Raw genomic sequence first — 111053 nt, 5'->3', positions numbered from 1 at the left:
ACGGCCGAGGGGAGCCCCGCCCTCAGCGGCACGTGGTTGGCAACGGCGCCAGACTCCGAACCGTGCCGGGGCCTTCAGACAACGGACACCGTATATGGGATGGATCAGGAACTGACCCAGTACCGACTGCCAGCTGCCTGCTGCGGGACGGAAGAGAGGGGCGGGTCGGTATGTCCTACAAAAAGCTACCCACAGGTGGGGTACCAAAGAGTTTGCGGTGAAATGCTCAGTGTGGATACTAGTTGACTGGCGGGGTAAGGGGCGATGGAGTTCAATAACAGAAGCCAGATTCGGCTGGCTCTGTTCGTTGATTTATCGTTTACTTCAGGACAGCAATCCACAATCACATCGATCAGCTAATTCTACCACCAAATGGGCAATGGCTCCTGTAACTCCTACGTGCATTTCAGGTCACGTCAAAGTGGTGCTAAATAAGTGGTTATACCTACAACTAAACATTATATATAATGATATAATTGTGATACCGGTATCGAAATAATTCCATCGGAACGGTATTCGTTGGGTCACGGGCTGTCCGCGGTCGCCGGTCGGTCGGATCTCGGTCACGGGGGCCGGGTCGCTCTGGTCGGCCAGCATTGGCCCCGGTTCAGCGGCCACACTGTCGGAACGGCGGCCAGCGCCCCCCCCCCCCCCCTCCCTGTTTGTGTTGGAGCCGCTCCCGTCCACTAGTCAAGCCGAGCTGGTTCTGCCGATTGCACATCATCGGCGCCCGAATTTCACCGGTTCTCGTCTATCAGATGGGGCAACGTTCAAACTATAACGGCTTCCACTCGTCAGCTTTTGTGGAAATTGGAGTTTGTGGGAAACGGACGTAACGTTGGAAAACGTCACTATAAATTGCAATGTTATTACTTTCCCTTTGCCTTTGGGCGTTCATCGGATATTTGGATCGGATGTTGGACACCATAAAACCCAGTTTGGGAAGTTATGAACTTCTTATAGAGGATTCTTCATGGCTCCGAGTGGAAGATATGAACTTCTATTACGGCTGGATCATAAAGTGCACCTTTTGAGCAGTCGTCTTCATTTGGTCTGGTCCGTTAGGAGAAGTGACGGAACTTGTGGAATGTCGGTGACCACTGACCGACATTTCACTGAACAGATCCCGCATATGCTTTACCTGACCTACTTCATCGATACAAGGCGATATTATATTTCGTCTTCAGCGTGAAACGGCTGGGCTAGGTATCTTCTGGGGCCTTAACAAGATCGCCGACTCCCTGACGGAAGACGACACTGTCGCAGTGTAGGTCATCCCCGGCGCCTTTCGATCGTCGATCTGTCAGATGGGTCACCCTCGCCGGGCCGACCTGCTAATTTTAGCTGACGTCACCGGTCGGTCGTGTGCCAAATTTGAAAATAAACCGGGCCGCCGCCGCCGCCGCCGGGGCCGGCCCCGGTCGGCGTGGTGTCGCCGGTGGTCTCTCTGCGCCTTGTGGTCCGCACGTGCTGCGCCGCCGCTTCGTGGTCCGTGGTCCGTGGCCCGTGGTCCGTGGTCCGTGGCGGGGAACTCGGTGCGGCCCACGTGGACTGTGCGGTGGTGTCCGGTGGTGTGGTGGGCGGGACTGGACGGACCAAACGCGGTGGTTCGGAGACGTCAGACCCAGCGGCAGCGTCAGAGACAGTAGCAGCAGCAGAATGGCCCCCATGGCGCCCAAAAAGGTGAGTGTTCTGGCTGGGCTTCTTGAGCTTGCTGTAACCCCATCGAGGCTTACGGTGAGGTCTTGCTGTAGTCACATGAGACATGTCATGCGGGTTGTCACGAAGTCAATAATTGCGATAGATATTTTGAATAAAATGATGCGTAAGGCACCTTAACCCTCGCCCGTATAGGGGGGGGGGGGGGTCGAACGGACCCCCCATGGTTTTTCGCGAATAACTCGCGTAAAAAGCGGCCGATCGCGACGAAACTTTCAGTACCCTCGCGTTCATCAATTTCACACCTACCCTGAAAATTTCATGACCCTGACCCAAATGACCTTTGACCTGTGACCTACTTTTCGAGACCATGTTTGGCTGGAATCGCGATACGGCGTATGTCGGCTCGCATTAGCCGCGCGTTTGCAGTCTTTTCGTGGTTTCAAGCGTTCAAACATGTGATATGATGTTGCCCCCATGCATTAGGGTGGGTGTCAAGGTCACCTGAAGGTCAGGTCAGGTCACTGACCTTTGATGACCTTGGTTCACTTTTTCGAGTTTTACATGTTTCTAGGCCAGTTTTTGGAGCTGAATTCGAATTTAGCAACCATATGAACATTTACGAAGTAGTTTTGGTGCTTTCGTAACATGTTACGAAGCTGTCAGAGGCGGTTGCCACCTACTACGAATACCCTTACTGGTTGACCTGACCTGACCTGACCCGACCTGGCCTAAATGCATGAAGACATCATCTGTGATCAAAACTAACATGATATTCGTGATCAGCACCCCGAAAAACCTCATAGCAGCCACACTTTACGACGTTCTAACAGGTCCCGATTTTCCCGCCTTTGGGGTCATTGACCTGACCTGCAAGGTAAACCAATGACCTAGGACCTTAAAATTGGGTATCATCGGCTTCCTCTCGTCACGGGCAACACGCTCGTTTTTTCCGCGAAGCTCTAGCTCGATCAGGGGCGAAACGGCAAGGGGGGGGGGGGTCCAACGGACCCCCCCCCCCTTTTCGTTCGCGGCTGGAAAAACACCAATACGGGCGAGGGTTAAACCTATTGCCTCACATTTTAACCCTCGCCGGACCTATTGGTTTTCTACATACGCGCCGGCCGAGGGGGGGAGGCGGGTACGACCCCCCCCTCGCCGTTTCGCCCCTGGTGGAGCTAGCGCGTCGCGGAAAAAAACGAGCGTGTGCGCCGTTACGAGACGCAGAGATTGGTACCCGATTTTAAGGTCCTAGGTCAACCGGTGACCTCTGAGGTCAGGTCAAGTGCCCCAAGGTACGGTTCAGTTTTTGGTGAATAACTTCGCAAACAACGGCCGCAGAGCGCCGATTTTGGCAGCATCGTGTTCGTCTCGCTCAGGCGCGTCGAATGATATACTTTTTGTCCGGGTCAGGTCAACTTGGGGTGTTGACCTCAGGTCAAGGTCAGGTCAGCACCCCTAGGTCACGAAGTTGGTCGAAAGAGGTCATGTCGCATATCATTCGATCCGGCAGGTCTTCCTGAGTCCATTGGTGGCTTTCCCGACTCGCTAGCTCAATTTGATCACACTGAGCTGAATTGACACCCACCACAAACCACCACACGTATGCAAAGCTGGGCGCGTTCCTCGATTTTCGGTAGTGCGTTAGCGTTCCTGCGTTCCTCCGGCCGCGGTTAGTGCGTTCCTGGAATAGCGTTCCACAATTTTTTTTCGCTCGGTGCGTTAGCGTTCCTGCGTTCCTGCGTCCCAAACTAACTTGGCACTTGCGGCGGTTGCTGTATTCTGGCTCTACCAAGCAGCAAATCATACCAAAATCAGTGCAACGCAACACTGTAGCCGTGTAGCGGACAAAGTAGGCAAATCGCGCCAGTCCAACACTACAGGCGTGTTCTTCACAACCGAAGTCGTGGACAAAGAAATACCGCCGACGGCCGAACCACGCGGCGCGGGCCCAGCCAAACACTGGGCGAATCGATCACAGAATACCCAGAATGGCGACGCGGGGCCGAAAAGCAACTCGACATCTCTTTTCCGAATCGAATATCTGAAATACGTTTTACCAATATCATCCGTAGGGTTTTCAACAAAAATACGACCTGCTTAAAAACAATAGTTAAGTTGAAAGATGTATCTAAGTAAGTGTTATCATATTTCTTTACACATTTAATGCCTGAAACCGAATCGAATAGTAAACATCACCACTAAATCTAAACAAGCCTTCCTCGATTCGACCGACAAGTGGCGCCTCTACCGGTAAACACACGTAGGGGAAGCGGGGGTAACACCGCCCCCCTAAGCTTTTCGCCAAAATGAGAGAATATGTGTGAAGTCTCTTGGTAGTTATTGTTTTGGTTACAATATTTAAACATTTTCTCACGTGTTTTAGGTACTTATTTTGCATGCTCCTAAAAGGTTTTCATGTATCACGACTTTTAAAAATACCTTGCATATTTGCTGCCTACAAATTGTGTGGGTAACCCCGCCACCGGTGTTGATGTTAACCCAACCCATTCCTACGAAAGCTTTTAATTGTTCAGAGATCGTGTGCGATGAGTTTCCTGTCGGTAAGTGATAATTTTCGCAAATAATCGGTAATGGACACCTAAATAGGTACCTATAGGTTCATCAGCTGTTTGCCAGTTTTATACAGCTGGCAAGTGCTTGGTCGGGATGCATGAAAAATATAAAGTAAAAAATCAAATAAGCTGCTTATTCCCGACTTAGGAACATCTACGAACATAAATAAAGCGTGTCTTTGGAGTTTCATCACTTATCACGCTACAAACAGGAAACACCGCAACCTCAATTGGGGTAACACCGCCACGGGGTGGCGGTGTTCCCCAATAAGTGATCACAAGCAAAAATCGCCAGCGGTAAGAATGTACTACACGGTTCAAGCAAACTTATCTTACTGGACAAAGCCGATCAGTTATTTTTCGATGTAATCAAGTAAATCAAGATGAGTCTCTACTTAAAGACATTCAAAAGTGCTCCCAACTCATCGAATTTTTATAAGAGAATGTGCATTTTTCTTTAAATGCCCACATTGAGCTTCGATTACACTGAAACACCGGAACACAAATCAGAAGACGCTTACCTTCGTGCGGTCAATAGGAAATAACGGATTTTTACACTTCACATTTCATACTTTCGCCGCCAGATGGGGTGGCGGTGTTTCCCACAGTGGCGGTGTTACCCCCGCTTCCCCTACTCGAGATTCAAACATTTGACACAGAGGTCATTGGCAGCAATATCCAACAACTCATCTACCTATCTGGGGGTTCTGAGTTCTTGTTACATCGGACAAATTCTAGTTCGGCCACATTTTTTTCATGATATAGCAGGGTTCGCACTTCACAAAATGAGGAACGCTTCAAAATTTCGGGTGGTGCGTTCCTCTTACTTGCGTTCCTTTGAAAAACTTTGCGTTCCTGCGTTCTTGCGTTCCTAAAAAGGCAACGTACGCAAGAACGCAGGAACGCACTAAAGGGACGCACTTGCCCAGCTCTGCACGTATGGTTTATTTACGCAGGGTAGTCCCTTTCCGGCAGCCGATACACCCGACTTGTGTGTTTGTCGACGCCCAGTCACGGACGCATAGGCGGTGGAACGGGGAGAGCACCGGGGCACCGTACCCCTTTGATTTACGCATTTTAACATTAGCCCTATGGGCGTTGCATGGAAAGAATTGGACCAATAGTCGACAGTGCCCCCCCCCCCCTTAATTGAAGGTGTTCCGCCGCCACTGTGCGGACGATTCCATCTAGCCTGCGCCGATTTCTTGATACCTACGTACTGGACTTGGCTTCAGATTCAGAAACAGCTGAGCGCTCTATCGCTCACCTCAGATCACCGATAAGCCTTAAATCCTCAGATGCCACTCAAGCTAAGTGAGGCGGATGCCGGAGCCAGCTTCTTTTCACACAACGTCATTGAAGTGTGACAGGTATGCGATCTGTTAAATGTTGTTATTGGCCTCCTTCACGGCTAACTGATTCGAGAGGCTCAAAATGCTGAGAAATGGAAAGACTATTGCGTTTTGTGTATTCGTCCAACACTCAACTATTGATGTCAGATGCCATCCCTTTGTATAGGACTTAACGACGGGCGTTTGTGTACTATTGTGTCAGCCCAGATTGCACTGGCTCTCCCATGAGCCAAGTGTCACGATCACGCGTCAGTGGGCTCTCCACAGATGACGGATGGGCTGTCTTCTGACGACCTAGCGGCGTCCATTTCGAGCTCCACTCGGCGCCGTGAACAGACGTTATTGTCCTCTCGCTCGGGTGGGCGCGGTTGATAATTTACGGCGCTGCCGTGACAAGTGACCCGCCAGAAATGTCGCCACTCGCCTCTTTGGTTTATTGGTCGCCAGGAGGCCGGCTGTCAGAGCCACCGAAACGAGGCGTGCTCAAAGGCCGGCTATTAGTATCTCATGTATAAAAACAATAACATTCGAAACAGTTTCTAGTTACAACAGGGCTTCCACCAATAGAGATTTTGACAGGAACGGGACATTCCAACCCCCAACAGAGTACCTAACTATTAGAAAACCTGGTTCCAACAATGGGCGGACACGGCTCATTGGTTCGTCTAACTACCTGCGATGCGCGCATGCGGCGAAAATTGTCAGCCAAAGACTTGCATTTCCCTGATATTTTTAAATAAAGGTCACCTGAGTAGGACTGCGGAGTCGGAGTCGGAGTCGGTAGGAGTCGACAGTTGTAACCGGAGTCAGAGTCGGAGTAGATTTCGGAAACCGGAGTCGGAGTCACCGGAAATCCATCGACTCCGCAGGCCTGGCAGGGTTGCGGAGTCGGTCGGAGTCGATAGTTCTGCCCGGAGTGGAGTCGGAGTCACCGAAAATTCATCGACTCCGCAGCCGTGCACCTGAGGTCAGGTCCGTCACACAATCTCACCAGTATAAGTCAAGGGGGGAGGGAGGGTGAAGAAATATGCTAACTGTCCAGAATGGATTTATGACTATTTCATTAGCACATTTATTCATGCCCCTTGCCTTGCAGGGTTAAGCGCTCAGGTATAGTTCGTATTTTGTACCCCGCGTGAGGTCATAGGTATGTTACACCACTACGTTCAATCAAGGTCGTTCGAGTTTTTCGTCAATAACTTTTAACTCCCGATCGAATCGGGCTAGCGCTTTGGAAAATCCACTTATGATACTCAGAAAGACCTACCGAATTCAGGTATTTGAACGTTGTGTTGAGCACTGTTAATGAGATTATTAGAAGGATGAAGAATAATCTGTTGCCCATTTCCATCAGAAATAGAAAAATAAACCATTTTGGTTTATTTTTCTATTTCTGATAGAAATGAGCAACATGTTATTCTTCATCCTTCTAATTATAAGAGCTACCGAATCGAAATGTATTCATTTTAGCCTACTGAGACCAAGGTCGTAGCCTCAGCAGATTTGAACTGACCTGTACTTTAACTGAGGTGAGAGGTCATCAATCATCACCCGAAGCTGACTTCTCCAATAAATACCTTATTCGACGCACCTGACCCTGAAGATTGCGATAGTGCCAAAATCGTGACATTGCAACAGCTGTTGGCGAAGTTATTCATCGAAAACCAGACCCCCTACCTCGGGCATTTAACCTGACCTTTTAGGGGATGGGTCTTAACCCGCGCGGGGCTGGGGGTAAATTTTACCCCCCTCGCGAATTTTTGCAATATCTCAAAAACGGCGGCGCGCAGCGCCGCAAAACTTTCAGTACCTTTTCTTACATCAATTTGACACGTTCCCTGAAAATTTGAGCGAAATCCGTCGATTTTTTTGAGAAATTGACGTTTTAGTGACGTCATGTTCGCCATTTTCGCCTCAAAAACGGCAAAATTTCAAACGCCGCTAACATTTTCATTTTTAAAGGAATCAAGACGTTACAAAAAAGGTTATACGTAATTCTACTTTGTCTATCAAATTGCTCTCTCGGTTTTTTGAAAAGTTTGGACTTTGGCCAAAATTTTTCCAAAAAACTGACTTTTTTTGGAAAATAATTATAAAATCCAAAATTTTGAGTGCATCGAAAAACCAGAATATATGTCAGAGGAGTGGTCTATGTGCACGTACATACCAATTTTTAGAAGAATCGGTTAAAAAATGTGGGAGTTATTAAACATTTTATGACGTCACGACACACAAAAATTTGAACAATTATTTTGTTGGAAGTTCTAGACCTCGTACGGAAACAAAAATAGCACCATTCGATTCGCCATGAAAAACTGCATCAGATAGACACCTTTTTAGGCCTTAACAACCAACTTCAAAGTTTGACCTCACTTGACCTGACCTTGACCTGACCTCGACCTGAAATTTATCCAGAGGTGGTCCATATCACTTATTGAGTGTGCCTATTGAATTCTATGAGTAAAATGACCCATAAAACATGTGTCGCACATGCCCTTTTCTATATTTTGTTTTTGGTGACCTGACCTGACCTGACCTGACCTTGACCTTGACCTCTGAATGATATTGTATGCAACGAATATTGTTTTGGTAGCCTAAGAACACGTTTTGGGCAATCAGTCTCAGTCCATGACTCCATTCTTCGGCAACTACGGTGCAAGGCCGATACTGTAGGAACTTGCAATTTGTACCCTTGACCTGACCTTGACCTTGACCTCAAACTTTAAATTAAGTACATGTTTTTAGTTATTCGTGATGAGATCTTTCGATTGGCGTTTGAATTTTCCAAATCGGACCATTAGCTGGGGAGATAACAGGGGGGGGGGGGTAAAATTTCCCCCCCCCCCAGCCCCGCGCGTTCGGCTGGAGACCCCAGCCCCGCGCGGGTTAAAAGGGGATAGGACGCCATGGACCACCGCATCCCTCAGTGACAGCTGAACGTTACTAGAGCGTGCTGCGGCAGCAGTAGCAATGACGGCGCGGCCGGACGGCCACTGCCAGACCAGACGTGCCTGGCTAGGTAGGCTGTGCCGCAGCACATCCCTGTAGTGCGGCACAGCCTATCTTCAGTCTCGCCACGGCGCCACCCGCTGTTCAGTTACGGTCGAATACAAATCGCGGCGACAGCATGCGGCATTGCGGCATGCCACCCACTTAAAGGGACTATCCCACCTTTACATTAGGTTTGAGTTGAGATAGCCAAGTTTGCGGCGAGGTTCAGAAACCACTATCTATCTTGGTCGCCACCCCCGCAGCCTCGTGGTGTTGAAGAAATTCGTACAAGTCCCAATCTCTTAACCATTAACGGCAATCTGATGACGTCATTTGCCTTTTGAACGCCTGTCACGCATTCAAGTGAAGTATCACTTGATTTACGAATAAGCCAATCAGAGACACTTTTGTTACTGTATAAGCCGCGTCATATTTGAGAGCAAATATATTTGCTGCCAAATTTTTCCCCACATTGACATGAAGTTAATCCTTCATTACGTCACAGATTCGATCTAAATGACGTCACGATGAAATATAAAAGTCGCAATCTCTCAAAAAGTATACGATGAATACGCGTAAAAACTTGCAGAATTCGTCACAATATCATGAGTAGGTAACGTTTCCGAATCATAAACGGTACTTTTTTGAAGGTGGGATAGTCCCTTTAACCCGCGCCCCGTAGGGCTACCGGCGGACCCTACCACCCGTAGGGGGGGGGGGGGGCGTTTCGGCCCCCCCTAAGATCTCGGAAAGTTACCGGCCGATTTTCAAAGATCAAACGGCGTTCGATAGCCCCACCCGGGAACTACCTTGTGACCAAATTTCATTGACCTAGGTCAAACCGATGACGTCACAGGTCAGGTCAAAGGTCAGATTTTCACCGTTCACAGGCAATTCAAGAAATGTGCTGTGAAAGCGAGTAAATTGGTAATTTATTGAAAACCATCGATGGTACATTGTTCGTCAAACACATACTTTGCTATCTGAGGTCACTGATACCAGGTCAGGTCACAGCGAGATCAGGTCACCGGGGGTCACAATATGAATGTGTCGTGTGATACATGTTTTATGGTCCATTTTACATGACAAATGCGATTATGTGGGTTAGGCAGCCTTTGGGGCCAGCCTAGGTCACGTTTTTGTGAAGGTCAGGTCAAGGTCAGGTCAAATTAGGTCAAATTTCAAAGTTGATATTTTTGCATAAAATGGGTATCGATTCGATGCAGCTCGTCACGGGGAGTCTAATGGTGGTCTTCGTTTTGCTCTACGAGTTCTAGAATTGCCAAAAATTGAGTTTGAAAATTTGACGTCATCATTTTTGAACAGTTTTTTTTCGCTATAACTTGGCCAAAAAACGAGGTATCGATCTGAAATTTGGTATGTAGATAGAAGACGGTAGGCACTATCACATATATTCCGTTTTTTTCGAAACTCAAAAACTTTTTGGATTTTTTTGGCGAATATATCCAAAAAAATGCTTTTTTAATTTTTGGGGGTCAAAACTCAAAAATTTCAAAAATTCGAGATAGCAGTTTTGTAGCCCTGTCAATTCTACACCTTTTATGTCTTGATCATTTTTCTGTATCTTCAAAGCTGTAGTCCTGACAGGTCTTCTCGCGAAGGTCTTTTTTCGGTCGAAAATGACAGAACATGACGTCACTCTGACGTCATTTGTGGCCAACCTATCATAGCCTCTGGAAAAATTTTTGGTCACAATGTGTAAAATTGATGCCCGGAGGGGTCCTGAAAGGTTGGTGGCGATATCTCCAGCCGTTTAGGAGATATCGACCGAAAAGGACAGGGGGGGCCGTTTCGGCCCCCCCCCCTACGGGGCGCGGGTTAAGGTTTTTTATTGCGCCCTCCTATATTGTGGCTATCTGATATTTTTTTTTCTCATTGCGCGAGGCATTCGTGAAAAGCCGAGGGAATTAATCCGACCTTGCTGTAAGTATGGGAGTCAAGCCCACTCGACTCGGCAGATCAGATCAGCGCCAACGCTAAAACGGCTTTCGTTCAAGGACTACGTTTTATCCCACGCATACCTGTTCATGTAAGCAAACACAATTTATTTCTAGTCGGGTAAATTTGCTATAGATAAAATATGTAATATATGTAAAAATATGTAAAATATGTATGACAAAAAATATCTCTCCCCCACTCCACCTAAATTTCCAGCAGCGTGTGCGATAGGGTAGCCTAGGGCAAGACGCCCCAGATAATTTATTTTGCTACATAAACTTTGTCCCACATCACCTGGAAGGCCAAATTTGTGCTCAATGAGTTCTTGGACATTTTACTTTAAATTGCACCCCTCAAATTCATTCACTTATGATCGGACTCCAAGCTAGGAAGTGATTTGTGAAGCAACTGCAAATGGGTCATTTTGCCCCAACCCCAGGGCAAAACGCCCCACGGCCTGGAGCAAGTAGCCCCATACTTTAGATTGCAGATTTAACATGGTAGTTGGCTTAATCTTATGTGAGACCTGTCCGTTAGACCTCTGAAGGCACGGCTCTGAAGTTAGCACATTCCATCCTGTCAGGTGTTCAGCTATGACACTATTGTATGAGCAGGTTTTTCACCTGCCTCATAAGACCAAATAATGAATTATTGCAATGCAAATGTTTACAGAATACTTCCTTTGCCATCCAGTTGCTGAGAAAAATACACATAAAGGCATAGAAACTTACTGTTCGCCAGCTACCGAACATTAGAAAGTGGGTAGCCCGAACAACATGTAAAACGCCCCATGGGGCGTTTACCCCGCGACCTACTGGGGCGTTTTACCCCATCACGTAGTTCGGTCAGAGAGCAACGCTTTGCACTCCAGCAAGACATAATTTAACACGAACCAACCCGGCATGATAAGCGTTAGACAATAGTTGTTCAAAATACATAAAAGTCGTTAACCTGATGTGGACCATAAAAGAACGCCATGATACATAATATGACAACAAAACATAAAAATCACTCAAAAACACATTTTTGGCTATATATCCCGAAAGAGTCATCACAATTTCTTTCCAGTCTGCTCATATAATGATCATATAGTGCACGTTTTATAGAAGAGAGGATGTTTCACCAGAACTCTGCCAGTTCCGAGAAACATCGGTGAGGCGTTTTACCTCGACGTGGACTGGACCTACCAACCATCGCCAAAATAACCGAACGTGTCGTTTATGAACAGCTTTTTACGTACTTTACAACCCATCACCTTTTCTCCTCTAGTCAACACGGTTTTAGATTGAACCACTCGACCGACACAGCGTTACTCGCTGTAACTGACAGAGTGTTTGAGGCCATGGACCGGAAAGAGATCACCCTTCTGTGCCTTTTAGATCTATCAAAGTGCTTTGATGTTGTACCTCATGATGGACTTCTGAGAAAATTGGAGCTGTACAATGTAGACACTCGCTGGTTTAAGAGCTACCTGGCGGACCACTACCAGCAAGTAGTAGCTAGGAGCCAGCGAGGCTCATGTGATCTGTCGTCGCCTCTGCCGAACCCGATCGGAACTTACCAGGGGTCAGCGCTCGGTCCGCTGTTGTACAGCATCTACGCCAACGACTTGCCGCTGTATGCTGATGACGCGTGCATAGTGCAGTACGCGGACGACACTCAGGTTCTCGTGAGTGGCAGGCCCGGAGACATTGGTGCCCTTGTTAGCTCCATGGAACGTAATCTTTCGCAACTTGCTCACTGGTTTGGCAAAAAATGGCATGAAAATCAACGCTAAAAAAACACAGCTCATAGCTCTCGGCACTCGACAAAATCTTCGACAGGTACCAAACCATTTCTATCAAGTTCATGGGCACGACTGTCTCCGGTTCTCTCATGGTGCGAAACCTGGGTGTCGTATTCGACCAATTTATGACTTTTACCGCGCACACTGACGATGTGGTTCGACGCTGCACAGACATTTTAATCGGTTTGAGTCACTGCCGTCATAGTTTTACCTTCTGCGACGCTCACAACTCTAGTCCAATCTCTAGTCGTATCACTTATTCGCTACTGTCTTAGTGTCTACGGAACCTGTAACACCACACAAACTGGTCGGCTACAGAAAGTGTTGAATTTCGCAGCACGCGTCATCTCTGGGCGTCGAAAATTTGATCATGTGAGTGACGTCCTTCATGAACTGCAGTGGCTTACGGCGCGCAATTTACATGTTTTTTCACAAGCTAACATTGTTAAAGCGCATTCTGTCTACCTCTCAGCCCGAGACGTTATCCGCCAGCCTCACGCTTCGACGACATGTTCATCAGCGCGACACGCGACATAACGAGCTGCTGAATGTGCCTACCATTAGATCAGAATCCGGTAGGAGACGCTTTTTATACTCAGCCGTGACCGCTTTTAATGACTTACCGCAAACGATTCGCGACCTAGGCCTGAGCCCATTTAAAAAAGAGCTGCGGAGGTATTTGCTCCAGCAACAGACCGATGCCGGCTAGTGACGACCCGCTCGCGGGAAGTGTGATTGGGTGTGCGTTTGTGAGAATGAATTCGTGTACGATGTGTGTGACCAACTATCCTTATTTTTTAATTGTGACCCTGATCCTAGAATAGCCACGCTTGTGTGGAATGGGTCTATGATGTGAAATAAATAAATAAATAAATAATAATAAATACCTCGGCGGGGCGACTTGCCCCGGTCTACCCTAGATAGCTTGGGAAAACAATGCCTTACCTATATGGTAACCTTGATCCTTGGCAAGGCAAGCATTGTACGACCTACAAGATCTTAGTGCATTGCTTTTGAACAATTCAGCTAAACGTTGTATGCATCATGTGCACCCTCCCCGCCAACAAAGGTCACATGTTCCCGGCCGCCTCTGCCGCCGGGGCGCCGGCGCTGCCTTCCGCTGCAGTGCGGCTCCCGTGCGGTGCGGCCGGCGGGCGCGCCCTTGGACCAGTTTCTGGCACCGCGCTGCCGGCCCCGGGCGCCGGCAGAGGCAGCGTTATTCCGGGCGCGGCCGGTCGCCGGCGCGGCGCCCCATGCCCAAGTTAGCCGACGGCGGCGCTCGGCGCGGCGCGGGCAGGGACGGGTGGGGGTGGGGGGGGGGGAGGTGCTGATGGCAGGTGACGGGCCGACTGTCATGGCCATCTGTCACGGTCAGCTGACGGCCGGCCGGGCAGGGATGACACCTGGAGAATGGTGTCTCGCTGAGTCACCGTCTGCAAACACAAACGATCTGATGGTCAGACTTGGGTATACAGAATCGTTGCGGTTGTGCGAATATAGACTTTTTCTCCCTAAAACAGATGTCTCCTTATTACAAAGGCAATAATACTCCGCATCATTAGTTTTGTGATCCGTATTGACTACTTCAGAGGTAGATAGGTAGATTACGACCCGCATAGGACACGGTTGTAAACTTCCGCTTATGTTCCTGCAAGGAAAATACCTAATACCATATATACATGTAGTCTACGGTGCACCTGGTGCGCTCAGTCGTGTGATCATCGTCCTTTCAAACTAACTCCATTCCATTACTATAGAGTGCCCTTTATAGCCAGCAGTGTAGTGGAGCCCATTCATTTCCAAGAGTTTGCACGGATCCTAAATAAGAACATATCTTTTGTAAATACAGGGTGATCCAAAAAATTTGGAACCCCTAACTTAAAATGTCTATAAGTCCAAAAGTATTCATTTTATTGACAAATTGCAAACACCATTAGAAAGAGCATTAAATCCTCTATAAAATCATGTCAAGTTGGTGCATGTATGCTGTAAAGTATTGACACACTGTTAGGTTTCGGAATGAGCGTCAGAAAACTGAGTGAAACGAAATCGCCAATTGTTAACAATGCACTGAAATCCCTTAGCACTCCATCTGTTGTTTTTTACTAATACCGCATCCACATTCAATTTTAATGCATAAAAGTTTACGCAGAAGCACACAATAAAACAGATACACGCATCCTAGCTTCCGCTGTTCATCTCAGCATGTGCTCAAACCGAGTTCCGTGGGCTGTCACGCAGGCCTGTAGTCGCTTGCGGACGGCTCCAACTGCGCGGGCCAGCAGTCTCTGGGACAACTGGTCCCAGCAGGCCGTCAGCCTTTCCTTCAGCTCCTCGATGGTGCTGATCCACTTGACCTCTGTACACCATTCGCTCCAGTTCGCTCCACACGAATAAGTTAAAAGGGTTGAGGACAGGAATCTTCGGTGGCCAGGCCTTCATCTGGCTCGATGAAGGCCGAGCAGGCCTGTTCCTGAAACTCGACCACTGAGTGGGCCGTGTGGCACGGAGCACCGAATGACATTTTGTTTTTTGCTCCTGTTGAAATTAAATTCATTACAATAGCACGTGAATGAGCTATTTTTATTCATGAACCTCCGAGACATGCGACATGGTCAGAACAGCAAACCGCAAATCACTCATTTGCGGATAATGTTGAAAACCGTTTCACTGAGTTTCGTGACACAAATTTTATAGGCATATAACTACAACTAGGGTAATATTTATAGCAATAGTTAAGTTCAATTAACTTGGTTTTATAGAGAATTGAACGCTCTTTCTAATGATGTTTGCAATTTGTCAATAAAGTGAAAGCTTTCGGACTTACAGACATTTTAAGTTAGGGGTTCCAATTTTTTGGATCACCCTGTATATGCGGATTCCGGACGTTCTCAAATATTTAAGTCGCTACTCGTCGGGCGATGTAGCTTGAAAATACCAGAAACGTTGAATGGCACCAGAGGCCAGTTTTACCAACAGCAAAATGGCCCCTGCCGGAAGTTTTTGCCTAAAGACCGCTTCACATATAATACGGAGCGTAAAAGCACTGGGTACGTACGCAGATAGATAAGCCGTTTACGCTCCATAGGTGAAGCGGTTTTACCCATAAAAAAAAATCCGGCATGCGGCTATTTTTCTGTTGGTAAAACTGGTCTCAGGACGTCTTTTTTCGGTGCCAATTTGTTACCGTGTACCTAAATGACAGAGGAAGACAGCTTCTTTTTTTTTGCTGCTTAGGATCTTAGAGATATATATCGGTCGTCTATAGCATCTATCTGTCTCAGATTATACTGCTGTCCATATAGCAACGAGCGTGACCTGTATTTATTCACTCGGATGGTCTGGAATTTTTCGCAACAATTGGGCATGGCCGATGCTGAAGTGTCGCAGTTGGCATGCTCAATGACTCAATGATCGCCTTTCTGTTTCGTCAGGCACCGCTGGTGATCTGCGGTGTAAACATCAACGCCATCTATGAGCCAGCCCAGCTCCATCATTTGGTAAGTAACGGCTCTGTGACTTCTCCCTCCCTCCCTCCATTCTCTCTCTAGCTCTCTCTCTCTTTCTCCCTCTAACTCTGTCTTTCTTTCTTTCTTTCTTTCTTTCTTTCTTTCTTTCTTTCTTTCTTTCTTTCTTTCTTTCTTTCTTTCTTTCTTTCTTTCTTTCTTTCTTTCTTTCTTTCTTTCTTTCTTTCTTTCTTTCTTTCTTTCTTTCTTTGTTTCTTTGTTTCTTTCTTTCTTTCTTTCTTTGTTTCTTTCTTTTTTTCTTGCTATGTCTGTGTGTCTCTGTTTCGCTGTATGTCTGTCTGAAATGGGCTGATCAACTAGTCGCTGTAGGTATGCCTAATATTCGTATGTCCGTTTTTCTGTCTCGCCGTCTGCGTCAGCATCTACAGGTATGTCTGAAAAGGATGGTTAGCTAGTTGCTCACTGTATGAGCCCATACTCGTCTGTCCGGTGTACCTACTCGTATATCTTTCGTGCTCTGTGTCGAGAGTCGGAGCTTTCACTTGGACGAGCAACACCATGGCCGCACGGCCCTGGCCCCCCGCCCTCCGAGGTTGCTCAAATATTCAGTCCCTCCACGTTTGCATTGCGTGTCTCAAGCACATACCCTTAATGGGTACAACTTTATCTACATATATATCACGCCTATTTGAAACTCAAGCTGCCCCAGCTCTCACAGTCCGCGGAGAGAGGCCACGTACCAACGCGCAGGCCATCGACCGCCAGTCGGCAGGCCCCGAGTTAGGAAGGCGTAGGCCGGGATTGATGATCAGCGGCTGGGGAGATGAAAGGAGTCTGGATTTTATTGTCAGAATAACCGGGATTATCGCCAGTGTCCGTGCCTTCGATAGAGCTAGCAGACTTGCTTCACTACTGTAACCGTTGTGGTTCACAGATCGCGACCAGGCCATGCGGTACAGCATACTTTCAGGCGCCTACCACTAGTGCCATCTAGTGACCGTGGGCAGCACTACGATCTATTCGCGATTTTGTATGCTAAGATGATGTCCTGTTCCTTTCAGCTGCTATTCTCTCACATGCAGTCATTGCCAAATGATAGTTTGAATACCTACTATCAACGTTATCAAAATATTATTCGATGGCCATTTACAATGCCAAATAGATCAATGTCTTTAAACGTATTTCGCTTGCATTCAGACTCTTTGCCAAGTAAGGATTGCCACCAATTGCCAAATTAATGGCCCACTTTTCTGTTGTTGGTATAAAATGCGCCTTTATCTCAGCTTGTGGAAGGCTCAGTCGTAATACCCATTGGGGATTGAACCGGCTGAAACCAGTAGCGGCGGAACACCTTCAATTAAGGGGGGGGGGGGACACTGCCGACTTTTGGTCCCATTCTTTCCATGCAACGCCCATAGGGCTTATGTTAAAATGCCAAAATCAAAGGGGGGCACGGTGCCCCGGTGCCCTCCCCGTTCCGCCGCCTATGGCTGAAGCCCGTGTTAGAAGCCAGTGAAACGTCCCAAACCGCTGCATTGATTACATGCTTCATGTTTTGGAATCCAAAGAGCTATGAAAGTTAAAAGTAAGTGTGTTCGCAATATGTTTGCGGAATAATATAGGTATTTGCTTGTATTTGCATGATTGGGGCTTTAGATCGCATAAGGGTGCGTCGGTGTATTTGACGTAACTCGTCCAATAAAATGTACGTTTGGGTATAGTTACAACATTAAATCACTAAAGGATTAGTCCAATAATATGCAACTTGTTAAGGGGTCGGTGCAACTTGTCATAAGGAGAAAGAGACAGATGATCTGCCTAGAGTTTCCCTTGGTGGGTAACTAAACGCCTTGCGATATATTTTTCTGATGATCCCAAAAGAAGCCTAAATGAGCTTAAAGTTTTAAAATATCTCAATCGGAAATTTTCAAAAATCCCTCACGCATGCTTCGAAAAGATCCATGAGTGAAGCGCGACACCTTTGCACAATGCCCGCATCCTCCCCACCTTTGGGTCATGCTGCCTCCCACCGGCTTGAGCCCACAGCCCACAGACCCCATTTTTTTTCCACCGAACTGGGCCAAGGCTGCGAGTTGCCAAGGTCAGCCTGGTCCGGCAGCGGCTGCGATGGATCATTTGCCAGACTCTGGCCACCCGTCCGTGTCACCTGGAACTGCGGCGGCGACACGGCGTCCTTTTGGCACCGTCACTGACCCGTGACGTCACACAGGGGGCTGCCGACTGGCTCCGCCCCGCCGCTCTATTTTTACCGAGCGGCCTTTTTGTGGGCGGCCTGACATTCGCTCTGTGACCAGCTGCAGAGTCAGTCGGCCTCTCCTGGACCTTGCCGGGCCGCCTGCGGGCACCAGAGGTCAGTCGGCGACCTTGACACGTGCTGCGTGTGACCTTGACCAACGTCTGCTCTCCTGACTTGGGTCAACTGTACTGTGAACTCTGCTGTAGTGAGGAGAGGTGGCTACTCCATAATCAGAACGAGTGAGACGAAAGGTGTGCTTCATTGTACAAGTCCCTCTCAGGGACAAACAAAGGGAGGGTGTCGCGGACTGCTCCATGTTTGTGTTATTCTCTAAAGGAATGGCTTCTTTTTTTCGCAAGCTGTGTTGTTTCCGTAAATATTTTTGCTGTATCCCCAACTCATCGATGTTATATCAATGTTGACACTTGAAATCACTTTCTTAAAGTTTTTGCATGGATGTTTTTGTTTTGGTCGTCTGAAACTACTATGAAAAGGCAACCGTTAAATGGATTGCCTGTCGTTCTGCCTTTTCTCGTGGCTGAGCTCAGGAATCACTGAAAACTGCCAAGCCGACCAGACCTCTCCGTAATTGTTTTCGCTCTTCACTGTCGACAAAAACGACTTTCCGATCTCCTATGCCTCCCATTGTCGCCCCTTTTTTTCCTTGAAAGTGCAGCTCCCAGTTTGCGACTGGCAACTGCATAATTTTGCCTATACCGCTTACACTCATAAACGCAAAATTAAGTTTTAATCATCCATCATTTGTAGGTGTTCGGAAAATTCCAATCTTTAAAGGTAAAGCTGATAAACTAATAGTAGGTAATGCAGGTGAAATGAAGATACTCAAGTCAACTGTCTTTACAGTTTTCGTTATTCCTTATGTTATCCTTCATGTTAAAATGTCATCTTGAATTTGCGTTTATGCGTACCAAAGATACAGCTCGTTTACCTTTGACAAGGTTAACACTTCGTGAGAATACTCAGCGATGGTCGTCTTGGTTCTAAAAACTTAGAAGCGTAAAAGCTGTGACTGATTTCCTCTTTCCCATACATGCAACATTGCACGTTTAAATCGAGAAAGCCAGGCATTAAAATGGCACGTGCATTATACTGCACTTTTGAAACATACGAGAAGTCAATGCTGATTGGTTTCCGAGACATGCAGGAAAATATGTTTTCCTGCACCTTTCGACGTTTTCCTGCACCCCTCGACGTTTTCCTGCACCTCTCAAATGTATGACGTCATTATGAATGACATCACATCATAAAGTTGAAGGGCATCATTTTGCTCCTTATAACTTCATTTTATCTATCGTCCATTTTATTTGATTGGCTTATGATATACCTACCTACATTGTGTTTGATGCAAGGATTTTATTATTTGTCATGAATAAAGTGAAACATCACCATATAAAACTTAAACTTTGACGCTATTTTGCAACAAACCAAAGCCACGAAAGACTCAACAAGGTTGAAATTGGGGCGTTTAGGTTCCTCCAAAAAATTTGCAACGCTCCCATGCTACGCATGTATGGGAAATAGCTTCCTGCCCTGAGCTGGGAGAATTTAATGTTGTCACCTCGTATTTTAATCGAAAGTACCTCGGGCCTACCGGCCCTCGGTACTTTCAATTAAAAACTCGGTGACACCATTAAATTTTCCCAGCCCCGGGCAGGAATGTATTAACACACAAAGCCCGCACGGCCTTCTTTTCAAAAGTTCCTTTTGTCGAGAAACAACGGTTATTTGTAAAATTATCGCGTTTACTGCTGTGTCGCTTATGCTGGCATTTATTGCTATTTCAGAACATACTCGTACCCTAAAAGTCGATAAGCCCCGCACGATCATGCACATTGCATATTCTCTTTTGCTCGGCTATCTACTGTCCCCCCTCGACCAGACCTGAGCGGCTTCGACCGACCGGTGGCCTAGTTGGCTACAGACGAGGGCTTGGGGCAACGGTCGACGGCCCGACCGGGAGGCTTTCACCTGGTTTTGACGCTAAATATAGTGAGTGAAGACCGGGACTCGGCGAGGTGCGGGCCAATGTTTAGCAGCTCTGTTAGCCGAGTGTGGCTGCGGACGGTTTGCCGGAGAGAACGGTTTGTTTGTGACCACGTCGCGGCGCGCCACTGCAGGCCGGGACGGAACAGTAACCGGTCGGCGGCCAGCACAAATAATCGCCGTCCAGTCGACCTGACGGCGGCCAGCGAGCGGCGAAATTCCAGGCCTGGAGGGCCGCCAGTGGACGCTGGAGGCCGCGGCAGACTGGCACGGGGAGAGGGGAGCGCAGGCCAGGGCGTCGACAGCTGTGACAGACGGACAGACTGACAGACGGACTTGACAGACGAACAGTCGATATTGACTCTCGCATTGATTCAGACATCTTCATATGCTCTGAAAATGACCCCAATGATTTCACCGATAACTGTGTGGTACCTACTGACGCCGATCCCGACGTTGGATTTAGATGATGACTTTTCACGAAGGAAAAAGTAAAAGTGGGATGAAAAACAATATTTTTAAACATGGTTGCCTGCTTCGCTACTCATATGAAAGTTAAACCATGCGTATGATCACTTTGATGAAATAAAGGGCACGTATATATTTAATCCGCTTATCAAACTTGTCTGTTCAAAGAGATATTTCGCTATCCATTATTAAGCATTGATAGATAACAGGACACGCTGTTGTTCTGATTCGTAATTCGTATCCCAATGGTGCTGACGTGACTCGGTTCTGGTCTTAATCTGTCTGAAATATGTCACTGTCATGTGTCGCCCTGAATGTTGACACTGCAAACTGTCAGAGACGGTTGCAACAGCCGATGCTATTTTGGTGCCGCAATACGGCTAAAGGCGAAGGCGATTGCATAGGAAAACCAAGCGACTGTATCTTTTCTGTAAAAGGCTATTCCTATCTAACTACGATCTGTTTATGCAGCTTTATCGCCCGGCTGCGTATTTAAAGATATTCATTATGTAATCATGCAATGCTACAAAACCGCGCTAGACCATTGTTTTAAAGGTCTTGCATTGGCGCTTAACTCCTGACAATGCGACTTTTAAACGTTAACCTCTGATCTAATGCTGTGCTTTGTATGGCCGCAGCTGCAAACATGCGAAGACTTCAACGACAAGAATAAGATCTTTGCTCGGCTGATGGACATCATGCCCGGAGGACCAGGTAAACGGTGCTGTTGGATCTTCTCTGATGTAGCTCGGCTTGCATGCATTCCACCACTTGCGTTCCGCGTTAATCTTTAAGACCCATAGAGCGATTCGAATGGGCCACTTTGAGAGTCGTATTTTGTTCCCTCTCGCCTTTGTTCACCCGACGGCGCACAAAAGCATGTTTGAATCTCACCGAGCCCAGCTGTACGCTGATGTTTTAGCTGGTTTGTTGCCGTGAAGTTTTTAGATTCATCCTTGATATCACCTATTTACTCGGCCCAGGACAAAGCTTTCCCGATTTTAGGAGCGATCAAATTAAATAGCTGGAGCAAAAAAGTAAGAAAAAGACGGGCGTGAACTAGGTGGCCATTGTCCATCCCATTCTGTGCTACTCACCTGTTCACATCGAGGCTGTTTATTGTTTGGTGCTTTTGGGCCAATTGATTCTAAAAATCTCACTCGTTTTCTGCATTGAACGGTTCGGACCAGATCGCTCCTAAAACCGTTCGGGCTGCGTCCTGCGGCGTTCCGCCGGCGTCTGCCGGTAGAGGGCGGTGGGCGGATGCCACCGTCAGGTGGCGGGCCGAGCGAGCTGCTGACGCCGGCCGCCTCTGTTTCAGCCGACGATGCACTGTCGCCGGGCGCGCTGGAGCGGCTCGGCGGCTCGCTGCGTCGCCACCGGCGGCCGGCGCGGCGCGCCAGCGAGGGCGCCGTCTCCGACTCGGGCACCGAGAGCGGCGAGGACGGCGGCGAGCTCGGCGCGCTGCTGCAGGAGCTGCGCGGCTCCGACCGGCGCCGGCCGAGCCCGCAGCTGGTCTCCGAGGCCGTGGCCGTGCTGGACCGGCTGCGGCAGTCCCTCGGAGGGACTGGAGGCGAGGAGGAGGCTGCTGCCAGCGGATCGGAGGTGCTCCAGCTCGTGGACCGGCTGCAGAGCTCGCTGAAGCAGAAGGTGCCGCCAGTGCCGCCGCCCCGGCGCGGAGCGTCTCGGCGTGTGCGGCGCGCTCAAACGGTGGGCATCACCCGAGAGGAGCTGGCGGGGATTCGGCGCCGGCTGGCTGCCGCTCGCAAACCGACAGGGGTAGAGTCGGACACAGATAAACGGGTGACAGCCTCAGGACAGGCGGGGGCACCTGGTGGTGAGGGTAAGGGAGGGGAAGCGCCGGCGGCCTCACCGGCCGCGCCTAAACCGGCGTCCACTCTGTACACGGCCAGCGCCAAGCCGTTCTCGCGGCGGCTGTCCCAGGAGTACCAGCGGCGGCGGGTGGCGTCCCCGCAGCGGCTGCGGCACGGCCCGCCGCCACCGCCGTGGCTGGGCGCCCGCCGGGACCCGGCCTCCAGCTCCGTGCAGCGGGTGGTGGCCGCCGTGAACGCGTCCAACGCACGGCCGCCGAGCCCGCCGCCGCGGCGCAACGGCAGGCAGCCGAGGCCGCACACTATCGGAGCGAGCGAGGACGACTTCGCCGCCATCCGCGCTGCCATCGACTCCGAGCTGAAGCGAGAGGCGGGAGACTCGGAACAGGAGCGGACGGATGGAGAGGGTGCCACCGGCTCTGATCAGGAGGCAGACGCGCTCCCGGGCTCGACTCAGGGCCGGCCACCTGAGCAAAGGGAGCCAGAGCCCACAGCAGGACAACAGGAAGTGACCGCGACCCAGCACAGTGATGCAGATGACGCCCTCGTGCCACAACGTGCAATCATTCACGAGTCGCGCGGACAGTACGCTCAGTCGTCGTCCTCGCGGGTTCAGCGACAGGGAGACACTGGCGGACTGGTTCCCGAAGGGGCAGCTGAACATCGGGAGACCCAGCGATCACCGCGACTCGCCGGCTCCCCAGACCCCCGCGCCTCTCTGACATCTGCTTTGTCCAAGCAGATGACCAGAGAGTACCTGTCGGACGCGTCCCGCGTTTCCAGAGAGCAGGCTCTTGGTCAGTTGGGCCGGCCACCGGCCGGTGCCGAGCCGTCCGCCCCCGCTCCTCCCCAACAGACACCGTCAGCTCAGACTAGCGACCCTGTTTCAGAGTCGAGCGGCGCCACGGAGCCGGCACAGTACACCTGCAGCATCGTCACCCAGGAGACGCAGACGGCCGAGCTGCCGCCGCCGTCCCCGTCCGCCGACCAGCAGCCGGTGGCAGCCACGGCCGAGACGACCTCCCCGGCCGGTGACGGAGCGCCGTCCGAGGGTCGGAGGGACGCCGTGTCAGCGCCGCCGCCGCCGCTGGTGTCGCCCTCCTCACCCGTCGTCAGCCACCCTCCGTGGGCCCGCCAGGCCCGAGTGGTGGAGTCTGTGTCCCCCGAGGGCACCTCTCCGACGCCGTGCAGCCAGCCCATCTGGGCCCGCTCGGCTCGGCCGGCGTCCGCTGAACTGCCGTCTCCGTCTGCCGGCGGCGGCCACCTGCCCTGGACGCGCCACGTGCGGCCCTCGGCCCGCTCCTCCAGCGTCACACGACTGGCGAGCGCCTTCAACGCGGCCGACGCGCCGGGCCCGCTGCCCACGTCACCGTCGGCCGACCGGCGCACGCGGCTGGAGAAGACCCGCAGCATGTACGCTCCCAGTGGCAGCGTCGACGGGCCTCCACAACCATCCCGCCATGAGCCACCTCAACAGACGCGGAAGCTGTCTGTACCGGACGCGCTAGAGAAGCGACACGCCCTATCGCGATCCAAGAGTGCCGAACACATCTTCGGCAGGGAAAGGATGCCACTAAAGCAGACGCCGTTCCATAAATTTGAAAACATGGAGCGCCAGCGAGAGTCACAAATGGCAGCGCTTCAGGCGGAGCAACGTGCTCAGCAGGAGCACCAGCAGCAACTGCAACAACAGCAGAAGCAGCAGCAGTTACAGAAACAACAGCTTCAACAGCAACAGCAGCAACTGCAGCTACAGAAACAGCAAGAGCAGCAGCGACAGCTGCAAAAACAACAGCAATATCAACAGCAGCAAGAAATGCACAGACAGCAGCAGTTACATCAGCAACAGCAAGAATTTCAGCGGCAGCAGCAGCTACAGCAGATGAATCAACAGCAGCCACATCAGCAACTTCCGGGAACTGCAGTCATTCCTCACCAGCAACGAATTCCAGATAGAATTTACGTACAGAGTTCGCCAAACGATTCCCAGCAAAATCAGCCGATTCAATCGCATTACGCTCAGCCCACATACAGTCAGGGAGTGAGCGATCCTCATCACGGACACATCCAGCAGGGACCTCACCCACACATGGTTCCACCCGACCATCACGTTACAAAGCGTCCTCCCGTCAGTCCTCACCACCATCCCCATCCGGTGCATACCCAGCCCGTGGACGCGCCGCCTGTCCCAAACCTGCAGGCGGACGTCACCTACCACTACCGCCACCACAACATGAATCAGTCCCAGCCGCCACCGAACGGGCACACAAGCCACAGTCCTACAGATCACCAGGCCCAGTACTCTCAACCACTTCAGCAGCAGCAAGACCTGCAGCACCAGCCCAGTCCTCCGCACATTCACGGTCCTCAGTATGCACACGGTCCCGGTACTGCACAAGGCGCACCTCATCAACAAGGACCGTTCAACGCTCAACAACCACATTATCAGGATACTACTCACCAGGGTATACATCATTATGGGCCTCAGCAATGCCATCCTGCTCCTAGCCACGTTCAGTCCCCTCCGCATTACCATGCTCAGCAGTACCCGCAGCTGCAGCAGCAGCAGCAGCAGCAGGCAAATCTTCAGCATTCAGGGCCACACCACCCTCAGCCAAGCCAGTTTTATCCGGCCCCTCAGCAGCATCGGGCCCATATTCAAAGTCAAGGATTCCAGCAAAGTCAAGGTCCGTCTCAGCCTGTCACTCATTCTCAATTTGAGGGACAACCTCAGAATTTTCAGCAATACAAGGAGCATCCAAACGTTCAGGCCCACCGACTCCAGGAGGCTAATCATCCGAGCTTTACCGACCACCAGGCTTCCCAGCAGTCTTACAGCTCGCAGTATCCTCACAGTCCACAGCATCAACCCAGTCAACAGTACTTCCAAAACCCACAATACCCACACAATCCACAGTATCCACATAGTCCACAGAACGCTCTCAGTCCAAATCAGCAGCATCCCGCCCACCAGCAGCTCAACACGTACCAGCAGCACCAGCAACAGCCCTTTCAGCCAGTTCAGCATCAGCCGCCGGTCTCCCAGCACATGCAGCAGCCCCCCGTGCAGCGAGTCCAGCCTCCGGCGGTGCCTCACCACCCACAGCAGATGGTCGGCCCCGTCTACCAGTCAACGCCACCCCTGTCTCCGTCGGGGGTGCTCAGCCCAGCTCGTACCGCCCACCAGGGCTCCACCTCTCCCCGCTCGGGATCTGGGGGCTCCCCGCAGACGCCGGAGCGCGGAGGACGGGTGTTCGTGCCGCTGCAGTCCGCCGCCGACGCCGAGCCCGACTCCCGGCCGCCCTGGGCCGGCGCTCGCGGCTCCGGCCGGGTCAAACAGCGCGCTGCCTCGCTGTCGGGCGCCGAGCCGCCGCGACCCGAGCCGGGTTCTGCCGCCGGCCGGCCGCCGTCGGGCGACTTCGGTCGGCACATGTCGGCCTTCGCATCGACGGGTCGCGGCCGGGCGCCGCCGTGGCCACTCCCCAAACAGCTGTCATGTGACGCCGCTCCGGACCTGCGGACCGCCTCACTGGCCCGCGCCTCGGGGGCTCCGCTACCGACGGCGCCGTCTGCCAGGGTACCGCAACAGCAGCCTCCGCGAGATCACGGTCCCGACTTGCGGACGGCGCCGATGGCCCGCGCTGCTTCCCAGCAGCAGCAGCAGCAGCAGCAGCAGCAGCAGCAGCAGCAGCAGCAGCAGCAGCTGTGGCAGCAACAACAACAGCAACAGGCTCAGCAGGAGTATCAGCGGCGGCAGCAGCACCAGGCGCAGCGGCAACATCAGCAGCGGCAGCAGCAGCAGCAGCCGTCACCGCTCCGCCCGCCGCCGGCCGCGGCTCGGACGGCCGGACCCCGGTCTCCGGCGGCCGGCAGCGGAGGCAGCCTTCTGCAGCGCAGCAGCAGCTCGGACATGCTGCGCTGCGGTGGCGGCTCGCGGCCGTTCGAGGCTCGCTTCGACGCCGCCAGCGCCAAGCAGAAAAAGCAGCAGCTCGACTCTTTCTTCCGAGAGCGCGAGGACGAGCGGCTGGCGCGCTCGTTCGACGACCTGCTCGACGACGATGACCTGGCGCTGGCGGCGCCGGCGGGTAAGTCAGCCGGCCGCGCGCCGCACGCGCTCGCCAAGTCGCACACGGTCGGCGACATGCGCTCTGCTCAGCGGCGGCCGGCAGCGGCCGGCGGCTCGTTCGCCCGTCGTCAGCACGCCTGGGAGAGCAGCACGGGAGCGAGCATGGCCGTCGGACTGGGCTCCTGTAAGTGGCGGCGTCGGGGGGAGACGGACGCCGCGCCGCGGCCAGTGACGTCACGGATGACGTCACTGTCCACGGCCGGCTCATGGCGTTTCTGCGAATGCCACTGGCGCTGACCCTGATCCAAATGACTGCACGGCTTAGCGCGGCCCCACGGCGCCGCTGGCTTCCTAACTCGTGTCCGGGGTGGTGTGTGCATGTGTTTGACGTGATTTGACAGCATGCCGATGACGCCGTGGCCCAGAGCTGACAAGACGCTTACCATGGGACGACTACGGGCTGCGCCGTGATGTGAATTATCACAGTCGTTGGAAGCATTGAAGCTGATAATTTCAAAGCAATTTAGTCGCAGCCTCTTTAAAGGTGAACCTACTTCATCAGCAGAATACTCAAATTATAGCTGCAATTCCATATATCATCTTCAATGTTTTTAATGTGCAATGATTATTTTATTTAGTTTTGTACCTATGCCTTTATGGCGTTTTTGAGCTCATGTTGTGGTTTAAATAAAGTAACAGCCTTTCAATTAGATCACATTTGGTACAACACAACACTTTTGAATGTTCATAAATATTTGCAGTGATAACATGGTAACCTGATTTGATCTAACCGAGATGAATTTCGATTTTTTTTTTGGCTTCATTCAGTAACGTGACAGCGTTGCCGGCATGCGCCATTAGCGTCATTTTTCTTGTTTCTAGATGCTCCGCCACCGCCGCCGCCGCCTCCCGCCGCCGAAAAAGGTCAGCCAATTCATCACGCTGTGCCTGCACCAGGCTTTGACTATACAGTATACCTACCTAGACTTAGACATAACCCTAACCCTATAACCCTATAACCCTATAACCCTATAACCCTGCCCTAACAAGTAACAGATGTGAGTCTACATGTAGGTATCTCAACCTGTTACCTACTGGATTTTCATTTATTCTTTGATATATTAACTTGTATAACTATTTCTTAAACATATATCTTCAATCTACATCTCCGTTCCTGCCTTCGTCTCTGACTTGTTTTCCATGTTCGCCTCTATCTCTGCATCTATAGGCTCCGTTTTCTCTACCCCTTTTTATCCATTATCCATATCCTTTTCTTTTTCTATGCTTCCATTTTTCTCAACACTTTTCTCAGTTCTCTATCGGTGTGATATCTTGTTACGAGCGAGCGAGCGCAGCGAGCGAAGCGAAGTCTTTTCAATATAACGGAAAAATCTCAGTATGAGCGGCCCGGCCCGGCCCGGCCCGGCCTGTAACGCTTTTGAGAGGCTTATATCTCAGCAACCGCTGGACCGATTGGCCTGCGGTCTTTTTTGCTGGGTAGCCCCATCCCTTCTACCCCGTAATTGACTACTTGTGATACATCTCAGTGACCGCCGTGGCACGTGCCACGTGAAAAGTCAAGGGTGTTTAAGCAGTTTTGCAAAAGTAGTGATTTTGAGAGGCCCATATCTCAGTAGCGGCTTGAGCGATTGTCTTGCGGTCATTTTTATATTGTAGCTGCATCCCTTCTACCAAAATTCGGATACTCTTCATCTATGTGAGTGACCCCCACTGCACGTGCAAAATACAACAATAAGAGGTGTCAAATTTGTTCCCATTTCAGTAACTCGGTAATTACTGGGGCGATTTCGCTGAAACTTGGCATACAGGTATGCACCCACCAGGCACTGCATTCCCATGTGTTGCGGTTAGGGTGCTACTGCACGTGCGCACGTGCAGGGGGCGTTTCCAGATCTCGAGAACGGCTGGGCCGATTGCGCTCAAATTTGGTACACGGTTGGGGACCGGTTAGTAGGGTGCCGTGCAAAAGTCATTTTTGACCCCGTTTGCACGTGCGCACGTGCAGAATGCCGCTTCCAGATCTCAGGAACGGCTGGGCCGATTGCGTTCAAATTTGGCACACCGCTAGCGACCGGTTAGAAGGGTGCTTTGCACAAGCCCGTTGGAAGTACCCTCTCGCCCTTCCGCAAGTGCAGGGCTCACTATCTCGCTCGCTCGTTCTTCGCCCAAAAGGCGTTTTACTGGTATTTATATTTATGTCTGTCGACTGTCTCTTTGCGCTTGTTACGAGCGAGCGAGCGCAGCAAGCGAAGTGAGTCTTTTCAATATAACGGAAAAATCTCAGTATGAGCGGCCCGGCCCGGCCCGGCCCGGCCTGTAACGCTTTTGAGAGGCTTATATTTCAGCAACCGCTCGACCGATTGGCCTGCGGTCTTTTTTGTTGGGTAGCCCCATCCCTTCTTCCTCGTAATTGACTACTTTTGATACATCTCAGTGACCGTCGTGGCACGTGCCACGTGAAAAGTCAAGGGTGTTCAAGCTGTTTTGCAAAAGTAGTGATTTTGAGAGGCTCATATCTCAGCAGCCGCTTGGGCGATTGGCTTGCGGTAATTTTTGTAGGGTAGCAGCATCCCTTCTACCAAAAATAGGATACTCTCGATGCATGTGGGTCACCCCCAGTGCACGTGCAAAATACAACAATAAGAGGTGTCAAATTTGTTCCCATTTTAATAACTCGGTAATTGCTGGGGCGATTTCGCTGAAACTTGGCATACAGGTAGGCACCCACCAGACAATGCATTCCCATGTGTTGCGGTTAGGGTGCTACTGCACGTGCGCACGTGCAGGGGGCGCTTCCAGATCTTGAGAACGGCTGGGCCAATTGCGCTCAAATTTGGTACACGGTTGGGGACCAGTTAGTAGGGTGCCGTGCAAAATTCAGTTTGGACCCCGTTTGCACGTGCGCACGTGCAGAATGCCGCTTCCAGATCTCAGGAACGGCTGGGCCGATTGCGTTCAAATTTGGTACAATGCTAGTGACCGGTTAGAAGGGTGCTTTGCGCAACCCCGTTGGAAGTACCCTCTCGCCCTTCCGCACGTGCAGAGCTCACTATCTCGCTCGCTCGTTCTTCGCCCAAAAGGCGTTTTACTGGTACCCTAAGTATTACGAGAATGAATTTCATAGTTTTATAGCCACAATAACCGTTCAACTTATTAGATACCTCAGCTGACCGTCCCTCCCCTTCTCTGCCGGGAAGTGAATGTTCTGTTCAGCTGCTGCTGAGCAAAATATGACCATTATCTCGCGTGTTTGTCAATTTCGATTTTGTCAGTTATCTTTAGATCTTACATCATATTATATTGGCAATAATATGTATCGTTGAGAAACCCGCTTTAGCAATATCGTTGAACATATTGACCTGAACCTGCAGTGACCCCCTCAGTTTCCACCCTGTATACTCCCGTAGTTTGGTGTGTGTCATGTGGTGTATTTGTGCCACTTCTTGCAGCATCCACCTCCTCTTCGAAGAGCAGCAGCAAATCTCGAAGCAAAAAGATTGACGACGGTGCGTAAAAATCGAATCCATGATTCAAGATTAAGCTTTAATTGATCCTTGCTAAATATGATAACCACCATTTTGTAGGTTAGGAAATTCGGTACAATTATTTATTCGTTCTGAATTAATGAAACTTAATGGATGAACTGTGCCGCATTGCTGAGTTGTTCTATAGCTAAATGCGGTTTAGTTACTCGTACGAGTAGGCTGTTCCGCCCGACACCACAGTACTGCGGCACAGTCTAAGCGCCAGTGCGGCAGAGAAACGACAGCATTGCCCCATAAGCACAAATGGCTGAACTTATGCGCTTTGGCAGTTGTTTTTTTTTCTCGGAAAATGAAGAAATGAAATGTTTTTTTAGTGAATGCTTTTTTGTTTATTTATATTTTTATTGTGTATTACTTTACAGAAAATTAGCACAACTGATCGTAAGCTAGTTCTACATAGTATCTTTATTTGACCTTGAGAGCGTTACGGTCGATGTAGATACGACGATTGTTTTGTATCTGAATCTATATTTGCGCTCCATGCATCAGAATTTCGCTTTAATTCCATTTCCAGAACTCCCATTGATTTCCCACCTTACTCACCTATATGCTTTTTCTGCGAATAATTCCGTTCACCTGATCAAATTTGTACGATGCCTTCTCACCGTCGTTCACGCTGAAGTGTGATGCTATGCAAGGTCTTAGGTGACCAATCAATGGCCTGTCATTACACAGTCTATCTCTCATCAAAATGACCTTTTCCCCCGCCCAATATGCATAAGGATTAACTCTCCACTGTCGAGACATTACGTAGGTAGTTCGGTAAAATCAATTGGGATAGCTGAAAATGGAATTGAAGCAGAAAGCTAATTATCAATGAAGAAATAAATGTTACTCATTACTGCAAAGCAGATAAATCATGCACTAAGCGCCATCAATGTATGATATCAGAGCTTGGACTCATCACCAACGTAAGCCCTTCTTTCAGATACTCTGGACCTAGTCAGAAAATACTTCGCAAAGGAGAGAATGTAGTGCATTTAGAGAACTGCGTAGCGCTCGGCTGTGATCACAAACCAGGTGTAAGCAGACTGGCCATCCTCTTCCTCCGTATATTTGTTATAACAATTGGTGTGTCTGGCTTTGGTGCATTAATATACACAGATCTGCTCAATGCTGAAATGGTCCATTCTTCTTATATTCTTTGGTCTTGGTGCTGTCGCTTTTTTACACGCACGGACGGATCCAGGTGTCACCTCTTGTGAGATACTTACTTCCCAGATGATACAAAAACCACAGAACAATGAGACGCTAAAACTCAGTAGAGTTGTTTTAAGAACATCTAGGGATTCGTTCTGTAAGTTGCTACTATTTTTGTTTACTCAGTTGCCACACGAGGTGAAGCGACTTCAGCTGTCAAAGGTACTAAAAGGTACTTACCTTTTATCTTACCTTTTAAAAGGCAAAGGAACTCTTCCTTCCACTAAGGCCTCGTCCGTGCGTGGATTGAAGCTAATGGACATGGCTTTCCTCGGTAGTCGCTTAGACACAAAAAACATGCCTGCTGCTTCCTAATTTAGTGTAACTCCTTCATTGGGTCTTATTTATCGACGTTGCTTCCTATTTGATTGCCATGTTTTTTTTTGGTAGCGCTAACCTCAGCTTCAATAGGACCTAATCACATAAAGGTAGGTACTAACTTGGGGGGGGGGGGGGGGGGGGGTTGCTAAGTTGGCCGTTTCTTAGAAAACGATTTATCTAAATGTTGGCATGCTACTTCGAATTTTAGTACCCTCTCATGCCTCAATGAGGCGTGATCCCTGAAAAGTTGAGCGATTTCTGTACGATTGTATTTTTTTTTTTTTAATGACGTCTTGTGACGCTACTTTTACTAAAAAAAACAACAACAAAAAACAGGCGTGTGTAGCATTTTCAGATTTAGGTAGGGAAAAATATGCATTAAAAACAATAACAAACAAACGTTTATACGATTGTAATTTGTTTTTCAAATGCTGTCTTGTTTTGTATTTTGACCAAAAGCTTAAAAAATAGGTAGATTGAGCAATAAATCCAGAATATTGAGCTGATAAAAACGGAACGCTTGTAAGAGAAGTAAGTACGTACGTTGTACCTACTAAGAGCCCGAGCCTACATTCCATTTTTATGACGAATTGGTCAAAAATATAAGAGTTATTGATATTTTAGTGAGTTCATGACACACCATTTTTTGATGTTCTAAGCCTTGCACGTAAATAAAACCAACATCATTAAATTTGTCGTGAAAACTGCAACAGATGGACTCTTTTTGTCTTTTAAATAAGCTTTAAAGCCCATCTGACTTTATTTGATCTGACCTTAACCTGACCTCGACCTGCACTTCATTCAGATATGGTTCATATCACTAATTTAGTATTTACATTGCCGTTCGTTGAGTAAAGGGGCCCAAAGCAAAAACTGTTCTTTTGGGAGATTTCAATAGTGTGTTCGATGTCCATTCACTAGCACAGCAATTGAACCTAAAGCAAATCGTTACGGAACCTACCAGAGGTGCGTCAATTCTTGACATGATTTTAACTGATTGTGAAGCAGAGAGAACGCCTACCATTATTCCAGCCATTGGTACATCGGACCATGAAACGGTTGTCTGGATCGGTAGCGCACAAAACAAGAAATTTCACCAATATCGCACCGCAAGACCGATGAGAGCCTCGAACATCAGACAGTTTGGCCAATGGATATGTGAACAAGACTGGAATGACATTACCAGCTTTACTGATGTAGATCAAGCAGCCGAGGTGCTTGAAAATAAACTGAAAATTGCCTACGAAACATTCTTCCCGCAGATTACGTATAAATGCAGAAGAAATGATCCTCCGTGGATGACGAAGAGGATTAAAGAACTATTGATCCTACGTAACAGGGCACACAGCCGCCAGCAAACCAATCGCCTCAAACAGCTACGTGAGAAAGTACGATCTGAGATTTGTTCTGCGAAGACCCAATGGTACAGAAAGCGGATGGGTCAAGTCTCATCGGGCAAAAAGGCATCATGGTACAGAGAAGTGTCCAAATTAACTAATCGGCAGCCGAAGTCATGGGACTTCAAAACCACAGATGAAGCAACTTGTGATTCCGCAGCTGAGCTAATAAATAGACACTTTGCCCAAGTCTGTACGACCTATGAGGGACTACAAGTGGACAAACTCCCGTGTTACTTACCGGCGAATGACATTCCTTTCGATATCCAGCCATGGCAAGTGGCACTGCATCTTTCACGGATCAGAGAAAATATGGCTGTCTCCACTGGTCAATTACCTGCAAGGTTGATTAAGGAATTCTCAATAGAATTAGCAACTCCATTAGCGTATATATTCAACTGCTCGTTAAAAAGCTCCCAGGTGCCCTCGGTTTGGAAACGGGCTACAATCACACCGGTACCCAAGAAAGACAAGCCGCGCTCGCCAGGAGATTTGCGTCCCATCAGCCTCACACCCACATTTATGAAGGTTTTTGAAAGATTTATGGTACCGCTCATTCTCCACGACATAAGTCCAAAGATCGACATCCGTCAGTACGGCAACGTAAAGGGAGCATCGACTGCCCACTACCTGGTCAGACTACTGCACAACCTATTCACGCAGCTGGACAAGTCGGACAAAATATTTTCCATGATTATGTATGATTTCAGAAAAGGTTTTGATCTAATAGATCACACTACAGTCATACAGAAGCTCCTGAACATGGGACTCCGATCTGCCTACGCACATTGGCTCTGCTCCTTCCTTCAGGACCGACACCAACGAGTGAAGATGCCGGATGGCAGCATTAGCACGTGGAGCCCCATAACCTGTGGGGCGCCACAAGGGACCCTAGTGGGACCAGTAGCCTTCCTGGCTATGATAAACGATGCCGCCGTCCAAGACGAAAGGAGGCTTAAATATGTAGATGATTTAACAGTCTTCCAAGCATGCTCTGTGAATCAATTTAATGAAGAATGCACCCTACAGCAAGTAACGGATAAATTGTCGGAATGGGCCAACACGAACAAGATGGTGCTGAATACAGAAAAATGTCAGATTCTTCACTTCTACACAGCCAAAAAGCCTATTATCTTACCGGATATAGACCTTAATGGCAGCAGTATACCAACAACTGACCACGCAAGATTACTTGGGATCACGATATCCGGTGACATGTCCTGGCAGAAACATGTTGATGACATTGTGTCCAAGGGATCCCGAGCCCTCTACATGCTGCATGTAATGAAGAGGTTTCGGCCGCCACAAGAGCAGTTGGTTAAGGTATATACCACATACATAAGGCCACTGCTCGAGTACTGCGCCCCTGTATTCCACGCCGGACTAACTGTTCAACAGGCTCAGAAAATAGAAAAGGTACAAAAACGGGCCGTCAAAATAATCGCCGGATACGATGAAAGCTACCAGGACATCTTACAACGCCTTAACCTGGAAACACTCGCTAATAGAAGACAGACTTTATGTTTAAGACTCGGTAAACAGATGCTCAAGTCGATAGCACATCAAGACTTATTCCCGAAATCGAGAGGCTCGATATCCGGCAGAGAAACGAGAAGTTCTAACACTCTTGAAACGTTTTGCTGTGGTACTCGCCTGAGGAGGTCATGCATTCCACATATGACCTCGCTCATTAACCTGGATATCATGTCGTCCAGATAGAATATGGCCTGTACGCTACTGTTATCGTAATTGCGCCAATGTAGTTGCATTTGTTTATTTGCAGTGCCTCAAAACTGCTGTACTGTTATCACGTGCGCTATATGGGCAAATGCTCGCAGCCATGAACTAAATACACCGTATCTCTCTCTCTCTCTCTCTCTCTCTCTCTCTCTCTCTCTCTCTCTCTCTCTCTCTCTCTCTCGTAAAATGACTTATGAAGCATAGCTCGCTCATATTCTATTTAATATCTTTACCTTTGGTGGCCTGGCCTGACCTTAATCCTGAGTTTTGTATGACGTTTTGTGGAATGCATATTACCTTGGTAGTTTAAAAACGCGCACTGGGTAATTAATCTGAATCGATTCCTTGCCAACAAGGTTCTAAAGCCATTGGTATAGAAACATGTAGTATTTGAAATTGACGTTTACCTTGACCTGACCTAATAATCTAGTTAGGCAAAATATTTTGTGTTCCAAAGATTCGTCTTGTAGACAGCTTTCTATTGCCGTCTTCCTCGTATTTCTTCAACCATCTGTTCGCCGGTGTAGACAGGGAGCAAAATCTGCCCCCCCCCCGCCCCCTCACCCGGCAGGGCGGACTCGGCTGAATAGCGCAATGGGTCGCCGGTTAATTTACCTACACAGCAAGATCTGTTTGCATGCTAATTAACTGCTCGAAGATCGTTATATTTGTATGCTATATATCTTGAATCTAGATAAGCGCGCAATGGGTCGCGGGTTAATTTACCTGAAGAGCAAACTGATATGTTTGCATGCTAATTAACTGCTCGAAGATCGTTATATTTGTATGCTCTAGTACAGGGTGTCCAGAAAAAGGATACTATTATTTTTTGCTGTAATTCCGAAAATAAACACCGCACATTTTAAAATGGCACATGCTTGTATTCGCAAAAATATGGCAAAACAGACAGCAGGTGCCACATGGCATATAAACCCTTTGGTTAGTCGCGGCAGCTCCCTAAAGCAGATACTCAATGTGAGCGGCCTTCCGGCGGATCTGCTCCAGCACTAGCACGGTCTGCAGGTGACTGATGGTCATGTTGACCATCTCGGAGGGCGGGCGGACAACTTTCCAACGACTCATTACAGTGCTCACGAGTTTTGCCAAATCTTGCACTATAAGCACATGAAGTTGGAAAAAAATCTGCACGTGCGTTAATGAATGCGACTTAATTTCCCTAGTATCTTTTTTCTGGACACCCTGGATAAGCGCTTAAAGGTAGTGTGCCACCTTTGAAAGATTTCCCATTTTATTTTTCCTAGGATAAGAAGCTTCTGTTTTTACCTAATATCGCATAAAAAAAATCAAAAATGGGCCTGGAATAGTGCCTTTTTCACCTAAAAGTTTATCGGTTTTTCGATATGTATAACAACTGTAGTGGGCTGACCTGCAAACAGGCGTCGGCAACAATCGCGAATGGGGCGCACAGCAAAGGTCATTATAGAGTTACGACGTACGGGAATGAGTTATCAGCTGTCTAATCGTAGACAACACAATGTCGAGCCTTAAACTGTGAGCCTGTATTGGTATTGTTTCTTTTATTTGGCTGTCAAACATTATTTATGGTTTGAAATATGATTTTATGTAAAATAATTGATATGAAAAAGCCGTCTCTTAAGTTATGACCCCATTTCACCACACGCAAGTGGCAGAAATGACAATGATCAGCTGACGCATTAATCTTGGCCGAAGTCAGAGCGCGCGGCCCGACGCACCGTGTACATACAATAGAAAAACACAATTCTAACGAATAGTGTTTGTCTATTTCAAACAACCTGCGTTTACAGGAATTTACAAACTACGATTAACGCATTGTTACGGTCAGTCACATTCAGGTGCTTGTGACCGCTACACCATGCTTCCAGCTGGTATTTAACCTGGAATCTAGAAAGAGATACGGTCGGGGAGGCTCTCATAAGCAAAAAATATTGTCATACTGCAGCGGGGCATACTTCGCCCTTTTGAAAGACATCGATACAAGGTCGCGCCGGCTTCAGCCAGGTCTCATGTCTCAGTGATCTACCGTAACAACATGCATGTGTTTCTAGTAAGACATCCATTGTTCCGAAATAAGCTCGGCCACCAACGACAATCAGATAGGACAGTTTGCGAAATCTTTCCCAGTCATGTGCGGTTCCATATATAGCTAGAAGTTAGGTAGCTACTTATCCATTGTGCAATTTATAAAGAATGTCTCATTACGAAATATTGCGTTCTGTGCCAGCTTATACTGATCTCAGGCAGCTTTTGCCAAATTGTCAGGGAACTCAGATTTGTTTTTCAATAGAAAAACACAATTCTAAAGAATAGTGTTTTAACTATTGACAACAAACCTTCGGTTAAAAATATCAATGGTAGATATGATCCTGAAATATAAATGACAAGGCACTTTGGATTGCATTACTATTTGATGAGCTCCGCGGCTGGCATCGTTTGCGGCCGGCCGCAGTTGTTACTTTTTTATGAGCTGCTTGTTGCAGCGTCAGAGGGCGGCACAGCTCACCGATATGTATCGGATGGGTGGCCGAAATTGGTCTCTGCGGGACCGGTCATATCGCAGCTCTGAGACGCACCAGGAGCTGCCATAATACACACGGCCGTAGCCGAGAAGTGCAAGCCGAATGTTAGCCTGGTAGACCAACTGGTTGCTAACTTTTCTGTTCCTGTGATTTTTTATTTCTTGGCACTCAGCTAATATGCTCCTCCTTCTTTTCAGATCCGGCTGCTGGGAAAAAGAAAAAGTAAGTACTTTTTGTGTTCATGATCTGCGTAGTTAATGGAAAGCCGAACGCAATATACGTAGGCCTTAATGTTTCAATGTTACGTTCCATTACATACGCCGTCACCGCCATGACATGGGCGAAATTATGTAGCTGGGTGGTGGGTCCGCACTCCGTCTGTCCAGAGATCCACACCTAATCGGTTCGGAGAGACCACCACAAGACTTACAAAACGGTCCCCGTAGTGACAGAATGCTCCTCAAACATACCATCTAAAGAAACGAGCGCATGCACTGTAACTAGCACTGGACCAAACCGGTTTGGCCCATCGAATCTTTGTTTAGCCCATAGCTAATGCCTGTGCCGTACTAGCCACACGGACTGCCTTGAGATTGGCATCACTAGGGAAGAGTCGCACATACTTTCTGGAAGTTTGCTGCTCATACCCCCATCGCTCGTCAGTCGTCATCACCACGACACGACGCTGGTTTCTCTCTGGATGGCTGACCTCAATACAAAGCGAGACATTTGGTTCATCTGCGGCTGGTCACGTACTAGCTGGAAACGCATCTGGCGTACTCGTAAATGAGTCGACCGAGGGAGAGACCGTGCTAGCCAGCTTCCCTCTCCGGTCATTAATTAATGTCTTTCTGGTGTGGTGGAGGAGAGGGCATTGGGGTCGTGGATGTGCAGTGTCCGGTGCGTCTCTGCACGACAGCCATTCAGGCCCATTATCAGATATTGGTGTTGATCGGAAAGTTTCCACAACTTCAGGACGTTAAGCTGTCACGCCTGAGTTCTGGCACAGATGTGATGAATCACCACCCGCTGCTGCTGTTAGGCACATGCTGACGATTTACATATGCATGACAAAGCTGACTAACATGATGGTATACTCGTAAGACCACTGTTTTCAATACATACATACACGATGAAGCTAATGCTTGCAATAGATGAACGATGCAAAATACACTAAAATACCCTAACTCTTGAATTTCGTAAGCCGTTTGCAAAGAAGCTAAGAAAGTGTTCTTTGACATATCTTATGTCGTCATACAAGCTGGACACAGGACGACATTACTTCGTAAGGGGAGCGTGGGAAAACAAGCATATGATTGGTGATAGAGCTAAATTCTTTCTTCCAATCGCAGCATGATATACCGGGTGGCCCAGAAAAAACGTTCCGAACTTTGGAGGCCTATATATCAAATACGAGTACAAATAACGAGCCAAAATTTTCATCAAGTTTGCGTCACTTCTTTGCGCATTGGTATGCCAAATTATAACACTATACCATCATTTCCAAGCTGGCAATCTTGAGTTGAATTAACCCTCGCCCCGTTGGGGGGGGGCCATTTTGGCCCCCCCCCCTGTGGTTTTTCCTGAATAGCAAGAAAACGGCGGCGCGCAGCGCCGCCAAATTTTCAGTACCTTCCCGGGCATCAATTTGACACCTTCACACCAAATTTCAAGTCTTAGGTCACCTTAGGTCAGGAGTTATTGAGGTCAAACTGAGGTCATGTTCGAGCAAAAATGAGCAAAAAACATGCAATCTTGAAACGCTCACCAAATCTACAGTTATCAAGCAATTTCAAAGTTCTTTATATGGTCTAGTAGACAAAAGGCGGCGCTACAAAACTGCTATCTCGGATTTTCAAAATTTTTGGTTTTTGACCCAAAAAAAATCAAAAAATTGATTTTTTTAGAAAAACTTTGAAAAAATCCAAAATTTTTCCGAATTTCGAAAAAACCGGAATATATGTGATAGTCCCAGCGCTCTGCTATATACATACCAAATTTCAGATCGATATCTCGTTTTTTGGCCAAGTTATAGCGAAAAAACTGTTCAAAAATGATGACGTCAAATTTTTGAACTCAATTTTTAGCAATTCTAGACCTCGTACGGCAAAACAAAGACCACCATTGAACTCCCCGTGACGAGCTGCATCGATTCGATACCCATTTTATGCAAAAATATTAACTTTGAAATTTGACCTAATTTGACCTGACCTTGACCTGACCTTGACCTGACCTTGACCAAAACGTGATCTAAGCTGGCCCCAAAGGCTGCCTGACCCATATAATCGCATTTGTCATGTAAAATGGACCATAAAACATGTATCACACGACACTTTCATATTGTGACCCCCCCGTGACCTGACCTCTGTGACCTGACCTGGTATCAGTGACCTCAAATAGCAAAATATGTGTTTGAAGAACATTTCCCCATCGATGATTTTCAATGAAATGCATTTTACTCGATTTTACAACGCATTACTTGAAGTGCCTGTAAACGGTGAAAATTGGACCTTTGACCTGACCTGTGACGTCATCGGTTTGACCTAGGTCAATAAAATTGGGTCACAAGGTAGTTTCCCGTTGGGGCTATCCAACGCCGTTTACCGCTTGTCGCTATGTTGCGTGGTTCTCGAGATCTTAGGGGGGGGCCAAAATGGCCCCCCCCCAACCGGGCGCGTTGCTCGGCAGAGCCCAACGGGGCGCGGGTTAAAGGAAGGGTGCCACCTTCCGAAATTTTTGTTCTATGAATCTATTTTACTTATTTGAATTTTTAGACGTGGTTAGCGCGTCCACAATATACAAAAAACCGAAACATTGCATTTAATACATTGGCCAAAAAAAAAAGATCGTTGTTTATATCACCACTACAACTCAAGGTCGTTTGATGTGGCAGCTAGGACGGCTGGCATATCCTGTCGTCATGGCAACATATCATTCTGCCATTTGCATTGATGGCGCAACTGAGACAAAAAGATGAACAAATAAAAAGGAAGAAGATAACATGATTTGAACTAAGTTGTAGGTAACCAAGTAGGTAACTGTTGGCCATATTTGCCAACTGTTAAAGAACATCAAATAAGTCGAGTAAAGGTTTTTCCTTTACAATGCTTAAGAGATCTATGGAACCCTTCACCCTTCATGCAACTTACTAGAAAAACTTCCCAATTAAAATTTTAAAACTTAAGTGTATACCATAAAGAAAAAATATACCCTTTCAAAATGATAAAACATGCTTCAAAAGTATAACTTTTATACATACCTTTGCTGATTTCATGTTTTATAAAATACCCTTAACACGACGAGGAAATAGTGCTGAAGATTTTTGCCTGCCCGAATGCTGGCAGCAAAACTCGCAAATGATAACTTCACGTGCGGATTCAATGCTGACCGTCTCGAGCATAGGTAAGTGAAGCCGGTTTTTAGGTTCATGTGAGGCTAATCTTGTAAAAACTGCGTTGTGTCCAAAAGGTGGCACCCTTCCTTTAAGCAAGACGTTTTTGCTTTTTTTTGCCGATGTCAAACGATAGTGATGATTGGGTTAGACGTCCCATGTTATACAAAAGAATAAAAAATAGAGCACATGAATGAAACCAACACGCATGTTCTTATTTTAAATATTTTTGTCTCACTTAGGTGCCAAATATTCAAATACTGAGCCGAAATGGTGCTCATGGATGTCATTCGTTTCAACACCAAATCATGTTTCGAGCAGGAGTGGCACGGTGCATGGATTACTGCTGATTACCCTCCTTTCAGTAGATCAAACAGTAAATCGACCGGATAAGGAAAACAAACTAAAGCAGACTGGTTCCTGTGCCAGAAGACCACAGAATAGCTGATGAAAAACAACATTGCCAGCAGATGACAAAAACAAAACTGGTTGAAAAGCTACCTTTTCCCAGGAATGTCAGCCAAGAAAGCATTTGAGCCACAAGATGGTTAGAAAACTGGAAACTTCTTCCGATGCCCCTGGCACAGAGCCATCGTGGTTGCCTGAGGGAAAGTGTCATCCTGAGACCCGAACCATTAATGAGACTAGCTGCCAGTAGAAGTCATGGCTCTAGGCCGCGGTGCCGCGTGGTGAAAGTGACCCGTTCACTCACATTTTTTTTAGTAAACATCGGAGCAAAAAAGTAATTTTTACATGGCATGCTTGAAACACGAACCGTTTAAAAAGGTATTTACCGAACACCATGAAAATCACACCATTTACTGAAAATGTGTGCCGCATTGACTATTCGAAGTTTCAATGTTGTATCTTTATCACTTTCTGAGAAATATTGATTTAAAGTTGGGAACGTTTTTTCTGGGCCACCCGGTATAGGCCAGGCGCAGAAACGCGTGGTGAATAACGTCAGTTCTCGGTCCTCGCCTTGCTCAAAATAGAATATTGTTGCTTTTTCAGTATATATTGCCAGATGCCTCTCTGTGCAGCGGATATGAGCGTGTGGGTGGGTCCATGAGGGAGGTTTTTTTGTGACGCTCCTGACGTCAGACTGTGCCCCTCTGTTGCAGTGATGGCTTCGAACTGGACTGCGTGCCCCAGGGAAAGGGAACTAAGGAGGTCATGCTGTTCTGGGTCCAGTGCCGGCTGAGGGACTACAAGGTATGTTATGTATATAGGCACAATGTCCTTCCATGCGTTTCGTATTTTGTATCTTGTTTTACGCACAATGTCAGTTGAAGTGTATGCCTAAGCAGTCACTAAGCAGCATAAGCGTCATGCAAAGTAACAAGCTATACGTTTGAAAATCAGGAATATTTTGACCGGTCTGATTTAGCTAAAATGAGCAGAGCGTTTTTTCCACGTCACAAAACGGCTCAGGCATCGATGCTCGTCTCAGGGACTCACACTAATGATCTGCAGGACTCAGACGGCTGACTGTGCCACCAGTAGCGGCGGAACACCCTCAATTAAGGGGGGGGGGGCACTGCCGACTTTTGATCCCATTCTTTCCATGCAACGCCCATAGGGCTAATGTTAAAATGCCAAAATCAAAGGGGGCACAGTGCCCCGGTGCCCTCCCCGTTCCGCCGCCACTGTGTGTGCCACTGTGATAAAGATGTCGCTAATAAAAAATATTAAAACACTTTGTGCCTACAAAATAAGTGCATGTCGGCTTTTCCTGGATATGAATGAAATGCGGCTAGAATAAAACCATTATTTGCAGACAAATTTGCACCGCGAAAAATACGAATGCATGCTTAAGAATGGGCAGGTTTTAGCCATTCATCATTATAACTGCTGACCCGCACTGACATGGCGATAAGAACAGAAGAAAGTATGTAGAGTTACTATCGAGAGTCGGGACCCCAAAAGAACATGCATGTATGACACATGTGATGCAGTTTTGATAATAAAGATATGATATTTTCTTAAGTCGTAGTTTGCACCATCTGGTTAGTTCCTAAGCGGCAGTGAATGGCCTTGAATGTCCAGTGGTACATCAAATTGCTGATCTTTAGGTCTAAAGCACCCTAGGCTAGCCCCTGACACCAACATTTTGGCATTTTTCCGGCATGCATTTTCTCCTCAGACGATCAAGGTGGAGAACTTCTCCACCAGCTGGGCTGACGGCATGGCCTTCTGCGCGCTCATCCATCACTTCTTCCCGGACGCCTTCGACTTCAACAAGCTCGACCCGAGGAACCGGCGCTACAACTTCGACCTGGCCTTCAGGACGGCCGAGTGAGTACCAAACGAGTTCCCGAGAACTCGCGTTCTCTCGGAAACTGCTCCTTTTGTGGCAGCACTTACAAATATCTGCCCAATATTGGTGGTCTGCGGGGCTGTTTGCCAATGTTCCAATACAGAGAAACGCCAACCTCTATTGCTTACCGATTGATCACGCCACCCTGACACTGGTCTTGTGCGATATGATTGGTCGGCGCGCTGAATATTGCGCTACAAAAGCAGGGCTGAAAAAAGTGTTTCGGTGGTTGTCGTCCGAAGGAAAACGGGCTTATTTGGTTGTCGGCTAAAGATGTCTAACCCGCGCCCCGCTGAGGGTCCTTGATTTCCATGCACTGCTGGGGGGGGGGGGGTACAACACTGGGTCAAGCAGTGTTAAGCAGTAAACGGCATTCGAAAGAACGTCCAAAATAAGGATGAAAATATGTCATTCATTTGTTAGGTCAAGTCAAAGGTCAGGTCACCAGATGCCATTAAATGAAAAATATTGCCTTTTTCAACTTTTTCTTCGAAACACCGGCCCACAACTCGGGAACCAATTATAGAGCTACCTTCCACTCACCTTTCAACAAAACGTGCTCAAGTTAGTACAAGCACTTAAGTCGTGCAGACGCCACGGACCCTGCGTGCGAATACATTCTAATACCTCTCCTTCTTGATAGCGCAGGGCGCTCAGCTGTCAAGCTCAAATGTCCGACGATCCCTATTCCTCGACCTCGGAAGTCCCGAGACACCATATCCTCGTGGGCATGACATGGCGTGCCCTCCCCGCATCAACATATTACCGGCACTGGCGCGGTCCCGCCGCGGACCTACCCCCAGGCGCCGCCGGGGGTGGGTATGACGTCACAAAAGGAGCCCCGGCGGATTGGAGGGGACGCTAACTGACCGCCGGCCGGGGGCGGCGCTGAAGGGTGCGGGCAGGGGCCGGCCGAGTCCTGCAAGGTACTAGATTTGCCAGACACGTGTTGCCAGTGGACAACCACGGCGACCACTTGGTATGTCATTGGTCGCCTTTATGAGGGTCGCCGGTCGGCCGTCCGAACGATGGTCGAACGACGCAGTATATACTAGATAGCTACGGGGAGTTGGAATATGTCTGTAGCTACCAGGAAATTTTCCACTGGCGGATGCCGCCGCGTAGGGTGGTAACGGACTCGAGAACTGCGAGTCGATTTGATGGGGGAGGGACAGAGAATGGTTTGCGTGGGAGAGGCGATTGGGTTGGGTGGGCAGATACGAATGGATTGCGCGCTTCTAACCGCACTAAGCGGGAGGTCTAAATCAGTTCAGGCGCTGCGCGTGGTCGCCATAAGATCGTCTTCTCGGTTGTCGTCGACAACGACAAAACGATACAATTTTTCACCCCTGTACAAAAGTAATATGGGCTCCCATAATAGCGAATCCGAGAACTATAAGGGGAACAATTGGAAGAAAACACTGTCGCGCAACAGGAGATAAATAGGAAGTGGGGCACCGAATTAGGAATCTTATTGGCAATTGAGAAGTGGATGATGTCGAATACTGAGCCTCTTTCTTTTCATGCTTTCATGTTTTTATGTGTTTCTACTAGTGATGTCAATTACGGAAAATCGGAATACCGATACCAAACCAAATACCAACCAAAACCGTGGGGAAATACCGAAACCAAACCAATTTGGAATCATGATGAAAATACCAACTTTTTACCAATTTTTTAGCCTCTTATACATTAGTGAGGGCTCATGATACCAACAAAATACCGATTACACTAGGATTGAAATACCAAATACCAAGTTGGTATCGGTTTGGTATCGGTATACCAAAAAGTTGGTATCCGATTGACATCTCTAGTTTCTACGCAACCGTAAACTAATGATGTTCATAGTTGAATGTTATTTTCTGTTTAGTCAGTGGCAGAGTTTCTGGTTAGGTATTTCCCCGCTGACGCTGTTTTTCCCCGCTCGGCAGTCAGCGGGCGGGCATTTTTCCGCTGCTGGACGCCGACGACATGGTCTCCATGGAGAAGCCCGACTGGAAGAGCGTGTTCGCCTACATCCAGTCCATCTACGCCGTGCTGAAGTAGGCGCCGCCGCAGTCCGGTCTCCGCGCGGCGCCGCTCCCAGCCCGGCCCCCCTCAGCGCCTGACCTCCGCCCCTCCCTCTCCCCCTCCCGGCGCCCTGCCGCGCCTGCAGGGCTGCCGTGTCCCCTAGATGAGGACCTGTCCATGTGGTCTGTGAGCGCGATCGTGATCGCCGGTCGGCCGCGTGCCGCCGCCAGGTCGAGTGTAGCGGCTAGCTGGAGACTGAGAGCTCCACGCACGGTGATGTGGCCTTCTGTGGGCTTCTGTCAGCGTCTGTGATCAGAGCTGAGAGTACGCCCCGGTGAAGTGCCGCTCTTTTTCACCGTGTACAAAGTGGCATCGAGCGTCAACTGAATGCGAGTGGTTGTGATCACAGGAGGATTCCGAGACTACTTGGCTTTTGGTTCGGCTGGAGCAGGACTGAAAGCTTCGCACAGTTAACGGCCTTCTGTACATCGGCGCTACGCGATGTCCGTTGTAAGCAATACTGTTTGTACTGATAGGTAGCCGGATGGATGGTATTCATCGCTTTTTTAACCAGTCAATAAAGTGACGGCCTAGGTGGTACCCATGTTTGTGTGATGTAACAAGTTTCTCTGTTTTCCCTAAATCAAATTATTCGGGAATTTTTATCCTATAGCGTAGAGCACACGGTATGAATGAGCAAAGGGTTGAATGAATCCTACTGGATACCATTTATTGACAACAGAGGTTCCTATAAACGTTAGAAAATAGCATCAGGTTTGAGCATTTTCATGACAATTTACAATAAGATGAAGGTATCGTTAAGAATTTAATGTAAGGACATGATGCAGTGTAAACGTTTATATACATACAACACAAAATAATCAGGATCCGATGCACACGAGTAAGTCGCACACGAAAGCTGATTGACTGTCACAGTAAAAAAACGCTGAGACATAAAAACAGATGCATGACTCTGCGGTCTGCACACGTCATTTTGTTCGCCTTTCTGTTAAACGTGTTGAATTGTTTTTTTCTCAGCTTTTAACCCTCGCCCGCACATGGGGGGGGGGGGTTGCCACCCCTCAGGTAGTTTTCTGCTCTGCACTCAACTCAGCATTTTTAGAGCTAGAAGCCTGATTTCTCGAATAGCTGCTCCTCTATCCTTTCTTGATGTCCACTGAAAATTTCAGGTTTCTGTGGTTTTTGGTTTCGAAGATATGACCTTGTTTTTCAGGTCATGTCATGACCCAAATGACCAATTCTCAAGATCTTGCGTTGGTTATGGGCCTTGTGAGCTTTTGACACCTTGATTTCGGCCTTTTTTGCCAGTCTTACCTCCCACCTATCATGGAACATGTTGTTCAACGATGTACAGAGGTCAAGGTCAGGGTCAAGGTCAACCTGGGTCATCTAAAATAATTGCGTTTTAGGCAAGCTGAATTTACTATTTGTGAAGTTTTTTGACTGCATTTTTGGTAAAAGCTTCTCAGATCATGATCTCATGTAATATGGACACATAAACACTCTGTGCACACATCAGTATACACACAGACACACACAGACATACAAACACATATCATTGACCTTGACCTAACATGACCTGAAATGACCTCAGCAGCAAAAATCTGGTCGGGTAGTGTGAAAAAGAGGTTCTAGCTGGCTTGGCACCAGAAAACGGCATCGTCATCGGTATATGCTAGGAGCAGCGCACTTCATATCCAACGGTGACCCAAAACACCAACATTTTTTAGTTTGACCTGACCTGGAAGGTCAATGACTGACCTGAGAAGGTAAAACTGGGTATCATTGGATTCGTCTCTTCCCAAAGAATCTTTTTGGTCTCTACCGCGAGGCTCTATCTCCAACAGGAACGAAATGGCGCGGGGGGGGGGGGTGGCAACCCCCCCATGTGCGTTCTAGGATGGGAAAATGGCATGTGCGGGCGAGGGTTAAAAGAAGCACATTCTGATAAAATTATAAACAGCAATGAGTAAAAACGCAAAATTCCAATCAGCGGACACTTCAAAAAGTGAGGTCAATCGATGATATAAGATAGCAATGTTAATGAAGCTAAGACCATGCATACAAATGACAGCACTCACATTCAACTTCTATTGTCTAAAGAATTGACTAATGTGTTTACAAAATTTCCTATTGTTGGTATTAAAGCCTAGCCCAGCTTCTCGATATGATTTACACCCGGCGAAGGCTGTTATCGACGTGATCCATATCCTCAGCTCATTTGGTGTGAGAAATCGGAAGTCATGACAGTGACAGAGATGCCTTCATATCTGGTCGACACAGAAGACCGATTCTCGCCAATTCCACCGCCAGGCCGAGTCACGAGGCTCTCAGTCGACACACGGACTACAGAGTGGGGCGCTCACCCCACAGCCTCGAGGTTTGATAACACAGTACAACATTCCCAGGTCCGGCAGACATCATGAGCTCGACTCGGCGCTAAAAGATGTGCCAATACTAACTGTAGGTTACAGCGATACGTAAAACCACCCCACTGTATAGAAGAGTATACATATATGTAGCCATTGTGTAGCTCACCCATGTCGTTAGCAATGCCCAAAAGCAAAGGCGAAGACATTTCCCAGAATGTTATGAGCTCTTAGCGCCATTAGTGAACACCAGTTAACCCGCGCCCGGCTGGGGGTCGGGCCGTATTCACGTCGACTTCGTAAGTCGATTTTCTTTCGTAAGTATAATTTGGTATTCGCGTCGGCACTTCTTAAGTTTTTATCGACGAAGTTCACGTGAATAAAAAAATTTACTTAACAAGTAGGTCAAACTTAAGAAAATTCTTACGAAAATGATCGACGTGAATACGGCCCCTGGATTTCCACGCCCTGCTGGGGGGGTGTTTGAACACCCCCCCCCTTGTAACTCGGCTCCTGGGCCACGTAGCGATACGCGGAAGGCGGCGTTCGAAAGAGCGTCAAAAATAATGACGAAATCACTTCGGTCAATTTTTTGGTCAGGTCAAAGGTCAGGTCACCAGAGGTCATTGAAGGCAAAATTTCGCCGATTTCCAGGTCGAATGTCGAAAATTTCCAAGAAGCCAACGCATAACTCGAGAACCAATAGAGCTACAGCGCCGCGGAAAAGTGCATTCGATAGCCCTATTAAAGCCCTTTCTGAGTAATTCTCTCAGATTTGACCTAACGTCAACGGTTTTGCCTGCAGGGGGCAAAAATTGCAAAAATAGCCGATTTTTTCGGAAACAGTTTTTCTGCAATAACTTTTGACCCAAGCCTTGTACGAGCTTACTTTTACCGGCATTGTGTTCCTCTCGTCAAGACGCATCGAATGAACTATAAGTTGACCTTGAAAGGTCAACTTGAAAATTTGACCTCAGGTCAAGGTCATGACCTGACCGGAAAGGGTCATGTTGCATATCAGTCGATCCGTATCGTCGAGCTGAACACATCCAAGGCGTTTTCATCGCTCTAGCATGCCTCTATCAAAAGTTATTTGCGAAAAACTGTTAGATACCATTCGTGACCTAAGATGACCTCAGGGCATAAACAAGGGTCACGGACGCCATTTTCATGTTCAGTGTGTCTAAGCCACTTGTAATTCGGTATTTGGGAGTGTTAATAATGTCTTTTGTCCAAAAGAGGCGCATTTCAATTTTCTCCCATTGACTTATAATGGGGAGGTCGCAAAATTGACCTGACCTTAGGTCATCGATATCAAAATTCTGAGATATACATTTTGTACATGCTATTGCTCTTAGCAACCGCTGAAAGTTTCAAAGCGATCGGTCACTCGGTGTAGCTATGACAGACATTGAAACTTTTTATGAGGTGAGGTCACTTTAAGTGACCTGGTGACCTGACCTTGAATGACCTTGGTCTGAAATTTTCACAACATGTGTAGAATTGATGTACGATAAGGTGTACCAAAAACGGCGGCGCTCCGCGCCGCCGTTTTTGAGATATTCGCGAAAAACCACAAGGGGGGGTGTTCAAACACCCCCCCAGCAGGGCGCGGGTTAACGTGACTGCCGTAGCGCGGTAAAACACCATCCCATAAACCATCGTTCCGCAACCCATCTCTTATGTGTGTCTCGGGTGTATACAAAAATCGGCCGCATTCCTTGTCGTTGTGTGCCAGGCCGCATCCGTTCCCTAGCCAAGCCCATAGTGACACCAGTAGGCAAAGTTGAACGTGATGAAGGCGAATGGCATGAAGACGCGGCAGATGCGGTCGACGATCTTCGCCTCTGCCAGGTGAGTCTCCTTTTTGCCACCCTGGTCCAGCACCTCGGGCTCCTCGCTGCCGAAGAACATGGCCTTGAAGGACTTGCGCTGGCTGCCCCTGCGCTTGCGCTTCTTGGCGAGGTGGTGGACGAGCACGAACTCGAGCAGCGCCCCGAACACGAAGAACATGCAGGAGCCGATCCAGACGTCAATGGCCTGGCGCAGAGGGAGGGGACGGGGCGGAACTGATAGTGGTGTGATGTGCCAACATATAGCTTTCGGTAGGGCAACCTACTTATTGTATGCTTCGAAACAAAAACCATGTGCAGCACTGTGCTGTCAAAAAAAAAAACTTTTGTAGTGCAGCTGTGTGTACCTAAGCTTTGAGAAATACATAGAAATACAAAGTTCAATGTCGAATATTCGTAACTTTAAGTGAAAAAGTAGCTTGTCACAAGTCACATAGAGTAGTGATGTAACGCTGACGATATATGTGCTCGTTATAAAATATTAGGTACCACGATGATCCAGTTGTTGATAAACATAGGTACAATATGAAAAACATATCCGACCTGCACAAAGAGTGATCAAAAGAGTTACGTTCGTTCCTCAAGCACTGAGAACTTTTCATACAGGAAGAGATAAATGCAACAACAAATAACTCGTCATAAAGATGCCATGCATATCTGAAAGTCTGAAACATCTCTACAGTGTTTTTAAATTGTGCACACGATCTGTACCATTCATACTTGATATTTTCACAATGTCGAAATGCGTTGGATGTAGACAGCACTGAACACCACTGAACGGCAGGAGAAAAAGCAGACAAACTGTAAATATATTTTCATATTAGCGCACTATTCGCTACTTTTCTCATGTTATAACTTGTATTTCATGCAAAAAGTCAATCGCCCTTACATACTCATCTTATTTTCGGGGGGAGGAGAGTACCTACATAACTATGATCAGCCGTCAGGGAACGTGCTGTGGTTTCTATGTTAAAGTGAAATGTAAACAACACATGCGATTTAGCGTATTTACCCACCGGACGTAGTAAGGATCGGAAACAACGCACGGCACATTTGAGCCGCGTAACTGCTGGATCTCCTCGTGTGATCGTGATTGTGGAACAGTAATATAGGTATACTTTAGTGAGTTTCATTTTATCTTACCCACAGCAAAGTGAAAACTTAATTCAATAGTAGGGTGTATCAGCTAGAACCTAGGTACTCTTATTATTGTAGCTTTCACATAAGTTGGTAGCATTTACGCACCATACCGCAAACCTTAACCCTCGCACGACCAGGCCATTTCTCATAACACGAACGACCAGGGGGGGGGGGGTTGTTACGACCCCCCCTGGCGTTTCGAAACGGAAGGTCGTAGAGCTTAGCGGAAAAAACCAACGGATTGCTCTCAACGAGATCTCGCAATTGGTGGTATATTTTTGGTCCTAGGTCAACATTTGACCTACTTATGACCGGTCAAAGGTCAAATTTTCCGAAAAAATCAAACTTTTTCAACTTTCCGCGGCGATTGCGGCAAAACGGTGGGAGATATCGACTTGAAACCTTCACTATCGTGTTCCTTGATCAATTCTCTATCGTTTGGTATGTATTTCGTTTTCCTAGCTCTAAAAATGGCGCGTTGAGAGCGCCGGAAGTCGGCAAGGTCACAGTCGGCGGCAGAAATTCGAAAAATCAAAATTTAAATTTTTGAAATCTGATTGTATTTTTGGATTTGGGAGGTCCATTTGCTCCCTATAGAAGCTAATATTGCTGCATATTCCCATTGATGTGACAAGAATTAGCAAAATAGTGGTTCGGGCGCTTTTCAAAAATAGTACCGGACGCTGTTCCTCTTGTGACGTCATAGCTCCGTGACCTGACCTGACCCGGTCAATTTTCTTGCACCACACGATAGCCAATGCTTGCCCCAACATGCATGGGAAGTTTCATCATGATCCATCAAACAATGTGGGTATCACCGGCAGAAAACCTAGGGATTCGGCGCACACGTTTGGTAACTGTCGGCCGGAGGCTGTACCTCTTATGACGTCATAACTCCGTGACCTGACATGACCCGATCAATTTTTTTCGGCAAAAGATGCGCAAAGGTTGCCCCAGAGGGTATTGAAAATTTCAGCCCGCTACGACAAGCCGTTTAGCGTGCACTTCGAAAAAACCTCAGGGGGGGGGGTTTGATCCCCCCTAGACGTTCTAGGGTTAAATTTAAATCCGAACAAGATCAACATACAAACAACAACAACAACAACAACAACAACCAGCTTGCAACGCGCGGGAGCGCTTAAATGACATTGCCTAACTTACGTAGAGTCCAGGTATCCGGCTTATGTCGGCTATATGCTGTCAAAGGCGGGTGATTATTTGTAACTTTATTAGGTATGAATCTACTTAAAAAAGTGAGCAAAGAACGTTGTACAAATGTGTGTGTAAGGGCTGTCCAAATTGTAGCTATGGTAGCTCTATTGTTGGAAGCTCTCCCCCAAAGCTAAGGTAAATGCAACAGTGATGCGCCATACCTGTTACTCTACAGTTATATATGCTTTTAATAACTTCACCGTAAATTCTGGATGCACCACGGGCAAGACTTTGCATGAGGCTGAAGCCCCACATAAGGGGGCCATCGAGAGTCGCGGGGCCTCACATAAATGGCTCTGCAAATCCTCGCACCTGCCGCGAACCGAGCAAAAGTCCCGTCTGTGGCCAGCTTCGTACTGTGTTTAGCCAGGCAGCTGTGGTCCGGTATTGGCACTGAAAGTGTCTGGCCACTTTGCATCGAGTGGAGAGGGAATGAAGGAGGAGAAATAACTTGGCTCAGTTATGAATAGTGTTATATATTTGCTACTGTCTGAAATTGAATCTGATCTTCTCTATGGCAGTGAAAGCCGATACTTAATCTTTTCAGTTTATTTTCATTTAAAACAAATAACAGCGCAATTATCGATTCACATTTTGGACCGTCAATGTTGATGACAGACCAATCATTTTGGAATTTGAGGCTGTTCTCAATTTATAAGACTTATATATTTTTTGTTTTTGTTTTTGTTTTGTTGGGTTAGGCCCTTTCGGTCCAATGGGACCATTTCAGAGCCGGGAGGATGATAGGATATAGGGGGAGACATTGGTCTGGGCAGGCACCCTAGTGAGTCGCCGGGGCTGAGCCCGTCCAGAGGACAGGCCACCCAGCCCCAAGGCACTCACTGCACCCGGCTACGGGGTGCGCTCCCTCGGGGGCAGCGGTGCCGCTCCAAGGGAGCAGCCCGCATGAGATAAAGTTGCCTGTCCAGCCCGGAGGGGGTTGCGGCGTGGAGGAGAAGGATTTCAGTATCCTGAGGATAGAAGCATGGAACGGTGCTACTTAGATAGGTAACCTAGGCATTTCAACAAAAATAAAATGGACTTTGATTTAGAATAGACCGTCTACCTACTACGCTCAATCGCTACACTCATTGATTTAACCCGGCGGCCGCTGGGCCTCCGCGCCACCCGCCGGCCGCTGGGGGGGGGGGGCATATAGTTGCCCCCCCCTTTACTTCTGCGACGATATCGTCGCAACGCGAAGAGATAGAGAAGCGAAACTTTGCACACATCTTCCTGAATACCTAGCCGAGGTTGTGTCCAAATTTGGTGTTGATCCCATTTAAAATGACGTCACAGTGACGTCATAAGTGAAATTATAGATTTGCGACTCTCGTATTTCTCACGATACATCAGATATACGGGACCGAATATAAAGGACCGATTATTGGTCAGAAACTAGATGGAAGTGTAGTTAGATGTTTTAGGATGACAGCACGTGCTGTCTAGTTCATTTACAGTTGAGTTTCATGCTCAGCGTCATCAGACACGGTCTATATCGGAAAACGGCAAAACTTTATGACGTCACTGTGACGTCATCTTAGGTGCTACAACCACCAAACTTTCCTCAAACATTGCCTAGGTATTCATTTGAAGCTATGCCAAGTTTCACGTTCGTAGCTCATCAGGTTTCGGAGATATGTCACAAAACGTAAAGGGGGGGCATTTTTATGCCCCCCCCCAGCGGCTCGTGGGTTAATGATTCAAGCAGGAACAGCATCACCTGATACTTTAACCCTCGCCCGCACATGGGGGGGGGGGGTGGTTGCCACCCCCCCAGGTAGTCTTTCTGCTCTGCACTCAACATTTTTAGAGCTAGAAGGCTGATTTTTCGTATAGCTGCTCCTCTATCCTTTCTTGATGTTCACTGTAAATTTCAAGTTTCTGTGGTTTTTGGTTTCGGAGATATGACCTTGTTTTTCAGGTCATGTCATGACCCAAATGGCCAATTTTCAACATCTTGCGTTGGCTATGGGCCTTGTGAGCTTCTGACACCTTGATTTCGGGCTTTTTTGCCAGTCTTACCTCCCATCTATCATGGAACATGTTGTTCGACGATGTACAGATGTCAAGGTCAAGGTCAAGGTCAACCTAGGCCATCTAAGATAATTGCGTTTTAGGCAAGCGGAATTTACTTTTTGTGATTTTTTTTTTGACTGCATTTTTGGTAAAAGCTTCTCAGATCATGATTTCATGTAATATGGACACATAAACAATCGGTGCACACATCAGTATACACACAGACACACACACACATACAAACACATATAATTGACCTTGACCTAACTTGACCTGAAATGACCTCAGCAGCAAAAACCTGGTCGGGTAGTGTGACAAAGAGGTTCTAGCTGGCTTGGCACCAGAAAACGGCATCGTCATCGGTATATGATAAGCAGCGCACTTGATATCCAGCGGTGACCCAAAACAGCAACATTTTTTTAGTTTGACCTGACCTGGAAGGTCAATGACTGACCTGAGAAGGTAAAACTGGGTATCATTGGATTCGTCTCTTCCCAAAGAATCTTTTTGGTCCTCACCGCTAAGCTCTATCTCCAACAGGAACGAAATGGCGCGGGGGGGGGGGTGGCAACCCCCCCATGTGCGTTCTAGGATGGGAAAATGGCATGTGCGGGCGAGTGTTAAAGCTCGTTTGGCACTGCAGCTAATTTTGGTTAGCATAATGCTTTTATAAAACGATGCTATTCCTAGTCAAATAATGCCGATACCTTCCTTCATTTCAAACGATAGCAAACATAAATGGTTTCAGAATCGTTCATTTTATGCTTAAAACGTGTGTTCTGAACTGACCTTGAGGTAGGACACCGGAGGCAGCTCGCTCCTGACGCCGGCGGCCAGTGACGTCAGAGTCAGGAGGGTGGTCACACCCAGCGTCACGCTGCAAAGTGGACGAAATGAATAAAAAACGTCAACGCAGAACGCACCGTCATAAAACGTGGACGTATTTTTAAAAAGACAGTATGACAGTCGCTGAAATAAGTCAGGCGCTGTAAACGTTTACTAAATCCTGCGCGTATAGGGATATGGAAGATTTGGCAATCGACATAATTGTGAAGCGTAAATAAATCTCTCTCAAATCGAATGTTGCGTCAGCTAAAAGTAGTTATTTGTGGTGACTGAAGCTTTTAATGCAAAATCAACAAATAACACCTTATGCAGATATCCTATTTAGCCTTCTCGACTGAGTTTAATTCCGAAATGAGTAACACAAACAAGCGTACCTATATATTTCCAGATCAGACATGACGCTGACAAACAGGTATCTATTCTGGCTCGTCGCCAGTGAAAATAATAGAAAGTAAATAAAGCTCCCAGTGTGTTGTTCCGCGACACATCTGGCTGGCTGGCAGGACAACAGCGGAGCTACCGAGGCCTCCCACGGGGAGCTTCACTTTATCAGCAGGGCGGGTGGCATCTGGGCTCGGGCCCAACCTAAACTGATCCACCAGTTTCACAGCACCGCCTCCTAATCAGTCGGGGGAGGTTTGGTCAATCGTTGTCATTTTTAGCACATGCCATTTTTGGCAACCATGTGCTAAAAATGACAACGCTATCAGCTATTTTTAGCAACGATGAAGCCGATTTCACTCCTCAGCGAGGAAATCACGATTTTGGAAATACAAGCACTGATTTTGGAAAAGAAGTGCTGCCACCTGGTGCAAGAAGAAGAAACCAGCTTTAATATGGCCGTTGTTTGTATGGTAGTCCAACGTTGAAGTATACCCTTTTTTGTGGCCCGAAGTTGGAACTTTAAATTGAAGCATCCGAAAATGATCGATATTGATCGAAATCATGATGTTGATGAAAAAAATAATATGTTAAGTTGAGAGAGGAGGCCATTTTATCCAGATGCGGTGGTTTACTGCTTGAAATTATTTTTGCTTATGACGACTGCCATGTAATGAGGGATAATTAGCAGCCGTCATTAGCAAAAATAATTTCAAGAAGTAAACTACTGCATCTGGATAAAATAGCCTCCTCTCTCAACTTAAAATATTATTTTTTTCATCAACATCATGTTTTCGATCAATATCGATCATTTTCGGATGCTTCAATTTTAAGTTCCAACTTCAGGCCACAAAACAAACTACCATACAAATAACGGGCATATTAAAGCTGGCTTCTTCGTCTTGCACCAGGTGGCAGCAGTTCTTTTCCAAAATCAGTGTTTATCTTTCCAAAATCTTGATTTCCTCGCTGAGGAGTGAAATCGGCCTCATCGTTGTCAAAAATAGCAGAATCGTTGTCATTTTTAGCACGTGTGACAAAAATAGCACGTGCTAAAAATGACAACCATTGACCAAACCTCCCCCGACTGTAATAATAACACCCTTTGGTAATGACACTCATACGCTAAACAAGACGTACCAAGTCATCGACCAAGTCAAAATATTTTGTTAAATGCCGAACCCAGCTAGATCATAAGATAGTCCGTCTATTGAGCGCGACTGAACACCCTGTCAGTGCAGCTCGTACGTACTTGCCAGGGAGTGGGGACACTCGTCAGCCAGGCCCTATGCACTGCCCCTCAGTTCGTCAGCTGCCGGTGACTAACCAGTGTGGTTCCCTGCCACTCAGGCACGTGCAGCCTCCCCCCTCCCCCATGCAGTGACGGCAGTGAGCCTTATTTGTGACAGTGAGTAATGACAATTTGTCAGATGACTAACACCACATTAACTGTCAGCCGACTGTCAGCTGAGACATACAGACGGGCTCAAAGAGACGTTTAATTGCTTTGATGCCATTGTAACATAATTAAAAATAAATCAGTTGAGTTTGTCTGGCCGTGCTGTGACGTTACAGCTTGGGATTTAATTCGCTTTGAACATCATTCCAATATTTTTTTTTCGTTTTATGCATTGAATTTACATCATGTGCCACGCATTTTTTTTGCCTACCAGCTAATGCTTTCAAGCGTAAATTCAAATACTATGCTAACCATGTTTTTCCCACTCCTTTCCAGTACCATGGCAGTGTCGTCCAACTCTCACCATCTCTATCTCCTCGCTCCCCTCTCTCCCTTTTCAACCCATCCAAAGCCCACTTCCCGTCTAACGGCACCTGATACCGTAATCCTCCCTCCCTCTCCCCTCTGGCCCTCCCTCTCTCCGTCCTCACCGTGCCGGCGTGGCGGTCTGCTCCAGCCAGAAGGACACCCACGAGATCGCCACGATCATGATGGTGGGGATGTAGGTCTGCAGCAGGTGGTAGCCGTTCTCCCGGTTCAGTCGGAACCGAGCCGACAGCGCGCTGAACTGACCTGGGGGAGGGGAAGGGGTGCTGAGCTGACCACGGTGTGGGAAGGGGTACTGAACTGACCTTCAGAGGAAGGGGAAGCCACTGAGCTGTCCTGCAGGAGAGGGGTGAATGAGGGAGCTGTACTTACGTACAGTTCACCGCTGAAGTAATGTGGGGTTATACTGTAATCGAACAAAACCTAGCACCAATCATTAAAGGGACAGTATCACCATTTTGATGAAATTTGACATTGCATAGGCCCCACCTTTCTGGTCCGGGAACTGAAGACCGATCCTCGAAGCTCCACACCGTTATCCCGCTATCGCCGCTCAAAGTACGAAAGGTGTACCACACTTTGAATCGTGCTTCACTATCTTCACTGTTTAAATGTTTGCGCCGTTTTGAATTGACCGCCAGTAATAAAACTTTTACCCTGGTCATTTCATCAAATTTTATTAAGCCAAAACGTTTTTCGCACTTATTCATCACCGTTAAATTCATTAAATAGTCGTAGGCAATTTCCGCTGTTTCCTTCGGATTCTAGCGGCTCAACAAAGGAATTCCTCCAGCTTGAATCACAATCTCCCTCCAATGTATGACGTTTATCACGTGATTGTCACGTGATATTTTCTCCCATTGTCAATTGTCACGTCCAATTGTCACTCCCTCCAATTGTCACGTTATATTTTTATAGGCAATACCTAAGGCTACCTCTCCCTAAGGACAACTCAATCAGAAGAACGACCGCGTAAGCGTAGCGTCAATAATGTATTATCTGCGCCAGTTCTGTAGTAATTTTGCATGCTTCCAAACTGGCGGCCATGGGGTGAGACTAAATGCTTACTTCGAAATCTAAGCTGCGTTGCGGCATTGGCGGTTATGTGCGGCGTTTATGCCGCATGATTAGTAAGCGGCGACCACTAAATTAAAGACTCAATCGCTCCGACCGGTTTTCAATGAATAACACTGCATACCAAAAATGCCAACCGCTCTCGTCATAAGATATTTAGCTTTAGATAACTAGGTTATCTACATCATCATTTTGAACCAAATCAATACTTTCAACTTAACTCACTCAGGCGCGTAACCACCACTGGGGACACTGGGGACCGGTCCCCAGTAACTTGCGGGTTACTGGGGACCGTCCCCAGTAAAACCAACGACCTCCTCAATTTGCTTAAATAGCCAAATATTGTCTCTAAATCGACGTGAAGAGTAATATGTAGTCAACGGAAGACAAAACTATGGATGTTTGGTTTAGCCCGCGCCCAGAAGGGCCTCTCAGCCAGCTTCGCCATGGTGGGGGGCCTTTTTGGCCACACCAGATTATCTCGGAAAGTAAGCAAGCTAGAAAGACGCAGTAAAAAGCAACATATAGCTCCCTACAGGATCTTTTAGAATTATCTAGGACATTTTTTGATCAGGTCATCGCTGAGTTCACTGAAGGTCACCAAAGGTAAATTTTGTACGAACTTTTGTTCCCGATTTTGGCAACTTTTCACACATCGGCACATAAGTCGGGAACCAATAGAGCTGCAGTGCTACGGGAAATCGCATTCGATAGCTCTTTCAAAGGTATTTCTGAATAATGTGCTCAGATTTAACCTAATGTCAACGGTTTAGCCTCCAGAGGCAAAAACTATCAAAAGTTGGCGTTTTGCGGAAACGGTTTTTGTATCATAACTTTTGACTCCAAGCTTGTATGACGCTGATTTTACTGGCATCGCGTTTGTATCGTCGAGACGCGTCTAATGAACTACAAGTTGACCTGAAAAGGGCAAACTTGAAAATTTGACCTCAGGTCAAGGTCACGAAAAAGGTCATGTTGCATGGCATTCGATTCGTATTGCTGAGCTGAACACATTCATGGTGTTTTCAGCGCTCTTGCATGCTTCTACCTAAAGCTATGGTAAAAAAAAAAAAACTGTTGAAGGTACCGGGCTTCTCAAAAAAGTTAGACGGTTTTCTTTTGCGAATAGAGGACCCCTAACAACATTTAAGCAAAATCAATGCAAGTGGAAAAACGGAGAATTTTTCGTAGATTTATATCACACCATGGTTTGAGCTTAAAAAATGAAGCCGTGTTCTTAGGAAGTAAAAGCAAAAATCGTGAAATTATGCTTTCCCAGACTAAGTCGGTCGGTTCGACACCACGGAAGATCCGCAAACACTTAAGGGCAAAGAGAGCAACGTCTTGAAACAAAAATTTCCACATTATTGACAAGTTTCTGGCTCGAGGAAGTGTTAACAATAGGTTCACGCAATTCAAGGAACACAGCGGTGGCCATAAACCCAATCAAAGGCTCACGGCGAACACCACTCGTGTGAGAGATGCGCTACTCAGACTGTCAATGGTCAGCGATATCGGGGTGGCTCTGGCGACGTTTTGGAGGGTTCTGCAATATCAGGGTGAGCAGAGATCCGGAAACGCTTAAGATCCAATGGTTCCAGCAAGACGGTGCCACGCCAATACCGCTAAAGAAAACCGGGAGGGGCTGTGGGAGCGCTTCGGGCAGCGCGTGATCTCGAGGTTCGAGACACGCCCGTGGTCGGCGAATTCTACGAACGTAACCCCACCGGACTTCTTCCTATAGGACCAACTCAAGTCTTAGGTGTACCGAGACCACCCAAAAAGTTCCGAAGATCATAAGGATGCAGTGAAGTCAGCGGTGTGCCGTCTGCAGCTTTCTGTGGGTCGTGCTGCAGCAGAGGTCGCGCTGCGCCAGGCTAAACTGTGCATCGAGCAAAAAGGGAATCATCTCGAACATGACCTCGGCGCGGCTCAGAAAGGCGACTGCCGAGGATCGAAATCCTCTCAAACGAAATGTCTTTGATGAGGCTTTCAGGTGATACCCAATTATGTTTTGTTACACTGATACGCCCTTCAATACGTTAGTTATAAAATCGTCCAACTTTTTTGAGAAGCCCGGTATTTCATGACTTGAGATGACCTCAGAGACATAGGTAGAAGGAGTCACAGGTGCAATTTTCCGGTTCAGTGTGCCGTGTTTACCTGTTTCACGGTGTTTGAATGTGTTTTCGGCCAAAAGAAGAGCATTTCAATTTTCCCCCATTGACTTATAATGGAGAGGTCGCAAAATTGACCCGACATTAGGTCACCGATGTGACTTTGAGATATAAGAATTGTTCATACTGATTTCCTCATGCAAAAGGTCGAGTTTCAAACTTCTGGTATGTAAACTGTAGGCATGACAGAGTCACAAAGTTTTTAGAGGCTTACTTGACCTGGTGACCTGACGTTATGTGACCTGGGGTCAAAATTTTCACACACGGTGCGAAATTAAGGTATAAACTATACCAAGTGTCGCGGTGGTACGCGCCGCGGTTTTCCTTACACGCGCAAAAAAACTGGGTGTGTTCACCCCCCCCCCCCCCACAATCGGGCGAAGACTGATCCTGAAATATAATATTTGGTCTTCGCGGTCCTTCATGTGGTCCCCAGTAGCTTCAGACTCGTGGTTACGCGCCTGAACTCACTCATTCCTTCCTTTGTTGGCTCCAAACAGTCTTTCGATTGTCTGGAAATCGTATGCTAATCCCGTACCTGTATGCGACTAGTGCATATAAAGGCCGATATAAGAATTTGAATAGGCTCTGGCATGCGATTTCCTGGCTACCCAAAAAAGTATGTTTCAGTCTTGCTATCAAAACATGACCTCGCCCGCACAGGGGGGTGGGGGGTTGATGCAACCCCCTAAGGTTTTTCGCGAATAACTCGCTTAAAAAGCGGCTGATCGCGACGAAACTTTCAGTACCCTCGCATTGATCAATTTAACACCCACCCTGAAAATTTCATGACTCTGACCCAAATGACCTTTGACCTGTGACCTACTTTCCGAGACCATGTTTGGCCGGAATCGCGATTTAGCGTATGTCGGCTCGCGTTTGCAAGCTTTTCGTGGTTTCAAACGTTCAAACATGTGATTTGATGTTGCTCCCATGCATAAGGGTGGATGTCAAGGTCACCTGAAGGACAGGTCAGGTCATTGACCTTTGGTGACCTCGGTTCACTTTTTCGAGTTTTACATGTTTTTAGGCTAGTTTTTAGAGCTGATTTCGAATTTAGCAACCATTTGAAAATTTACGAAGTAGTTTTGGTGCATTCGTAACATGTTACGAAGCTGCAGAAGCGGTTGACACGTATTACGAATACCCATCACGACCCCTACCGGTTGACCTGACCTGACCTGACCCGATGCTGGTCTAAATGCTTAAAGACATCATCTACGATCAAAACTAACACGATATTCGTGATCAGCACCCCGGAAAAACCCATGGCAGCCACACTGCGACGTTCTAACAAGTCCCAATTTTCCCGCCTTTTGGGTCATTGACCTGACCTGGAAGGTCAACCGATGACCTAGGACCTTAAACTTGGGTATCATCGGCTTCCTCTCGTCACGGGCAACACGCTCGTTTTTTCCGCGAAGCTCTAGCTTGATCAGGAGCGAAACGGCAAGGGGTTATACCTTATACGTTCGCGGCTGGAAAAACGCCAATACGGGCGAGGGTCAAGTTGAAAGTATTAATTTGGTTCAAAACGATGATGTAGATAAGTTAGTTATTTAAATCTAAATATCCTATGACGAGAGCGATGGACATTTTTGGTACCTATGCAGTGTTATCCATTGAAAACAGGTCAAAGCTATTAAGTTTTTAATTTAGTGGTCGCCGCTTACTAATTATGCGGCATACACGCCGCACATAACCGCCAATGCCGCAACGCAGCTTAGATTTCGAAGTAAGCATTTAGTCTCACCCGCGGCCATGCTTGTATAGTGGTGGTTCGCTCATGAAAATGAATCATGAAAATGAAATGTGGTTGCAATATTTTTCACCGAGTTCGGTCCTCAAACTATGTTTTTCTGATTCAGAAAAATAAGAAATGCTAGTAAAAAAAAATCAGCTCCATACATGGATTTTTTTCGATGATACTGTCCCTTTAAGGTGAGGCCTATCATCAAAAGCGAGTATCGCACAGCTTCGTATTTCAGTTAGACAGCTTCCACTAAGCTGTCACAATTCTATCTATCATAATATGCCCGCTATCATCGAAAAACGGGAATATCCACTTCTTCGGGGCACCCCGGAGTCCCGTCTCTGTGACCGCCACTGAGCAGCGAGTTGTAAACCTACGCATTGCGTACTACGACGTAGTAAGGACAAGGAGACATTGCTGGACCCTCAAGTAGAGCGTAGCCATTGATAATCTGACAGCGGCGTCGACCGATAGGATCTCTCTCGACTTCCGAGAACGGTAGGGTCAGAGGTGGGGAGTGGTTGACCGCGGCCCGGGGCTACCGGCCAGCGCAGTGGGAGGGGCTTGGGTGGCGATAGGCTGACAGGGACACCAGCCGCAGGGCAAGTGAGCTTTGACCCCAGGTGCGCGGAGGGATCCTGCCCTTTTGGAACCGGAATAGCCGCCGAGCGCTTCACAACACGAGACCTCTGACTAGTGATGTAAATTTCTCAGAACTTAGCCCGCGCCGGGCCGGTGCTCCGCGACTTCCGCGCCGGGCCGGAGAGGGGGTGTCTGAACACCCCCCTTCTAACTCGGCTCATTGGGCCACGTAGCGACACGCGGTAAGCGGCATTCGAAAGAACGTCAAAAATAAAGATGAAAACACTTAGTCATTTTCTAGGTCAGGTCAAAGGTCAGGTCACCAGAGGTCACCTAAGGTAAAATGTTGGCTATTTCAACATTTTGGAAACTGCCAAGGGCTAACTCGGGAACCGATAGAGCTACAGCGCCGCGGAAAAACGCAATCGATAGCTCTTTTACAGGCCTTTCTGCAGAGTGCTCTCCGATTGGACCTTAGGTTAACGGTTTAGCCTCCAGAGGGCAAAAACTAAAAAAATAGACGCTTTTTACGAAAAGTGTTTTTCGGCAATAACTTTAATAAATGCTGAACTGACCTTGAGCGTTCGGGGTCATACGTTTTTACATGTGTAGAAAAATTGCATGAAAAAGTGTTATTTAATACCACCGCCAATTTATTTTATATTTTCAGAAAACCGCAAGGGAGTGTCCACCACGTTCGCCGGCCCGGTGTGGGTTAAGTATGGAAATACTTTTCGATACTTTGCAACTATACTCATAGAAAAGATGTATGTTAAGTTGTGGCCAAAACGTTAGCGCATAGCACCGCCGCTGCTTAGATAAAGATATTCGTGGAAAACACCAGTGCTTTCATCGAGGCGGCGTCGTTGTGACGCAGCAAAATGCGATATTGACACCGCTTCTCCGAGATGCACCGATAGCGCTGTAGCCTTCTCAAATAATTTGAACGACATACCCCTGTTGTTTGGCCACCATTTCGTTCCACCTCCCTAGAGACGAGTGGTGCGTATACGGCGGAGCAGTATGCCCGCCTGGCACAGGCTGCTCAGAGCCATGACGCTCCACCGACCCGGAGGCGTTTGGCGCGGCTGACCCCAGTGACCTCGCTTCGCGACCCGACTCTCGGTCACGCTACAACCGAGCGGCGCTAGCCTCGACGCAGGGGCACCTGGCTTCATTCATGCTTTCTACAAGAGCGGTGATTGGTTCGCTGCGGAGTCACGTAGTTGGGGCATCAGTGGCGTAATCAGGAATTTAGTTACCGATCTCCTCAACAGATGGCTCTGACCGACGATTTTTAAATACGGGTTGATCAAGAGGTAGATAACAAAAGATGAGTTTGCAGGTGCAAGGATGACGACACATGTAAGCTACATTCCAAGTTTCATGGTAGTCTGACACATAGTTCCTGAGATACGGATGCGAACTTAAGCCGCTACGTATACCCCACATTACTTCAGCGGTGACCTGTACATACATTCAGGGGCTGAGTAAGCTGACACTGGCTGTTGGGCGGTGTTTTGTCTGTGTTCGAGTGGAATAATAAACACTAACCCCGCGTTCGATGTCTCTCGGACGGCGAAGATTCTACGCCGTCCGGCCAATCACGTTTCAGAACCGCAGCCGAGCCCCCGCTGACCTTGGACGTTATTGGCCGGACGGCAAAGAATCTTTGCCGTCCGGGAGACATCGAACGCCGCCTAAATATCTAGCATGAACAGGGTAACTGTAAGGAACACATACATTTCACAAACAACACAGACAACCTGCTTTTGATGCCGTGCTGAACACCCCTGACAACGCCCGGAGCATATTTACCGCAACCCGTCAATATGTTTGCTATTTAGTATGCATATGAGCGGGCTTTCGGATCAGCTAAGGGCTGTCACCTGGAGGAAACATACTGCCAGTCATCTATGTTGTACATGATTCTCTGCATAAATTCCGTATATATTATGCATGAATGCCTACCAAACCGTGTACATAATGCATGTATATACGAGTCACAACCATGTAGCTCGCACATATAAGTGCACCAGGTGACCTAAAAGCCCTGTTCATGACTGAAAATTCGGCATTTGGCACCTAATTTATTGCAGTTGAAAGCAAAGAAGCAAAACAATCGACATTTCATTCGAAAGGTGTAAAATCTACTAGCCAACAACTACTATCTTTCACGTACCAAACGGATCAAATGTATCAGCATAGGTGCCCAATGTAGCATCGTGAAATGGGCTACTGGCTACCACTTTTCACCGCACCGATCCAGCCCATCGGTGCTGCGTTCATGGAGCCATGAAGTGCCGCTATCACGCCGTTTGCAGTCCTTCCTGCCTTACAGTTTCACTCACCTGTGCTGTAGTTCAGCACTTTGGGATTGTCTAAGATGATCTCTTCCAGGTTGAACTGCGGTATCTCCATATTCATAGTCCTCTCAATCGGATTGGGCTCCTTCCAATAAAACTCCAGGGCTGATATTGGGTGCGCAACTGGAAAACAGATCAAATAGCTGAGCACTGGAAATTGGAATTTGCTAAGAAGCAGGGGTGTCGTTTTCCGAAAATGATTGGTAGTGCCCAAAGGCGGCGGCTGGCCATATATGACGGGGCTTACAAGGTAGGGTACCCCCAAATCTGCCTTTCTCATCGGATTTCGGCCACTTATTTTTCGCCCTGGTCATTGACAAGACTAACCGAAATCTAAAAAAACACAAAAAAAAACTTTGGAAATCTGGGTCCACACCGGACGCCATGCACAAAACGTGCAGTTATATAGGCAATAGTGTCGGAGGAATGCACGCCATTCTGAAAGAGGCCCACATCGACTTAAAAGGACGGCTGTGCTGAAAGGGGACAGGAACAGCTTTGAGGGCCCAAGCCGACTAAAAAAGACGGCTGCGGGGCCAGGAACGGTTTTGAAGACCCACGCCAATTGAAGGGTTCGACAACTAACGAGGACTGGAAACACAACGATAGTTAGAAAGACCTGCTTGCCAAAATAAAAGGATGACAGTACGAGGGGCGTTCAGAAAGCTACGGGCCCGACCATGAAGGAGCAGAGAGATACAGCATCGACTCATTAGACCAAAAAGTTCATTTATTCAAATAAACACCGTTAAGACAAACACATTTCGCGCAGCGCTTCGCGAGAGCCCTCAAGGCCTCCATAACCAAGTGGGTTTTGGACCCATCCTGCACGTCCAAGACGGCTGATTTCGTCTCCCTGCTGTTAGCGAGGTTGCCGCTGCTAATTTTCTTATGTTGGAGAAGAGGTGGCAACCACTAACCAGAGTGTGCAAGGTTCGGAGAGAAAAAGTGGATGCGACAACAACTCGAAGCTCATCGCTTCACTGTTCGTCATCCCGCCCATGTACGCAGGTGCGTGGTCGCGGATCAGGTGCACACTTTACGTCAGCTTCCCTATAGCCTCTCCTCGATGTTCGATGTTTATCGAATGGACGCACATCATCAATTGTGTGCCCCTGTTTTGGAAAGTTGACGAGCGGAGGGGGGTCGCATCGACCCCTCCCCCTGCCAGGCCGTGTTATGAAAAATGCCCAGGGCGAGGGTTAACGCTTGGTGCCTTTTCTGCACTAACTACTATGAAACGAATCACTGCTCTCTTCTGGGCGTCGCCCATCCTATCCGAAATGGCGAACTATGCTACGAATAGAAGCCCGAATCTATCACAGAAGAGACTTAATTAATGGCTACTTACTTAATTTGCGTAAGTGGACATCCCAATAACACATCATTTAACACACCGCCTTGCAGGCCAAAATTCCAACTCCTTCATTGTTCGGCCCGAAACTTTTTGAACGCCCCTCGTAGTTACGAGCTTCAGTTTTCGGGGTCTGATGCGGTAATGACCTGGCGTTGAACCCTGGGGAATCAGGCTGCATCACCCACTCAAATCAATATACCTATGGCCTATTCTGGAGCACTGCGGCACCTTCCGAAGTCGGTGTAGGGCCTCCAGCGGCTGGTGTGGAGACGGATCGGGGTCTATTAGGGGCGGTCGCGTGGTATGCGGGACTCAGAGGCAGTTATGGACCTCTATAACCAATTGCGTTTTCGAGCCTCTTAAAATCCATTAAGGACCGGAGTCCTAGACACGTGAAACCTCATTGTCAGCTACATGCACCTACTGTGGCTAGAGCCTTATTTATGTACTTGCATATGTGCTTATTTAATATTTGCTTATCTGTTTATTTTGATTTTTTATCAACTGATAAGTGACAAAAGATTGGAAGGGCTCAGCGAACATTGGTAGGGCCCAAATAAACATTGGTAAGGCTCGGGCCCTACTAGGCCTATACAAAACGACGCCCCTGACTTTTGTGAAACTTGGTAGGTATGTAGGTAGGTAGGTAGGTACCACATAACTTGAAATTACTTGACGTAATGACATGATGTGGAAAGTGAAAATGATACCTAGGTATTGATGGAAATTTATGGACTTAGGTACGCTACAAGAAGATTGAATTGGTCAACCAATTCAAATTCAAATTCAATCTACTTGTGGAGTAAGTCTATAGATTTTCATCAATAGTTACCACTTACCATTGAAGTTACTTGCTATCATGTTGATTTTATACATAAGAACCTCATTCATTTTATTTGTATGACATGTTTGAATGCAATTTTCTCAATAAGTGAAGAAAAATGTTGGTAGTGCTCAACAATACATTGGTAGTGCTCAGCTGAACATTGGTAGTGCTCGGGCACTCCCAGGCCTATACAAAACGACGCCCCTGCTAAGAAGGTACACACTCTGACACCTCCACGCATCCATACCTACATCAATATGGCCCTTACATACATTCCGCCCTTGGGGTGACCTGGCTCACCTCCAGGGGAAGAGCAGAGGCTGAGGGACACGCTGCTGATCTTATTCGTCATATACCTATGTTAAAATGTCAATCGTTTGAAATAAGGCTACTAGTTTATAATTATCAACTATTGCTTTTGTTTGTCAGCATTATTGCACATTCACACTAGTTTATAGGCCAGTGTTGGTGCGGCAAGGCGACTGTCGACTTAATAACGCAAATTCCTTTTGGACATGCCACAATCTAGGATAATCTTCTGTAAGTGACATTTAAACACGATCAACATCAAAATGCTCTTTGTACACTGCAGTTTCATTGAAAAGAAAACATGCACGTTTAGTTACAAAGACATCTCTCATGCGGGCAGGGTGAATAATTTCTGGTCAACGATGCTGTTTAGTCACTAAAACCCATTGCAAGCGAATAAAAGAGTTATGTATATCATATGAAGGCATATGAACTTTGTTTGTTTGTTTGTTTGTTTGTTTGTTTGTTTGTTTGTTTGTTTGCTTGATTGTTTGTTCACATATTTTTTAAGCGACGCGTCTTTAAAATAAGGTAATCTTTAACACGCGCAGTGGAAGGGGGGGGGGGGCGGATTCCGCCCACCCCTCCTGTTTTTCGCCAATAACTCGCGCCGCAAACATAATGTTAATGTGAAGTTTTGGCTACCTGTCCAGAATTGAACTGCGGATTTTCTCATGCAAGAAATAAGAAAATCGGGTCACAACTTTTCTAGTAATAGCGGTGTAAAGTCAAACATCCTGTCGCCGCGGCGGCGCGGCGGCGCGGCGGCCGGCGCTACCCGTTACGCGCCGCCTGAATTGTAGATTGTGCCGGGGCGGGACGGTTCCGTCTTTACATCGCGCTCCTTACCGCTGATTATATTTGATTAGCGTCAAACTTTGTGAGAAGACTAAGAAATGTACAGGCAATCTCATGGTCAAAGAATTTTGAGAATCAGCCGGTAACAACTTGAGTTATGAGTGTGTAAACACAAAATTGTGATTGCCGCGTTTCCCGCGTCGGCCGATCCCGCTTCAGCCGGCGACATCTTACCCTTAGCAGGCTTCTAGCTGCCATATTTATTGTTGGATTAACTAGAAATTCGTCATACATACTCACAAATGTATGCTCTTTCGTATAGTGAAAGAAAAAAGAAAATTGGCCGGTAACTTTTTGCGTTATCGGCGTGTAAACGCAAAAAAGTCGCTCATATGGCAGATTTGACCACATTTGACCTCATTTGACCTTGAAGATATTGACCTAGGGTCATGAAATTCACACACAACAAAGTTCCCCAGAGCCTTCACCTACCCTCCAAATTTCGTCTTTCTAGCTCCAGTGGGAGCTGAGACTCCAGTGGGAGCTGAGATCTTAGGGGGGGGGGGGCGACATCCGCCCCCCCCCCTTCCACAGGGCGTAGTACTCGCAACCCTTCCACTGCGCGTGTTAATAAGGTTATACCTATCACACGTAACGCGTTTTATAAAATGCACGAAACGGGTAACCATTCATGTGAAACTTCAGCTTTGATCGGCGGCATTGCCCCACCAAAAATATATCTTCTGTAATTATCTATATTATCTATAGCGATAATATGCACTTACAAAATAGCCTAGCTTACCTCTTAAATTAGCCCTGATCCATATGCATATGTACTTACCTAAGCCATTAGTCAAGATGTAATGAAACCAGGATGGCAACTAGGAAGCAGGCAGTGCCACTAAAAGCGTCCTTGGCAGCGGCCAGTGACCCACTCGGCTACTCCCGTTCTGTCGTGCAGAGCTGTGCAGAGCGCTGTGACGGCCCTGAGCAGAGGCGTGCACCGTCCCGGCCGTGCTCTCCCCTCCCTCTCTCGCTCTGCTCATACCTCGGCCGGGTTCCAAGCGGCGGCGCCGGCCGACCAGCGCGGCGCCTGGCGCCGGACAGACGCGGCATGCACTGACCGCGGCACACCTGCAGCGCACTGGCAGACCAGATCGGGCCGCTGCGTGCTGGACCAGCCCGCACTGTGCCAGGTCGGAGCGCACAGCTACGTGCTGGACTGCAGTCTGCACTGCTCCAACGAGGTCACAGTTGCGGCATGGACTGTAACGCGCCGCTGAGGATGGTGGGAGAACAGAGCGGCCAAGAGAAGACAGCGGTTGAGAGGAATATCGAGAGGAATACCGAGAAAAAACTGAGTGCCTGAAGGGAATACCGGGAGAACGGAGCGGCCCAGAGAAACAATGGGAGAACAGACCGATCGAGAGAAATGGTGGGAGAACAGAGCTGTCGAGAGAAATGGTGGGAGAACAGACCGATCGAGAGAAATGGTGGGAGAACAGAGCTGTCGAGAGAAATGCCGGAGAACAAAGCAGCAGCGGCGCCAGCAGTGGAGCAGTGGACCCTTGTGGTGGTGATGTTGTGTGTGTGTGTGTGTATGTGTGTATGTGTGTGTTTTCATGTCATCTTTTATATTATCTCGTTTTATGTCCCACCTTTTTATTCACAAGACGTGTAACTTTTAAACAGCCACTGTAAAGTGAAAAGTTGCTAAATACATGAATTGAATTGAATTCAACTGGATGCACATAAGTCGTTATCGGACCACAACAGCCACCTCCAATGGGTCACTAAGCCACCGACGCCACATAGGACACAGGGCCTCCAATCCTGGTGGATACGTAACTACTGAGGTCACTGACCATCATGGATCTACGAGATAGGCCAGTACCTATATAGGTTCATATGCTCGTATACGTCCTGCCGCACTAGCTCAGAAGCTCTTCAGGCCGGCCCGAGAGGCAAGAATTGCTCAGAGAAGAGCGTCTTTCTGAGCATCACGTTACCACCTGGCACAAAAACGGCGGCTTGCACTGGTGGTGAAACCATAGATAGAAATAATCGAAAAAGTCTTCAATGCATACAGTTTGAATTACACCATCACCATCAATTTTCCAGAAGAGTGTGGAGCATGACAATAACAAACACGACATGCAAGACAAAACCAACTCACTTGCATCATCGCTGGCTTCCCTTCGTGCCACCCTTTTGGTAATCACCGGACCATTGTAATATTAAGCCAAAACTTCACGACAGTGGTGAAGCGTCAAAACAGCTTGTTTCACAGTTATCCAAGCGTCTAATACCTTCCACTGGCTTCTCGGAATGTGCCGGTACACGGTCGCGCGGGTCGCTGACAGCCATCTGTTTCGATCAGCAACACACGACACATACCGTGGCGCGAATCCAAAGAAAGACGAATCCCAACACTTCTCCGCCAATCGCAAATTGACACAAAATCCAATTTCCTCTCAGCTGAGCTATTGTGCCAAGATACTCGGAGATTTGCTCGAGTTGTACAAGGTACGCGATGCAATATGATCCAGTTTTAAATTGATAGTGTTGAAGCGCTTGACTTCAGCGAAAATTTCGGGGGCAGTTTGGAGACAAAGACACTTATCAGGAGCAAAGGGCTCCGAATGGACATTAGCTAAGGGCGTAAGTGCTTAAAATTAAGTGCATCTAATAAAAACGTACCCATTAGAGGTGGCAAAACATGAAAATTTTGGGAACCAGACTCGAACCAGACCCGGCTGGACATTTCTGGAACCAGTCGGACCCGGTCTTAGTTGGAATCGGAACCATTTGGACCCGTTCCCCAAAAGTCAATTAATACAAACTATTTGTACTTGTCATTAGTTGCATCATGTAAAACAGCCTATTTCCCACTGGGAATACTCATAAGCTACTGTATGCAAAGAAACATTCACTTCATTCACTTCATATTTTGCAATAATGTGTACTGTGCAAGATGTAAAGTTTATGGTAGGACCCGATTGGACCCGTCATAAAATTTCCAGGAACCGGTCTGGACCCATATGGGTCCAGACTGGTTCTTTGGACCGGGTCCTCGGGTCCACATTTTGCCACCTCTAGTACCCATCCGTTGTTAAAAAGTAGGAAACAATATGAAAGATGACAATTTGCTTGGTAAGCACAAAAACACTAAAGCAAAATAACACAAGCATTAGGTAATAAGGTATAACTACATAATAAAAAACAGCGCTAGCGTGCATACACGATAAGCACAATACAAATCATACGCAGGCGATGCAATTTACATGCAATTGTTTGTTCAAAACTTACAAGTGGCAAGCTCTATGTGGCAGGTCTGTGTGTCCAAAGGATATTTGTTGAGATCCATCTGGCAAGAGAGGGTCAGCTGCAATCTGGAAAGCAGTGCCGAATCCAATGAGACATCGCATGATGCATAAGAAGACATCGCAGTGTCTTCTGCGATGTCTTCTACAATGAGACATCCAATGAGACATCGCAGAGAGGGTCAGCTGTATAAGTAATTTCAGAAAAATAAAGGTGGCATGATTTGTAGCTTCGTCTAGTTGGTATCGATCGAACAACTTTATACCTGAATCCTTTGCTCAGCATCTCCCTTACTCACAAATGATTCCAAGAAAGCCTTTAAACATTAAGGAAAATCATCACCTATGTTCAGATCAACAATGCATTAGCTAGCAATGTACCATGCTGTACTATACCGTGCCTTACAGCCAATAAAGTTACTGTGCCGCTCTAACTCCAAAGGAGAGGAGGGGTTAGCCCGAACTGCGGTGTATCATACGTGGTCACGGCAGACATCTCCGCTCACCGGATGCTGTAGAAGACCCTTCCGTCCGCATAAATCCGCATCAACACGTTTGGTGATGTCACATCATGGTACTTTGCATCCTGCCAGACAAAATAGCGTACATTTTAGCCCTTCATGACTCTACATCTACAACAATATCGGACAACACAAGGTGTGAAGGCGCTCTTTCTCACTAAAGTAGGTAAGTGTTTTTTTCAAGTGCAATGGCAGTTGATTGCATTATGCAGCTACAGGAGTGAATTTTGTCAGTTGACACAGAACTTGCTGCGAACAAGGAAGCTGATGAAAGGTCGAGTGTCAGCCTGAATAAACACGAGTCGGCACTTCGGTTGTTACAAAAACCGTCATCAAGCTGGAATTTAAGAGCAGTGGAGTGGCCTCCAGCAGTTAAGTGATGCCTAATTGGTAATTATTTAACGTCCTGGACGATAGCAGAGACTGGAGAGGTACTGACACCGGAAAGTTAACATGATCGATTTTATCAAGTTCCTAAAACAGGAGTGTAGAAAAGGCTTGCCTCAAGGAAGAATCAGATCAGACCTTGCATTACGGTAGAGTTAACTATTTGTCATAACAAAGATAACGTGCTGTTGCGGCTGGTCCATGGCAATACGCGGATAAATACCTAACTATCAGCTACGACAGTCAACATTACATATCTATGGACGCCTCTCGCTTGCGCTTTTCTCTGCTACTGACACAATGCCCTTCATTCGTCATATGATGAACCTCCGTGGGCTTATCTTTCGCCTTCGTCCCATTGTCCCAATGGCTCAAGCCTCAAAAGGCTCTGAAGCAGACACATCAACTATCAAGCACCATTTTTCCGAGGCGCAATGCTTACCCTGAGGTCTACTGAATAAGACTGCTTGGAACCCTGTCTGAGCAATTGTGGGGACCGGAGAACTGGGGTGAAGATCGATGTGCACAGGTGACGAGCGTCGTTGACATTTACGCCTACTTTACGGGTTTGGACGCTGCAAAAGTCATAACACACGCTCGTGCTCAACGCATGACGACTGCGCCGGCTCTGCCCTGGACGGTAGACTGTGCCGTCAAACTCTAGTGTACGGCGGGACAGTCTAACCAGCCAGCGTCGCACTCGAGCAGGCGGACTGGGCGGATTGAATTCAGTTCGGTTACTGTGATCGGAAACCATGCTATACAAGGATGATATCCTCTTTTCATTGATTGCCAATATATTTAGATTCCGGAGCAGGCTATAGCTTGATAAAAAGGCAGTCTAGACAGTACGGTACTAAACCCAAAGAACGATTACCAGCGGGCTGGAGTCGTCCTCATCTGCAGTGGTGAAATGAGAGCAGACCCCGGTGGGCAGCGCGTCTGGGATGGGTTGCTATTGTGACTCCGGCGGTCAGCGCAGCTCTCTGGCTGTTACCCACAAACACACCTGCAGACCGCCTCACAGGGCAGCACCGAGTGCTCGCCGGCCACCCACCTTGACGTTGAGGAAGTAGATGTCCGGCGTCCACAGCCTGTCGATGACGCTGCGCCTGCTGACCAGAAGCAGCTGCCGGGTGTCCGAGGCAGACCGGAGCCGGTCGTCCTGCCACGACTGCCGCAGGTAGATGTCCAGGTGGTAGTCCTGCAGCACGCAGACACAGAACAGCAGGTGACCGATTCAAGGAAGCTGACAAGGGCGAGAGCTCATGGTATTTACATAATTATGGTGCACAGTGCACATGCTCAATTCAGAGACGAAGTTACTATTATGAGTCTGTCGCATCGGCAACTGCAAGAGCAAATGTGCATAGCTTGACTTAAAAGGGCTTCAGCTCTTTTCGTAGGCTGCTTGTTATAGTGTTCGGAACACGCATTCTCGGGTTAACACCACGGCTCAGTTAACTAATGTATTGATCTGTGCACATTACACGGTCCAACCCAGTCTGCCCATCAGGCCGGACCAACTGTCCGCCAGCTCACCCCTGAGCTCCCCCGGTGAGCCAGCCGCTCACCCCCGAGGTCCACCCGCCGAGCCACCCGCTCAGCGACTGCCGCCGCCGGCGATGCGTCGCCTTATATAGGGGGGCTGGGCGCCCGCCGACCAATCAGCGGCCGCCGCGTCACCTACGTCACTGGCCGGCCGAGACTGCAGGCTGCAGCGTCGGCGCACGCTGCCGGCGGCCGATACGAACGGCCGCCGCTCCCCAACACACACCCCCCCTACACAAGAGAAGTGTACAACCGCTCACATTTCACAAGCATGTACGACACTTTACAACATAGCCCACAGTACATCACAACATTACCTGCGCACATAAACTACAAGGAAACACACGTTCTCGAGCGCTCGGCAAACTGACTAACACAAGCGACCCCTCACAACGATCGAGTCCACAACGCACTTTGGTTCCAGCAATACACACAGCTCACGAGCCCCCAGTCTCATATTGTGCAGAGGGGTGGCTGAGCCGCCCGTACCGCGCTCGGCACGGAGCGGGCGGACCGACTGGGTGATGCCGCGCGCACCACACGGCTGTCAGCGGTTTCACTTTGTCACCGGCTACGCGCTCGCCGGGTTGTGTGACCGGTCTGGTCCTTGTTGGGGCCTTTGGCGATGTAGCGGGCTTGTCCCGCCTCTGGCAGAAGGCGCACGTCCTGCAGAAATCCCTGATGTCTTTATACATCCCGGGCCACACGAAGTTCCGTTTCACCCTGAGCGTGGTGCGGCGATGGCCCGTGTGCCCGCCCGTCGGTGGCTCATGTGCCAGCTGCATCACGTGGGTGCGCAGGGAAGGTGGCACTGATGCCCTGCGCCCACTCGCCGTGGCAATGCCGACGAGGTCGTCGACTACCTGCGCATACTGAGCTTCTGTCCCCACGGCCATGCTACACTCTTCCGGCATCGATATCTCTGAGGGCGTCTGATGGCTGAGGTCCTGTCGGGCGTGATTGCGCGGCGGGCTCTCGTCTTTGGCCCTCTGCCTGTTGCTCTGCTCCACTGGACTGGTGTCGCCTGCTTCTCCGTCGACACCTGGGCGGCTGACGGCGCGTACTTCTCTGCCCGCCACCTCATCAGCCGAGTTGACCTCGCCGCTGGCCTGGGCGGTCTGCCGGTCAGGTTGGCCCGCGATGTCGATGCTGGGCGACCCGCCCTTGCAGCGGCTCGCGCTCTCCGTCTCCGACTCGTTTGAGGTCACCGTGTCCTCGACGCAGCCACTGCTGGGCTGCCCGCCCCCGCAACGGCTCGTCCCGGACCCGTCGGGCTCGACCGGGCCCACGCATGAGGCCACTGGGGTCGGCCATTGTCGCCTTCGGTCGAGTCCTGCTAGTGCTGACTTGAAGACGGCCCGAGCGGTACAAGTCACGAGGGCCGCTGCCCGCGCGCAAACCTGTGAGCAGCACCTCACCAAACCGGAGCTCGCGGTCCCCGACTGCTCGTGATGCCCGATCTCATTGAGCGGGGGTTGGGACGTTGGCGGAGCCTCGCTGCCCGCCGGCTCTGATCGTACCGTGCACACGAACGACGGTGTGGTTCCCGGGGGCTGGCGTGACATGACCTCGGCGTTCCCGCGGGCGTGACCGCAGATGTGGGGGCACCCTTCCCACTGTCGTGTGGCGCTACTACCCCCCGTGTGTGTGGGCTGCCCCGCGGTGGGTGGACCGCAGAGTGCAGGTGGGTCAGCCACCCTCCGCTGCCACTCACGGCCGCACTCCGCTGCCGGTGTGTCCCCCCGCTGCCAGTGACCCGCGTGCGCTGTGGGGCCCCCCATTGTCGGGCTGGCAGGCATGCCCACGGCCGCAGTCGCCGGGGCAGGCGGGCGTCCCGCCCATCGCTGACCCCCACGGCTGCACCCGCGACAGAAAGGCGTCCATCCGCCGGCCTCCTCAGACGGACCACGGGGGCACTCCGCCCACTCCAGGCCCGCCTGCTGATGACCGCGTGGGAAGGACCACCCCGCCTGCTCATTAGCATGTGCTTGCCGCGCTGGACAGTCGCGGACCAGGTGGTCAGGGCTATTACAAAGAAAACAACGGCGCCCAGTACCCCGCCTGTTTGGGTTCGGTGGCCCTCGTTGGGAGTTCCTCGCCCCTGTCCCGTGCCCCGTGCGGTAGGCGTCCCGCCTTCCCGCCGTCTCAAGAGCCTGCAGTGCGCGCTGCAGCTCCCCAATCATCCTCTCCAGGGCGTCTAGCCGCGCAGTGCCGGGTGCGCCTCGGTCGTGAACCGCCAAAGCCTCGCCCTCGCTGGGCGGGCGCATTGCTCGGAGTGCGTCCTGCTGCTGTCGAAATTTATCGGCGACCTTCACGGCTTCGATGAGGCTGGCCGGGTCCTTCGTCAGCACCCGCACCCGCAGCTGCTCCTCACGGAGGCCGCATATGAAGCGGCTGACGACGGTCGCTTCCACGGACGGGTCGCCGGCTCTCGCCCCTGGGTAGGCCTCCCGGCCTGCCTGGCGCACCCTGTCGGCGAAATCGCGTGTCGCCTCACCGGGCTGCTGTCGGATGCTCGCTAGTTCAGCGTGCGCCTGCATCGCGTTCTTTGCTGTGCCGAAGCGGGCTTCCAACGCGGCCACCGTTTGCTGCAGGTTGCCTTGAGCATCCTCCGACAGCGAGGCGAAATAGTCCAGGGCGCCATCTTGCAGCAGGCTGACCAGGCCCTGCAGCCGATTCTCTTCTGAGAACGCGATCGTTTTCGCCCGAAACCGTCGGTACCATCGACCCCATGATTGATCATTTACCCCCGTGAAATTTTCAAAGTTAGCTAAAAGTAAAATTTCTCTTTCCATGTTACGTTACTCTACTGAGCCGATTCCAAATAAAATAGAAATGAAAATTTGCTTTAAATGGTGTAACCCAACGAATGCGTGTCCGCTAGTGTCCGAACCGTCCTACCGACCGCGCCAGTTGTTCGGAACACGCATTCTCGGGTTAACACCACGGCTCAGTTAACTAATGTATTGATCTGTGCACATTACACGGTCCAACCCAGTCTGCCCATCAGGCCGGACCAACTGTCCGCCAGCTCACCCCTGAGCTCCCCCGGTGAGCCAGCCGCTCACCCCCGAGGTCCACCCGCCGAGCCACCCGCTCAGCGACTGCCGCCGCCGGCGATGCGTCGCCTTATATAGGGGGGCTGGGCGCCCGCCGACCAATCAGCGGCCGCCGCGTCACCTACGTCACTGGCCGGCCGAGACTGCAGGCTGCAGCGTCGGCGCACGCTGCCGGCGGCCGATACGAACGGCCGCCGCTCCCCAACAATAGGCCACTTTCTTGAACTAGTTTGTAATATGACATTGTTTCGCGTGAGTTATTCCAAATGATGGAAAATAGTTCAAGTGCCAGGCTCGACGCTTATGTCCGCAGTGCTGAGTTTCTCATAGTTCATCAGTTTTACAAGGCGCACTGAGGAAACTCATTATACCGTTTGTCCACTCATTACTGACACCAGCGAACAAAATGGCCACACCAATCGACAGTACAGTGGTCGATAAAACTTCCAACGTTCCAACGCTCGTTGAAGCAAGATATTAGCAATACTTGGAAGAACTGGAGACAGTCCGCCCGTCTACATGGATGCTTCCTTACGCCTAAAATACAGCATTGACTTATGACTTTCTAATCGTCCGGTGCTGTTATCGGCTGCTCGGTACCGCGTGTATGTTCCCTCATTCACTCCTGGTCACCCTTCGGTTACCCCTCGCTGGGTCGGGCCAGTCGGCTATTTTTATCCTCTTTCCGGCTAGGCCACCCGCTAAGCTCCCGCCGTGCCGCGCCGTCTGCGAGGGACCTGACCCTTCTGCCGGCAGAGGTTTCTCCAGGTGTCTCCAAGGAGCCATCGTAGCGCTAAGGGTGTGCTCCGCATATACATGCATTGATTTTCGCCCTTACTAGCAGGGCCGCTGGCACGCGTTGGCAGCGCCCCGCGGGCATTTTTCGCTTAGGGTCATTTTGTGGTAAGGAGGATCAGAAAATCGCCCTTCCAACTTTCTCCAGGCCTGGGTGTTTTATCGAGCGCGCCTGAAAACGCACAGTGGACCGGAATCACACTTCGATTGCGTTACTTCGTATAAGGTAATACGATCAAAAGTGCGCTCTTTCCTCAATTAATAAGGACAAGTGCGTTAAAACACACTTATAAAGTTTTAAGTTAAAAGCTTTAAAATGCTAAATTTCAACATTTCTACGCTGATGATAATCGTTAGTTGTTTCAGACTTTGGCATGAAAACGTAGGCATTCAGATCCACCGTGTGACCGGTCACCGTATGCAGTAGTGTGATGGTGTGAGTTGGGGACGGGGAGTCAAGGCCGTGTGGGGAGAAGGTCAGGAGATGCCGGTGTGCCGACGCGGCAATTGGCAGTGATTAGACAGTTGTGCGTGCATGCATTGTTCATCTAGCATATCATTTGCTTGGGCGAATTTATAGGCATGGCGCCTGTTTATCCGTCTAATTCAAAGGAAAGGTGTGAGTACCAACACTGGTCGTACTTTTCATAGTCATAGTCCAGGTCCTGAAATGACTGGCACCTGAAATTTTCAGGATATATCGCAAGAGGCTCATTCCCAGACGTGCCAAATTTTGCGGCGCTACGCGACACCACCTTTTACGCTATTCGCGAAAAAAAAACTTAGGGAGGCTGCATCCCCCCTCCCGCCAGGCGAGGGCTAAGTTGGAGACAGTGATGGGACTAAGATGTTCGTTGGAGCAACTCCAAGCATTTTATCGACCTCTGCGACAGTAGCTTCGGACATGCAAGACTGTAAAGTCGACGCTAGGTTCATACTCGCTCAAATATTTCTTTGAAGTGCGGTGAACTGTGTATGGATTGTAGAGGTCTTTGAAGTGAAAAGCAAACATTGAAATTGGTACATGTTTGTGCTGAGTGTAATCTCTTATTTACAAAAGATCATACGGCATTTGCAGGAACACCTAACTCTATACTACAAGCCAATGTTCTCGTATTAATGATTGATTGTAATCGTGTGACAACTGCAATTATTATAAAAGTGATAATAAAATTAGGTTCGTGTACAGCTACGTTTTGAATACCAGAGTCGAAAAAGGTTTCAAATGAATACATTTCTGCTTGCGCCGTCTACAAAATAGAAGACACATGTTCTCCAGATTAATGAAACGTTTCGTAACTCCTTCATGCACAGAGTTTCAACATAAAAATTACCACACCTCAGTTCGAGCCTCCGAAAATTACAAGTGAAGGATACCAAGTATGCCATCATTATGGAATACACGCCACCAAAACACAACACACATGCTTACCGAGGATATCTACATAGTGCTATTGCACACGAGAAACCAGAGAGCGCCAAAAAACACAACATGGTATCCTCGTTTGAACTCACTAGACCGATTTTATGACGACCATTTTACATCTCAATGAACAGCATCACTGTTGTTATAGCAGCTTTGCTACCTACAGTCAGGCGTGTATTTGAACGACCTACGTAAATGCACCGGCAGAGCCCTGGGCAGGCTGGCGGTGAGTGACCCGCTGGTGTCCAGTTTCCAGAGGATTAACCCTCGCCCATGTAGGGGGGGGGGGGTTGGTGCAACCCCCCCCCCTGAGGTTTTTCGGAAATAGTGTAAAAACGGCGGCGCGCAGCGCCGCCAAATTTTGGGTACCTTATGGGGCAAACCTTGCGCATCGTTTGATAAAAAAAAATTGACCGGGTCATGTCAGGTCACGGAGTTATGACGTCACAAAGGGAACAGCCTCCGGCCGGATTTTCACAAACTGAGTGCCAACGCCCGAGGTTTCCTGCCGGTGGTACGGACATCGGTTGATGGATCGTGATGAAACTTCCCATGCATATTGGGGCAAGTATTGGCTATCATATGGTATAAGAAACTTGACCGGGTCAGGTCAGGTCACGGAGCTGTGACGTCACAAGAGGAACAGCGTCCGGTACTATTTTTGAAAAGCGCCCGAACCACTATTTTGCTAATTCTTGTCACCTCAATGGGAATATGCAGCAATATTAGCTTCTATAGGGAGCAAATGGACCTCCCAAATCCAAAAATACAATCAGATTTCAAAAATTTAAATTTTGATTTTTCGAATTTTTGCCGCCGACTGTGACCTTGCCGACTTCCGGCGCTCCCAACGCGCCATTTTTAGAGCTAGGGAAACGAAATACATACCAAACGATAGAGAATTGATCAAGGAACACGATAATGAAGGTTTCAAGTCGATATCTCCTACCGTTTTGCCGCAATCGCCGCCGAAAGTTGAAAAAAGTCTATTTTTCCGAAAATTTGACCTCTGACCGGTCAAAAGTAGGTCAAATGTTGACCTAGGACCAAAAAATATACCACCAATCGCGAGATCTCGGCGAGAGCAATCCGTTGGTCTTTTCCGCTAAGCTCTACGACGCTCCGTTTTCAAACGCCAAGGGGGGGGTCGCACCAACCCCCCCCCTGCATGGGCGAAGGTGGCAGATCGCCGTTTACGGGCGAGGGTTAACTCGAATCTTTCTATTCTGCACTGTTACATTCAGTATCAAAACACATTTTTTCTCTCTCTACCCTTTGTCTCTTTCTCTTTCTCCCTCTCTTTACCCCTCTCTTTCTCCCTCTCCTTCATTCTCTTCTCATTCCCTCCTTCCCCCCTCTCTCTCTCTCCCTCTCTCCCTCCCTCTCTCCCTCCCTCTCACCATGGTGGCTGCCCGCGGCGCGCCGAAGCTGTTGATGAAGATCTCCACATGAACGTCGGTCGGTACGCCGGCTGGGGACGGACAGAGACAGGTCAGCGGTGCCGAGGTGTTCGACAGGCTGGCACCGTCGCGGCGGGGGCGGGTGACAGCACCTGACACCTAGGACGCCGGCGGTGACCCGGTGTCAGGCAGGGGCGCGGTTGGCGCCGCCCCAGACGGTCCATTACCCCTGACCGTGGACGGGGGCGCTGATCGGGTCGGTGGAGGGGGACACTGCTCTTTGATCTGCCGGCGGCGCCCCGCCAAGATACATGGACCGGTCGGAATGGAGGTCGGATTACGAGGGATCGGCCGGATCCCAACTCCATCACTGGGGGCTCTACTGGGTGCAGACTAGAGATGTCAATCGGATACCAACTTTTTGCTATACCGATACCAAACCGATACCAACTTGGTATTTGGTATTTCAATCCTAATGTGTTTGGTATTTTGTTGGTATCATGAATCCTCACTAATGTATAAGAGGCGAAGAAATCGGTAAAAAGTTGGTATTTCTCTCATATTCCCAAGTTGGTTTGGTTTCGGTATTTCCCCATGATTTTGGTTGGTATTTGGTTTGGTATCGGTATTCCGATTTTCTGTAATTGACATCACTAGTGCAGACACAGCGTTTTGGACGGAGCCCGAGCCGATCGGACGAATGGATGGTCATCTAGAGAAACTGCCTTGTTTGTCTTTAGCCGAATTGAATGCGTGTCTCATCTCTGAGAAATCTTTGCACCATTAAGGTTGGTGAAAGCCTATTCAATCTTAACCACAAACTTCCCGAAAAACACTTGTTTTGAATGCTTTATCAGGAGTTTGCCAGTATGGTGACACATATATCCGGTATACACGGACTGGATCTCCGCCGGCCGGTGGAAGGATTGTATCAGTGGATCTGAGAGCCGTCAGCCGGCGCTGCAGGCCAATATCGGACAGGGTTCGGCAGTGGGCGAGGTCAGCTCAGCAGACAGTTGACACCGAGTTGCCTGACGGAGCGCCAGGCGGCGGCGCCAACCGATACACGGCCGACCCCGCTGCCGTCCGTCAGGGGACAGATCCAGCTCAGGGTGAACTCACTCTCTGACTAACTCATCCCGCTGATGACGTGTGCGGGCTGCACAGAAATAAAGGTGACGATGCAAAGGACATAGACAGGACAGGCCTAGCTACAAAAGTGCGATAAATGGGACATGCAAAGATTTGACAGATATGAGAGCGGTTATCTGGACGACACCATGCGTGTAGTCGCAAAACTTGTCACATGACAAGGGATAGCCTTTAAATGAAAGTTTTTTTTTATAGGACTACTTTATGTGTGCATAACTAATGCACATTAGATATTGTTTTTTATTTTTGCATTTCATTTCAAATCCAAGACCACAATACGTAAGCAGATCCTAACGGAGTTTATCAATCGGTAGAATGCTTACTTTTGTTAAAGGTGGGCCATTGATTCGCATCATAGGCAGTATCCAGTATCTTCTTCTCTATAACATCTAGCGTGAAATACCGCTCAGGGCTGAAAACGAGCAGACATGCAAATAATCAAAATGCAAGGCAGACAACAACAGCTAACGTTCATAAACAACTTTATGAAATTGAAAATCTTGGAAACATTAGAAATAGCTTCAAATATAAGTATTGTCTTGTCATGTTACTGAGTACATAAGTAATACGTATGCTACCGTAAGCATTCAACATGTAGAGACAACCTTCACGAACGCTTCAGAGGACAGTTTATTCAAGAGATTAATGTTAGCGCCAATGCGGGAGTCCAATTAGTTATCGCGCCAAAACGTCAAAGACATGTATCGATAACCAGCCTCGTAAAGATATCAATGCATGCCAAAAGGTATTCACATCCTGGGAGCCTATAGCAGCCAATGGAGAAATAAGACAGACAAAAATGAAATTAAGACATCGTTGGCCGATATCTTTATGGTGGGACCACCCTAAAACTTTGCAAGACAACTGCAGTATGCGACAGAACCATATGGAATTTAGTCGGTGTAGCTAAGAATGCATTTAAGGTCTACGGAATAAATCGTACGCATGTGCACTATGTATAACATGTATGCATGGATGTAAGTACATATGTATGTATATTTACTTTCATGAGCGATCTACACATTGCGCGGCGATTGCTGCTCTGATTCTGAGTCAGGTATTTTGCATGCTGTATCCACTATTTTAAGTTGTGTGCATGTCTAGCAATATCCGTTGCCCGTTTGGTTTCACAGTGATATATGCCAATACTTTTGCAAATTTCCCTTGAAATAAGCTTTGTCCACTGAAAACATCTCTAAAATCTATAAAAAACATTGTCCTCAACCAAATCTTTAAAAGTCGTATGCCACAGAATCAATTACGTTGCAATTCCACGAAGTCATACAATCACTAGGTGTCACTGGTAGCTGGCCGCTTAGGTATTGCAGAGTTTTTGACACATTAAAAACTCATCTTGAAATAAGGCCGTCTTTTTAGCACATTCAGGCAAGGCACGTTGTAAGGACGTGTGTTTATAGCGCATCGGTCAGCGGGGCAGCACACTGAAGAGGCCGCGGGATGATGCGAACCTGGTGGCCCCGGCGCCCCCGGCCTCGCCGTCCGCTGCTGACGCCGCACACAGCAGTCTGCGCTCACCACCGCTGGAACACGAGGTCACAGCGGGAAGGCGTCACAGAGGCGGCCAGAACACAGCCCAGGGCGCTCTTCGACCTCGACATGCCGCGCAACAGAAAAATAACGCAAACAATCGGCCTACTTAATTCGAAACGAAAATCCCAAACAAAAAGAAGCCAAAGCCATTTCAAGCCAAAGTATATTGATACGAGAAAATCATTCGAGGGGGTACCTGAATAACTCCAATGCAAAGAAAGCAAGCTACCTTCAACAGAAGATATTGGCTATCTTCTAAAAGCTCATCATCTATGTTTTGCGACTAAAAAAAAAACATGACCAAGCCTTATGCTGAAATGAGAAATATCAGGCTCCACTAGTGGCACTTGCCAGCTGATATAAAACATATGCAAGTCAGCAAACAGGCAACATTCAAGGTTACACCAAGTTAGGCCCAAAAAGGGCAATGAGAGAAGTGTTCCATCGCATATATGTACCAACTGAGCGTCAGCACACTCGCACACTCCGAATACCCAGACCGCACAGCCCATGGCTTTCGGCGATCAACTGATATTGATTCAAATGGTGTTGGCTCAGCTGATATTGGTTCAGCTGATGTGATTGTCAGTGGTAAGAAATTTACGGCGCAAAAATATCGATCAATGCCATCGTCTTTTCCGGCGCGTCGCCATCCACCACATGGATGGATTGTATGATTTAACTTATTTATCCCTCGAACGAAAATTATTCTGCTTGACTGCAGTTTCAAGTCGAATAGCTTTCAGTAGGTATCTCTAACAGCTCACTCAAAGAGGTTCGTTTAGAGCATGCTCCCCTAATCGCTCGTCTCGGAGTGCGGATCCATTAGGCGGTGCCAGTTCTGCCAGGAGAGGTCCGGTGACCTGCCGGGCCGTCCTCAGGGGGGCAGTGCCCGGTGAGAGGCCCATTGTGACGTCATCGAACGTCTGAAGTGACTGAGGACCGAGCGGCGGTACCGGCCGAATGCGGGTCAGGAGATGGTTACCTCTCGGTGGGTAGCTATGGCAACGGGACGGAGCCCTGCTGATGGTCAAAGAGGTCCCTGCCAGCAGGCTACCGACGGAGACAGATCACCCTGGCTCAAACCCGAACCAAAATGCACTAGGAAGGCTGCAACGCAGGGTATATCGTCGATATGGCTTTTGCAAAAATCAAGGCACAGTACATAGTTATGTACTTGGCGACCGATGACTTTGGCTTGTGTTCCTAAACATGTTGGTCTCCTACGTAAGCAATGCCAATATGCAACGTTTTGATACCGTTATAGGGTATGGCATTTGTGCTTCAAGCAATATCTTCTAAAGTTAAGTAATCAATCTGACGATTGGTTTTAACATAACATAACATGTATTCCATGTAACAGCAGGCCACTTGGGCCCAACGAGGTTACAGGTAGATGAACAAACACTGTATGTAAAACACGGTACAATTACACCATTTCATCGAACACTAGCCCACGCTGTTTATGATACAAGTCTAACTCATTTTTAAAATTACTTAAGGAGGAACTATTGATAACTCTAGGAGGTAAACCGTTCCAAGCTTCTATGACCCTACTGGTAAAAAAGGACTGTCTTAACTTGGTTCTGGAAAATTTCTTTACTAGTTTGCACCCATTTCCTCTCGTGGAATTTGTATTGAGTGTAAACATCTTCCCAAAATCTAACTTATCAATCCCTTTGTATATTTTAAAAAGTTCAATCAAATCCCCTCTTATCCTGCGGTAATGAAGTGAAAACATATTTAAGGAAGCCAGGCGTTCTCTGTAGCTCATTTCACCCAGCCCACGAACCATCTTTGTTGCCCTCCTCTGCACACGCTCCAAAAGTTTTATATCCTTTTTTAGAGACGAGTGGCATGCTTGTGCACAGTATTCAAGATGAGGCCGAACTAATGAACAATAGAGTCTTTTCATTACTTCTTTACTTTTATATGATACATTTTTATTTATAACCCCCAACATTTTTAAAGCCTTTTTTCGAGCTTGCACATAATGGCCACTGAACTTCAGATCATTTGTCACCAAAACACCCAGGTCCTTTTCTTCCCTCACAGTTGCCAACTTAGTTCCATTCAAATAATATGTATCGTTACTTTTTACTCCCAGATGAAGAACTTTGCATTTATCAGCATTAAATTCCATCTGCCATTCCTTGCTCCATTTTAAAAGAGCATCTAAGTCTGCCTGTAGTGCTCTTCTATCGTCATCTGAAGTAATATTTTTAGCTATCTTGATATCATCCGCGAATTTCCATATGTTACTTGTTAAGTCAGAGTCTATAAGATCTACAAAAATAATGAAAAGCAATGGTGCTAAAACAGTTCCCTGAGGCACACCACTCTTGACAGCTTTCCAGTCAGCTTGATGGCCATTTAGAATGACTCGCTGCCTGCGACCTACTAGCCAGGCCCCTATCCATTTGAGAAGAGGACCGTCTAAACCATGACGCTCTAATGTGATCAAGAGTCTTTTGTGTGGAACTTTATCGAATGCCTTGCTGAAGTCTAAATAAACTACTGATACACTGTTACTCCTGTCCAAAAGGTCTGTCGAATATTCAAGGAAATCTAATAAGTTTGTCAAACAGGAGCGTCCACTACAAAAACCATGTTGAGATGGAAGTAAAATCTCGTGTTCCTCAAAATGAGCAACTATTTGACGTTTTATGATTCTTTCTAGCACTTTACACACGACCGAACTTAAACTTACTGGTCTATAATTGCTCACTACAGTTTTGTTTCCACCTTTGAAGATTGGAATGACATTCGCACACTTCCAATCATCAGGAATTTCACCTGATTCTAATGACTCTTTAAAGATAATGTAAAGTGGAACAGATAATTCTCTTGCTCCTTCTTTTAAGACCCTAGTGCTAATATTATCTGGACCACTTGTCTTATTTGCTTTAAGATTACACAAAGCTTTAGTTATGTCATCCTCAGACAGGTAAATAGTTGTAAGTTTAGGGTGTGTTGTCGATTCAGGTACATTTATAGGAAACTGCCTGAGGCACTCAGCAGTAAAAACGCTCGAAAACTGGTCATTGAATATTTTAACCTTGTCGGCATCGTCATGGTAAACCTGATGCTGACTTTCTATTGGTCCAATCCTTGAATCATGTTTATTAAATTTATAAAAACCGAAGAACTTTTTCAAATCACCTCCACACTCATTGGCTAGATTTATCTCTGATGCTCTTTTTGCTTTTCTTATACTCCTTTTAAGTCTCCTTCTGGCTGAAATATAACTAGCCTTATTTTCTTGTGATGGGTTGGTTTTCATTTTGCGAAACGCACCCTTCTTTTCACTGAAATGTTGTCGTACCAGGCTATTAAACCAAATAGGTGTAGCGGACTTCCCTCCACGCTGCTTTTCATAGGAATAAACTGCTTTTGAGCCTCAGTGAGTGTTTTCTTGAAAAACTCCCACATTCCGTGAACATTTCTGCCTTCTAACATAGTTCTCCATTTAATGGTTTGAAAGAATGCCCTGATTCCATCATAATCTCCTCTGGCAAAATTGGGCATGATCGGTAATGTAACCTTTCTTTTCTGTACTTGACCCTGTATGCTGAATCTGATAAGCACATGATCACTATTTCCAATGCTTTCGCCTGAATTCACGTCTCTGATAAGGTTTTCGCCGTTAGTCAAAATTAGGTCAAGTATTTCATTATTTCTAGTTGGCTGGACAACATGCTGTGTCAAAAAAAGCTCTTCAAAATTTTCCCTGAAAAGCCTCGATTCCCAGTTTGCATTTGTACTCATAAGTTTTGGCAAATTAAAATCTCCTATAATGATTGTCCTTTGACTTATTCCGCTCTCTATCTCCTTTATCATAGCTAAATCTGTATCCTTCGATTGATTAGGGGGTCTGTAGAATGCACCTAATCTGATTTTATTTGTTGAAGCATCATCCACGGAAATGTCTATCCAGAGCGCCTCAATATTAGTATTTTTAACAAAACGGTCTATTTCAATAGCCTTAAGATTCCTCTTCACATATATAAGAATTCCGCCTCCTACCTTCGCTGTTCTTTGGTAGGAGAACAGATTATAATTGTCTGCCTCATAATCTTTGATGCGATCCCCCAACAACCCTTCACTAACCCACGATTCGGTCAAAATCACTAAGTCAGGCTTTTCAGAATCCATGTAAAGTTGCAGCTCTCCAAATTTATTTCTTATACTCCTAGCGTTTGTGTACAAACATTTTAGAGACGTGTCAATGGCCTTTGCTTTTTTGTCTTCCTCACCTTTAAACCTCTTTAGTTTCCCTGTTGTACCCTCTTTTCGTAGAGTTCGCTCAAAAGGAGCACGCCCTTTCTATTTAAGTGATAGCCATCTATCGAATACAGTTCTTGTTTGTCCCAGAAATCATCCCAACAGTCGATAAACCCTATGTTGTTCTCCTTGCACAATTTTTTAACCCTTGTATTAATCCCAATGGCTCTAGATGACCACTCTTTTCCAGCACCAAGTTTGGGGAGAATGCTAGTTATTATGCCTTTTCTGCCTGATTTAACCATTTCCGTAATCACCATCCTATAGGTATCAATAAGTTCCTCCGAAAGGGTGCTACCGACGTCGTTAACTCCACCGTGCAAAATAACGACACAGTTTGGTCCACTACCCCGCATTACTTCAGGGAGCCTGTCCGATAAGTCTTTAAGCTTCGCGCCCGGCAGGCACACCCTCATGCGTTTGTCTCGGCTACGTTCACAAAAGGCTCTGTCCATGAATTTAACCCTGGAGTCTCCATAAACCATAACCTCTGGTTCCTCCGTTTCACTTCTACCTTCTCCTTTGGACCTAACATTGGAGACATTCAGATCCTTTCCGGTGCATTCCCGGCCTGGTCTCAAACATTTATCAGTGGTAGCACCTTCAGACCCTACCCATGCTTCACGATCTACTTGGTTGTCAGCAGGCAACGATTCACCTGGTGACTCATCGTTCCCATTTGCGCATTCTGTTACCGTCGACATGTTCTTATGAGCAATTTCTCTACGAATACCCTCTTGTCTCATCCTAATATCCCGTATTTCATTTCTAAGTTGGTCTATACTGAATTGCATGAGCCTAATGGCCTCCATAACGTCCATCAGTGTGACGCCTAAGAACGATGGGCCAGGTAACGAATCGGAGTGAGCATTTTGGACAGTGTGCCCTGTAAAATCCGTTGCAGTATCAGAGGCAACGCGGTCAAACACATCACCTACCCAACCACCACTATAACCCTCTACCCGTTCTACTTGCTCCCTGTCCCCTGAACCAGATCTCAGCAGCTCCCCCTTTGGCTCGCCAATGGTCAGCTCCGGTGCCACTAGTAGGGGCGGTGCCGGTACATTTGCCACGGGCAGGGACGGAACTGGCGACCTCTCTCGCTGCTCTGGTGCCACTGGAAGGGACGTTGTCGGCTCCGATACCCCTGCCAGGGGTGCAGGTGAACTTTCTGGCTGGCCTGGGGTCGGCTCCAGTGCCACAGGCAGCGGCGGTGCAGTTGACTCCTCTAGCCGGCCAGAGGACGGCTCCGATGCCATAGACAGAGGCGATGTCGGCTCCGATACCACTGCCAGGGGAGCAGGTGACCTCTCTCGCTGAGCAAGTGTCGGCTCCGGTGCCACAGGCAGAGGCGGTGCAGGCGGCCCTTTATAAGGTCCGCCAGCACTTTGAGCTGCAACGGGGATCGACTCCAGTATCTTCGAAGAGAGCATTTTAGGTTGTGCGTGATGGCTTAAACACAGCCAGTTATCACTCCGCCTATCTTGGGTGCAAGTTACGTGCGACATATTCTGGCACATACTGGCTGCGCAAAGCAGTACTCCGGCTGTTTTGTTTCCTCTAAGCGTCTTGAATGTTAGCGGCATTTCACATACATTGCACAATTTTGACTCATCTTTAATCAACCTCTGAAGTTTTTGCTTCAAATCCGAGCGGATAATAGGCATCTGGAACCTTGAAGTCAGCTGATCTAGGAAGGGGACTAAGTGTGACGTCGTAAAAATCATGGCTGCTCCCAATCCATCAGGCCCTGTTTGGTTAGATTGAATGAGAACAGTTGAAGTAGTAAAATAGCTTGTCATGGCCACTTTCAAAGTCTCGAACTCAATTTTGGCAAAGAACTTGGTTATCAGCCGAGTACGGTCATGCGATCTTTTTTGATCAGTTACTCTGATTCCTTTGTGTTCAATGAGCTTCCCAAACTCGTTCTTAAATACTTCAAAGAGAGCAGCATTGAGCTTGATGGTAACCTGCATGCCATCGCGACTCGTGATCGAATAGTCGGGTCGATCCAAGCTATCAAATTTCTTTTGAAGTGCCTTGGTCCGATTTAGAAGAAAGTTTTCAGTTACATCATTTTGATCATTCCTCATATTTTGATCATCCCTGGAGCCCATGACTTGTATCGGTCCTGGATTTATCTCAATGTCTCCAGAAAGTATCAGTAGAAGCACGGTCAGGTACAGTTTTGAACTTCTAAATCTTCTGTGGGCATGGGACGATCGCATCCGTGGAGGCATGGGTAACATTCCGACATTTTGTACCAGTCTTGCTTTGAGGGGACTGTACTCTGGATGTTCGGTGCTAACAATGAAACATCTCAGGGTAATCAGTATCAAAACAAATGTTCTCCAAACCGGACCGAACATGATGCTGTATGGATAACGTCCGTTGTCTTATTGCATATTGCACAATGAAAGTTCTCCACTAAAGACGTCACGTTTTGTTGGTAGGAGTTGGCCAAGTGAGTTTGTAGTAGTGAACAAACCATAAAACTTATGAAAATCGTTTAAATTACCTTATTTTGAGTCCCTTTTTTCCTCATTTTCCATTTAAAGTCACATTCTCTTTCCCGGCCTTGCGTTCCTCGAACCTTTCTTGTGCGAACAAGGTATGCCAAAGATAGCAATTACTCCTGAGCAAGAAAAGAAACGTAGAGAAGTAGAGGCCTCTCAACCATTCACAAGGCGTGGATAACGGAATATCACTTTTTGTCGTCACCACCAAAATTGTCAAGCTTGCAATTGTGGCCTATGACACAATGATGATAGCGAATCACAAATTACTTGTCTTCATCCTTCATCACTTCAAAAACACTAAGTAACCGATCAATAAAGACGGAGCTTCTGGAGTTGTACCCGTCAGCTGAGCTATCAGCTGACGGGTACTATCAGCTGACGGGTTTTGTTCAACCTATACCCCAAACTCAAATAGAGGCATAAGCAATCACACACAATCTCTCTCTCTCTCTCTCTCTCTCTCTCTCTCTCTCTCTCTCTCTCTCTCTCTCTCTCTCTCTCTCAGATCCTGCCTAAACCTGACTGCTTCAGTTGTCATGAGGCAGATTGCGATATAACTCAGACTCGAGGCATAGGAATTCAGGGAACTGACAGTAGAGTGAAGCGAAACGACAGGAATGCACTTTCACGGAATGTCAACTTCAGTCTAATGGGAATTGCATGGCTGTCGTCTGTGGCTAACGTAGCAAGAATCGCGCCATCGATTCGGCCGGCCGGCTGTGGTACCGGTGACGAGGCCATGCGGCCCAGGGCGGACCGTTTTGCAGCAGATCCACCATCGCACTGCAGTATACCGTTCACCTCAGTGTTCAGTTAGACAGAGTCCTGCACTCAGCAGCCACTCAAACCGAGTGGGCTGCAGCGGGCAACGGTAACAAGAGCCGTTTTAGCATTACTTAGCGTACTCGGTACACTTTTTAAACATCATGATTGAAGGCTGAAACATGGACAGGCTTAGTCGCAGACTGCCTCGCGGCTGGCCGGTAGACCTCCAGACCAGTACAGTCCAGCACCGAACCACCGCATCGAACCACATGTGGTAGGGGATCTAGAAACCACATTGCAGCCAACATTCTGTCAGAAACGGCCTGCCGACCGTCGGACTGGCGCCCTGCAGCGACCGGAGGGGTCGGCCGGCATACCGAGCCGTTGGCCGTGCTGCAGAATGGTTCGGCACTGCCTCAATATACCCCGCGACACCTCATCGGTCCTTGAACCGGAGCCGGTCGATCGCCCGCGCCGGCCGGTGGGCTGTGAACGAGCTGCCGCTGATGGCCCGTGCACGCTGAATTACACCCCTCCACTGAGGGCCGTCCACGCTGCATATGCCGCCGATGACTGGACATATATTGAATAACATCGATTCACCTCTTATTACATACATATAAACACTGAGCAAACATATTGTGCCGGCTGCCGATTCTGGCAGTGCACCAGCTGCACTGTGCTCTTCGATCGGTCGCGGTCAGCTCTCTGATGGGCGATGGCCACTGTCTGACGGGGTGGCCACATCGCCGCTCTATGAAACAGCGGTCCCTGCTCTGCTCCGGTCGGTGGCCAATGGTCACGCCACGGCCGGGCACGACCACCAAACGGCCCGGTCACGGCCGGGGTCACGGCCAACAACCCCTCGGCCTGGGGCCATCAACCGAGCACCGGCATATAGCGTGATCACTAAATTGCTAATCTCGCACGAATGAAGAGGCACACTGTCTAAAACCGCAGCCCATTAGCTGAAGACTGAAAACGTTTGCTAACAATAAGAAAGTTTATGTATATTCCTTGATCCAGTTTACCTTTATCTGGCTCCGGCTATTCGTAATGGGCCTATGAGTCTCAGCAAGGAGCTGACATTGATCTGCGGGGCGATCTATGTGGAAGACAAAAATGTCGGAATGACCATTAACATTTTAATTTAGTGGTACTTTTGCGCTTTTATTCGAATGGCGCCGGGTGATGGGTGGCGCCAGACGCCAGGTTATGGGTGCAAAGTGTCCAATAATAAATCCAATAATAAACCCAATAACCTCTCCGCTAATGTCTCATAAATTCACGATTCTCTTCTGGATGATGATAAAATAGCACTGCAATAATTCATTGCAACAAATAAAATTGTAGGAGTCAATCGAATGTAAATTACACCCAGGCAGGAAAAACATAGCCAGCCGTGCGGACGCTTTTGCGCTTGCTTATATCTCAGCAACCAATTGACCGATTCCTACACGCGGTAGTTTTTGTAGGGTAGCTTCATTCCTTCTACCAAGTATTGGACTATTCCCGATGCATGTGGGTGACCCCTTATGCACGTGCCACGCGCAAAACGAAGCAGTAGCGGCGGAACACCTTCAATTAAGGGGGTACTGCCGACTTTTGGTCCCATTCTTTCCATGCAACGCCCATAGGGCTAATGTTAAAATGCCAAAATCAAAGGGGGCACGGTGCCCAGGTACGGGGATCCGCAGGCCGCAGTTGCTACTGTACAGCGACCCTGAGTATATTGTCCCAGCACCCTCACAGGGAACAGCGATAAGCTGTCAGAGGGCACGCACAGAAAACCTCAGCTGCTCTTGTACAGGGACCGGCAGTCGATATCAATGTTATCACTTGTTACTGGACAGGACAGACTGTTAGACTTGGGGTTCGTGTACAGCAGCAACTGCGGGTCCCCGTACCCTCCCCGTTCCGCCGCCTATGAAACGAAGAGGTGTCAGTTTTGTAATAGTTGGAATATCTCGGTAACTACTTGGCTGATTGCGCTGAAAGTTGGCATGTAGGTAGGCACCCACTAGGCAATGCACATCCATGTGCCAGAGTTGGGGTGCTGCTGCACGTGCGCACGTGTAGGGGTCGTTTCCAGATCTCGAGAACGGCTGGATCGATGGCGCTCAAATTTGGTACACGGTTAGGGACCAGTTAGTAGGGTACCGTGTACAAGTCAGCTGGGACCCATTTTGCACGTGCGCACGTGCAGTGTGCCGCTTTTAGATCTCGAGAACGGCTGGGCCGATTGTGCTCAAATTGGCAAATCGCTAAAGACCGGTTAGTAGGGTGCCGTGCACAAGTCAGTTGGAGGTACCTCATCGAAATTTCGCACGTGCAAGACTCACTCTCTCGCTCGCTCCGTTGGTCGCCCCAAAGGCGTTTTACTGGTAGGCGTTTTACTCCTATGTTTACGGAGCGAGCGAAGCGAGCGGAGTCTTTCCTTAGATTAAAGGGACCCTCCCACATTCAAAAAAGTTTATGAATTGGCATGAAAGTGATGTCGCTCGGTTCAGAAAGAGCGAAAACGAATATCTACCAAATTTCACCGAAAAATATTCACCGGTTTTCAAGATATTAGACTTTTACTTTTGTTTACTTTTTTGGGATCTCCGCTGTTTCTAGCGACTTTATTTTAGAAGTGCGGCGTTTGCGGCAGATGTTGCGCGCAAATAGCATATACCACCGCGTGCTACAAAACGTTTTAGTCAAACATTTAAAAATCGTTAGATATCAGCGCTGACGTCACACATTCAGAGGGGTATTCCTAAGCATTAGCCCCTCTGAATCAAAATGCTGCAATTTTGAAATTCAATATTTCCGATTTAAGGCATTTCTCGATGTTGTGAGTGCCGAAACCGGTAATTGTGAGCCAGGGACCCCATTTTGGCTATCTCAACTCAAATCTAATGTTAAAGGGACCCTCCCACCTTAACATTAGATTTGAGTTGAGATAGCCAAAATGGGGTCCCTGGCTCACAATTACCGGTTTCGGCACTGACAACATCGAGAAATGCCTTAAATCAGAAATATTGAATTTCAAAATTGCAGCATTTTGATTCAGAGGGGCTAATGCTTAGGAATACCCCTCTGAATGTGTGACGTCAGCGCAGATATCTAACGATTTTTAAATGTTTGACTAAAACGTTTTGTAGCACGCGGTGGTATATGCTATTTGCGCGCAGCATCTGCCGCAAACGCCGCACTTCTAAAATAAAGTCGCTAGAAACAGCGGAGATCCCAAAAAAGTAAACAAAAGTAAAAGTCTAATATCTTGAAAACCGGTGAATATTTTTCGGTGAAATTTGGTAGATATTCGTTTTCGCTCTTTCTGAACCGAGCGACATCACTTTCATGCCAATTCATAAACTTTTTTAAAGGTGGGAGGGTCCCTTTAAGGTGGGAGGGTCCCTTTAACGGAAATTTCTGAGTATGAGCGGCCGGCCGGCCGTGCGGACGCTTTTGCGAGGCTTATATCTCAGCAACCACTTGACCGATTTACATGCGGTAATTTTTGTAGGGTAACTAGCCTTATCCCTTCTACCAAGTATTGGACTATTCCCGATGCATGTGGGCGACCCCTTATGCACGTGCCACGTGCAAAACGAAGAGGTGTCAGTTTTGTAATAGTTGCATTATCTCGGTAACTACTTGGCCGCTTGCGCTGAAAGTTGGCATGTAGGTAGGCACCCACTAGGCACTGCTTATCCATGTGCCAGAGTTGGGGTGCTGCTGCACGTGCGCACGTGCAGGGATCGTTTCCAGATCTCGAGAACGGCTGGACCAATTGCGCTAAAATTTGGTACACGGTTAGGGAGCAGCTAGTATGTAGGGTGCCGTGCACAAGTCAGTTGGGACCCATTTTGCACGTGCACACGTGCAGGGTGCCGCTTCCAGATCTCGAGAACGGCTGGGCCGATTGTGCTCAAATTTGGCACATCGCTAGAGACCGGTTAGTAGGGTGCCGTGCACAAGTCTGCTGGAGGTACCCCCTCAAAATTTTGCACGTGCAAGGCTCACCGTCTCGCTCCCTCTGTTAGTCGCCCAAAAAGGCGTTATATATACTGGTAATGTAAGGTACTTTTATTTTGTTCTATCTCCATTTCCACAAAAGCCATAAGCCAAAAATCAATACAGTGGCCCAACGATTTTTTTTTGCAATTTAGGTCTCACCCTTCCTAAACATTAGGTACCATAAAGTCACACAATTTATTTAGGGGGATATTTTATCGGTATTGGTAATGGACCTTTCCCATTATATAGGTATCGACGACAACGGATTAAGACCAACCAATCGGTACCACACGGCACAATCTTCATTCTTCCTCCACGTTCAACGCTCACAGGAATCAGGTGACTCGAATCAATAACCAAAAATGTGTTTTGTTTCTGAGAATTCATGAGAATCCGGGGTAGTGAGTGCCCACCAGCAACCGAGTATTTCTTGATCGTGGTGACAGTATGCATCGAATATGTACAAAAGCCACCGATTTATAATCGGTTCTCATGACCACAACAAATCCACATCGGCCGTATTGCTTGCTGACCAAAATAAATAGCTGATGCGCACTTGCAGCGTGAGTAAGCATGGTGCTGCATATTCAATGAAACTAAGGTTTCAACCAATGAAACTAAGGCTACTGAAATTCACATCACCTACCTACTATTAAAGACGACAGAGATCGCTGACTCGCAAGAACCATACCGGCGAGTCAGGAATCTCCAGCTCACCCGTTACAAGTTGGCAGAGTCCCTAGCTCACCTGAGACCAGTTAGCAGAGGCCATTGCTCACCTGCCACCAGTTAGCATTAGTCTCTACCTCACCTGACACTAGTCAGCAGAGTCCCTTGTTCACCTGACACACACCGACCCACCCCAGAGTCAGCCGCTCACCTGGGGCCATGACAGAGACCCCTGCTCACCTGACACACACCAGCAGCAGAAACAGCAGACGTCCCGCCTGGCCACACATGCTACCGTTTTGGCTGTGAGCGCGAGTGACGGCCCCTCTTTGGAGGCTAGGCCGCCCCAACCGACGGTCGGCGAATGCCCGTCGGCACCGCCGGCTACTGAGGGCGCCGACCGACGCGTCGGTTCCTTCCCCTCCCGATGGGGGGGGGGAGGGGGTGACCCTACAGTTCCGCCGGGTCTTGGGACAGGAACGTCAGCGAAACTGGAGTTGGTGGTAAGCTAAGTCTGAACTTCCTACTGCGGTTCCCCATTGACTCAAGAATGGCGAGGTCACGCACGTGACCGACCTGACCTCAGGTGGCGTTGATTAAAAGATCCTAGATACACAAGTATTAATTAATAGTTCTGGGTTTTCTAAGTCCTTTGAGATTTATCTCACTCTGAATGATACCCAGCAGGGGCCCGGGAACGATTTTCAAGTTGGGGGGCGAGCCTAAAATATCTGACATGGTGAATATGAAACAGTGGCGTAGCTAGGGTTATAAGGGGACACGTATCCCCCCCCCCATCGGGTTCAAAGGGACCTTCAGGTCGGAGGGGCCCTGCGGCGCCATTTGACCACTGAGGGCTAACGATTGCCATATTTCGACTTAGAAGGGCCCCATGGGGCTCGTTAGAGTACCTCATGGACCCCAAATAGCCACACTAAGATCTCCATAAGGGCCCCACACCGGCTTCTGAGGGCCTCTTATGGCTTTTAAGGGCCCCTCGGTGGTCTCCAAAGGCCCGTTACTGGCCTCTTGAGGGTTCTTACCGGCCTATGAGGGGCCACTTCTAGGGGTATTTCCCGCCTGTGATGGTCCCGCACTTATTTTTCTGAGGGCCCCACAACGGCAACTGTGGGGCCCTCATCGGCGCCTATGAGGGCCCACGGCCATATCGGTGTCTCTGAGGGTTATACACCCCCAACTCTGAGTGCCTACACCAGTGCCTAAAAGCCCTATATTGGCGGCTCCGAGGATCCAACCAACACCTGCGCATCTAAAGGCCATCCACTGGTGACTTTTGAGGGCCCCACACCGGTGACTTTGAGGGCCCTACCGGCGTCTGACAGTACCATGCCAGTCTCTAAGGACCCCACAGGACTTCTTCTGTCGGCCTAAGGGCCCCTTGCCGGTCACTGAGACCCCCTGCCGGCTTGTAGAGAGCTCGCGTCAGCAGCTCTTAGGGTCCCACACCCGTCTGTAACGGCTCCACACCAGCGTCTATGAAGGCCTACAGCAACGCCTGTAAGGACCCTCACCGGCACCTCTGAGAGAATCACACTAGCACCTCTGAGTGCCCACACCGGCACCTGCATGACGGCCCAACACCAGTGCCTGTAAACTCTAAAGCCCCTTACCAGCGGCTCTGAGGGCCCTGCGCCGGCGATTCTGAGGGTGCTACCGATAAACGAAGGCACCACTGACCACACAAGCCCTTAGTGTCACTGAGCTTTAATTCCATACCGGCCCTCCGAGGGCGCCACGTCAGTGCACTCATTGCCCTACACCTACACCCCTCCCTCACACCCGGAGCGGGTAAACTGTGATATACCTATAACAGCGATTTTACCACCGTTGTATGTATTTCTCAAAGTTGACTTTAAATGGTCCATTATAAAACCTGGCCTGCCAAACTTATGGCCAAGGTCAGGCTCAAACCAAAGGGCGTTGACAATAGCAGATGTTGTCAAATCGATACTGTACCAATCAGCAGAAACCATTCAGATGGCAAGGAAAATGCCGTGTGTTGATGTTTACATGTATGAAGGAAACAAGAAGGAAAGAAGTCCGGAAAAGGGAGGAAAGATCCTTTCTCGCTGCCTCAATGTTGAGGGGGCGCCGCCCCCTCGGCTCCCAAGTTGGGGGGGCAAGCGCCCCCGCTGCCCCCCCTGTTCCCGGGTCTATGAATTACCCAGGAACTGAGGGCGTTGCGAATTGGTGAGAGTTTAGCACCGTGCACACTGCACAGGACACAGGTCGACTTGGTCTGGTTGGACGTCAAATAACGTCAGTGGCCTGACCTGACCGGAAACTGTGGTTCGTATAAAAAGAACCTGCTTGAATTAAAGGCCAGAAATACCAGCTTTCAGCCCTCTAGCCCTCGCCGGCACAGGCCATTTTGAGTCCTTCGACGGCACAAGGGGGGGGGGGGGTTGGTACGACCCCCCCTCGCGTTTGGCCCCTGATCGAGCTAGAGCTTCGCGGAAAAAACGAGCGTGTTGCCCGTCACGAGAGGAAGCCGATGATACCCAATTTTCAGGTCCTAGGTCATCGGGTGACCTTCCAGGTCAGGTCAATGACCCGAAAACCGGGAAAATCGGGACCTGTTAGAAAGTCGTAAAGTGTGGCTACTATGTGGTTTTCCGGGGTGCTGATCACGAATGTCGTGTTAGTTTTGATCAGAGATGATGTCTTTAAGCATTCAGACGAGGTCCGGTCAGGTCAGGTCAGGTCAACCGGTAGGGGTTGTGACGGGTATTCGCAATACGTGTCAACCGCCTCGGACAGCTTCGTAACATGTTACGAAGGCACCAAAACTACTTGGTAAATGTTCAAATGGTTGCTAAATTCGAATTCAGCTCCAAAAACTAGCCTAGAAACATGTAAAACTCGAAAAAGTGAACCGAGGTCACCCGAGGTCACCAAAGGTCAATGACCTGACCTGACCTTCAGGTGACCTTGACACCCACCCTAATGCATGGGAGCAACATCAAATCACTTTACAACGCATTCTGATGTAGGGGAAGGTGGGGTAAGACGGCCCAGCGGGACAAGACGGACCACCGGCCCTCCCGGCTGAACCGCTGCTGGTATCTACTGCTTTATGCACTCACTATGTTTGTTTTCCTTCGTAACAATAGCCACCTTGAGCTCATGCTGCTAGGATGCATAACTTTTGAGTTATTGAGAAAAATGTTTTTCGTCAAACCGATCTAATATAAGAGGTCTACGGGTGATTCAATTACGGCGCCTTTCTTGCATGATTAGTTTCTATTTTGCACACTTTTTTCTATTTTTGTGAAGAACAAAGTTATAAACTTAGTTATAGTCACACTTTAGGAAAGGCAAGGTTTTGCAATGTTAGGCTTGACATATACGTCATGATAATGACAGAGTTTAGATTTGGGGCAAGACGGACCACTGTGGTCCATCTTACCCTGTGGTGGTCCATTGTACCCTGCATATGGAAAGTTTTTTTTTCCAAAACATTGACACAAGTTTCAGTAAGCTAATTTTTCAGGAAGGAGTCTTTGTTGCATGTGAGCCATGCATGCAAGTGCTCAGTTAGCATGCATTCATGCCAAACGACAATCAACACACATGTTCCCAGCTTTTAGCTGCACTTCCATCACACATGAGTAAAGAATAAAGGCTCACTTTGTTATTTTACCATTCTGGTTACTTTTTCTTACAAGAGTACAGAGCAGAAGTGTAACACACATGAACGGATAGCAGGCACTGCTTGGTGGTCCGTCTTACCCACAGGGGAGCAATGCCGCTTCAACCCTATTGGCCGTAGTGTCTAACGGTGGCGGCCATATTGCGCAGACCAGAAGCCGGCTGCCGCCTGTGTTGAGGAATAGGGAATTCGGGACCTCGATTTACGTTTGCGGCCGCCGTATCCGTTACGTTCAAGTTACGTAGATACGGAACCCGGCATCTTACGCAGAATTGAGTGGGGAACACGATCGTATCTTCAGAATTCCTCAAATTCACTCGCCTGACCTACCTTTGCCCCGGCCGAGGGGGTTGATTGAACCCACCTCGCTAATGCACCGCTAATTAAACTAGAATTAAGCGGTAAAGTGGTCGTATGCGGCAAATTATAATGCAGAGTGAATGGTAGGAACCCGCTGTAAGGGTCTCAGGTCAACCGGTGACCTCTGAGGTCAGGTCAAGTGATCTAAGGCACGGGTTCGGTTTTTGGTAAATAGCTTCGCCAAAAATGGCCGTAGAGCCGCGATTTTGGCATCATCGTGTTCAGCTAGCTCAGGCGCATCGAGTGATATACTTTTTGTTCGGGTCAGGTCAACTTAGGGTGTTGACCTCAGGTCAAGGTCAGGTCAGCACCCCCAGGTCACGAAGTTGGTCGAAAGAGGTCATGTCGCATATCATTCGATTCGGCAGGTCTTCCTGAGTCCATTGGTGGCTTTCCCGACTCGCTAGCTCAATTTGATCGGGAGTTATTGAAGAAAAATTGTGACCCTTGTGACGTCACAGATGACGTCACGCAAGGGCAACAATGCAAATATGAAGCATAGAACCTTGCAAAAAGTGCATGAAGTCATGATTCTATATGCCTTGAGATAGTTTCAGATCATTCTCGGCGCCAAAATAGCAATTTTCATATTTCCCCATTGACTTATAAGGGTTTAACGTATTAGTTCCTTGTAGCTGAGGATTTTTTAGGATTTCATCTTGTTCTCCACTCAATTCTGCGTAAGATGCCGGGTTCCGTGTCCACATAGCTTGAGCGTAACGGATGCAGCGACCGCAAACGTAAATCGAGGTCCCGAATTCCCTATTCCCCAGCACAGGCGGCGGCCGCTTTCTGGTCTGCGCAACATGGCGGCACCGTTGGACACCATTTGGCGGCCGATGCGCATTCCACATTATAGAGTTCAGTGGTCTTACCCCACGTTTTTTTTTTTGTCTGAGTTTTTGACATTCACATGCCCCTCTTTAAGAGCATCCACCACCTAGATTTCTTTAATTTGAAATTTAGTCTTTACACATATCAACAGAGGAAGGATTGAGCATTCCGAAGACTACAAATAGGTAATATGAATTACGAGAGCAGTGTAGCAAGATATGCGGCCTCAAACCTTAGCTGGTCCGTCTTACCCCACCTTCCCCTACAGTCTGTCTTAACACGCGCAGTGGAAGGGTTGCGAGTACTACGCCCAGTGGAAGGGGGGGGGGGCGGATGGTGCCCCCCCCAAAATCTCATCTCCCAGTGGAGCTAGGAAGACGAAATTTGGAGGGTAGGTGGGGGCCCTGGGGAACTCTGTTGTGTGTGAATTTCATGACCGTAGGTCAATATCTTCAAGGTCAAATGAGATCAAATGTGGTCAAATCTGCCATATGAGCGACGTTTTTGCGTTTACACGCCGATAACTCAAAAAGTTACCGGCCGATTTTCTTTATTCTTTCACTATACGAAAGAACATACATTTGTGAGTATGTAGGGTGAATTTCTAGTTAATCAAACAAAAAATATGGCAGTTAGAAGCCTGCTAAGGGTAAGATGTCGCCCGTCGCCGGCTGAAGCGGGATCGGCGGACGCGGGAAAAGCGGCAATCACAATTTTGTGTTTACACACTCAAAAGTCATAACTCATAAGTCATAACTCAAGTTTTTACCGGCCGATTTTCAAAATCCTTTGACCATAAGATTGCCTGTACATTTCTTAGTCTTCTCGCCAAATTTGATGCGAATCGAATATAATCAGCGGTAAGGAGCGCGATGTAAAGACGGAACCGTCCCGCCCCGGCACAGTCTACAATTCAGGCGGCGCGTAACGGCTAGCGCCGGCCGCCGCGCCGCCGCGGCGGCAGGATGTTTGACTTTACACCGCTATTACTAGAAAAGTTGCGAACCGATTTTCTTATTTCTTGCACGAGAAGATCCGCAATTCAATTCTAGGCAGGTAGCCCGAATTTCACATTAACATTATGCTTGCGGCGCGAGCTATTGGCGAAAAACAGGAGGGGTGGGCGAAATCCGCCCCCCCCCCTTCCACCAAGGCCGTTTAAAGGGACCCTCCCACCTTCAAAAAAGTTTATGAATTGGCATGAAAGTGATGTCGCTCGGTTCAGAAAGAGCGAAAACGAATAGCTACCAAATTTCACCGAAAAATATTCACCGGTTGCGTATATATCTTTCCGCTCACCGGTTTTCAAGATATTAGACTTTTACTTTTGTTTACTTTTTGGAATCTCCGCTGTTCCTAGCGACTTTATTTGGAAGCAATAGTTTGGCAGCTGAAAGTGCGGCACTTGTTGCGCGCAAAGCAGCATATAGGGGAGAGCGGGGCCAGTTGAACCACTTTTTATATATTGACATGCACAGCGAGATCTAGTTGTCATATCGAAAAATGCACAATACCATGAAAAAATATGCTCTTTTGGCTTTATTTTAAGATATGTAAAATTATGTTTCAAACATATTTTGCTGCCAAACGCATGCTTATAAAACAGCTCTACGCCCGTTTCAAATGACCCCAATGCGAGGGTCAATTGAACCAGCCCATGGGGTCAATTGCACCTATCCTTAACAATGGGATGTTTTCCTCGATAAGGCCACTTTCTTAAGGAGATATTTTGTCCAGTTTACTTTTCCAAATGCTACATTCAATAGGTCGTTGGAAAGCTAAAAGTGCAAAGTTCCTCATAATAGGTGACATAAAGTACATAGACTATGGTAAAATGGGCGGATGAGGAAAATGAGAAATATCTCAGGCTATAGTGTGCTTTCAAGCAAAAGGCTGGAGAAAAAGGGGTCAAAAATTGAGCTCTATTAAACTACTATTTCAGTTTAAAAGCTCATTTTAAAGGTGGACTATTTCCTTTAATGTTTACAGCCCCTGAACAATAACCATTGCAAAGGTCACCGGGGTCCATTGAAACGGATTGTGGCCCTGTTTCAACTGACCCTCAGAGAAGCGTTTCAATTGACCCCATCCGCTCCCGCCACCTCGCACGCGCCGTAAAGCACATGTCAAACGAGCTGGAGGGACGGCATCATGCTGAATGAAGGGCCAAATAAGGTGTTATTCCGGAGCCAGGAGTTCTTCTTTCAGCAAACAAAGGTATATGAGATATCACAAAATATTCATAAAAACGATTTCTCCCAAACGCCCCTCAAAAACACAAAAACAAGTGTCAAATCAAAATTACCGTCCGTTTGCCGCCCAAACGCCGTTGACAAAGGAAGTGGTCGAGCGCGGATGCGCAGTGGTGTCGGCAACGCCATATGTTGCATACTGTTGAAAATAAAGCCATGTTTCATCTGACCCCGTGTTTCAACTGGCCCCGCTCTCCCCTACCACCGCGTGCTACAAAACGTTTTAGTCAAACATTTAAAAATCGTTAGATATCTGCGCTGACGTCACACATTCAGAGGGGTATTCCCAGGCACGTACCCAGGATTTCGCCCAGGAGGGGGCCACCTGCTTTCGAAGGGGCCCCCACAGTGTATAGGGCCCCCCAGGTTCCCCGGGGGCCCCCGGGAGTCATGAAGAACCTTTCGATGGTAGGGGGGGGGGGCATAGTGGGTCCGGTCTCTCCTGCAGACGTAGGTGAGAAAACGCCACGTGTGTGGGAAAACGCAATTCAGTTCTTTACAACCTAATGTGGCATTTGGTTGTGATTTCGGCTCGCGTTCAACTTCATCAAAGTCAATTGAAACGGTCTCTGTAACGGTCTAAGCCTTGAGAACATGTGGAAAATTGGAAAGTAAAAATATTTTTGCTTGAGGAGTGTGCATGAAACGCACGGCATTTTATGAGGGAGCGCCTCAATTACTGAACATCCTCCAATTCCGGATATGTAGGTAAATAATATAATAGTGGGGAATAAATGTCTCGTTATCGGAATTCCACTATCTGGCAACTAGCCCTATGTAAACGCGGTTATTATATGTTTCACTAGGAAACGAGCGCAATTGTACTTTTAGCCAGAAAATAAATGCTTGGGTAATTTTGGGACACTCTGTATTAATTGGAGGAATAGGACTTAGGAGGAAATGCGATTGCAAATCGACCCACATCCCTGTGTTAGCCAATGACGCCTTTGGGACCAAGGTTGGGGGGTATTCAGTTTAACCTTTTTGTTTTTCTGTGATATCTCCGGCACTGTGAAAGATATTGGCTCCTTCAGATGAGTGCCTACTCCAGTCACTACTTATATCCAGTATCCAGTAGCCACTCAGATGATTTGGGATCAATCAGGTGATAAGCGTACTTTCAGACGACCAGGGGCCCCCAGTCGACCAGGGGCTCCCAGGCGACCAGGTCCTCCAGATGACTAGGGGCCCCACTGCCCCAGGCGACCAGGGCCCTCCAGGCGACCAAGGGCCAATGCGATCAGGTCCCCAAAGCGATCAGGGGCCCCCAGGCGATCAGGGGGCCCCCATGCGACCAGGGGGCCCCATGCGACCAGGCCCCCGGCTACCAGGGGCCCCCAGGCGACCAGGGGCCCTCTAGGTGACCAGCGGCCCTCAGGCGATCAGGGGCCCCCAGGCGACCAGGGGATCCCAGGCTACCAGGGGCCCAAGGCGACCAGGGTCCCCCAGGCGACTAGGGGCGACCGGGGGCCCCAGGCAACCAGGGGCCCCATGCGACCAGGCCCCCGGCTACCAAGGGCCCCCTGGGCGACTAGGTACCCCCAGGCGATCAGGGGCCTCAATATCATGCAACCAGAGGCCCCCCATGCGACTAGGGCCCCCTAGGCGACTAGGGGCCACAGACTATCAGGGGCCCATACGACCAGGCCCCCGGCTATCAGGGCCCCCTAGGTAACTAGGGGCCCCAGTCGATCAGGGGCCTCATGCGACCAGAGGCCCCCCCCATGCGACCAGGGCCCCCTAGGCGACTAGGGGCCACAGGCTATCAGGGGCCCCCATGAGACCAGGCCACCGGCTACCAGAGGCCCCCTAGGCGACCAGGGGCCCAGGAAACTGGGGGCCCTTGGATGACTGCAGGGGCCCCTCGGGTACCCAAGGCACATAAATGAAACTTTAATATCAATTTTTCTTCCGAGTAAAAGACGTTTTATCCAGTGTTTAAAAAATATCCTGGGACCTGAGGGGCCCCCTGAGCGCCTTCGGCGCTCAGGGGGGGGGGCCTTGGCCCCCGTGGCCCCCCCCTTGGGTACGTCACTGGGCAGCATTTAATGCTTTCAATTTATCGACAACAAGCCTGCCAACGCTTACACAAAGTCTGAAGTCGATATCTTTTCAATGGCGGGAATGAGCTAATCAAATATAACGGCATAAAAATCTACAAAATGCTCTCAAAAACACATTACTGTGCAGGGCCTCCTCTAAGGATTTTTCACCGGTGCGAGCGACTTTAGCGAGCGTCATTTGAGCGAACGTCATTTGAGCGAATCATTTTTAGCGACTGGCAACTTAGCGAATATCAAATTGAGCGATTATCAAATATAGCGATTATCAATTTAAGCGAAAGCTATGTTTCAGCGACATCTATTTCGTCGACTACAGTTTGAGCGACTGTCATTTCAGCGAAACACACCAGAGCCTATTTTAAGGGAATTTGACTGGGGGGTGGCGGGCAACCTGGAAAATTGTCTTTAATAATCCATTCACCCTCGCCCGTATTGGTGTTTTCCAGCTGCGAATGTAGGGGAGCGGGAGAGCGGCCGTACCAGCTCGGAGATTAGTTTGAGTCAGTGTCTGTTTTTAGTTTACCTTGGTTTTGTTAAAATTGTACGCGTGGGATATTTAGGCAGGGGTCCGAAAGGAGGCAAGCGCGGCGGGAACCGCACGGGCACATCGGCCGCCATCTATGGCCTCGAGGCGGCTGATGTGGGCGTGGCCTACTCGGGCGAGGGACGAGACGAAAGCAGGAGAGAGAAGATCGGGGCTCTTGGTGTCTGACTGCCGTCCGGTACGGACATCGAGCCCCCGACTGCTCTCTGCTGCTGGCTCACCTGGCTCGAGGTAGGTTCCTGTCACGCAGGGATTGGTGCTGGGCTCAAAGCACATCCCATAGTTAGGATAGGAGCACCGGGGTGGAGGTTCGTAGGTAGTTTCGCGCGTCGGTAACCGTTAGGGTAGTGATAGGGTAGAAACTTGCGGAAACGGAAATAATCGGTCGTCTCGGATCCAATTCACTATGCGCAGTCTTTTACATCGTTCGGCTATTCACAATAAATGGGTTTAGAAATGACCAGATGCATTTGGAGACGGGTTGAGTCGGAGGAGAACGGAGGTTGAGCGGAGTCAGATTCATTCGGTACCTAGTTAGTCATTGTGGCTCAGGAGCTTAGCTCCAAACCCAGGGTTCGCTACAAACCGCGTGTGCCCCAAAATGGCGGAGTTATTCACCTGAACCACGATGCATAGTTTAGTTCAATTAGTGTAGAGGACAGTGGCCCGGGTGGCAGACGGGTAAAAGGCTGGGAGACGTCCCGGCCGACCACTGATCCTGTAGAGTAGAGTACAGATCTGGAGGGGAGGTAACGAAGGGCCTGCAGGACCGGCCTAAGCCCCCCTCACATAATGGTGCATCGGCCGGGAACGTTCTTTCAAGTGAAATTCGGCTGAACAACGTTTTTCTCCCGGTAGGTGTCAGGCACGCCATTAGGTACGTAAGCCTTAAACTGCATTATCTAGTGAAACGCCCTGCCCGTAAAGTCGCCGGAATCGCTTGTTAGTACGTGGTTTTGTAAATCTTAAACTGTTTAAACAAACGGCTAACAGTAAGTCTAAAAAACGTTTTTCATTCTTGCTGGTATGAGGATACGCCGCTAACGTAAGACTTAAACTGCATTTGGCGAAACGGCCTGCTGTAAATCCAGTGCGCTTGCTCAGTACGTGATTTTGTAAATCTTAAACTGTGTAAATCAGACGGCTGCAGCTGTTAGACGCCCCCACCGAATTGATCTTGAAAGAACGGTCGATTGAGCCATTCTAAATTTATTCAATTTACTCCGCTCAATATCCGAACTTCTGGGAACAAACGAGCCAAGCCAGCAGCCAAAATTGATAGGCAAAAGTTTGCGATGACTGCAATAAAAATAGCAACACTAAGAAAACCGAAATGTCAAATGGGCAGCTTGCGAGTTGCAAATATGCTGTGTGAATGAGCAAATACGATATAGTTGACAATAGCCGTTTTTACGACGGCCATCGGGTACACATTTGGTTCACGATTGATCATAATTGATGCAGATTAAATCAAATTAGGTTCAAGTTGTTTCTTCGTAGCTATTAGCTAAGGTAGCGCTAATTGATTTCGTGCCTTCTTTGTCATAAATTCCAAATATTAAATATATTTGCTGTAAAGGAGATGTGGTACAGATTTGGTTAGATATAAATGTTCATTCGCCAAAATGCCCGTCGTGGAAACGGCTAATAGGGTTGAGTGTGAAGTGCGAATGTGCAGGGTGACTGTCTGGAATTGAGGATGTGACGTGTGAGAGTTGAAATGTGGAGAATGCAACGGTGTGGGAGTGGTAAGAGTGCAGAATGAGAGGTGAGAGCGTATCAAAAATGAGAATAAGTCAGTCCGTTTGCTTGTGTGGTGATTGCAAGTGTGAGTGAAAGGTGCAAATGTAGGTATGTGCGTGAACTGATAGAAAGAGGAGGATGCTTCTGTGATACGGTGAGGTGACTGTCTGAGAATTACGAGTGTACCGAAAGAATGGACGAATAATCTGACATACGCATTACAGTGAAACGGGCGACACATTTCCTACTTGACGTTTACAAAAGTGTCCTTAATTAATCAAAGTCTGTTCAAAGTTGGAACCTTGTTGTGTCTTGAAGTACCCACGAAGTTAAGGATTAATTGCACAAAATATAGAGCTTCTACATTCATTTCTAGAGAGATGATCTTTCTTATAATTGACGCTTAGTTTACCGCGATTACCGTGATTTACAAAGATTTTTCCCCGCACGATTTAGATATTGTTGGTTGTCAAAGATTAAAATTAAAATTAAAATTCATAAAGATTAGATCCCTCGGATGCTTGGGAAACATAGAAAAATTTGATCTTCCCGCGGCCGGAGACAAGCAAGTTTTGCTCCTGGCACATGCCTTAATTAAATTATATAGTATGTAAATTCGCGTCTGGAGAAAAAACGGTATAATCAAATGCTGTGTCGATCCTTCTTATCACAAAGAGCCGCGTCAGCCAGTTAACAGAGAACTGCGACCACAAAAACACCCGAGACAGACGGGGTAAGAAGTGGTGACCTCCACATTTGTACTTTCACTCGCCACTTTTTGTACGGCAAGCAGGCCGCTCTCGATGTTGTTTTTGCTGCTGGTAGGACGTTTTTTATCGAATCGGCCATGGCCTCAAGGTTAGCGTCTAGACAGTGAGGATCAAACAAAAGTCACTGTTACTGCCTTAACTGAGGCACCATCCTTCGGCCATATGGAGACACAGTCTGTACAAAACCCATTTAAAGTCAACCGGCTTTAATCGATACTTCCATTCCGTAACTAATGCTGTGTAAAGTCCATTGTCATGCGTGATGTCGGGTGATGTAAAGAATATGCATAAGCTGAGGAAATTTCTTAACGTGGCCGATTCAAATATAGCACACCTAATAAAGTCGAGCAACACGAAATTCAGCATTCCAGTTTGATCCGGTTTGCCGATTGTCAGGCGGCGTGCGCACCAAGGGGCCGCAGCCGGCGGTGAACAAAGATCCACGACAAAAAAAAAACCGCCCCAGACAGACGGGAAGTGATGCTGTGACCTTCCAGCCGCTGGTGGCACGGCCAGCAGGCCGCCCACAACGCTTTTTTTTGCGACCAGTAAAATGTTTAGGCGGGTCGGCCTTGGCTTTAGGATACGCATCACGGCAGTGAGGATCAGATCCAACACGACTCGGTCTGACCCTGGAGGTCACCTCCAGACCCGGACTCTCACGACAAGGACGGAACAGGCAAAAAGGCTAGACCAAAGTCATACACAAACCGAAACTGTCGCCACCCACGGTCGACGCTCTCATCAGACGTGTGCGGCTACAGAGATGATTCAGGCGATTGATGAAGTTCACATCGGTATTAGCCGGCTAAATTACGACAAAACTAGAGAGCGCAGGCCAGAAGCGTGCGGAACAGCATGTGTTATTTGTTGCAACTATTTGCGAAATGCATTTATAATTTAAGATAATGTGTCCATGAAATGCATTGGATAAGTTGGAATTGGTTGGAAAAGTTCTCATAAATTAATAATGACATTCTTGTAAAGGTCTAGTTAGAGTTACACAAGCAAATGGCGGATCAAATATCTTATTTCAAATTTCATTAAGTGACAATAAATGCTTCGTTATCTTTATTACGCTGAATTAGACTTTGTAATGCGGCGATCAAGTAAGCATTCGGCATAATTGACATGTGCAAGAAGAACCGATTGTGGGTATACTGCCGAGTCGTATATAATCTAATTATGCCGCGTCATCATTTAGCGTGGCGTCCAGCCCGTTTAAATCGCTCAACTGTGTAGCTCGCTTACTGGAGGGCGCTGTCTCGACCCAAGGTCACCACAGACACTGAGATGACAAACACAGTGGGCCCAGGGCGGTGCACTCTGAACCCGAGCACGATTTGTGGCTGGCATTGTTTGGATTATTGGGACGATGGCTATCCATTCACGTTTGTTTGCAAATAGGGATTACAAATTCCCCGAACTCAGCAATTGGAATCTCGGCAGCACATTAACATGAAAGGAGACGTAAACTAATTATGATTCAAAGAAAGTGAATGTGAGACAGAGAAAGAGAGAGAGAGAATGACAGAGAGAGAGAGAGAGAGAGAGAGAGAGAGAGAGAGAGAGAGAGAGAGAGAGAGAGAGAGAGAGAGAGAGAGAGAGAGCATGAAAAGGAAAGAGAAACACAATTCTGATAATTGTAGCTACTGAATCGAATTTCCAGGGTCTGTCCGACTCGATGGTACTCAAACCAACTGTCCAGCGCCACTCGTGGTGACGCCGACCCCGCCCAAACATCCCTGACCGCGGCAGACGAGCCAAGGACAGGAGACAAAAGGTCCATGGATCAGGCGGGAATGTTCAGAAAAGGTCCCGAGAGTTTAACGGGCTGCCACGATATATCGTTACCAACGCATGGGTGGGTTACCAACGCACTTGATGCTTGGCTTTGTATGTGGTATACGAATTCAAAGTGAAGAAAATAACGACACTTCGGCTAAAGCCCAGTCACTTTAACAACAGCAGCGTATGCCATTTCCATTTGCACGATGCATAGAGCGTATAAAATAATTTTTATTTGATTAGTCGTTTTGCAACCAAATTTGACCAATCTTGAATAATTAACTACGACTCAGAGTTGTCAAAGGGTGCCGCTCGACTTCATTGATGTTAGACGTGATCTAGAATTTCTGGGGTTTCGACAATTTGGATGGAAGTTAACTTGATATTTAGGAAGATAGCAACAAGGTAATTCGAGATGCCAATTTATAGTTTATTACGAGACCCTTGAACATTTAGGATCTCGATTATCAAAATTGTCCGCTTTGAACCTCATGGAGCTAAATTAGCTATGATTAATGTGGTTCTACAAAGGGTAATTTTATGAAATCGTATAATGAAACTGCAGAGTGTCACCATTCAAAACAAGGTCCATCAGAAAAAGGACCAGTCTTGACCCGAAGATGACGTTGCCTTTCATCAATTCAGACAATTAGGTTTAAAGGATGAGACTGATCAATGTTTCATGGACACGCTGGATCCGAGTCACGTGACGTGTCACCCGACACCCCAGCGGCCGGCGTCCCGGGCGCTCGACTCGTAAATCGTCGGAGGCGATCCGTCTCTGGCACGAACGGTGGCAAATTTCCTCAAACGTGACCGCGGCGCGCTAGACCCGCCACCCAAAATGCCCATTGAACTGCTCACATTAGTTATCGCACTTTTTCTCTGTCACCGCAAATCCACAAGGTGGACTGCAAATTGTTTCAACTCACCCAAGAGGCAAGTATGATGAATCAGGTGGGTAATGGCTGTTTCCACGACGGGTCATCTAACGATCGAGCCTGATTTAGGCAAATTCGCACCTAATCTACACCACATGTACACCAAATGTGTACCACCATCGTGAAAACAGCTAATATCAAGTCTCTAGAACCAAAGCTATGATAACCGTCAGGGTAGGTAGGTAATAGGTGTACGTTTTGGCTCAAAGTAACAAACGAATGTGGATAAAAGTAAGACATTTCGGCACGGCCAAAACGTTTAAATTGGGATGGCTATTCGGGAGCTCAGATCGGTCGCGCCAGCCGTGAAGGCATGTCATACATCATATACGGCTGACTTATGCCAGAGTGCCACCCGTCAACCCAGAGGCTGCCCATTAGTTTGCATCACGGCTGGTGCTGATTGGGATTTACCTTTACATCTATCCTACATTTGCCTCCAAGCTATAATCAGTATGTATCAAAAGGGACGTACGAGTGCATCAAAGGCAAAAGCGAATGTGATATTGGCCTAAATTGATGTTTTAACGAAAAGGAAACAATGCAGGGATATGTCATGACTAAATGTCGAGGCAGTAACGTGTGTAATGTGTATGTGTGTATGATTGTAAATGTGTGCGCCCGATGTTGAATGTCTGCTTACCATTGAATGTCAGTGTGCAGGCATGACGAGGATGATCGGCTCCTCTTCGGCGGTCAGCCGACTACACAGGAGCTATACCTGGTAACGATATTTAGTGTAATGTGTACCGTGTGTAATGGGAGGCGTGAGATGTGTTTGTGTGTGTAAGTGTATGCATGAGTGTATGTATGCGGAGCCTGATATTGTACATTCGTCTGGACATGGGTGTAAGTGTGCAGGCAGGACGATTGTGACCGGCTCCTCAACGGCGGTCACCTTGCAAAAGAAATACTTACATGCGGT

General features: G+C 48.2%; 2 protein-coding genes across 5 annotated transcripts; one reads left to right on the top strand and one right to left on the bottom strand.

Annotated features, from left to right (window-relative positions):
- Nucleotides 1-945: 945 nt before the first annotated feature.
- Nucleotides 946-45481, top strand: LOC122379021 (smoothelin-like protein 1). Of its 3 annotated transcripts, XR_006256116.1 has the most exons (9): nucleotides 18089-18161; nucleotides 21158-21233; nucleotides 23242-26601; nucleotides 29888-29944; nucleotides 30912-31005; nucleotides 37358-37382; nucleotides 41676-41766; nucleotides 42698-42849; nucleotides 44803-45481. XR_006256116.1 is itself a non-coding variant. In XM_043360867.1 (8 exons), the coding sequence occupies exons 1-8, from the start codon at nucleotides 1660-1662 to the stop codon at nucleotides 44915-44917; spliced, it is 591 nt and encodes a 196-aa protein (XP_043216802.1). In that variant the 5' UTR covers nucleotides 946-1659; the 3' UTR covers nucleotides 44918-45481. The 3 variants fall into 3 exon arrangements, 2 of the variants coding, with proteins under 2 accessions (XP_043216802.1, XP_043216803.1); XM_043360867.1 differs by lacking the exons at nucleotides 18089-18161; nucleotides 23242-26601; nucleotides 29888-29944; nucleotides 30912-31005 and adding exons at nucleotides 946-1683; nucleotides 15758-15823; nucleotides 27300-27341; XM_043360868.1 differs by lacking the exons at nucleotides 18089-18161; nucleotides 23242-26601; nucleotides 29888-29944; nucleotides 30912-31005 and adding exons at nucleotides 1425-1683; nucleotides 15758-15823.
- A 3411-nt stretch (nucleotides 45482-48892) lies between these two features.
- LOC122379020 (glycine receptor subunit alpha-2-like) lies at nucleotides 48893-95524 on the bottom strand. 2 transcript variants are annotated; one of them, XM_043360865.1, is made up of 11 exons: nucleotides 95401-95524; nucleotides 82834-82905; nucleotides 81688-81776; nucleotides 80213-80283; nucleotides 73039-73185; nucleotides 71580-71659; nucleotides 71060-71142; nucleotides 64446-64583; nucleotides 56613-56754; nucleotides 54285-54372; nucleotides 48893-49311 (listed from the first exon to the last, which is right to left on the bottom strand). In XM_043360865.1, the coding sequence occupies exons 1-11, from the start codon at nucleotides 95448-95450 to the stop codon at nucleotides 49024-49026; spliced, it is 1248 nt and encodes a 415-aa protein (XP_043216800.1). In that variant the 5' UTR covers nucleotides 95451-95524; the 3' UTR covers nucleotides 48893-49023. The 2 variants fall into 2 exon arrangements, with proteins under 2 accessions (XP_043216800.1, XP_043216801.1); XM_043360866.1 differs by lacking the exon at nucleotides 82834-82905 and having other exon boundaries at nucleotides 95401-95509.
- Nucleotides 95525-111053: the final 15529 nt, after the last annotated feature.

This window comes from Amphibalanus amphitrite, unplaced genomic scaffold (assembly GCF_019059575.1).
Source record: "Amphibalanus amphitrite isolate SeventyFive unplaced genomic scaffold, NRLGWU_Aamphi_draft 000069F_arrow, whole genome shotgun sequence".
NCBI lineage: Eukaryota > Metazoa > Arthropoda > Thecostraca > Balanomorpha > Balanidae > Amphibalanus > Amphibalanus amphitrite.
The sequence above is the reverse complement of the archived record's forward strand: the minus strand, read 5'-3'. Positions and strand labels throughout refer to the sequence as shown.

Excerpts from the sequence above, each read along its gene's own strand:
- LOC122379020 (XM_043360865.1), bottom strand. The coding sequence starts at position 95,450 with ATGTGTGGCCAGGCGGGACGTCTGCTGTTTCTGCTGCTGGTGTGTGTC. Across the intron at positions 64,584-71,059 it reads CCACATAGAGCTTGCCACTT|TTGCGCACCCAATATCAGCC; the intron begins GTAAGTTTTGAA and ends TCTGTTTTCCAG. Across the intron at positions 49,312-54,284 it reads CTCCGGTGTCCTACCTCAAG|GCCATTGACGTCTGGATCGG; the intron begins GTCAGTTCAGAA and ends CCTCTGCGCCAG.
- LOC122379021 (XM_043360867.1), top strand. The coding sequence starts at position 1,660 with ATGGCCCCCATGGCGCCCAAAAAG. Across the intron at positions 15,824-21,157 it reads CAGCCCAGCTCCATCATTTG|CTGCAAACATGCGAAGACTT; the intron begins GTAAGTAACGGC and ends GTATGGCCGCAG. Across the intron at positions 21,234-27,299 it reads CATCATGCCCGGAGGACCAG|ATGCTCCGCCACCGCCGCCG; the intron begins GTAAACGGTGCT and ends TCTTGTTTCTAG.